The sequence below is a fragment of the Excalfactoria chinensis genome, chromosome 2 (assembly GCF_039878825.1).
Source record: "Excalfactoria chinensis isolate bCotChi1 chromosome 2, bCotChi1.hap2, whole genome shotgun sequence".
In the NCBI taxonomy this organism is placed as follows: domain Eukaryota; kingdom Metazoa; phylum Chordata; class Aves; order Galliformes; family Phasianidae; genus Excalfactoria; species Excalfactoria chinensis.
This window is the reverse complement of record NC_092826.1, coordinates 116,287,054-116,426,161: the sequence shown is the minus strand read 5'-3', so window position 1 is coordinate 116,426,161 and position 139,108 is coordinate 116,287,054. Positions and strand designations below refer to the sequence as shown.

The 139,108-nt window shown below is 39.6% G+C and overlaps 5 protein-coding genes across 8 annotated transcripts; 2 read left to right on the top strand and 3 right to left on the bottom strand.

Annotated features, from left to right (window-relative positions):
* Positions 1 to 17,763: 17,763 nt before the first annotated feature.
* Positions 17,764 to 44,989, top strand: NPHP3 (nephrocystin 3). Its single transcript, XM_072328909.1, has 27 exons — positions 17,764 to 18,326; positions 18,626 to 18,751; positions 20,026 to 20,176; positions 21,952 to 22,104; positions 23,094 to 23,227; positions 23,449 to 23,609; positions 25,769 to 25,916; positions 26,468 to 26,542; positions 27,080 to 27,259; positions 28,603 to 28,706; positions 29,688 to 29,802; positions 30,592 to 30,735; positions 31,268 to 31,365; positions 31,828 to 31,930; positions 32,557 to 32,639; positions 33,622 to 33,760; positions 34,547 to 34,711; positions 35,352 to 35,449; positions 36,281 to 36,403; positions 36,804 to 36,993; positions 37,132 to 37,373; positions 37,775 to 37,850; positions 38,727 to 38,854; positions 40,699 to 40,939; positions 42,665 to 42,790; positions 43,705 to 43,820; positions 44,024 to 44,989. The coding sequence occupies exons 1-27, from the start codon at positions 17,979 to 17,981 to the stop codon at positions 44,202 to 44,204; spliced, it is 3,948 nt and encodes a 1,315-aa protein (XP_072185010.1). The 5' UTR covers positions 17,764 to 17,978; the 3' UTR covers positions 44,205 to 44,989.
* Positions 44,990 to 45,841: 852 nt separating this feature from the next.
* On the bottom strand, positions 45,842 to 53,891 carry UBA5 (ubiquitin like modifier activating enzyme 5). 2 transcript variants are annotated; one of them, XM_072328459.1, is made up of 12 exons: positions 53,605 to 53,891; positions 53,273 to 53,318; positions 53,076 to 53,165; positions 52,431 to 52,540; positions 51,925 to 52,011; positions 51,549 to 51,633; positions 50,833 to 50,937; positions 50,496 to 50,623; positions 49,690 to 49,825; positions 48,850 to 48,925; positions 48,289 to 48,395; positions 45,842 to 47,938 (listed from the first exon to the last, which is right to left on the bottom strand). In XM_072328459.1, the coding sequence occupies exons 1-12, from the start codon at positions 53,748 to 53,750 to the stop codon at positions 47,855 to 47,857; spliced, it is 1,200 nt and encodes a 399-aa protein (XP_072184560.1). In that variant the 5' UTR covers positions 53,751 to 53,891; the 3' UTR covers positions 45,842 to 47,854. The 2 variants fall into 2 exon arrangements, with proteins under 2 accessions (XP_072184560.1, XP_072184561.1); XM_072328460.1 differs by lacking the exons at positions 53,273 to 53,318; positions 53,605 to 53,891 and having other exon boundaries at positions 53,081 to 53,165.
* A 178-nt stretch (positions 53,892 to 54,069) lies between these two features.
* On the top strand, positions 54,070 to 80,021 carry ACAD11 (acyl-CoA dehydrogenase family member 11). The gene is made up of 20 exons (XM_072330547.1): positions 54,070 to 54,403; positions 56,272 to 56,371; positions 56,624 to 56,749; positions 57,800 to 57,961; positions 58,173 to 58,337; positions 59,190 to 59,337; positions 59,883 to 60,004; positions 60,662 to 60,768; positions 60,903 to 61,026; positions 61,804 to 61,881; positions 62,261 to 62,399; positions 62,514 to 62,621; positions 63,953 to 64,051; positions 73,935 to 74,001; positions 75,191 to 75,276; positions 75,477 to 75,548; positions 75,985 to 76,139; positions 77,498 to 77,614; positions 77,894 to 78,003; positions 78,511 to 80,021. Exons 1-20 carry the CDS (start codon positions 54,267 to 54,269, stop codon positions 78,623 to 78,625), a joined length of 2,337 nt encoding a protein of 778 aa, XP_072186648.1. The 5' UTR covers positions 54,070 to 54,266; the 3' UTR covers positions 78,626 to 80,021.
* ACKR4 (atypical chemokine receptor 4) lies at positions 65,292 to 70,838 on the bottom strand. The gene is made up of 2 exons (XM_072330548.1): positions 70,041 to 70,838; positions 65,292 to 68,051 (listed from the first exon to the last, which is right to left on the bottom strand). Exons 1-2 carry the CDS (start codon positions 70,115 to 70,117, stop codon positions 66,971 to 66,973), a joined length of 1,158 nt encoding a protein of 385 aa, XP_072186649.1. The 5' UTR covers positions 70,118 to 70,838; the 3' UTR covers positions 65,292 to 66,970.
* On the bottom strand, positions 80,020 to 132,229 carry DNAJC13 (DnaJ heat shock protein family (Hsp40) member C13). 3 transcript variants are annotated; one of them, XR_011902955.1, is made up of 58 exons: positions 132,022 to 132,229; positions 126,316 to 126,396; positions 121,529 to 121,604; positions 120,898 to 121,047; positions 120,516 to 120,557; positions 119,252 to 119,452; positions 117,946 to 118,152; positions 117,772 to 117,867; positions 117,554 to 117,645; positions 116,579 to 116,745; positions 116,403 to 116,482; positions 116,153 to 116,322; positions 115,160 to 115,259; positions 114,811 to 114,918; positions 114,238 to 114,393; positions 113,644 to 113,700; positions 112,204 to 112,325; positions 110,994 to 111,069; positions 109,928 to 110,023; positions 109,625 to 109,768; positions 108,386 to 108,400; positions 107,664 to 107,746; positions 106,385 to 106,538; positions 104,502 to 104,605; positions 104,268 to 104,427; positions 103,604 to 103,666; positions 103,190 to 103,291; positions 102,964 to 103,068; positions 102,219 to 102,421; positions 101,648 to 101,732; positions 101,291 to 101,445; positions 100,702 to 100,747; positions 100,322 to 100,476; positions 99,533 to 99,734; positions 98,675 to 98,790; positions 97,791 to 97,869; positions 97,112 to 97,247; positions 95,669 to 95,853; positions 95,060 to 95,134; positions 94,811 to 94,930; positions 93,863 to 94,042; positions 92,775 to 92,942; positions 92,102 to 92,215; positions 91,749 to 91,865; positions 91,102 to 91,279; positions 90,537 to 90,628; positions 90,129 to 90,228; positions 89,782 to 89,856; positions 89,544 to 89,656; positions 88,987 to 89,156; positions 88,003 to 88,045; positions 87,347 to 87,520; positions 86,105 to 86,284; positions 85,751 to 85,891; positions 84,583 to 84,726; positions 83,658 to 83,757; positions 82,191 to 82,302; positions 80,020 to 80,885 (listed from the first exon to the last, which is right to left on the bottom strand). XR_011902955.1 is itself a non-coding variant. In XM_072330545.1 (57 exons), exons 2-57 carry the CDS (start codon positions 126,381 to 126,383, stop codon positions 80,788 to 80,790), a joined length of 6,738 nt encoding a protein of 2,245 aa, XP_072186646.1. In that variant the 5' UTR covers positions 126,384 to 126,396; positions 132,022 to 132,229; the 3' UTR covers positions 80,747 to 80,787. The 3 variants fall into 3 exon arrangements, 2 of the variants coding, with proteins under 2 accessions (XP_072186646.1, XP_072186647.1); XM_072330545.1 differs by lacking the exon at positions 82,191 to 82,302 and having other exon boundaries at positions 80,747 to 80,885; XM_072330546.1 differs by lacking the exons at positions 82,191 to 82,302; positions 108,386 to 108,400 and having other exon boundaries at positions 80,747 to 80,885.
* Positions 132,230 to 139,108: the final 6,879 nt, after the last annotated feature.

Genomic DNA, 139,108 nt, shown 5'->3' with positions numbered 1-139,108 from the left:
TAATTTTACCATACAAGGATTAAGTCTGATAACTGCAGTGTGGTATTGTCCACCCCCCACTAAAGCAGAACAAACCAAAGTTGTTGCTTTTTTTCCTGTTACTAATAATCTGCTTTGACTAAACTGCTGTCATTACCTTCAGAAGACAGCACAGCATAAGATCTAAGTTCTGTCTTTACACTGTTGTTGCAGGATAGTAACCAGTGAAGCAGCTAAGACAAAGCAGTAACGATGATTAAGTTACCATCTGATAAAGATTTGCTGCACTCCCTGAAAAATGAAGCCTTACATCTGCTGCACTTGTAGAACTGCAGATTGCTGAAAGACAATTACTGTTTAAGTGTAAAGTGCCATTCCTTGAAACAATTAAAATCTATAGTTCTACCAGAAACCATAGTGCCGATTCTGTCTGTAAATAGTTAATGGCATTTTTTGTGGTGGCTCTCAGAAGGAGAAGACTTAAGCTAAAGCCAAAACGTAACAGCTTGCTTGCAGACCCTTGAACATACAGCAATTACAGATCTGGTGAGATATTGCCAAGACAGTGGCTATGTAACCTTGTGAATCAACACAATTACTTCTATCGTATTTATATCTAATTACAATAATCTATGATACTCTACAGTAGACTCTGATCCCAGTTGCCAAAATTTTCTGCTCTCACTGACATTCAAGGGGAGCAGAGTCAGCTCAGCACCCTGTGCACTGCATTCACAGCAGTTTGCTTTTATCAAAACACCTCCAAACTACAAGAGCTAGGAGTCAAATAATTTTATAAGGAATGAACCCAGACAACACTAAGACTGGGTAAAATGGGATAAATTTCTTATAAGTTTTTTGGGCTTCCCTGTAATCACAGGGAGTGCTCTCTCAAATGGAAAATGCCCAGCAGCTATTAAAATAGTATTATGACAAACTCAATTTGATTGTCATATGAATAGCTCGAAATTGAATACACCAAGGTCATTAACCTTCTATACCCAAATCTTATTTTTCTGTAATTATGTTTTCTAAAGACAGGAACTCTGTATATCAGAGGCAACAATACACACATTACACTGCTGAACAAAAGTTGACCTTCACATTTATAATTCATGGACAAAAATACTTTTTAAAGTAAGCATTTATTTGTTTTAGACCATTTCTCCTGCTGATGGATAATCTGAATTTCAGGTTAAGCTGTTTTCCTTCCTTTGTCATGTTTCGCCCCTAACAATGTAATAAAAACGCTAGTACAATTCGCATTGTATGGTACTTATTAGCTCTTCTATTGCTCTTGTGGTGTTTGGAAATAAGTATGTATAGACTCAATTTACCCACTCTTTATTGTGCAGTGTCACAGGATTATAGCCCCTCATTTAAAATCCTGGGTGTGTTTTATGGAGTAATAACTGCCTGAAAGCATTGTATTCTTCATGATCACTCTTTCAGAACATGAGATCACAATTCTTATCACGACCTTCAATGCATCTACACTTAAGCTCTCCTTTTGTAATCTTTCCTTGCATTACAGTCTCAACACTTGGCATGTTAAGAGACTCCCTCTTACAAACTGTAGCACTTACAGGTCTATTTCAGAAGAAAATTCACTCCAAGCAAGCAGTTGGTTTGTGACAAATGTGTTGCCTTCCTTCATAAGGTTATATATTTAAAGTCATATTGTAACCCACTTTTATTAACAGTTATCCAACAGTTATTGGCAAAAGAATCAGTGTCAAAGGAAATGGCTGAAAATGAAATGAGAAGGACGAAAGGAAGATATGGTGTTAAATGCCTGAGCACCCAAGATGTCTGTATACTAAGGGAAAATATTAAATTGGCAGAAAACATGCATTCTTTTTATATGTTGACTTATTTTTAGGATTTTGTTATCTGCAGGACAAAACTACAGTTTTCTTTCATGTGTGCACAGTACCTAACAAAGTAGGTCCCAAAGTGTGTCTACAGTTATCACCACTACAGCCTGGTTTCCCAAAGACCTGAAGATTCAGATCTGAGAATCTGTAGTGCCTCCTCATAACACTCAGTGGTCCACAATATTTATTTCCTAAATGTTGGAAAAGAGGAAATCTGCTGATTCTCTGTCTCACTTCTGCAAATAACAATAATCTTCTGTATGAGCTATGGTTTTGAACAAAGGTAATTTGATGTTTCTCCCAGTTTAGGTCCTATAGATTACTGTTAAGTACACATAACTTACGCTATTAAAAGGCTCATTTGTTAGGACATATGGGAGAAACATCTATGTGGCTGAGCCTCCAGAGCATAGCAAAGAAAAAATAAACCATTTATTTAGGCACAGGACAAAGTTCGTGCCTTCCTTCAAAGAGTACAGGTACAGTTCTGTTCTTAAATATAAGCTGATAGAGTTCACCTACCTACAGGTGCAATTGAGTGGCAAATTTAAGTAAGATCACCTGTTTCTGAAAAAAGGGAACAGCAACATGCAAATGGTGGACCTGAAATCAAACACAACAGTATATTTGTTTTATCATTGCTTGAGCCAGTATTAGAATCACTGTTTCACACTAACTTTATTTTGTTAGCACAGCCATTTTTGTGACCTCAACCTTACTTATTCATTTATTTTTAACCTGAAATATCCTTATGAAGTATTTCAACAGTACCTTTACTCAGTTATATTCTGGTGATCTTTTAAAACAAATAGACCAGATGATGCTATGTGACAGAAAAGCACTCTGGTGTAAACCAGTGATTTCAAAAGTTTGGATACCCTAGGGAGAATGGAGATCTACGGTCTCTCTTTTCACTGGTTCCATGTTTGAGCACCTTCGCGGTGGCAGCCTTTTCTATCTGGGAGTACATGCTCCAGCACGAGCCTGTTGCCTCTCATCTTTCTACCACTCAAAAGACCTCTGAGAAAGGTCAGGTTTAATCTTCCATGCACCCTGTAGGCAACTGCAGTCAACACTCAGAACCTCCACAAGACTTCTCTAAAGCTAAGCAAAGGCAACTCCCTCTCACTGTCCTGGGACACCTGGTGTCCTGGGCTCTCCCCACCCTGAGGCCCTGGGACAGGACTTTAAACTGAAATATGAAATACAAAAATGATGAACTCTGCTGCTCACTTCAGCTTTGCCTCTCCAGATGAGGAACAAGCCTCAGAAATGATCTAAGGTCTTAGGTATATTTCCATACCTGCATACAAGATGCTACTGTGTTTCTGAGCTTCTGTTGAGCTACTGGTCCTAGGTTTTTTACAAACAGGTAGCTCTTCAAGCAATTCTATTTAGTTCCTGATATTGTCTTTCCCAAAAATGTTTCAGAATCTAATGTCAAGAGAACTTGTTACCATGCAACAGGTGACAGCAGAGGGGCATCAGAAAAAAAATGGTTCTCATTGACATCCACTGACATTTTCTGATTGTTTATAGAGAGGAAAGAGTAGATGTGAGCACAGTGAGGCAGTGGGTGGTGTGTTTTAGCAGTGGCAACAGTGACATGGTTCAGGTTTTGATGAGCAATGCATGCAGGCTCTTGTTCATCACGAGTGATAATGCATAGCTAATGATGGAGAAAAACTATATTGAAAAACAGTGTTTTGTAGCTGAAAATTGTGCTACTGTGGTCTTTGTACCTGTTGTAGTTTCCATGGAAATAAATAGGAAGTATTACCTTCAGAGGGACCCATGTACTTATATGCAGCCCAAGACAATTCCTCTTCACTCAGTGCAGCCCAGGCAAAAGGTTGGATACCCAAACAATTCATAATTGGAACCACAATATTCACCTTCAAGGCTTCAGCATGTCGGTGCAGATAAACCTCTGTAACCTTTATGGCAAGTGATGCAGTGACATTTCTCCATTAAAAGCTCGAAGAGGCTTTAAAGTGTCCTTAGTTTGTCATAAGTCTGAATTGGATTTTAACTGAAAATTCAACAGTGAGTTATAATCCCAGCAAAGAGCTCTTGAACATACATTTTGTCATCACTGTATTGTCATTGAACTGAGAAGGACATCTCAGATTTTGCAGTCTCATGGTTATTTCATCCCAGACCAACTGACTGAGTACTGTATGTGCTCACAGTGCTTGGGAACAATCAATCTTGTTCACTGGGAAAGAAGGGTAGATGGGAGGGAAAAGTCAAAGCAGAAGCAAAAACAAAACAAAACAAACAAACAAACAAAAATCCAGCATAAAAGAGAAATACTAGTAATGAACAAGTGATATTTCCAAGCTATTTGTTGCTTCAACCAGGAGCTACAAAGCTATACTGATGCTAACACAGAATGAATGTAGAAGAAGTAAATGAATACTGTCCTTAATAATTTTGAGGTAACTCAGGAGTTCTCTTCACAAAAGCTTTCTGTGCTAGCGGGAATCTGAAATTTAGTAGGAACTTTCATATCTTGCTGCTCACTGTCTTTCTGTCAGAGCTAAAGGTTCCAACAGCTTGCCTTCATCTGGATTTGCAAATTAGTCACCCAAATCTAATCAAAGATTTCCTCAAAAACACATGTGGATACATTGCTGCCACCCAATCTGCAAGATTTATACCTGTGTGAGTTCACTGGCTTACTCATCCTTCAGCAACTGGACTCCATACCTTTTTTCCCCTGAAAGGTGCTGTGATCATGAGGCTGTAGGGAGGACTAGTTTATAGCAGAGAGTGCATAGTGTGTGGGGGTAGAAAGCTAAAAGGATCATGATTCCCCAACTCAGTGATTAGGACTCCTCCTCTCTTCCAGCAAGCTAAAAAAATCCATCTACAGATACACTCCACTATATCCAAATAACTTTTGAAATTAACTCTTCTTTCATTTCATATGTTTGAATCATGGAGACATCAGGAATCTCAAGAGAAACCAGGTATAAAGCACACCTGGATAGAAAAAAATTATTCTTTTAGGTAGATATTGTCTTTGTTCTTCAGTATTCTGGGCAAATCTGACTCTCCCCTTGCAGTGTCTATAGAAGCCAGACAATTAAGTCATGAACTGCACTATCAGAGCAAGAGGCTTAAGAAGATGGTATGTCTAAATCTCTTTCTGAACCATCTTTACTCAATCATGCAAATGGCAATAACTTAGAGTTAGTAAGGTATCAGTTTAGCAATGTTTTTTACCAGGCCAATACTGCAGTCATGTCAGTATTTGCTTTGATATCCATGGGGCTAGCCCCTTCCTCCGTTTTTTTATAGAGATTGGTGTCACTCTTGGTTTTATGCACAAGTAGCTTTGCTTTTAAGAGTTGCAAGAACAGACACATAGCTTTTTCTATCTATGTCCTTTGAGAATATTGTTCAGAAATCCCTGTGTTGCTAGGCAAGCAATTCCCCTGATGGTAGTGCTAGAAGTGTCAGCAGAGAAGGCCATGTGGGCTGTTGAAGCTCAGCTTTCAGAAGATAAATACTGGAAAGCTGTTATTACATTTGAAACCCTGATTTCAGCTCTAAACTTGTCCCTGTATAAGTTCTGAACTCCTGCCTTCCAGTGGGAGGTCCTTTTCATGCAGGTGAACATTAGATGCTAATTTCCTTTAGGTTTCCATTGCTCTCCTCAGTTCAAACTGTGTAGCTGAAAGTGCACACTGCTGAGGGATGCTGCTGTATTTTATTATTCAATCAGCTGAACTTGACATCATTTCAAGAAATCATTCTGGACAATGTGGAATTGCTAAATGAATGAGGTTCAGATATATTCTAAGGATTTCACTCTGTCAGAAAGAGCATATGTTTTCTTATGTGCTGCATTAGCTCTACATGTATGAGCTGAATTTAACAACTGCACATTGTAGGATTTTATCTCTGAAATATTGCGTTATTTTTGTGGAGTTAGTTTATATAGTTTTCTAAAGAATACCTTGGGCCATTGGACTAGCAGTATTTTTTAGCACTTCATTGTTTGCAGTGTTTAAACTCTATATGAGAAACATGTATCAAAACTAAATGATGTTTCTCTTTTCATAACTACAGCCGATTCTGAATGTCCTGAGGTTATAAGTGACTGGCACAGGGATTAGATAACAACGCATAGCAGCAGTGGTTGGAGAACAGTAGAGCTGCATATAGTCCTTTAAACATGCATCATTTAATAAATGTGACTCAAATGAAGGAAGATTTTGTGGTCAGATAAGTATTAAGTTACAATTTATTTACAAACCAAGTCTATGTTGTAGCACTGCTGAAATAAGAACAATGGGCAACAATATTGCAAAAGGTTTGATTATTCTTTTCTCTGAAACATGTGAGGCATGCCATTGCAATAACTTCTCTGGAAGTACTTTAGATTGAAGGTATAAAGGTCTTTGATTTCATTCCAGGTTCATGCTACAATTCATCTTTCTTCAGGAGTATTGTAGCAATGAACTAAGGAAAGTAGGAGGAAGGAAAAAAGACTAGCATGTAATGCAAACAGCAGAAATGTGCATTTGTGGAGTTTTTCATGGTGTCTTAAATTGATATCCTGTGTCTCCTCATTTGGAATGGCTTCTGTTTATGGGCTGTGACTATGTATATGTATCTGGAAATAGAACATACACAATACTGTAGAGGAAAAGTGATTATAATCTTCTGAGCTGGAAGCACAGATTGGATATTACAGTATCAAGTCGTATAAGCTCTTACGAGGTAGGTCCAACTGGTTGTTGTATAGCAAGACATGGTGAAGTTTTCCACGTGCCAGTGCTAACCAGCTCTACGAGAGCTGATTACTAAAACAAGCCAAGTTTGTTGCAGTAAATGTCAGCTCAACATATATCAGCTGCAAGGATTATGTTCAAGTGTAATGAATTTGATCTGTATGAGATATTCTGAGTTTACAGATCAGGCACCACAAGCTGCAGTGTGTGCTACTTGTATGTGCTGTATAGCTGCAGTACACACAGAGATATTTCATGACTAAATAAGATGTTACAAATAGACTTTACTGAACATGTCTTGAAGACTTCAAAGAACTGATTAGAAGTGATTCAGTGGGAAATTGTTACTTCATTTCTGAGAAGTTGTTTGTTGTGCTCTCCCCTTCCTTCCACAGACTTGTTTTCTCTGCTTCTCAGTCTTCATTTTCATCCCATCCCACCTTTCAACGACTTTCAAATCATGCCAAAGGAATAGTAAGACAACCAGATAGGTACTGTCAAGGCCTCTTCACTCCTGCTACTCAAATATAGGTGTTGCAACAGCAAGACATTTTTCTACGCTCCCTTAAGGTATTGCTTTGCAACACAAGTCTGACTTCTCTGTGGCTCAATTAGCTCCTAATTCAGTCTTCTGTCTGTCTGTCTGTCTCTCTCTCTCTCTCTCTTTTTTTTTTTTTAAACAGTAACAGCAACAGTGGTGCTGTGTAAGGAGATAGCATGTATGATAACAGAAGGGGGAAAAAAGAGGAGAGATGGTTTGGGCTTGAGGTCGACATGGATCAAAGTATCTTCTGCCAACTGAAAGACTACAGTACCTCTTACTGTCTCTATGGTAGGAAGCAAAGCACAGGTGCTACAAATCACTGGGAAAAGGCAATGCAAAATGTGTATGTTAAGTACATCAGAAAGTGGTCTTTGCAGTCACAAGACCTGAGCATCTCTTTTAAAGCTTCTGCTCTGCACAAAGAAAGAAAGCTACAATTATATCTAACTCCCCAGAGCAGTTTCTAACAAAAACAAAGCAAGCAAAGTCTTTTCTTCATTTTACTTGTTTTAAAAAACTTTTATATTGACTTCAAAGGAAAAACATGCTATGAAACACTTTCCCAATGTATTTATAAGCAGCAAACTATCACTTTATTCTTAAACAAGTAAATAATGCCAGAAAATGCATAGCTCAGGCCTGTCAAAAACACATTGCACTTAAATCAGAAGAAACATTTCACACTGCCTCTTCAAAACAATTTTACTAGTATTCTGTTTGACTATGAAACTAGTTGTGAAAACAGTAAATCTACCCAGCTTTCAATAGTTAAATGTCTGAGCTGGGGTTATGCTTACAATAGAACTAACTGATGTACAGCACCAACTGAATGACTTTTATTGAGTGAACAATTTGTTGTAGTCTCTGGTGAAGCCTTTCCATTGACATGACTTTAGATTTATGTTAGAATAAATACTGGCTATATCTAACAGTAAAGGAAACATTCAAGGTACTACTTTATTCTCCCTTTCTCCCTAAAGCCTGTCACTTCTTTCTCATGCACCTGTTAAAGCCCAAGACTATTGGAAACATTTAGAGTTGTCTTTGAAAACTAATTTGCAAGGAATAGAAATTGAAAGCAATGGCAACCTCTGTTCTTCCTACTACTCTTGTATTGTGTATGCAGATGATGAAAGAAACTAATTGTTTGTTCTGGGTTAAGGACAAGTTTGTGTTACAAACTCAGATAGCCATGTGTTTTTCTTTACCCACATAAAACCAGGATGGCTTGAAAATGAGATGGGCACAAATGAGCACCTTCACTTTAAGGTGTCACGATGGTGCTCTCCCATTCTCTGGGACTCTCAACTAAACAACAAACCATCTAAACATGCTTGGGTTCAGAAACAAACATCTCCAAATTCCCTAGGTTGACAACATGGCAGTATCTTTTTGGAATGGCATTCAGGTGCTTAGATGTGTCCTTTGCCAGATGTGCTAAAGAAATCTCTGTCTTCTTCCCATTGCAGTTCAGGGCATGGTGTCAACACAGACAAGCTTACTACCATGAAAAAGATTCTCATTTGTTTGGATTCATCTTTTCATCAGTCATAGCTCAGGCCTTGTGTGGTCTGCTTTCCTGAGCATTGGCAATTGCATGTTACATATGAAGTGTCTCCTTAAGCAGCAGGCATTTTCAGAAGGGTGCAAAAGCAGAGTAGCAGCCTAAGTACACAGCTCACAGACAAATGAAGAGAGCACAGGTGGGATGCAGTGCCTGAAGCCCATGGGGAATGAACAACAGAACTGAGCAAGCACTTTGTTTGATAGTGATTGGTTAGTGTCTGTGTGCTTGGTAGTGGGCTCTGATTTTGTATTTCAGAGTGATCATGTGAATTTTGATGAGGTTCAAGGAGCTATTTATTTAGTTAGTCACACCTTAGGGAATTTTTCATTGACTAGGTGCTTGAGTATCTTGCTGTCTTATAGAATATTTCTGTTGTCATTGGGGGACTGGAATTGAACTGTTATTCTGTCAGTTATTTAAACAAACTTGTGAAAAACAGATTAAGAAAGAACGTGCTAAAACCTTACAAATTCTGCCCTAATAAATGGGAAAATTACTAATATCTGTAGAAAATTTGATGAAATAATCAGCCATGGTGTGTAAAATATAAAGTATTTCTTTGTCAGCTTCAAATCTATTGGTAAATTTATCAGGTAGAGATAATCGTTTTACACGCGTTCATGCTTCTGCTACTGATCTATCTGTTTAATCGCTCTTATAGGTTTGCCCTTCATTGACTGTCATGTGCATAATTTATGATCTAGTTCTTCAAAGCATGGGACCGTGTGCTTTGAGTCTCATCTATCTTCCTTGTAAGCACTGCTACAGAAAACTTCTGAAAGGAGCATCAAGTCATATTGATGTATAAACTTACACAAAGTAAGTGACTGAGAAAACAGTATATATGCCCAGAAAACTAATATAGTCAGCTTGCAAGATTCTAACTGTGTGGAAAGGACATGAAACTCTGATTATTCTTATCAGTGATATTCAGTTATCAGAAACATTTACTGTTCATCTAAATTAAGCTCTGCAAAACTTAGCATATTTGGCTCAATGCTTGTCGGCTAGAGCTCTTGGAACAACAGGGGATAGAGGAACTGTAAGAGTAGCCGGCTGTAAGGAAGCAAAGGGAGAAGGAGTCTGCACCAAGACAACACATTTGGATGTATGTGAGGAGGTGAGAAGTGGATATTAACAGAGCTTCCTGCAGTTATACTTCCATATGGTTAAGCAGCTGTGCTTGCTTCTCTCAGAAACACGTTTTGCTGTTACTGCCTGGAGCCTGATTCATTCAGAGTTAGACTCCAGGCCATAGCATAACAAAGCAAAACCTTACTTTCTACTTGGATTGTAATATTTTAATTAAATGCCAGGTACAATGTTAACAATCTTCTAAGTGACTTAGAAATCTAACTTCCTTTTCCATCGGCATTCTTAGCACATGATTGAATTGGTCTTAAACTTTATTTGAGCCAATCTGAAAATGGAAGCTGAGTAGTACACAGCAATGTTAATAAAAGAGAGTGGGAAAAAAAATCACACAAAACCCTAAATGTGTAAAGGAGAAAACAAATGGGAAGGATATTCAGTGTCCTGAAGAATTATTTTCTTAATAAGTGATTCTTCATAGACTCATAACTACAACTCTGAACAGACTATAGTCTCTTATTTCTGTATCTTAAGTCTGCAGCATAATTTACACTACTCAGACTGTGGAATCTTATCTTCCAAATCTTGATTAATGTCTGTTGTAACTATTGTGTTTGCTTTTGATGAAGGGGGAGGAAGAGTGTGTGGTTATATACTATTTAATTTTCTCTCTTTCTTCAGTCAGTGCCTCTTTACTTTGCTATTATTCTTCAGGTAAGGATTAGTAAATACTACATACTAGCCAGACTTGAAGTTAAAACAAGAAATTCATTTGGAATGTTTTAGAAAGATGGTGAAACTTTAGATGCAGCTAAGAAATGTTTGTTGACATATATCTATGCTGGGTGACAGTGTATATTGGATAACACAGTTATAAAGAATTGAGAGATGATGTTAGGTTTGGATTTGAGCTACTTTTCTGGACATTTGGTTCTGAGATAAAAAATGTCCACTTCAGGATGTATCTTCTGTAGCACTCTTGTTTTTTTCCATTTGTATTTAGTACAGATATTACCAAGACATCTGCGTAGACATATAGGTAAGACTGATTAATATATTCTATGCCTTTTCTGTAAAGCTGCTACAGTTGGCAGTGCTGGCAATCAGGAGTAATTCCTGCAGATCCCAGTTAGCCTCAGGTTGTGAAGAGAGAACCAAACCCAAACACTACCAGAAATAACATCTCGTATTCTAAAGTGTCTGTAACCAGAAAGGTACTCCTACTCTGTAAGTTTCCAGGATGCAGGACGACAATATCTCTACTAAATACTATGAAAGAGAGAAGAAAATTAAAATATAGCATTATACACTTAGCACCATTTTCATCACATTTCAAAATCTTTAAGAAAACATAAACTCATATTTATCTTCTTTCTTTTTCTTCAAAACAAAAACAAAAAGCCAAACCTGTTAAAATAGTGGAGATTAAGACCATAATTTTAAGTCCATTTTTCTTAGTCATGTTCTGACTCAAAAAAACATGTGTTGTGGAAAAATGTGGTACAGCATTACATTTATTAACCATCTGCTCATACAGTCATATAGATTATATCCAAAAGGAGAAGCTGAACTGTAAAGAACATTTTGCTAATTTATATATATTCCCTAAGATATGATCAAATGTTTCATAACAAGGGAGAAAAAAAAATAAAAAATAAAAAAATATATCACTGAATATGATAAGAAAAACAAACAGAGCACTTGTCTTTAAAAGCACAGGTAAAACATATTTGAATATGTTTTGTTTTGTTTTGTTTTGTTTTGTTTTCCATACATGCTTATAAATTTACTAGTTATACCTTTAGAGGAACTAATGATCAATTTGGACTCTGTTCTGGTAAGCAGGAACTAAAATGTATCAGAACTACATTTACAAGTGTGGCAAATTTTGCATCACCTGAAAATTTTCAATTTGTGACTCCATTTTCACCTGACATAAGCACGTTACCTGCAGAATTTCAAATGGAATGTATAGAGGTGCAGTCAGATATTTAACTCAAAGAGAAATAAGATCATGTCTCTTTACCAAACCTTTACAAACCCCATCTGATCAGAGAAAAGCTCTCCTCACTTCACAATCACACCTTATTCAATGTCATTGCTTTTTGGCTGTAGACACATTTGTGAATGACTTCATTCAAGGATGAAGCACAGGAAAAGTGTCATCAAAAATCTCTGACAAACACCTTGAGAGCTCACTGAGAATTGCAGCCTCCATCATCAAACCAGAGTGATGCATTAATATCACAAAAACAAGGTCAAATATCTGGTTCTATGTTTTTATTGCTCTCTTTTTTAATATTTTAATAAAAGGATAAAAAATTAAAATAAGTTTTGTTACTTATACACATTAACTATGTTAATGGCTGTTCTGAATGTAATGCCTCCTATTTTATTATGTTGACCCAGAATGCCAGAGGCCAGTGTTGGTGGAGTGGCAGTAGAGGTTGAACCTTCCCACCAGTATTCGATTACATGTTGTTGCCATGTGACAGATGGCAGCAATCTGACAGAATGCTGTCTGACATGGAAGTGCTTAAGAAGCAGAGGCACGGGATCAAATTCCTTCATCCAAAAACATGTGCCCCCACTGACATTCACTGACCCTTGCTGAATGTTTCTGGAGACCAAACAGTGAATGTGAACACAGCGAGGTGGTGGGTGCTGCATTTCAGCAGTGGCTAGAGTGACAGTGGGTCACCTCTGCCAGTACAGGCTCTTGGTCATCACTGGTGAAAATGTATATTTAACGGTGGTGACTCCAAACATTTTTTGAACTGTCATAATTCTTGAAGAAGCTTTCCTACAGCTAGAAGCACATCACTTTTGAACTAATGATTTCATAGCTGTTTCAGCAAGTTCCCTGTTTTAATTCCACCACCTCATGTATCCCCATTATCTTGAGGTCTTACTGTCCCCTAGTGGCGAAGAACTGTGACAAAGTTACGGGGGCATTTAAAAGTGGATGTTCCCTCTATTACAATTTTCATCTTCTTCATGTAACTTTTAGGCCTCTCGGCAAATGAATTCCTGAAAGCAGCAGCTGATTTCAACTGGATAGACTGTAATAAAGTTACTAAGTGTAACGTAGTAAGTTCAACAGTTTCTTGAACTGCGAACTATGGCCCAGGGCTGAATTCGTTAGGCAGTTTACAATTAACCACCAGTATATTGTATTATTTTTAGCTTTAAAAGGAAAATCAGCTTCATTAGCAACTCTCATAAATGTGCCCATAAAAATAAACTATATTCAGACTTGAATGGATTTTTCAGCTTATTTCTTCAAAGTACAGTCTTCTAAGTATTAAATTAGTGACTATGTTTTGCTTATAAATGCACAATTCTAACTTACCAATCTAACGATGAATTGTAATCAATTTCTGAGTTATTCTACCTCCTACATGCATTTCCAGCACTTCAAAGTATTAGAACCCCCAGGTATGCAGTTTCATGATAGGTCACAGAAAGACCATGCATGGTGGAAGTCAGTTACAATGCCACAGCCATACAAGGCGACATGAAGAAAAAAAAAGGCATCTACCTTGTCACCATCTAGCAGACATTCCCTCAGAAGTATACAGCTCCAGGACCCCATAGACCACTCAGAGCAAATGGTGAACCATGGAACTGCTGATCAGCTCTTGCTTGCTAAGGGTGCCAGAAGAGGACAGGCACAGATCACTTTCATATGGATGAACAAAATGCAGGATCCACAACTGGGCAGAAGCAACAGAGTGATTTGCACACTCAGAGCATAAGATCTAGCAGTTTAAAACTTTCTTTTGAACAACTAGATTATGAGATTCAAATCAGATCATCTGAATTGGAAAATCCCCCACTACTTGATTGTGTTTTATGTCAGGTCTCATATTAAACAAAAGTAAGAAGCTGAGTAAGTAGATCAGTCATGTGGCTTAGTCAGACTTGCACTTACTGCACAGTTTGGAGTACTGGTGAAAGCCAACCTGTTAATAAAAGGCAGTCCAGTAAGAAGCAACCTTCTATAGCAAGGTATTCACTGTCACTGAGAAGAAGTAGAATCACATATAATTCAGGACAAAACTAACATTTTAAAAATTACCATACAACTTGTCACTGCACATCCTAAAGTAGAACTCTTTTAATTACATTTCATCAAACACAGATATTTGTGAATAATAAATGAAATCATAAAATTCGATTCAGTGCAGGCACGAACAACTCATAGTATTTTACAGAGGGCTCCTTACAAACTTTGTTCATGTCTGTGGTATGTAGACTTGAAAGACATTCCAGTATCTCGATTAACAAAAATGTTTTGTAGGTTTGTTCAACTGTCTTTCATGTAAAGCACCTTTTGCTTATAGGTCATTACCAGCATCTATTCTAATCAGAGCAACTCGTAACAGGTAGTCAGTCTCTGGCAAGCTATAACCTCAAAATCTTCACCAGATTCCTTCTGTCTCTCTATATCCTGGCCCTGTACATGAAATTTTACAAGGATATGTAATTGTATATTGGATACATTATTTTGTAAACTGAACATAGGCTACCTTGGAGCTCACCTTAATTGTGTATGTAAATAACCAGTCTTGTTTCAGAAAGACAGTTCTGCAGCTTTACTTACCTCCATAGGACAGATCCTCAGATCCTTAGATTTTGTTCATTAGCTGTTGGCAACTCCTGCAATCAATTAAAGTCTAAAGTGAAAAACTTCAACAATAAATAATGCCATATTATATTATATATTATTATATTATTAACTGTTAATATTATTAATATTTATTATTGATTATTAATATTATTATATTAGGACTAGAGGGAATGGTTTCAAGCTACGGCAGGGGAAATTCAAGCTGGACATTAGGAAGTATTACTTCTCAGAAAAGGTGGTCAGGCACTGGAATGGACTGCGCAGGGAGGTGGTGGAGTCACCAACCCTTGGGGTGTTCAAGGAAAAACTGGATGTTGTGTTGAGGGACATGGTTTAGGGGGAGCTATTGGTAAATAGGTGAATGGTTGGACTGGATGATCTTTTAGATCTTTTCCAACCTTGGTGATTCTATGATTCTATAACATTAAAGACAAAATTGATCTCCCTAGAAATGCTACATACGTATTTTTAAACTCTAGCCCAGTATATTTTAATTCACAGCAAACAATGTTCTAAGACAAAGCCAGGGCAGCTAATCAGAATTCAGCAAAGGGATACGGCATGCAATGTGATGCTGAACAATAAAACTGGGAAGTAGACTTATCAGTGTAGCCAGAGCTTAGAGTCTATTTGGACAATGGCCTGCTTGTGGGAGGTGGTGAGTGACTACCCCTGCATTACTTGTTTATTTTTCCACTATTTCACTTATTAAACTGTATTTACCTTGATCCATGAGTTGCTTTCTTTTTGCTATTTCAATTTTCTCCCCATCTTGCTCAGTGAGGGTTGTGAGTGAATGACTAGTTGGAGCTTAATTGCTGGCCAGGGTCAATATACCACAACATCTTACACATGAATTGTTTTAACTGCCTCTCCATATTAGCTAAATGATAGTAATGTTAAACATTAAGCTGCTGAAGTGTCCCAAATGTCCACACTGAATGGTGAAGTTACGACACAATTCTCCCAGTGTCAGTGTCCTCAAAGGAATAAGGGCTGGGTTGCTCCAGATGAGGTTTAAAAGAATAATGTGAGTCCATTTTTAAAGAAGTTCCTATGATACCTTATCCAGTGAACAATTTCCTGGGTCAATTCATTTCAAAAAGTTAAGGTGGCTCATCCTCAGATTTTCTGTGACACTACTTCCCACATTTCTGCACATATACGAACAGCTGGATGTCTTCCTGGATTGTTCTAAGGAGATATACTTCTAGCAATATACTAGAGATATACTACTAGCAATACTTGTTAGTTTACATATTAGACGTTGAAATAAGATATTCTAATCTCTAAACATTAGAGAAAACCAACCCATGAAACAACAGGAAAGCAAGTATCATCCTTCTGTTTAGAATGTGTTAATATAGTCTCTACTACTCATTAAATTTCTGTAATGCATCTAGAGGCAGCATTAGAGAAACAATATCTACAGTCTCTGAGCTATTTGCTACTGTTAAATGGATATTAGAAGGAATCCAGGAGCTCTTACAATAATGTAGTTTTTATTCTGGGCTTAAAACCTGGAAATTTTGACTTTCAAAGAATCTGAACCTGAGAATAATTCAGCGTAAGCATCAGCATGAACATATTTCTGATTATTTCTAGAGCTCAGACAGCAGAGTCTCGCTTTGTTACAGAATTACAGGCTTATTGGCTGAATCACCTTGGACATTATTGTCAATATTAGAGAAGACGGTAGCTCTCTTCATACAGTTATAACATTATATATATATATATCTATATATATATTTCCCCTCACTGAAATTGGTTTTAACTGGGATAGAAAACCAATGTAAACATAAATGTTATTCAGACAACATATTATTTTTCCCCAGGAAAACATAGGGAGAAAGTCATCCAAAGACTCATTAGGGGCAAACAGCACATTTTCTCCAAACCCAGAATTTCCACTAAGGGAAATACTTATTCTCTATTGCACAAAAGAGTCATTTCCCCCCTCAATAGACTTTGAGATCCAGAAATGAGTCACTGGAAATATATTTCCAGGATATTTAATCTTTTTTTTTATTATTTTATTTTTTTTCTCTCTTATTAAGATTGGTCATGGCTGGCACATAAGAGAGAAAAAACACTCCTCGAAAGTAGTGACATTGTTTTTCATGCTGTCAGTAAAAGAGGCTCTGGGATTTGGGAACAAGATATTATCCTGAGTTTAATGGATCTATCTATATATCTGAAATACCCAGGATGGCTGAAGGTACAAGACAAAGCTTTTGAAGAGGGTGACAGAGGAAAATGGTACCTAACCCTGCCTTCAGCACAGAAAACTTAATTTTCAGGAGAGAGAGAATGCACTTAGTTTTAAAAGCTATCTACTAAACACGCTGTGTCTAAGGATACTTTAAGGGGCAGATAGTCCACTGTCTTATTCATAAAAAGGAAGATTTTTTAATGGATAATCCAAAAGTTTAAACGGAGTTGTTGAAGCAGCACAACATTGAACTGGGCTGCCATACAGTGAAATTACTAGCACTTACTTCTTGGTAAATCCAGTTCCACCAATTCTCCTTTATTCTCCTTCGGTGCATTCTAACTGTGTCCAGAGAAGGGTAACGGGGCTGTGAGGGGTCTGGAGCACAAGGTTTATGGACAGCAGCTGAGGGAGCTGGGATTGTTCAGACTGGAGAAGAGGAGGCTCAGACCAGACCTGATCGCTCTCTACAGCTACCTGAAAGGAGGCTGTGGTGAGGCAGGGGTCGGCCTCTTCTCCCAGATAACAGTGATGGGATGAGATCCTCAGATTGTGCCCGAGGAGGTTGAGGTTGGATATTAGGAAACATTTCTTCTCAGAGGGAGCGGTGCTGCAGTGGCACAGGCTGCCCAGGGAGGTGGTGCAGTCATGGTCCCTGGGAGTGCTCAAGAACCGTGTGGATGTGGCACTGAGGGGCACGGTTTGGTGGTATGATGGTGATGGGTTGGAATAGATGATCTCAGAGGTCTTTTCCAGCCCTAATGATTCTGTGATTCAAAAGTCAACTCTTTTAAGGTGGCGAAAGATAGTTCCCCACAGCGTCTCATCCTATTACAAACTCGAACACTGGGCTTGTCTCCTCTGCCATATCTCAGTTTTTATTTATCTCAGATTTTTATTTTTAATTTTTTTTCCTAAAGCACCACCTAAAAATAACCTGCACAGTCTCAGAGGAGCAGATTCCCGCTCTCGTCCGCCGCCGCCGCGTCCGTGTCAGAGGAGTCCGCGTCCCCTCCCGCTGCGGAGCCCTTCCCCTTCCATCAGGGAAGACTCCCGCTCCCCCCGCAGCCGCCAGCGAGCGGGACGGGGCGGGAGTGAGGGAAAGAGGGAGGCGGCTTCCTCCCGCCCTCCCTTCCTCGTCCGGCCGCCAGCGGCGAGCCATGGCCCCCGGGCTGGGGCAGCGCTGCAGCTCGGCCGGGCCGGGGGAGCGCTGAGGGGCGGCGGCCGGGGCGGGATAGGAAGCAAGCGGACAGCCCGGGGCACGACACCGCCGTCGGGCACCTCCTCTCAGTGCTAACCCCCCCACCGCCGCGGCAGCCCCCCTCAGCCATGGGGACGGCGTCGTCGCTGGTGAGCCCGGCGGGCGGGGTCGGGGAGGTGATCGAGGACACGTACGGTGGCGGCGAGGCCTGCGAGATACCGGTGGAGGTGAAGCCCAAGGCCCGGCTGCTCCGCGGCTCCCTGCGGCGCGTCGGCGCCTCACGGCCCGGCGGCCTGATCGGGGCCAGCTTCAAGTCTACGGCTTCGGTGCAGGAACTGGAGTGCGTGGCCGAGTACGAGCGTCTGAAGAAAGAGTACGAGATCTTCCGCGTCAGCAAGAACAACGAGGTGGCATCCATGGTGAAGAAGGAGGCCAAGCTGGACAGGGAGAACAAGCGGCTACGCGCGGAGCTGCAGGTAGCCGCAGCCACTGGGTCTGTCCTGCTCACCTGGAAGGCTGTGGCAGGGAGGTGAGAGTGCGATGGCTCATCCTTCCAAAGGAAGGCAGGGAAGCGGTGAGCATCCCTGTGCCATGCTGGTAGTCGTCGTGCCTCTCTCTAGGCAGGGCTGTGTGGTGCTTGGCATCTCCTTGGTGTAAGGGGAGTTGTGGGGTAGCATCATATTGAGATGTGGTGTTCACTAGCTGGGAAGTAAACTAAAACCATTTATTGCCGATTGCCATTCTCTCAGTAAAACGGTGCCTTCGATTTTTTCAGGCACTTCAGAAGACTTACCAGAAAATACTTAGAGAGAAAGAAAGCGCGTTAGAAGCTAAATACCAAGCCATGGAGAGAGCTGCCACATTTGAACATGATCGAGATAAGGTCAAAAGGCAGTTCAAGGTATGGCCTGACTTTTCTTTTCTTGGGAAAATGATAAAAAGTAAGTTGATACTTAGTCTCATTCCCCAAAGGAATTTCTTCAGAACAGTTTTCACAAAGATCTGCCCTAAAAAGATTGCGGTATTGTGGTTGTAGCTGATTATTTCCTTCAAGATAATTCTACCAAAACTTATCTGTAAGGTTAAGAGAAAAAACAGAAAACAGCTTTTAAGATACTGAAGTAAATGATGCAGAGATATGTCTTAAGCTAAATTCCTGTGTTATTCCAACAAGATCCTTGCAACTTTCATACCCGAGAGTGACAGGAAAATGTGGGCCTCAAATTGGCACATGCGGAAGAAATGTGTAAACACAGAGTTTTGTTTCTGAATCTACTTATATTTAGCAATGTAAGACTTCTAACTCATTGAAGTGTGTATTGGTGCATCTGTTTTGGCTGCTAGAATACGAGAGACTATTCAAGATAAAAGATTTGCACTACTTTATGGAAAAGTAGAACAGATACTTTTGGTTTTCCTTTGCTGCTTATGAGGGTACTTCCACCACTTAGCACAGGGAAACAGACCTTGGTTTTGCACTGTTTTCAAGATTTTTAGATCTTTAGTTATAGCAGGTGTTCATATTTAGCAGATACATCAAAAGAGAACTGTTTTTGACCTCATTTAAGAAAATGAGACTGGAAGAGGATTTAATCTCATTCTATTTAAATCGAGTTTCTTATTTCCTTCCTCTTGTGATGGTAATATTTTAAAATAGGACATCTGGAATACTCAACCACTTTCTATTTTAGGAAATTTAAATTGCCACTATAGTCAAAACTAAATACAAGATTATATGTAAATGTTAAAAATACATGGAAAAGTAAAAGAGATCCTCTGAAGAAAATTACCACATTCAGTGATTTTAGAAGACATTTAATTTAAAAGGTCAGGAAAAATGCTTGTCATTTTTAATGAACTTCCCAAACTAATGTGGACTCCTAACTTTCAGAATAGTATGCTAAGCTTTGAAACAGTAAAGTTTTAACGTCGGATAATTTTTAACTCTGTTTTTCTGCTCATTTATAGGCTCCTGATTGTTTCTTGTTCCCTTTCCCTTTCCCTTTCCCTTTCCCTTTCCTCTTCTCCTGCTAAATGAATACTAGAAACTCATCTTTACAGTTGAAAGTAGTTAATAGCTTCAGATTCAGGAATGTGATATTGAATTTCAAAAGATAATAGTCTGTATTTCAAACTTAGTTTTTGGTTTTGTGGGTTTTTTTGTTCCACTTGTAGATTTTCAGAGAAACAAAAGAAAACGAGATTCAGGACTTACTGAGGGCCAAACGAGACCTAGAAGCAAAACTTCAGAGACTCCAGGCCCAAGGAATCCAAGTGTTTGATCCCGAAGAGTCTGATTCTGATGACAATTGTACAGATGTCACAGGTGAGAATTTCATCCCCAGAATTTAGTGTTGTAATGTGACTGAAAGTCTATGAATAGTAGAACAGAAGCCAAAAAATCACCGTCTGCTTATTAATCCAGCTTGAAAAGCAACAAACAATATTTTAAAGGATTAAAGGAGCTGACTTCGCAAATATAGTTTATATTATGGAAGCCCCAGTCTTCTGGTCTCAGAAGTTAATCAGTTTAAAAGAAAATATAACACTGTCAAGAAATAGAGGAACGGTGACTTAAAGCAAAATAAAAATCATTTCATGAACAATTCTGAGTTTCCAGTCTATTCGAGCTTTCTTCTAAGTTTTCTTATTCTTGATCTGGGAGATTATGTTCCAGAGGATCCAAAAGAGTACAGCTGAAACCAGAGGGAATCTTGGGTAGACTTACAGTCTGTCTGTTAGTCTGTGATGAAATATGCCAGTCTCAGTTGCTGTACTTTTCAAAGTAGCAGAGTTAGGTGTATAACAAACATGATCTAATCAAAAGAGTTGTTTCATTGGAGAATTTTCTGAAAGGGCAACCCTAGAAAGTTTTATGAAGCAAAAGACAAAACCTTGTGCACATCATAAGAGGTACCTGCTAACAGTGTGGATTCACATATACCCTCACCAGTCCTCTGTCTGTGTATCTGATGGGAAACACAACAGTTAAGTGTAGTGGACAGTTAATATCTTGACACTGTTAAGAATGTCCAGCATTACTTCTTGCAACGCCTAGGATTACTGAGGAAACAGTGTGTCCAGGTGTTGTTGTGTAACATTTGGTTTCACAGAATCACAGAATGACCCGGGTTGGAAGGAACCTCAAGGATCATGAAGCTCCAACTCCCCTGCCTGACAGGGCCACCAAACTTCCATGTTTACTAGATCAGGTTGCCCAGGGCCCCATCCAACCTGGCTTGAACACCTCCAGGGATCGGGCATCCACAACCTCCCTGGGCAGCCTGCTCCAGGACCTCACCACTCTCCTAGCAAAGAACTTCTCCCTGACATCCATCCTAAATCTTCCATCTTTCAACTTAAAACCATTTCCCTTGTCCTGCTTTGCTTGCTAAGATACATCATCAATTGCATCTTGGTGGCAATATAAATAAATATGTGATCTTTGAAACTAGAAATATTTCAAAATGCACTGATTGGCTCTTTGCATGCCAGTTGTCCATTTGATATACCATAGTGGTATAGGTGTTTTTCTTCTGCCTTTTGTCTTAAATTCAGATTTGAATTCACACTTACCTTATGTTTTTCTAAGTGTTATTCAATTTTCTGTTTACCTTCATTAAAGAATATTTAATGTCTTGGTAGTTTATATAGTTTGACAGAAGTGTAATTCAGGCGTATTATGAAGAGATGCTGTGCATTCTGTCTCACAAAACACAGAAGATTTATTTCAGTCCTAGAGCACCTCTGTGCTATTTTATCTCTGGAACATTCCTGAACAGAAGTTGTCAGTTTTGTGATGTAAACAAATGACTGCATCCGTACTGTAAACAGTTTTCCTGATTTGTAATCCAAGACAGCATTTGAACCCAACTGATATGAGCAATCTACATAATAACAAGTAACAGCAAATAACCTCATCCTTTAGCAGTATGGCTTCCTATGAACTTCAGATTAGCATTCTCTGCTAAAGGTGAAAGAAAGAATTATGTTCACTAGCTTGTGACAGGTGATAACAGCTCAAATATTTAAGACTGATAATTTGCCATGTTTAGTGATAATGAATGGATTTTTTGGCTTGTTTATTTGTTTGTTTTTTAGCTGCTGGCGCTCAATCTGAATATTGGAATGGAGGAGCCTTGGGAAGTGAGCCATCCATGGGCAGTATGATGCAACTTCAGCAGTCTTTCAGGGGGCCTGAATTTGCTCACAGCTCTATAGATGTTGAGGGACCATTTGCAAATATAAACAGGGGTAAGTACTGGACTGTTTTGTTGGGACAATATGTGCTTGTGTCTTTTTTTTAATTCATTCCTACATAATTTGACTGAAGGATTGAGATACTTCTTTGTAAAAATAAAATGACTCTATGAACATGCCAAGTTATGTTTAATATATTTGGTAGTTATGGTATGTGCAGTACTGAGATTAGCAAACAGCAGTGAACAGCTCCCAGTTGTGAATAATCCAAAACCAACTTCATTCCTTGTATTAAGGAAGATAGTTGTCTCTTCCAGTGTTGACTGTGGTTCTTTTTTTCCATTTTGGTTTAAATGCTCAACTTCCTGACTGTGAATGTTATTTTGCTGCTAGCATAAAGTATATTCCTGTTTTCTCATTGGATTTACAAAGTTTTTGATTCAATTTGTTGAAATCTGATGGCATGACAAGGATATACGCATTGTTATATGAATCAGTGTTAGACATTTTGTTATCAGTAATTGTTACTTTTTAACTTTGTTCCCCATATTGCCTCTTGCAAATTGCCTTCCGCTGCTCTATTTTTCCCCACTGTTGCCATGGCCCTGGAACCCTTCCTACATGGCAGTTCCTCCCTTTTTAGTTCAGTCCTTAAGACTCTGGTTCAGAAGTCTCTGCCTACAGAGTGGGAAGGGAGAGACTGCTCTGTGATGGCTCCAGCTTCCTGTACTTATCTTTCCATTGAGCCATTTGGTACTGAAAGGGAAATGTATCTCAGGCTTCAAAGAATGATGAACCACAAGCAGAAGAACCTAGGAAAGTTTTAAAGTTAGTTATTGCTGTAGTGAATTGGCATATTGTACAGGTAGAGAATGCTGTGCCCTCTATCCTAAGAAGAGGCACTTCCCAGTTTCACCTTCATTAACTGGCTTGGTCTTGTTGAAATACATGCAGATAAGAAAGGGAAAAGAGATGATTACTTGTCCACTATCGAGCATAATCAGATATGGAGATCTTTTGACTTCATTCTTTTTAATTGGCAGATGACTGGGATGCTGCTGTTGCCAGTATATTACAGGTTACTCCTCTGTTTTCCCACTCTCTGTGGAGTAACACAGTGAGGTGTTTTATTATTAGCACTGATGAAACTCAACCAGAAGTGGAAATCTTCCTCAGAGTGAGTACCTGACAAACTTTTTGTTTCCCCTGTGATACTTATTCAGAAATTTCTCTAATATTTCTTAAGAGTTTTGGTAACTGTCTTGAGTTCAGTGAATTCAGAGGAAGCCTTGTCAAGGAATTCAGGGGAAGAAATTATATAGAAGAAAAATAATGAGGTTTATCTAGGAGATTCTATACAGATTTAGAAATAAAGCAGTTATTCAAATTTGCTTTCAGAACTACTCACCAAAACTGCAAAGAATCTGTGAAACAATGGGCTACTTCTTTCAAGTTGTTCATTTTCCAGCAGAAAATGAAAATCATTTTAAAGAAGTACGAAAATGGGAAATTGAAAAAAGTTCATTAGTCATTTTGCTCCTACATTTAACTTTGCCAAGGTGAGTATTTCCCAGGCTGGGAAAGCAAATGGAAACTGGTAACTTATGCAGAGTGCATAGCTTATTAAATTGTCTGTGGTACTTTATTGAGTACAGTTTCTGAGATAATATCTTCTAAGTGATACTTCTTCAACCTTTAGGTTTACAGGTGCAAACAGTTAAAATAATGTATCGGTTTTGTTGTCATTTACTTTTCCTGCGTCTATAGATTCTGTTAAAATACTGCATAAAATATGTCTTTGTAATAAGGAAACGTTTTGCTTTCCAAGAACAGATTCCGCCAAGCATATTGCTGGAATCAAATTGGTTGGCATTAATGTCTTCAGTGTTTTTCATTTGCTTATCTATCCTTACACCTACCCATAGTATTTTGCTTTTGTTCTGTCCCTTATAATCTTTTGTCTCTGTCTTTCTTCTGGACTGATTTCACAGCTATTCTGTGTAGTACCATACACTAACTCTCTACAAATGGATTTACTGAACTTATGATGTTTTAACACAAATGCTGGTGCAACATGTTCCATTTTTTTATTCAGTGTTTTGTTGTATTTGCCTGATCTTCTAGATGAAGAAACGTAACTCACTAAAAGAAAAATACTGAAGATATTTTTAGAATTGCATTAGGACTATTTATTTCTGTTGTGCATTTGGGAAATTTGGGCAGATAATTTGTTTTTTGTGGTTTGGGGGAAAAGGGAATTAGTTTTGTTGAAAAAGAGATGAAAAAGGATTAGAAAATGTAATACAAAAGTTCATGGAATGCCTGTATGGAAGCAAAATTCTGTAAGTGGTGATAAGAATTAAGTTTCAGATTGGGGGTAGATTTTGTAACTGAAGATTTCAAAGCTGTTGCATTATTAGAGCTCTTGTATAAACTAGACCTGTTGGTCCTGTAAGTAAAACATCTTTCCCCAGAGATTTAAAAGCTGGCTTAAGACAGTAGTAGCTCAGGTTTACAATAGTCAAGTACACGAGTTAACAGCCAGGTACTATAGATTATTTTATTTTGTTTTCATACAGAAGTTGTGATACGGCTGCCACATGTTTATGTTCTGAGAAAGCATGTCAGCTGCTGAGGGGCCATTGCGCCCCCCCCCCCCCCCCAGGGGAACACTTGCCAAATAACCTAACTTTACATATGTGTGTCACAAGTACTTGAGAATAAATTCCTCTCTTCCCTTCTCCTTCCCCCTTCACCCTCCCCCTCCCCCCCCCCCAAAAAAAACCACCAAAAAAACAACAACAAAAAACCACCAAAAAAACTCAAGCAAACAGCAAAACCCATCAAAAACACAAAATAGTATTTCTGCCAAAAGTATTCGCTTATTTCTCTCACAAAATCTGTGATGAAACTCATAGTGCTCATATGAAGAAAATAAAATTTGAAAAATTCTGTCTGCTACTGTCAGCATCCCCAGCTTATATAGTTCCTTTTGTGGAACAGCGGTAGACTGCTTGGTTTGATATCCATGGAGTCAGTTCCTTCACACATACTAAGTGCTTTGGAGATTGGCTAGAGACTATCCTACATCTCAAATGCTAATGGGCTCTTCCTCATAATGTGAATGCCTTCTTCAAGGAATACGACAGGGCCTTCAGAGAGGTGATTGCAGGGCATATAGCATGGTATTTGTTAATCATGTGTGAATCCCAATTTTGTTTCCATGCAACGCAATTATTTTTCACTCTGCATTTTGGCATGACAGAACAATTCACTTTTAATTTACAAAGCATTAACCATAAAAATTAATGAAGTTTTCATATTATGTGTGCCCCGGTGGCACACGTGGTAGAATTGCCACTTGCAACGCCGGAGGCCCGGGGTTCGAATCCCCCCTGTGGCACAAGTGGTAGAAGTGCTTCTCTGCTACACAGAAGGCTCGAATCCTGGGAGTTGGACTCGATGATCTCTAAGGTCCCTTCCAACTCACACGATACTGTGATATTTATAGTACAAGTAGCATAAATTTCTCTTTTACGTGCTCTTTGCTTCTGCATTTATCTTAAGTACTCAAATGAAATATTTGGTTATCTTTGTTGTAAATAGATATGACTTTTGAATTAGATTTTGCAGTGAAACCCATCTTCGGATCTTGTGTTGATTGAGCTATTTACTACAGCAGTGTAATATAGCACAAGAATGCTGATTTCCAATCTAGTTGTTTGTTGGAAGACTGTGAAGAAGCCTTCTTGAAAAATCCAGAAGAAAAACCCCGTCTGATTTACCACAGAATGGGTGACGACAGAGTCAGCTCAGACTCAGTGCAGCAGTTAATTGAGCAAATTTCTCATGTGAACAAAGCAAAGGTATGGTATTTCAAATGCTGTTAAATTTTAAAAGGCTTACCTTCCTACAATGAATAAGATCAAATGTTAGTAGTCTAAGATTTTCAGAGAAATTATATTATGCTCATTGCTCTGGATACTCATTATATGAGTAGGAATTGAATCTGAAATTTATGAAGATTATGAAATTTTCATTGGCAGGGAAAAGAAAACCCACTGCATTTTTACTGTAAAAAATCCCTGTGTTATAGGGGTGGAATTTCTCATCTGTGTTTAGCCATGTAAAAGGCTAAAGCAGTATTTAACTAAGGTCCGTCTGCAGCCACTGAAGTATATATGTGTACCTCCAGAGAGATTCCTTGAATCTCAAAATAGATGATCTCCCTCTGTAGAGAGGACTGTTGAGAGCAGCTGAAACTGAATGCCAAAGTTTTAAACTCTTAAGCAAAGTGAGTCTTACCTGAGATGAACAACATAATTGAGTTTAAATGTGTTGCGGAATGTTTTAAGTCCTAAATATTATTCCCAATTGGATTCAGGGTTATGTCATGCTTCATCATTTATTTTTTCAGAGGATTGATCACGTGGGAGATGTGGAGGAAGGAACATATGAAATCTATACTTGTGTGGAGAAGATAATTAAGCAGGTAGGGTACCTGCAGCTTCTTTTCCTACTCAGATTTATGATCTCAGATGCTGTCGGTGTGATTGTGATATGCTGATTCAATGTAATTCAGGTATTCTTTTTGTGTTACATCACTAGTACCTGGCAAGCAAGGAAAACTTGGAATGGAAAAAGTAATAATCCAAAATTAAGCAATGCCTTTTTGCAAAGAAGCAGGAATAACATGGTCAAGGGGTCAAGCATTGGACTAAATTTTCATTTAATGTGAAGCTCCTTATCATGGAGTAATAAAAGATTGCGTAGCCCATTCTCTCTTTAACCATCTTTGTTGTGTATTGCTTCCACTAGCTGAAGAGCGAGATTAGTTTATTGAGACCCGTGATAGTTTCATATAATAGCCTGTTCAGTTACATTCCCTGCCAGTGTGAAAGGAAATGAGCATACTGATGTTAGCAGAGTGGCACTCATACACCCTGGCATTGAGAGTAACACTGCAATGTATCTTTCACTTATGAAAATTATAGTTGCATCTATTTCCACATTATTCTGTTTCACTCAGGATATATTGGGCTGTGAAATGACAGAACTGGAAGGCAAAGATTTGGGTAATAAGGAAGAGTCCACTGCTCCTGAAGAAGAAGTTTTTGGTGATGTACTGTGGGATGCGCATGATGAACAGGAACAGATGGAAGCTTTTCAACAAGCCTCTAATTCAACATGTGAGCTGGGATTTGAGAAAGTACGTACACTGGAGATGTATATGGATGCAGAGGAAGCCATCACTCATTTTCCTCTCTTGTGGGGCAAGATGTAGTTCTACTGAAGAAGTTGTGTCTGAAAGCATCTTTGTGGCTGCTACTCCTTAGGCGAGGAGAGACCATATGTCTTATGTAGATGGCATATTTATTTTCTGGGAGAGATGCCAGTTTGCCTGTTGTTGAATGGCATTGATGAAGAAGCAGTTGTTGTTGCTGTACTGGGGAAAAGCGCTAGAATAGTGTGCCAGAACTTGAGTGTCCTCCTCTTAGGCTTTGAATGTCAATAAGGAAAAGCTCGGAATGTCTTTTTTTGAAGGAAATTGGAGCTCTATCTTGACATCTGGAGTTAGGTTTTGTGCAGGTGGCTAATGCAAAGATTTCATCTCATTATGCAACCAGAGGTATTTGAAAATAACAGTAAATTTAAAGGTAAAGAGGTACTGAATAACTCAATACTACCTTGTTATTGGAAGTATTTTGTAAGGCATTGTCAGTGTGATGTCAAGAACAGATATGTGCAGGGGAATTATAATAAAATGTAGAAAGTAAAAACACTGAAGCTGTGGAAAGTGATGTCAAATCTGATCTAGGCAACATTCTTTGATGTAGTGATGTAGTGTAGGGATGCAGTTTCTGTGTTAATATAAATTAGGATCCCAATTTTACTAGTAGTGTTGATTCTTTTACTTTGCTGTTCGTATATTGGCAATGAATTGGAGAACTGTGCTAACTTTACTACATAACAGAATGGTAAATAACAGAATATTAAAAGAAAATGTGTACATGTATCTTAATGTGCTTCTACTTCTTATTTGCAGACAGAATATTTCTCTGAAGTGAATTAAGGGTATTTCATTTTGTTTTGATTTTAAATCATCTGGAACTCTGCCATAACATTGTTGGACTTCTATGTGGGAAAGAAAAGATTACTTTTGTGTGCTGAGTGGCATGAGTCAGATGCAAATTTTAAAGGCTTTGTCTTAGCAAACCTATCCAATACAGAACAGTAGTTGAGAAATGGAGAGGGAAAAAAGCCTTAGTGAACATAGTACCCAGTTGCTTTAGTATATTAACACCAGTTCAGTTTATTAGCACTGAAAGTTCTTACTATATCAGGTTTTGAAAAAAAACAAGAAATTATAGACCTTGCGATTTAAGCTTTCGTTATAAATGCCATTTCCCTTTGTGTTTGCTATATTTTAGTATTTATTTCTGTCTTAAAAAACTTGCACACAGATTTAGTTTTTGGATGGTTTACAGTAACAAGCAAAATATTTTTTTCTTAAACAGCAGAATGTTTATAATAGTTATATCTTTTTAATAGTATTTTGAACGTCTAAACGACCTAGTAGCAGCACCAGCACCAATTCCACCTCTGCTTGTATCAGGAGGACCAGGTTCTGGGAAATCTCTCCTTCTGTCAAAATGGTAATGTAGTTTTTTTAAGTTTAACTTTTCCTTGTCCTTTCCCTTTATCTTTTTTCCAATTTCTCTTTTATCTTTTTCTTTTTCCCCTCCTTTTCCCTGTTTTTCTTTCCCTTTTAAAAATCTTTTATTTTTTATGAAATTTAAGGAAAATGTTTCCATTACATTTAAAATGTTGTATCAATTTGATAAGAAGAAAAGTGAAGATGTTTGCAAAGCATTGATGTTATGAAACAGTCCTGGAAAGTTTTACAATGTTTGAGTAGATGGACTGGCTTTAACAACTCCTTGATTCCAATGTCCTTGTGCGGCATACATAGGTGGTTTCTGTAGCTCATAGCGTTGCCCTTCTCTTGTACCTAAAACAGTCCTTTGGAGTCTTTTTCATTCAAATGAAGGAAAGACCAGACCAAATAATTTATCATAGCAATGCATTTTACAGTCACTTCTAGGTTATGACAAGATTTGCTGTCATAAAATAAATTGATAGTGTCATTACTTGTAAAAATTACTTGTGTGCCTCCGGTGGTGCAGTGGTATGAGGTGCTGCTTGCAACACCAGAGGCCTGGGGTTCGAATCCCCCCTGTGACACAAGTGGCAGAAATGCTGCTCTGCTACACAGAAGGGCTCGAATCCCAGGGGTTGGACTCGATGATCTCTAAGGTCCCTTCCAACTCGCATGATACTGTGATACTGCGTGAAAAAGCTCAGTATCATGTGAATATCCAGCGCCGCAAAGGGTAGTTGTTAATAGCCACTGGTACTGGCGGGAGCAGAAGTGATAACAGACATAAAGCGTTCAATTACACATCACAAAACATTTGACATTTTGTAAGGTGAACACTAAACACCTCTAGCTCAGACATTCTACCTCCTTTGCCAAACTCATGATTTTTAAGTTACATCTCCAAAAATAGTCTGTTAGGTGTTATTTTTGGTGTTTTTGTTGTTGTTTAATTGTTGTATTTTACTTCTCTCTGTAGGATTCACTTGCAACAGAAGCATTCACCAAACACTCTGATTCTTTATCACTTTGTTGGGAGGCCCATGTCAACCAGTTCAGAATCTGCATTAATAATTAAGCGCCTTACTTTAAAGGTATGCTGTATTATTACATACTCTGCTTTGCATGAATCATTGGAAAGTGCCTGTGTCTGTGTGTAGATCAAAAGGGAAATTTCTACAGACTCTTCTACATCCATCAGGAGCAGTGAAAGCGTAAGACATTATAGAAGGGGGGAAATCTAACACTACGCATGGAATGAAGATCTCTTAAATTTATCTCTGGGATATTTGTGATAGTTATACTTCCAGTGACAAATACTGATGTCTTATAAAGCCGTATAAGCTTCTTCCTAACTTTTCTGCTATTTTGCCAGAGAAGGAGGTAGTATCCCATATATGTCTGTAGAAGCCTGAGGCTAGATTTGCCAGCTGGCACTGTTTTTTTCTTAGACCAGTCTCTCTCCTCTGTCCTATTATTTTTTAACTGGGTTAGATATTTGGGAAATAAATATAAGTGGTTTTGTGTCTGAACTCTTTTTTTCCTTCATATGCAGTAATAAAACAATTAGGAAAATGAAATAAATTATGTGCTCCTTGCAATTTGCTCATGTATTTTAGTTAACCTGTGCAACTTTGAAGTCATTTTAAGTCTCCAGATCCCTTGTCCATTATGTAAATTCATGTTCTCTTTGTAGAATTATACACTGAATTTAATAAATATTCTGTGTTCTATATAAACTAGAAGAAAAGAATCCTATGTGAACTTGACCAGATTCACCCCAACATTACACACTTTATTTTCCTTTTGTGTCTGTGGATCTTTATTAAACTCATAGGTGACTTTTAAGGTAGAATTTGTTGTATTTGTTTATAATTCTGCAGCTTATGCAACATTCTTGGTTAGTGTCACCTCTGACCTTGGATCCTACTAAACTTCTGGAAGAATTTCCCCGTTGGCTGGAGAAACTTTCTGCACGTCATCAAGGCAGCATAATTATAATTATCGATTCTATTGACCAAATACAGGTATATTTTCAGTATGCCTAGCATTTGTCAGTCCAAAAGTAACTTTGATTATTGCAATAGGTTCAGCTATGTCTGCATAGCAGAAACATTAATGTTTTCTTTAGTCTAATGAGCACATATAGAGTAATTTGCAGCAAGTGCAGATGAAGTGTGAGTCTTTCAGTTTCATAGATGAAATTTGTGGGTTGTGGGTTTTTTTTGTTTTGTTATTACCTTTCTAACATCTTCACTTTTGAGCAGCCCAGATCTATTATTTATGTAAAAGTTCTTCATTGTGAACTGGGCATGCAAGTAGCCCAGTCTTCGAGATAAAATGTTAACAGTAGTGTTCTATCTGCTTTATTTCATGTTCAGTCACACTGATTTCACTGGATCACTTGGTACCGTTTCAAGAATCAGATCATGAACAATTTGTAGTTCTATGCTGGTGAACTCAATATTCCATTCTCTGAGCTGTGTGATGAATGAAACCTATCAACTTCTGGCATTTGTTTTGAGCATTTGTATTAAATAATCAAAATTTGTTTTTAAGCAAGCTGAAAAGCATATGAAATGGCTGATAGATCCACTGCCAGTGAACGTGAGAGTGATTGTATCAGTGAATGTAGAAACGTGTCCACAGGCTTGGAGGTATGTTATATTATATTTATGAGATGTTTCAAGGTAGCTTGTCTTAAAGTAGTTATTTTAAATTAACTAGTTGAAGAGCAAATGGTTAGATTTTTAAGGCCTAGAATTGTAATCAGTAGGTACCATTTTGCAACTGTTGAGTATCGTGGAAGCTTTTCAATGTAACTGCAGTTTTATTTGTTATGAAACCAGATTTTCGTGACTGTATGAAAAAATATACTAAATGCAATCACATGCATAGCAGGAAGCACACTGCTGTGATGTAGATCCAGAAAAAAAAAAAAAAAAAAAAAGTGGAAATTTGGCTAGTGATGATTAGAATTTCTTAGTAGCAGAGAATAAGTTCAATTACTGATTTGATATCAATCATTAAAAACTATGGAACTTTGATGTACTTTATTTCCCACTCTTTATAGGCCATCTAATAAGTCTGGACTATAATTTTGCTCTCTCTTACCAAAGGTTGTGGCCTACCCTTCATCTTGATCCACTGAATTCCAAGGATGTTAAAGCTCTCATTAGTGCAGAATGTAGCTCTGCGAATGTTAAATTGACTAAAGAGCAGGCAAGTCTTTTGTAGTTCTTCTAAAATACTTTAGTAAAACTTCTAATGAAAGCATGGAAAGATGAAACAAGTACAGCTGCCAAAAGAAAGTAATATATTTAGCTAAGTAATACTGCTCAAAACAGAATGCAGTTTGAGGTTATTCTTTTTTACGGTGGTTTGTTTTTTTTTTACCTCGTGTCTCATGGCATCAAAGCACAGATGGAACAGTGTAAATTATTAACTGGAAAACTGTATGGTTGCACATATTGCTGTCAACATATTCTTTCATTTTAGATGCATAAAAGATTTAGTATTGCATAGTAATGTAACAATGATTGACTATGTGGGGAAAAATTATTTTACCTCTTTGCCTTGGAGATCAGTGATGTGAGGTAATCCTCATCTTTAGAGATGTAGTGATTAGATCTTGACTGTTCTAATCTTAAACTAGAAGGGAAGCTTTAACTTGTATGCTCTGATATCTTGAAAAACATGCAGTATTTTGTTCACTAGTTTCATGTCATACTCTTCAAATGTTATGAGTAGAAACACATTTGAATCTTTTTTTTTCTTGTCAAAACATGAACTTCTTATTGGTGTGGCTGATTTATCTTAGCTCATAGATTTTGTTTAAAATCTTACAGGAGAAGAAGCTTGAGAGACACTGTCGTTCTGCCACAACTTGCAACGCTTTGTATGTCACTCTTTTGGGCAAAACCATTGCTCGGTAGGTACAGATGATCTTGCAGTTATGGTCATCACTAGGTTAGAAGGTTGTGAGTCGATTTGTTAGCATTTTGAAACAGTCATATAATATAGAATGAGTTCTGCTAAGAAAAAACAGCAGAGCAGTATCTGAAGTTTTCCCACATCACTGACTGGAAATGCAATGGGAGGAAATGGAGGCATATAATCTTGGCTATTTTGATATTAAGTGAATCCGTATAGCTCTGAATGTATCCTTCTATTTTTCTTGTCTTTTTTTGTTCTTTTAGTTTCTAGATATGACAATTACCTTAATGCCTTTTAGTGGCATTTGGAGAATTATGTTATTGTTTTGTTAAATGGTTTAATTCAGATCTGTTGTATTTACTGATGTACCAGATAGCTTGCCTCATAGATTTTAAGGCTAAAAAAGAGTTCAGTGTTTGCATAGTTTAACATCCCTCACATGGTATTTTACTTCTAATTCCTGCTGTGCAGAAAATTAATCTTCCCTCTTGTGCAACAGAATATGTCCAAGTGCATTGGTTTATTATTAACCTAGACTTCATCTTGTTGAGAAAGCCCCATTTATAATTTAGAGACTCCCAGAAGATGATAATTTACTCTGGGTGACTGATTTTCTTTCTTTTTTGTTGCTGTTTTATGTTCTGGAATGCTTAATTGCTCTTGAAAACATGCCTTGTAAATGCATTAGGTGAAACAGCAGCATGTGGTTTTATCTTTATCCAGTCTGATGTTCTTACTCTGTGCTATTGCTGGAAGAAAGAACACAGCAATGTACCTTTTCTTGGAAATAAAAATGTTGCAGTTACTTAGAGAAATCAGATAGGTGGCTCCAGGAATTTCAACTCTTGATTTTAATCTTGCCAGGTACCGTGAGCCTTTCAAACTCAATAAAGTTCAGAGGTAGATCTTTTTGGCAGTTTGTTTTGCTCAGCCAAATTTACTATGCTAAGCCATGTTCCTTTTGTCCATCTTCTCAGTGTTGGAAGTGCAGGAAATATCGATGAAACCCTTCAACAGTGTTTCCAGTGCCAAGACACAGTGTCCTTGTACAGGCTTGTTCTGAGATCAATTCAAGAATCATTGTGCAGTGACAAAGAGAAGGGGCTTTTGAGAGAGGTAAGGAGAAAATGATTTATAGAGGAAATGTATATTCTTTCCTGTAAGGATTCTTTCATAAATTAGAAATAATAACTAACTTATGTATGTTCAAATGTGTAATTCAGGGAATGTTGCGTTATTAACTATAGACAGGAAATTTTACTAATCTAATTTCAGCTATTGTGTAACATACAACTTTTCTGTGTTGAATTTAAAGTAAATCATTATCTCACAGAACAAAACAGAACCTTTCCACTAAAATGTGGTGTAGAATAAATACTTCCTTTTATACCCTGACCAAAGGGTTAAGCACAGTAAGTCTAATCAAAACATGATGTTCTGCGAATATAGGGCACAGTATGTTCAATTTCTGATTTCTCTTCCTGACTACAGAATTCCTTCATTCCGCAGAACTTTTGTTTTTTAATTAGGACATGATACTTGATTGATGCAGGAAGTTCTTCGGTTCTGGCAGTACCTTCAGTGTGCTTTACTTGGATTAAAGCCCCTTGTGGCAATGGATTTACTTTTTCTCTAAGTGGCTGAGATGAAGATCTAAGGAACCGTTTGTTTGTTTCAGATTTCAGCTAATGTTCCCATTTGGTGCTTCATCTTTTTAGAATATTAAACCATTAACACTGAGGAAAGGGTTTGTGTAGGTGGCATTTTTTTCTTGGCATATAAAGTTATACACAGTAATGCCCAGTGTTTTCTTTCGAATTTTAATATATCTGAACTCAGAGCTCAGATATATTGCAAATATTGCAAACTAACTGTGTAGGATAATTGTTCTGCTTTACATAGATACTGTGTGTCATTGGTGTTAGCCACAATGGTGTGAGTGAATCTGAGCTGATGGAACTGTATCCTGAGCTGTCTTCAGCAGTGCTAGCTTCACTCATTCACAATCTGCACAAAATGTGTTTGCTGACATATGGCTGTGGTTTGCTCAAGTTCCAGCATCTCCAGGTAACTTTTTTAGTTCTAAAGATGTGCAAGTGAAATTCTGTCAGTGCAAAAGCTTTTGTCCAGAATCTGGTCTTGACTGCATTGTGGTAGATAGGAAAGACATTTCAGTCTATTTCTGTTCATTCAACTTTACGCCTAGTTAAACTCAGAATTATTTTTTCTTTCTTAAAATTTAAGCTGTTCATTTGCCCTGTGACACTCTTAATCCCTGCTGTTCTGTTATTATTAATAACACAGTTATTGATGTTTGTGTTTGCTCATTCATTTTTCCTTAACTTTTTCCCTGATATTAGAATTACTTTGAAGTACTAGAGCTGTGTTACCACTGGTGGTCAGTATTGTTGAGCAGTTGAAAAGCTGGCATCCCAAGCCTTCAGAAATTTATGACTATTAGATGTTAACTCAGTTGTCTTAGAAAGCACTAGTTCCTTATCAACAAGATGATCTGAAGGAGAAGAGAATGTTATCTGGATAACCAGGTCTTTGGTGTACTGCACAACAACATTTGTAGTGCCTTTGGAGGAAGATTTTGCAACATGAGACTTGTTTGATTAAATAAATTCTTTCATAGTTCTCTGTATGTCATTTGTACTTAACAAATTACATGCATACTCCTTATCTCAATTGTATTCCCTTTCAGGCTTGGGAGATGGTGAGATCAGAGTATATGGAAGAAGGTGCAAATATTATTTCAGCCTATAGACAAAAACTTGTGGACTATTTCACCATGCAACTAAGGTAGGTTGTAATTCCTCAAGATGTGCTAAACCACAGGCTTCATGTTTCCTGGATATATTTTTTTCTTTATTATGCCTTTTTGACCCAGTTTGTGAATAACTGCAAAATAATCCAACAAAACCCTCAATGTCATTTGACCTGTTTATTATTGATATATTGTTTTTTTATCTTGGAAAAGATGGAGAATTGTGGTGAGAAATACACACTAAAAGAGGTTACCATGTGATAATCTGTGGTGTGAATGTATATTGCTTTTGTTATTTTGTGGTAACTGACCCCATGTAGATTTTTAACTCCTAGTAAATGCTAGAAAATTTGATGTTTCTTGGAACTTGAAGAGACAGGAGACTTTGCATTCAGCAAGCAATAGGCACATATATAAGAGGAGATCCAGTAGTATAGCAGAAAGGCTACAAGTTGATGCCTATATTGAAAATGGGTTTGCATTTGCAGTCCTGAGTCAGTGTCCCAGCTGTGGAGTGCTGCTGCTCAGAGCATGAGTTGGGTAGCAGCAGGCCAATTGGGGGGCCACAGTGTACCAGGGAAAGGAGGCACCAAAGGGTCAGTGTTTCTGGGCTACAGTCAGGCTGGCAGATCCAGATTAGCCCATGTGAGAGAGAAGAACAAATTCCTGTGATTTCCTGGAGGTTCCACGGCTCTCTCAGGTAACAGTGGAATGAAGATGTGAGAAAACAGAGCACATGGGTCTCATAGTGGTCTGTCTATTTAAACATTCAGGCATGGTACATGTATACTTGCCTTTTTTTGCATCACATTGATGAGTAGTATAAGGAGTGTCCATTGATATTTTTATGGCTTTTCTCTCAATAGTCGAGACCAAGTGACTTGGAGAAGTGCAGATGAACTTCCCTGGCTCTTCCAACAGCAGGGTGACAAGCAAAAGCTACACAAATGTCTTCTGAATCTCTTTGTATCCCAGAACCTTTACAAAAGGTACAAAGTTAGATACTTTTTTGGGGGGTGTAAATGCTTCAAAGTATTATTATTATTTTTTTTTTTTCATCAAGCACATTAAATATGAAGTATTTGATAATTACTTACTTTAGAGTATAAATCAGAAAATGATAGATATAGATTGAAAGAACTGAGATAGTAGAGGCTGAAATGGTAATGAATTGGTGATTCTGTTCTCATATGTCATGTATTTTTTCATTTCTGTTATAAATGGGGCTTTGGTAAAGGCGTAAATGCTACTGTTAAACAGCAACAGCCTCAACAGGTTGTAGCATAAAGAGAAAATTCATGCATATGGCCCTATTCTTCTAACGTAGCATCAATCTGAAGAGAGAGGTGTCAGAGATAAGATGAGCTTCTTATTTCCTTGTTAAAACAGGGGACATTTTGCAGAATTGCTGAGTTACTGGCAGCTGGTTGGGAAAGATAAGAGCTCTATGGCAGCTGAGTATTTTGACTCTCTGAAAGAATATGAAAAAAGCTGTGAGGGAGAGGAAAGTATGATCTGCCTGGCTGATCTTTATGAGACCCTGGGACGGTTTCTTAAGGACCTAGGTCTTCTCAGTCAGGTGAGTACATTTAGAGACTTGTAACAGCAAGGAGGCAAATTAAGCAGAGCTGATTGTGCGCTTTCTGTTGCACTTGTTAAATTACTGTAGCATACAAGATGTTGCCTGCTGTTCATATTCTGAACCTCGTTGTTACAGGCTGTAGCTCCTTTGCAGCGGTCTCTGGAGATTCGAGAGACTGCGTTGGATCCAGACCACCCAAGGGTGGCACAATCACTTCACCAGTTAGCAGGAGTTTATGTTCAGTGGAAGAAGTTTGGGAATGCTGAACAGCTGTATAAACAGGCACTGGAAATCTCTGAAAATGCTTACGGGGCTGAACATCTTCGGGTAGCCCGTGAACTAGATGCTCTTGCCATGTTGTACCAAAAGCAGAACAAGTAAGACTGACTATGCTTGTGGTTTTTTTTTTAATGTCAAAGTGCTACAAAAATAACTTTGCAGATATTTGCTTCCTGAAACCAGACTGTTTCTGTAGTTCTTTTTTAGAGTTTTCTAACTTCAACAGTGAGCATACCCTCTGTATTCTTGTAGCAGGACATGCAGTAGAGGTCAACTGCTGTGCTTAGTATTTCAGCAAACTTCTAGTAAGTCAGAGATGAAGGAGGAGCATTGTCTGGCACCGAGCATTTTGGATTTTCTTTATCTTGAACAAAATAAGTGATTTTTTTTTTTTCCTAACATTCTTAAGTTCTCCTTATACACTTAAATAACTTAAAAGTTTTTCAGAACACCCAGCTACATTTGCCATTCTCCTAACACTGTAAATAACTGTTTTCAGATATGAACAAGCTGAGCAGTTGAGGAAAAAGTCCTTCAAAATACGTCAAAAAGCAGCAAGACGAAAAGGCAGTCTGGTAAGGAAACATTTGATGCTTAGAAGGAATGCTCTGTTAAATAGATGGTAAAGTGTGTCTGCAATGCTGACAAACCTGATGCTCAAATGCTTTTGATAAGTGGAGGCATAGGTAGTGAGTGGCATAGTAGTGGCTTTGGTAACTGCCCTTAAACTACTCTGGAAGTGGAGATGAATCAGGACAACTGGTATGGAGTTCAGAAGCAGAAAAGAAATAAACGTGTATATACATTTTAGGGCTGCAGAATTACTGCTGATAAAATTAGCTGTCAAAACCACAATGGTGAAGGGTATTCTCCAGAGATAACAGAAGCCTTCATCCTACAAATACTATGGAACAAAATCCATATAGCAATGGATAATCTCAGTAACAGAATTATGTGCCATGCTGAGGTTTTTCTTTATTTTTTCATTTTTTTTTTACTTTTATTTATTTTTATTTTTTTCCTGTGTCTGCTGTGTGTTGTTAAGCATTAGCTTGGCAGTTAAGGTCCATGTGAAGCCTCAAGTTATACTTTAAAGAACCTTTGTATGGCATTTGAGACAGGAGGTTGGCTTGATTTTTTTTTAAGTTTATAAACTTAAGGATTTCATCTAAATTGTTTTATTTTTAACTGTGGATTTTAAATAAAATAGCATGTTTGATATAGCAAAAAAGAGAGCTGTTTTACAGCACAGTAACTTAAATTTCCTGGAAGCATGATTGGTAAAACTTGCCATTAGACTGTGAATAAGCAGAATGCCATTGAGCTTGAGAACAGGAATTAAGTAGAATTGTTTTCCTCATTTGATGTAAAACCCGAGTCTTTTAATTTTCTGCCTTTAGTAACACACTTTGAAAGTAATGATGGTTGACTTACCTTGTGTTTTGCTGTAGTGTGGCTTTGCCCTTCTACGTCAAAGAGCCCTGCAACTGGAAGAGCTCACACTGGGCAAGGATACACCAGACAATGCTCGAACCCTCAACGAGCTTGGAGTCCTTTATTACCTGCAAAATAATCTTGAGTAAGTTGTGTTCTTTGTGACACCTCCACTGAGTATTCTCCTAGATCACACATGGAAGCCAAGTGTCGAGAACTAGCATTGAATTTAGAGACCTGGTCAGACATGCATTATGGTGATGTCTGTGGTTCATTCTGTTTTTGTTTACTGTGAAATTCACTCATATTTTATAGACTTGATGCCACTAACTGGTATTAACAAATGGGTGTATTTTCTGCATTCAGAACTGATTTTTCATGGTTAAAATTAACTAGCCTTATTTGCAAGTACCGGTTCTCTCTCAAAATATACACCCTCTCAGCTTCAGAATTTTTGTCACCGTTTTTTGTAGTATTCATACTTGAACATCAATATTGGTCTTTTTCACGTCAGTTAAGTTGCCAGTATTACAAGAAGTCGTGAGTTAAATATTTATTCACAGTACATGTTATCCTCAAGTCTTTTAAGGGCAAAGGTGGATGGAGAATCACAACTGCTCTCTAAGTATATGTAGAAATAAGCAGGGGTATGGATGAACGGGACTGGCATGTGCAGTGCAGTTCTCGTCACATGGTTAGTGATTTCTTCTGTCCACAAAGCAGTCTAGAAGTGGGTGTTATGAGTGAAGTGTAGAGTCACCTTCTGTCCTGCTCTCCTGAACTGAATCTTTCCAGGAAAAAAGTAAAATGCACAGCAAAAGCACAAGAGTAAGTTCTGAAAGTGTTTTTATGTTTTCCCTCTATTTGATGTTTAAACTGCAAGTAGTTCTTGGAAGACAGCAGTAATATATTATAATTTAGAATCTGCATCTCTGTTAAATGTGGGATTTTTACAGTGAAGGCCTTGGTTTTGGAACAGCTGTTGAAAATAGATGGTTGCTTTTTGTTGTTGCCTGTTTTGTTTTACCCTCATGAAGCCACATGAAACTGGCTGATCATAGAAGACTAATATCTATCTGATCTCATACGGAATCATTTTGAATTCCACATTGCTCAAATATAGTACAGCACAACCAATTTTTAGAGTAAACATATCTCTGCTGTTTCACATGCGAGTGAAATTACAAACCTCGTTCTGATGAAGGCTGAAGTAATTTTAATGGCTGTTGTGTATCTCTTCTGATTCTGTGAGTCCAGGATTGAATTTTTTGATGATTTGATACAATAAGAATGAAATCAAAGGCAGAAAGGTGTGTCAGTAGCAGTTGCTATGTATCACGCTTCATCCTCTGGCCCTTGCATAGGGAGAACACCTTTTGACACCTGTGTTAGAGCTCTAGATTTGAATGTATAGTTCTGCATAAATGATCTTCCTAATGTGGAATGGATTTTTCTGATTTACTAAACTACACTTATGGGAACCAGAGTCGCACAGAATTGGTGTGTATGTCAGGATGACAAAACACCCATTTATAATGGATGCTGCTGATGTTATGTGGCAGTCACTTAATGTTTGTGATAGAGGAAGTGCTATAAATCCATAATAGAAAGTAGTATGCTGTTCTAGTGAGATGAAAGGAATGCTTTTGATTGGAAAATGCTTCAACATTGGCATTACAGTATCTTTTCCATTTTGTCCCTTCCAAATACATTTTGCTATAGAATCTAGCGCATCATAAATGATAGATGTGATAACCTGATCATGAAGCAGCTATAGGGTTAGTTTAATATTTGCTGAAATCTTCTAGACTGTTTTTTTCGGTTCTCCATGGATGTTCTGCCCTGATATGTGAATTATCTCTGCCTCTTAGCAGGGTTGGCCTGCATGTTTTCTACAGTTTCTGAGACTGAGTTTATTCTGTTTCATTCACATCAGCCTGTACAGATGTTAACAGCTTTAAAATCTTGCTCCATAAATGTGTTCTGCAGGACAGCAGAACTTTTTCTGAAGCGCTCCCTGGAAATGAGAGAAAGAGTCCTGGGACCCAACCATCCCGACTGCGCACAGTCTTTGAACAATCTGGCAGCCCTGTACAATGAGAAGAAGCACTACGAGAAGGCAGAGGAACTCTATGAAAAGGCTTTGGACATCAGGAGGAGAGCACTGGCTCCAGACCATCCCTCCTTGGCTTACACAGTGAAACACCTGGCAGTGCTGTACAAAAAGATGGTAAAGTACAACCCTGTTATCTCTTCACATCACCTAAAATGATGTTAGGACCTGTAGTGACGCAGTCTTCCATCCAAAAGAAGTGGGCTGTTTTGTCCGTTATGTGTATACATGTATAGAAGATGCATGTTGAAGGGACTTTGTTTCCAAAAAGCCTGGTAACTTTTTCAGGATGAGCTTTGCCTAAAGGAAAATCATTTGGGAGTGATGTCTTCAGTGTCTTACATGCCCAGCATTCACCAGAATGGATGATTTCTCACCTGCTTAAAACCGAATGCTTTTGTTGCAGCAGGGGAAGCTCGTGCCAGCTGTGTTGAGTTCTGTTTTGTACATGATTTCAATATACAAGAGTTCAGTAAGACATCTTGATGGAAAAAGCATGTTTTAGATAATACAGAATAGCATTAAGCTTTACAGACAATCTGAGAATAAATTGAAGGTTCCTGATGAAGGTGGTGCTTTACTTAAGGCTGGCTCATGAGAGAGGGAGCACTTAACAAATAACTGTGTGGCCAAGCCACTTCCAGCTTATGTTGATTCGGTGAAAGATGAGAATTATTTTCCCCACTAAATACATCGTCCGGAATAACATTAACAGAAGTCTAGACTAGATAAAACTCTGTGTTTTATCATTTCCAACTGTAAGTGCATGAAATGGTTTTGGGTTCCATGTTCTCTGCTCACCTCAGCTTCTAACTTTGATGCTTCTAGAAACTTGAAAAGCACTCAATGTTTGCATCCAGCAGTCCTTTGCTCATTTGAAGTAGCATAAATTAGAATTTGTGCTGAATTAATGATGCAGAGGAGAGTGTCAGAAGAAAAGGGACAAATATCACATATAGAAAATGACCATTATTTATAATATTTTTTTCCAGAATTACTCCTGATTGTCTTTAGTCTGTGGCTTGGTGATGTTTTGAAGAAAACAAAATAAGGAGAAAGTTTGATTTGAATTTTGGAATTGCAGTGAACCATTACACGATTGGTCATTGCTATTAAATAGGAAAATGCTAATAATAAAAACCTGAACATTCTTCAGAAGTATATCTGGTTAATAGATGAGTAGATTAAATTGGGAAGAAAACATTTTCTCATTTTCTGGAAAAACAATCTGCATTTTAAAACTGATGGGGATATGAGAGGAGAATTATAAGAAGTTGATCGAGAAGTCAAAGTCTCAATGTGGTGAATGGAAAGTGATGGGTTATTGATATGGCATCAAACATCACCGCTGTCCCAGAGAGGACAGTGCAAACAGCACTTAAGTAATCTGAAAACTGCTCCTAAGTGAAGGCAGCCACATTCCCATTCCCATATCAATAAAACTTAGGCACTTTAGATCAAAGAATAAGGTCTGTGCTCTCATTAATGGCAGAATGAGGAAGTGCAAATGGAGAAAATTACTTGAGAAAAGTACAGCTGAGAATTCTTTTTAACAGTCTTCTGGATTGGACTCTTGTGGGAGAAAATGAAATAAAAAGGAAGAAGGAGACATAGCTGAGAAACACATTAGCTGGAATTGAATATGCTCACTATTTTGGAAAACTAATCTTAATAACTATTCACAGTGAATAATCTGTGTGGAATATAACTATGAATGGACTACAATTAAACCCTTATTCTGGAAACAGTTAGACTTCTCCAAGCTTTTTGTTTAAAATAGATTTTTAGCCTCATCATTTTGATACAAGACGATTGAATTGTTTTTCGCTGTGTTGTTTGTAGGGAAAGCTTGACAAGGCTGTTCCTCTGTATGAACTAGCTGTTGAAATACGACAGAAGTCATTTGGCCCCAAACACCCCAGTGTAGCGACGGCTTTGGTGAATCTGGCTGTTCTTTATTGTCAGATGGTAAGTTGGTTGTGTCTGCTGTGTTTAGCATTCCGGCTGTGGGTTCCTTTAATGACATGCATCTAACTAATACCGAAGTAATGTAATCACAGTTAAAGGGGAACTCCTTATAGAACCTACAAATACTTACTTAGGTTTCACTTAAAAAAAAATGGAAGGATATTTGACAAGGAACATGTAGGCAGGTGATGAATAATTGCTGTGAATGATGTTATATGAGGACAATTGTGCTAATGCTCTGTAGATTATTCAAAATGCCCACATGCTTCATAGGACAATAGCACAGTATGGCATTTCTAGTGATGCAGCAGTCCCTGTGGTACGATGAAACACAGCTCCGCTGCTGATTCACTGGGTAACATAATCTTTTGAAACTTGTGTCCATGAGTGAATAGTGCCCATCTGCAGCAGCTGTGATGCTGTAACTAAAAATCTGAGAGCGTTTACAGCTGATTTGTTTTTTAATGTCTAAGACTAATATGAGACTTAAAGGAACTGCAGTTAACTGAATTCCTTAATTAGTGTCAGTGGGAGCAAGCTGTTTCTTGTATTCTTTGCTTTTGCAATCTGCACATCGATTTTAATCAGCAATTAAAGCTGCTTCAGGTAAAATTAAAGTGTGTTTGGTAACTCAGAGTTTTCTGGCACAAATATTAAGATTTTCAAGACTGCGTAGGAGGACCATACCCTAACCGGGAACTGGTCAATGGGAATGGGATTTGCAAGTGAAACTTGTGGCTCTGACATTCACAGTTATCACCCTCATCGACCAGCAATACTGAGAACACAAAGCACCTTATTGGTTGTTGAATGTGTAAGAATTTCTACCCAGGATGTGCCACTACTATGCAGGGAGAAAAAGCAGTGACAAAAGTAAGACGCTTTTATAACAAACAACTTTCTTATACCCAAAGAAAAAGCAGACTGAAGCTTTACCTCTTTATGAACGTGCGTTAAAGATTTATGAAGACAGCTTTGGTCACATGCATCCTCGCGTGGGAGAAACTCTGAAGAACTTGGCTGTGCTCAGGTAAGATTATATGCCTTAGCCCTATAAAATCACATCACTTTAAAATGTAGCAGATAAAAATGAAATCTATTGGACCCGTGTATTAGGAAAGGAGGGAACCTTAATTACACTTGTTGATTGCATTGTTTGCATTTCAGTTTGAATGAATTGAGAGACAAGTTTTATTTGTTTGTTTTATCTTTGTTTTAACTCTTTTTCCCAAGCTATGAAGGGGGAGATTTTGAGAAGGCAGCTGAACTCTACAAGAGAGCTATGGAAATAAAAGAAGCAGAGACTTTGTTAATAGGTGGAAAAGCAATTTCTCGACACTCATCGAGTGGAGACACATTCAGTTTAAAAAGTGCTTTATCACCAAACATTTTCCTGGAGCCTGGACAAAGGTGATAGAAACCTGCTCAAAGAAAAGGTAGTTTCTATTGCTATTTTTATATAAAACTATTAAGAAAACCTATTTTTCCTGGGTTAAATTACTACTTTGGAACTTAAGACTGTCTTTGTGAATGACAGAGAAACATATTTAATCTTAAAATCCTTCCACATTATCTCTGTGGAATGTATGGTACAAAGTGAGATTCTTCCACTGTGTATAAGGTACTTGCTTAAGCTATAGTTAATGCCAAAAAGATATAATACCTCTTAGCTTAAGCGCCAGGATTATAGCAAGATAAATTGAACCAATGGGATATATTTTATATGGTAGTTCTTCTGTGTTATAACAGCCTGGCTTAGTGTGTTTTTGTTTCATCAACCTTCTTGACCTCTTCTGAAGCTTGTAAAATCATTTCTAAAGTGATAACAATTTTGAAAAAGTCTCGATATTGTTTTACCCAAAGTTTTACCTGCGAGGTAAATTCACCTTTCAGCAAACTTATATTCAAGAGACTTATGCAAAAACAATTGGTTCCCTTGGGAAGCAAACATATGTAAAGATACAGCTGTATACAAGGAAAACTCAGATTCAATGACTGTAGTTGTTCAGTGAAAACACTTTCAGTGAGGAATCTGAATGAAAAGGAGCACGATGTGATGCCTTGTTGTTAAACCTTTAAATGTACTTCCACTATTTAATCTCATTGGATCCTTTGCAATCCAAGAATGCTTGTGTAAGCTGGAAGAATCTACCGATGCAAAATAGCTTGCCAGCCAATAAAAAGATGCTAATCAAATCCACCTGCTGTATTTTCTTTTAATTTCCTAGTTACTCAGGAGAAATAGTTTCAAGTCTTTTTATTCAGTGAATGTGAATTTTTCTGCTTGCTGGGTAAATGTATCCGATTTTGGAATTGAGTTAAAAGGGATTACTCTTTTAGAAAGTTCAGACAAGGTAGCAGTAAGTGTTGATCCTCTGTAACAGCACTCTGGTCATTTTTCTCTTTAGAAAAACGCTTTTTAAACAGAGGGAGTTTTTCCACTGCATTCCAGCCACCTTAGAGACCCATGTTTGCAGGATTGCTATGGAAAAAGAAAGAAAAAGAAACCTCCTTTCCCCCCTTCTCAACTTCTATTTGTTTTTGCTGCCTACTCTTCTAAGGTGTGATGATACCCCTCTTTAAAGCCCATAGTATGAATTAATAGACTAGCTCAGACATCTGTTAACTCTGTTCTGATTTTAACACGCAGTGAAATATTTTGCTCTGTTTACGTAGCACTTCCACTTGTAATAGGAAACTGTTTGTAGACCTCCCCTGTCTAATCAAACTTTCCTCAGTTAATGATTTCTAGTTCTGAATTATTACTGTTCTTCATTTGAGTGATTTCCCTCCCTGTTTCCTCATCAGTCACAGAGCTACTTTTGGAAAAAGAAAATCAGACCCTAGAAGTAGCAGATCTTGACCATCCATGGTCCAGTTAGCAAAGGTAGCAAAGGAATAGTAAACTTCTTCTATCAACCCAAAGAAAAACATTTGCGATTTATAGTGGAGAGTCTTGTAGGTATTGTGTTGGCCACAAGCTTTGTAGCTATGGTCAGAACATTCTTGAGACAGATAAGCATTTAAAATAAACAAACCCAGGCAAGTTGTAGATGCAGTATAAGCCAAATTTTGGAATTTATTAAATGCTTTTATAGTCTTCTGTTTCAACGGAGATTTAATTGTATGGACAGATTATCAACATTTCAGTAACATTCATGATACGCAACAAAAACAGATCTTCATTTATGACTGCCAACAAACAAAGACTAAAACACTGCAATATCTTTAATGTGTTAGTTCATAACAAAAGTAGTAATAGATTTTTCATTAGGTTTTATGGTTGGAATATATTATACTTGTAAATGTCTTCTTAACTGGAAAAAAGATTCTTAAAGCTGCTTTTTGTTTCTGTACTGATGCTGCTTATTTTAACTATCGAAACAACCAATCTTCTCCAAATACTTCCTACTTCAAATTCTTCCTTTATCTACTTGTACTGTTCCAACAGAGAAGTAACAGAAAGGTAAAATATCTCACAAAGGAATGCAACGCAAATTAACATGTAGACCATGTGAACATAGACTTAATGATGCTGATTCAAGTATGTACCTTTTTTTACGGTCTCTTTATTTCCCTTTAAGAAATACGCTGTAAAGAGAAAATGCCGTCTCCAAAACTGAACTCAATCTAAAACCATCTTCCATTTTGCAGAACATACACAAAAACAAAAACCCTCACTAATTTCTAATGTGATTTTTGTATAAATAACATAGTCTCGTGTTAGCTGTGGAGAGAACACATTCTGAAGCTCGCATTCATTCCTTTGAAATCAGAAACAACTTTTTATGCAAGCTAACCCTACGAGACAGAAGCACCTCCAAGATATGACCCTTTTTACCTGCTGCTTGGATATGGCTGCTAATTCATACCGGCAGATTCTATCATAGCTGCACTGTGCTGCAAAAATATTTTTGCATAGCCGAAGTTAGAAGTGTTTGCATTACTGGAGGTACTACAATTTACTTTCTTCTAAGCCAAGTCTAAGTAGTCATTACTAATCCAGTAATAAAGTTCTGGATCAGACACCCATAGTTGAAATACCTGAAATTGGTACTTCCAGGTTTGTAGGGTACTGGCAGTACATAACATGTACAGGTCAGTTTAACACATGATAATTTAAAAACCTCTGCCTTAATATTATGTACAGGATAAATACAATAGCTCAGCCACTCAACTTAGGTATTTGCAACACAAAACCTTTAGAGCATCTCATTTTAGAAGCCTTCCTATACAAACAGATTAAGTACATTAAATAGATGGGGATAGTTTAGAAACCAGTTAAAACAGCTTGATTTTCAGAGGGAGAAAATCTCCTGTGCATCCCACTGTTACTGTTGATTCGTATGGATTTTGCCATGGAAAGCACCCACCTGCTGAAGACATGACATGCCAATATGCAGCCTGCTAGCCTAATTACCTGCTAACAAAAGCCTCCTAAAGCATTATCACACATAGGCAACTAATTATGAACAAGCAGTAGTAAAAAAATGAAAAAAACACAGAAGTTAAATATCTCTGTATATCCTTACAAGGAATATTTAAGGCTGATAAAAAGGCTGAAATGTTACATTTACTCACTGAAAATACATACAACATAATCCATGCCAAGACTTTAAACAGACTCCAGTGAACAACCCAGTTCAAGCACAAGGAATATCAGAAGCAGCAATGATTGAGGCACTGTCAGCTGCCCTTGACCTATTCTATAAACTCTAGCCGGCAAATTTCATCTTTCATTTGTTCCATGCTATATTTTCATAACCTGATATTGCATATCCTGTGCTATGCATGCTTTTTTTGTTTTGAGTTCATCCATCTCTTAATTTTCCAATGGTTATCTGGACCCCAGCAATGCTGAAAAATTAAAACTTACAGTAGTGCAACTCTGCATGTTAAAACTATGAAATGACAATGAAATATAAACAAGGATAAGTCAGTCTACTTCCCATCTATATAACAACAATTTCATTAGACATGTAAAGACGAGCTTCAGTGGAGGGAACAAAAGTCTACAGGAAACGTCAATCCAAACTTCTATACTTGTCCTTAGTATTTGTTCTGCTATAAGTTCCGCATTTTGGCCATGAGATCTTCCAGGCTTTCTTCAGACTCAGCCACCGTTTCTTCAGCTGTCAGATTCTCTTCCTAGTAGGAAAAGGAAGAAAAGGTCAGCAACAGAAGCAGCACACTAAATCATCTACGCAAACAAGCTTTATTGCAGCTATGTCGCACTTTCCCAGAACCAAGCACTCCATTACAAGATGAGGCTTAAATCAGCACATTGGTTAAGAAAATGCAAAGTTCTGTTCTGACTGAAGTTCGAAAGCTCTGCTTGCAAAACATACACATTCTGTGTTCCCCAAGTATACCAACTGCACTTTGACAATGCATGCTTTTACAAATATATATTATATATCTATATCTATCTATCTATATTATAACCTATAAAATTTATTTAAAAAAAATAGTGTCATTGTAAATAATAAATATATTACCTTGTTTGGGATTGTATATGCTACAGTAATTCCAACAGGAAGATCAGGTACTGGACCAGAAGCAGCCTTCAACTCATCTTCTGTAGTTTCTGATACTAATTCGATGCCTTTGCATTAAAAGGAATAGAGAACTCCATTAGAAGTTAGAAGAGTTCTTTAATCGCTACATCATAGCAAGAACAAAATTGCAGCTAATTTTCTGAAATAGAAAAAAAAAATTGAAGCAGAAAGACCTTAATTTCAACTACTTCATTAACAATACAGCATTTTCCCTTTACAACATATGAAATGCTTCCAGACATATAACTTTCAGATAAGAATAACCAAGTATTCTACTTAAACGATGCTCAACTTTTGAACCTAAAACAGGCTCGTTATATTAAAATGATATCAAATTGTTTTAGGATTACTGTCAAAACCTGTGAAAAACCAGCAGCAATTATACAATGTAATTTACAAACAACAGGATGCATGAGAAGTCCACGCTCCCTCACACAAAATGAAGAATTTAAATGCTGTTCCCAGTATCAAGCTTCACTGAGCCATCAGCTGATTGCTTACCCCAGTCATTGTCTTCATGCACTATTTCTTCTTCCTGATCAATTTCTTCTTGTTTTGGTTGTGCAGCTTCTTTTATCTGAAGGAAAAAAAAAATTAAGATGACATAGTATATGTAGCAGTTCAATTTTCAACAGCATGGAAGATCAAATGTAGCATTTATGCTTGTTTTAAGATACAAAGTCACTATTTTGAACTTTGATAGGCATAAAAAGGCAGAATACCTGTGAATTTTAAGAAGTTCATTAACACCACAACAATTAACATATGACTGCTAGAAAGGCTCAGCATGTTCATAGAATCATGGAATGATTTGGGCTAAAAGGAACCTGCTAGGCAAGGGGGTTGGAACTACATGATCCTTGAGGTCCCTTCCAACCCGGGTCATTCTGTGATTCTGTGATTCTGTGAATGGAACCCTCTAGAGAAATCTCCCCCCATAGAACCTCAATGTTGCTCAAAGGGAGCCAGGCACTGCCCCCCAGTAAGAGAACCTTAAAGACCATCTGAATACACACCCCTGCTGTGGGCAGGGACATCTGCCATCAGACCAGGTTGTCCAAAGCCCCATCCAGGCTGATTCTGGACACTTTCAGGGATCCAACATCCTTAGTTTCTCTGGGCAGCCTGTGCCAGTGCCTCACCATTCTCCAAGTAAAAAAATTTCTTCCTTATGTATCACTTAAACCTATCTCTTTCAGTGTAAAGCCATTAACTTGTCCTATCGCCATACTCCATGAGAGTCCCTCCTCAGCTTTTTTCTATAGGCCCCCCCGCAGATACAAGAAGGCATCTGTAAGTTCTCCCCAGAGCCTTCTCTAGGCTGAACAACCCTAAATTTACCTTATAATTTTCTTGCTGTCTCCTGCAATTTTGATCACTACATTGTGGATTTGGCTTCATAGCCATAGCTGGAAAGAAATCCTGCATCGCGTTGTAACCAAGATAGTAACTCACAGTACCAAAATTTAAAAGATACCTGGAAACACAAGCAGAGAAAGCAGGTCTTTAAACATGAGCACAAACCTGACCAAACTTTTAGAATACTCTTTCATACCAGTGACCAGGAAAGCTGTAGTTGTCTTAAAATACCTGTAGTCACCTGACTACGACAACAGAGATGTATCAACATATGTTATTCATAAGAGAATAACACCTGTCAGTATGCAATTTTGTACAATATCTCTCACTGCGCAGCTGAAAAATGGAGCCTCACTGTTTGCAGGTACAATGACAAACATGTTTGATTCTTTATAACTAAAATTTTCTGGACAGCTGATAAAAACAAGCTAAGGCGAAAAGTTGTCTAAATAAAATCTTATTCTCAAAGTATAAATGCGGTTAAAGACGTAAATTTCAATAACATCAAGTTTTAAAAACATGTGCATCGAGTAACAGAAATTGCTGGGGAGAAAATGAAGACTTTTCCTTGCCCTGAGATGTTATATTAAAGAGAGCAGCTACAAAATAAAGACACCAGCAATTCAAGCAGCGTGTATACCAGCCCTGTCTGATGATGTCAATACCTTCAGTAAATAAGTCATAAATACAGAAAAAGAACCAAATTCATCATTATCCAAGAAGCCTGAAGGAACTGTTCTCTTATGGTGCTGTACCCTGCACCATGATGCAGCAACTCAAACACTTACTTCAGAACATTCTGTACGAGAATTCCAGCCACAACACCCATGGTCGTTGGAAGACTAGCTGCACAAACTCCTTCTCGTTTTAATGTTTTCTCATCAATATTTGCAGCAACCACAAGCGGAGGAGCACACTGAGGGGAAATGAAGAAATTCAGTGTAAACAAAATGCATTAAAGAAAAAAACCAAACAAAACCAAAAACGAACAAAAACAAACCAATAACCAGGTCTCTCACACAGCTTTAAGCTACTCCATTATCTGTGCTAGGATTACATTCACCAGACAGCTGATCTTCAGACTCCCAGTCCCATTTCAGAAGATAGAAACCAGCAATTCCATACCGCAAAACAAGCTGATTCACCAGGAACGATCAGCTGGATGTGTCCTGACACTGCATTTTCACTCACTCCAGACTCCATCCAGATTTGTCCAAGCTCATTGCAGGCCTTAGAAAAACAGAAATATACATCAGAACTGCAGAAGTTTAATGAAAAGTTGTAAATTGAGAAGGATTGAACATATTGACCTTCGTGCTTTAACACAGAAAGGCTATGGTCAGAAAGAACATGAAAAGGTAAAATAGAAATTGTTTATAAGAGTCAAAGGACAGATCAAAGGATAAACTAAATTTCTTCTCAAGAAGCTGTGCCTTTGTGAGCTCCTGAGGACTTCGGTGCCTTGAACACATACAAGCATTAGTGATCCAGTTACCACAGATCCACATTAATTGCAAAACCTAAAGTGTTTTACACCTATGCTTTTAGAGGCACAGATCCAGAGTATCTGTGTACACTCAGTGTACAGATGAAGATCAGCTGCAGGTAAAGCTAGCCGTAGGATAACAGAAACCAGGCATTTGGCGTTCACCGTGCATTGATGGCTAACTATAAAGCAAAACAGGATGATGAGGTATACAGCTTTAAGACTGTTTCCTTAAATTAAGGAGGAACTTTCATGGAAGACTCTTGAAGTCCCTGTCTTTTCTGTAGTCCCCACAATTCCTATCAGTACTTATAAAAGAAAACCGACCTCCGTGAACTCATGCCTACAGTCTTACCGTGTTAATTGTCATGCGAGCTTCAAAGTTGTCCACACAGCTCAGAACGAGATCAACAGGCTTCCCTTCCTCTAGTGCACCATTACTGAAACAAGCACCAGAAGTCTGCATTAAAATGGTGGCAGAACGTAGTACCAGTGTAGCAATCAATGTATGTCTTTAAAGTACAGAGGCACAGGGGGAAAGTATACTTCTAATTAAACTTGGTACAACAAGGTACAACTAGCAGCTTAGCTCTGCAGTACAAATAGCAACACACTGAGGCTGGTACTTAAACATAAAGGCGTTTTACATTAATGTATTAATTTTTTACATGGTATACACTCATAATAAAGTATATCAGAAAAAACTGCATTTCTTACAATATATATTTTACCTTATTCTATCCATGAAATGTTCAAAATTGTCCAGTGTCGTGATGTTGTAGTTGTGTACTTCAAACTGCACATCGGGATTAATATTTCTTAATGAGGAAATAAAATGAGGCAACGTTAATAAAGGCAGTAACTTGTATTTCACTCCCTAACTTCACAAGTACTGCTACAGTCTTCAGCTTCCATTCTGAATGCTAGAATGCAGCCATAATTACAATAAAAATACAGATTAGATGAAGAGATCCTCCCACCCTCCAACAAAAGAAAACGAACAACCTAGATATTGAAAGGTAGTAATTTATATTAAACATCTGAGCAAAATTAGCTATATGTAGAAAGTAGATTCACTTTAAGGTTAATGTCCTTAAAATATCAGCCATTCACCCAGCTGTTTTATTCTCAGATTTCCACGCTAGACCACACTACTTTGTAAGCGATTAAGTGTGAAACACTGGTTTGCTGCAGTGGCCGATAGATACCGTTAGATATCCACTTCTGTAAGTCGTACCTCAAGGTATGCTCTGCTGCTTGCACTTTACTTAACCCAGCTTGATGAGGTTGGAAGAAGAGTCTGTTCATGTTTGCCAGCTCCACTTTGTCGTAATCAAACAAAAGAAGCTACAATAGAAATGGTATTAACATATGTGATCCTCCTGTATACAGAGCTGTAGAACAGGCCATTTTAAACAGCTGCTATTTAAACAAATGCATAAATAAGCTATCCGTTTATCTGGTCTAAACCAAACATATTTGAGAGATTATTTACATGGACCCTATCAACTCTGTTCTCACTTTCCTACTTGCCATTTTGGCATTAACTAGAATATGTCATCTCTTTCACTTGCATCTTGGCATGCAGTGCTTCATGAACTTCAAGTGCCTACAAGAATACTCAAATACGGTGACTGTTTTGAATCAATAGATTATTGAATGTAAAGAACATCCTTTCTAGGTGCAGGATGCTGATCTACGGGAATTGCAGGGGAAGGGGGGGGCATATACTTGGACATGAAAATTTATCTTATTGAAAGGCTGTTCATGAGTGCTTTCTTCACAGTACTTTTACTTGGGCAAAAGAAACAATGGAGGAATACCAAATCTAACTCAATAAAGAGGACTAGTCTATGAAGAAGTACCAGAAAACTCATATTACCTTACCAATGCCACACCTTGTCAACATCTCAGCAGTCACGCTGCCAACTCCACCCACACCTACTATTGCGACTGTGAAAGTACGGATTTTCTGTGGAAAGAAATAATACACAGGGCAATGCATCAACACCCATCCCTGTGGGGCCAGGGAGACTGGGGTGGAAATACACAGCTGTCTTAATGCAGACACATACTTACCTCATAATCTTTGACAATTCCCATTCTTTTTAATGCCATCAAGCGACTACAAAGAAAAACAGCATCATTATAAACGAAAATGCTTTTTATGTTTCTCATGGAAACTTTGCTTTTCAGGTGTTTAAAACTGCAAACTACCTTTGTTTGAAAAGTAGGCAGCCCTGCTGTTTTCAGTACAGCTGTGACTGCTATTGAATATGGTCTAATGGGCACTAAGGTCCCTTCCAACCAGAACCATTCTGCATTCTACGCCAGCAGGTCGGTGACGACTTACATCTTTTTTCTTACCAACCTCCTTTCTTCCCTCCCTCTGTCGCTCCCCCCAGCCCTACCTGTAGGGGTTGGAGTCCGTCACCTCCGGGCTCATGGTCTCGATTCGGGCCCTCGCCGCCGCCCGCCCGCCCCGGGCCACTTCGAGCTCCCTCTCCAGCTCCCGCACGCGGCGCTCCAGCAGCTCCAGCCGGCCTCCGTCCGCCATGGCAGCGACACGTCTGCTCTCGGCAGCGGCTTCCGGGAAAGCACCGGACCCGTCCGCCGCTCCCGCCGCCTCAGCGAGCGTTCCTGTCGCGGGCCGGGCCACCGCCGAGCCGCAGCGGGCGGGCTCCAGCGGGGCTGAGAGCACGAATCAACCTCACCAATCCCAGGCAGCACCGTAAGGGCGCTCTGCGACCGCTTTCCTTCGGGAGAAGCCAGCCGGCACCGAGAGCCACGGGACGGAAGACCGCTTTCAGTGATGGACCAGGCGGCCTCTGTTACCGCAGCAACGCCGGAAAGGGCGGCCCCGTAAGGAGCGTAGTGTCCCGATGGGCGGGCGCGGGGCGGTTGCGCAGAGAGCGTATCGCTTGCGGCGACAGATCCGCAAGAAGCGTAGCGCCTCCGTGGGTGGGTGCGTGGCCGCTGCGCAGGGAGCGTATCGCTGCGGTGGGCGGCTCTATAGAGAGCGTAGCGCTACCGTAGGCAGGGTGCGGTGTTACACCGTCGACGCAGCGCGGAGATGGTTGTGGAGCCGGGCACCAGCGAGGTGCGGCGGCAGCACCGCTTCGACCAGGGCAGCCTGGAGCGGTATCTATGCCGCTGCCTGCCCGGCTTCCCCCAGCAGCCCGCGGGGGCTCTGTCCGTCAGGCAGTACAGGTGAGGGGGGCCGATCGCAGGGGTGGGCGGCTCGGAGCCCGCGGCGTACGGCTGTAGTGGTTCCCCACGGCTGGCCTCCCTGCCAGAGTAGTTCACTTCGGGAAGGCCGAGTTTGCTGCGGGGATCTTTCACCCAGCTGGAACGGCAGCCACAGCACAGCGGTGTTGGTGGACTTTCCTCCGAGTTCAGGGAACGCGTCTGACCCCTGTGCGGTGCGGAGTACGCGTGTTGTTATGGTGTTGTTCTTCACCTGCTTTTTGAGTGATCAGCAAATAAAAACGCTCAGGAGCGAATTAGAGGCATAATAAATCGATTGCAAAGCCCTGGGCTTATAGCCAGGTGGGCAAAAGCTTAACGCTGTGCTGAGAGCGGTGGGTTGCAGCAGTGTCACTCTGTGGGTTCCAGAACTCAATCCGAGCTCATATTCTTTGGGATATCTGCTCCTATTACTAGGAAACGGTGGGCAGTTTTTCATTGTCTTCTGATGCAGGTGTAAAATGTCTATGAAATCCTCCGCTATACCCCTAGTTTTCATATGAGCTTCCTCGTGAGAGCAGCTGACAGAAGAAGCTTCTAAAAGACCTCTAGTATTTAGGTTGTTACTCTTTTGCTTGTTTTGTTGTACCTAGAGGCTTCAGCCAATCCTAAACTCTTTTGTGCCAGGCAGGGTATCTGTCTGTGACGTATACATCTCCTAATCTGTACTACAGCCTGCACCCTATCTGGCTGAGGGAGAACAGGAATCACAGAATCATAGAATGGTTTGGGTTGGTAGGGACCTTTGAGATCATTCCATGATTCTATGATCATCTAGTTCTAACTCTCTGCTATAGGCAGGGACACCTCCCTCTAGAGCAGGTTGCTCAAAGCCCCATCCAGCCTGGACTTGAATGCTTCCAGGGAGGGGGCATCCACGGTCTCACTGGACAACCTGTTCCAGTGTCTCGCCACCCTCACAGTAAAGAACGTCTTCCTAATATCTAGTCTAAATCTACCCCCCTCCAGTTTAAAGCCTTTTCCTCTTGTCCTGTTGCTACACACCCATATAAAAAGTCCCTCTTCAGAGGGAGGGAAGTGTCCTCAGGAGCATGAAGGTGAATGTCTGCTTGATTTTTGATTTTCCAGTATTTCTACAGTCTTTGACTGGACTAAGAATGGGTCTTAAAAATGATAAAGAATGAAGAGAGTGTAGCATGTAGGTGAGCTCAGGCCCTTGAGGAAGGTAGCAATCAATGAGCTTGATTGGGATATGACAGGCGGTGTGTCACGATGGGTTTAAGTTCTTATATGGGTATGTGGAGAAGCATGTCATTTTTAGGATTCTTTGTCACCACAACATTTATTCTTTAAAACGTAACGGTTGCTATAGGCAGCCCCCTAAGAATAGCTTATGTATGAGAATCGATGACCAGGCCTGAGCACAAGGGGCTTTGGTACAAGAATTCACCAGTGGTTTATAGAGCTTTCTCTCAGCTTACACTGTTTAAAATACAGCTCACCAAATTAAAACATAGTCGTGGGCTAGTGTGAATTTTGCTTGAAAGTTCAGTCACTTTAATGATGTCTCTTTAGGGTGAAGAGGTGAATACTATCCCCGTTTCACAGGAGAACAAGTTATCTTTGACTGCTCTGCAGTGAAAAGATATTTTCATGTTAGGTGTAGCAATACAGCCTCTGACTCCTGATTTTGTAGGTTATCACTTGCATCTTTGTAAGACTATATTTGAGACAAAACTTCAGGGAAAAAACCCTTTTCTCTGTCTTGCCACTTTGTTCAGGCCCTGTCACAGTGAACACGGCACCATTTCCATTAAAAGTTTGCAAATTTGCATCTACATAGTAAGTAATTACAATCTTTCTCTTTGTAGCTCAGGACAGTCAAATCCAACCTTTTACCTTCAGAAGGGTGGGCAGGCCTATGTGCTCAGGAAGAAGCCCCATGGCCCCCTTTTACCTAAAGCCCACAAGGTAGGTATCATTCCTCAGCAAGCTCCAAACGCTTTGTATTGCTGCTGGACTATGTTCTTCTTGTACATGATAATGCAGACTATTTTAGTTGAAGGTGCCTAAAAGTGCAGTCAATTACTTGAATCATTTGCAGTTTTCTCTGCTGTACACTTGATTAAGCATTAAAAAGGATAGATTATCATTAACTGTAGTAGGATAATGATTTATGTTTAGGAGTTTTTCACTGAACCTTATTTTCTGTGTCTTCTTCAGGTTGACAGAGAATATCATGTGCAGAAAGCTTTATTTTCAGCTGGATTTCCAGTCCCCAAACCCCTGTTGTACTGCAGTGACGTTTCTGTCATTGGAACAGAATTTTACGTGATGCAGCATGTGCAGGTTCGTCAGCCAATCTGAGGGATTTCTTTCTTCTCCCTGGTCTAAACAGATTTTAAGCTGTCTAGAACTTAATAGAGTCTTATTCAGTTTTTACTGAGCTTTGAATTTTGGTACATGCAGCTGTGTACCAAGGCAAATAAATATTCCAATCATATTTTTAAGAAATATTAACTGTCAAAGGTTCTTACTGATTTCAGGTTCTCCAGAGCTTATTTCCAGCTCCGCCAAAATATACAGCTTGTTATTTCACCTCTTCTCTTTTGTGTTGTCAGAAGGATGTTGTGAAATAACTTCATATTGCTACAGTGAAAAGGGTACTCATAACTGAGCCGTAACAGTCAGGATCCAAAATTATTCTGGATTCTTGGAACAAATGGAACCTGTTTGTTACTGAAAACAGTAATCCATGTACAGTCACGTTTTTCTATAAAAGCAAGGAGGATTCCGTCTCAAATGTTACTTTGAGAAAGGACAGAATAGCTGTACCCATCCATCACTCTAAGCACGCTGTGGTGGAGTTGATAACTGTCTCTGTTGGACTTGGTTGATTCTAAGCCTGCTGTGTTTTTATTCCTGTGGGAGGAAGATTTGAGTTTAGGCGTCTTTCATCATATCCTCCTCTACGTGGCTGTGCTTGTTCGACAAGTGGTGATGTGTGCCAACACGTAGTGCAGGCTTTTGTGAAATTCAGACTGTGGAGAGCTGAAGCCTTGAGAAATACAGCTGTGAAAATATCCAGTTGACTCTTGAGTGTTCTGGGATACTTATTTGTAGTCTGAAATTTGGGATCTCAGGAAGAGCATTCAGAACATTTCTAATTGTATAAAACAATAGCACAAAAATAAAGTGGCAAGATCATGGGCTGTGAGATCAGCGCATTTAATGTATTAAATGAAGAGTATTATGTAAATGTATTAAATGAGGAAAGAATTTTTTATTATATAGTGAATATTGGTTCAGTGCATTTGTTTTAGCTGCTGAAACCTCTACCTTTACATCTCCTTGTCTATACCTACATCCCACCAAGTATCTGATTTACCGTGTTTCTAGGGTCGCATCTTTCGAGACGCCTCGCTGCCTGAGGTGGGCCCAGCAGAGCGTTCTGCTTTGTATCTCGCAATGATAGAAACTTTGGCTCAGTTGCACTCGTTTGACTTGCGGTCGTTGGGTCTCCAAGGATATGGCAGAGGACCAGGATACTGCAGAAGACAGGTATAGCTCTTGGAAAAATTCTCTTCTTCCGTCAGGTCTTTAATGATTTGATTTGCAAGCTGATTTATTCATCTTAGATGACTTGTAAAAGTAACCATCGTATTTTAACAATTCAGCACCTTCAGTTAGTTAAGTACTAGTGCATGTTATAAATTACTGCCATGTTCCAAGTAGATTCTGTAGTGCTGTTAAAGTGTTTGTATTTTTTCAGGTGTCAACTTGGAAAAGACAATATGATGCAGCTGCTCATACAGATATTCCTGCCATGAACGAGCTAGCTGAGTGGTTAGCAAACAACGTACCACCTGATGATGATGAAGAAGCCCTAATTCATGGGGACTTTAGAATAGATAACATCATTTTTCACCCAACAGAGGTATTTGAAATGTATTTATACTTTGTAGTTCTCCATTATTGACTCTTTATCGGGGTAGATAATGGCAGGACAAGGAGGAAAGGTATTAAGTTGAGGGAGGAAAGATTTAGGTTGGATATCAGTACAAAAAAGATATGGAGATTTTGGAAAGGGTCCAGAGGAGGGCCACGAAGATGATCAGGGGGCTGGAGCACCTCCCCTATGAGGACAGGCTGAGGGAGTTGGGTTTGTTCAGCCTGGAGAAGAGAAGGTTGCGGGGTGACCTCATTGCAGCCTTTCAATACCTGAAGGGAACTTACTCCCAGGAGGGGAGCAAACTCTTCGAAAGGGCTGATAATAGCAGGACTAGGGGAAATGGTTTTAAGTTAAAAGAGGGAAGATTTAGGTTGGATGTTAGGGGGAAGTTCTTTACCAGGAGAGTGGTTAGGTCCTGGAACAGGCTGCCCAGGGAGGTTGTGGATGCCCCGTCCTTGGAGGTGTTCAAGACCAGGTTGGACGGGGCTCTGGGCAACCTGATCTAGTAAAGACGTATGTTTGGTGGCCCTGCTAGGCAGGGGGGTTGGAACTACATGATCCTTGAGGTCCCTTCCAACCCGGGTCATTCTGTGATTCTGTGATCAGGGGGAAGCTCTTTATAGAGAGAGTGGTGAGGTGCTGGAACAGGCTGCCCAGAGAGGTGGTGGGTGCCCCATCCCTGGAAGTATTTAAGAGCAGGCTGGATGGTGACCTGGGCAGCCTGGTCTAGCATGTTTGTTAATTTCAAAGTGATTAAGCTCCTGGATATTAAGTTTGTTGTCCGTCTGCAGATCCTTCATTCTTATAATTCACTTGAGGTTTTTATTCTTATTTAAGGCTCGTGTTTTGGCAGTGCTGGACTGGGAACTTTCAACCACTGGTCATCCTTTAGCAGATTTAGCATACGCTACTCAGTTCTACTTTTGGCCTACATCTCTGAATGTCTTAGGTCAAGGATCTGTCTTCAGTTTCAAAGGCACCATAGGTATGAAGTTATAATCATTTAGTCAAACTGAATTCTATGGTTGATTTCTATTTGATAGGTTACTTTTACAAACGACAGTAAAAAGTTAATGAGTACATCATTTTGCTATTGGAAAAGGGCTTTTCTGTAGTTTACTTCATTGTAGGAGATGTGCTGATAGTTTTAAGGTAGCTCTGTTTTAGTAGGATCTGGGTACGTTAGTACATTAATTCTACAAAAGGTTATTTGGAACATTGCTCAGAGATAATGGGGGAAAGCTCAAATTGAAATAGGAATGTTTGTGTTTATATAAACATCACCCCAGATAAAATTGTGGTGCAGTGGATTTCCTGACTGAAGTGGAACTGGGGAGTTTATGTGGAATTCTGGCAACACCTGTTTCCTTTTCACCCTCCATATCTGAGCACATGAGGAATGACATATTACATTTTTTGCTGTACTAACAAAATGACTCAAGTATTTGAAGAATGAGGTAAATTCTAGCGGAGGTTGAGCATTCTAAAATATTCTGTTGGTGTTTTTTGTTGTTGTTGTTGTTTTTGTAGAGAATCCCTCATTTGAAGAACTGATTTCTGTTTACTGCCGCTGCCGGGGTATTAGTACTACAATCCCCAACTTGAATTTTTTTCTTGCTTTGTCATATTTTAAGCTGGCAGGGATATCCCAGGTAATAACTCACTTTTTCTGAAATATCACATTTTTATTATCACTGTGTGTAGGTTGGTAATATTTTTCAAATGATGAAGTACTGTTGTGTGATAATGGGAGAGGTATTTCAGTTTGTCCCTTTAGAAGCAGTGTCTTTTTGATGCTTGAGACTATGTACTCTAGGACAGAATTCTTGCTGCTTGAAGTACGTAACATGGGATATTCGACCATTGTAGGGCAGGAACGTATTTTGTAGTTGAAGCCTAAGATAAGGTTACTAAAGCTGCTGTAAGCTACCTGTTAGTAATTTGGAGTGAGACTATATGTTGGTAATACAGTTATGAATAATAATGTGTGCATTGCTGTTGGTTGGCTGAAGGGACAGAGTGAACTTGCATGTAGTATCCAATATGGGTACACTTCAGGGTTTTTAACAGCTTCTCTGCCTTTGGTTGATTTGGTTTTTTTGTTTTTGTCCAACTCTCTCTATTCCTGTCTTTTATATCAGAAATATACCAAAAGCAGCATCAACATATCCCAGTAAAATCTGAGTGCTATTTTTTCCCCCCAGTTAAGAACGTGTGTATTTAACTGCATAGTTGAAGAAAACACCAATCTGAAAGAGACATTTTCAAGTACGCAATTGTACCATTTATGCCTTTCTTTTTGCTTGTAGGGTGTATATGCTAGATATCTCATTGGAAATGCTTCTGCAGAGAATAGCCATGAATTTGCTAAGATGGTGAAGCCTTTGGCAGAAAAAGGCTTAGAGCTCTCAAAAAGGTAACACTGGTTTAAAGTACTGGTCAGAGGTGAGGCAGAACTTACAACTTCACTTGTTTAAATGTCTGTATAAGGCAGCTTATATCATTGTGAAAGAAAACCTGGTCTTACTTATTGCATTGGATGTTCTTTAGGTTGTCTTTCAGCAACATGCAACACAGTACTTCTGGAGAGTTGTTCTATCAAAGTAGGAAAGGCCAAGAAATGCTGCTGAAGGTAAAGCAGTTCATGAAGCAGCACATTTATCCAGCTGAGAAGGTAAAAGTCCCCAAAGTCTTTCATTCTCATGCAGAGGTGCCAATGCATTGTGCAGACATGGAGGTGTTGTGCTGCTTTTATTTAGAGAGCTCACAGACAATATTCAGTCTCATATGGTAACAGGAAATGTGAGTCGGGACTTGTAAATTCTGCATTTGTTAGATGATAATTTCTTTGTTCTAAAGCAGGTCCTAGGGCACTTCTGAAAGAGTGCTGTACATTACTAGAACACACTGGGGAAAATACTAGGATTACTAACATGTAGTTTTATTTAGTAACTAAACATTGGTACTTGGAATGACTGTTTTGATAATCTGCTAAACAGCTGACAGAAGACAAGTGTATTATTTCCAATTTATTTAAAAAAAGAAAAAAAAAGATAAATGAGTTTATATATCTGAATAAATGGGAAACCTAATGTTTAGGTGTCAGCACTTTGGGCTTTTATTTGTGGTTTTGATTTTGAGTTCATTTCTCTCATGTAGTACTGTTGGTCAGCAGTTGTGTTTATTATCAGAAAGCTGTTGTCAGCACCCGTTAAATGTCTTCATAACATTTCCACGTATGAAAGAACGTATCATTGATGGGGATCTTCTCCATGGTAGATCTTAAGTCTTGCGAAATGAAAAGATTGCAGTTATTAAATTGTATTAGGTAGCTGGCTTCATTAGAAAAAGTTGTGTGGAATGCTTAATCAGTGGTACGTTGAGGTGTAGAAAAGAAACCATAATTTGTGTATGTTATAGGTGTTAATTTAAACAAATTTATTTCTCTTAGGAAATAGAAGAATACTATGCTAAACATGGAAATACTGAGGGAAGATGGAAGAAGCCACCAGTGCTTGAGAGGCTGAAGGTATGGGATGGTAAATATTCTTGAGCACTCTAGCAGTAAAAGAACCAGGCACTGACCTTAAGAAATGTTGGTGTATGCTGTTGGAGAAGTTAGCCCATCTGTGTGGAAACAGTGAGGAAGTGAAAGGAAAAGAAGAAAGTGTGCAAAGGAGTTGTGAGACACAAACAAGAGAGGAGAAAAGCAGACGTGAGTTCTGTGAGGTGGACATCTGAACTTTAACTCAAAACTGTACCCGTTGAAAATAGCCACTGAGGAAAGCCATCAGATATATTGGACAGCGTGTAAGACATAGGAAGGAAGGAAATGGTCTTCAAGCCAGAATTTCATTGCTGTTTGAAGATGTATTGCTAATGTTTTTCCCTGCTGATTCTCTGAACAGGAAATGGCCAAAGCAGAAGGTCTGTGGAACCTTTTTCTCCCAGCTGTCAGCGGTCTCAGCCAGCTCGACTATGCGCTAATAGCTGAGGAAACAGGGAAGCGCTTCTTTGCTCCTGAGGTTTTCAACTGTCAGGCACCTGGTTAGCTAACACTGTGCCTTAACTATGGCACTGAGAGCATTAAGAACATTGGGCATTTAATGCCTTACCATTTGTGCGTCTCAAGAAATAAATGTAACCACTCGTTTCTCACAGACACTGGAAACATGGAGGTCCTGCACATGTATGGGACTGAAGAGCAAAAGAAAGAGTGGCTGGAGCCCCTTCTAGAAGGGAAGATTAGTTCTTGTTTCTGCATGACAGGTAAGTTTTTATTTCAGAAGAAAATGAGAGGCAAGTGGCAGAAATTTTACAGTGACATGCAAAAAGTATAAAAGTATAAGTTGTTACGTATTAGAGAATGCAACTTGATCTAGTGCCTGCCTTAGTGGTTGCCAACCCTGCCTGCAGTGGAGGAGCTGGAATTAGATCATCTTTGAGGTCCTTTCCAACACAACCATTCTATGATTCTGAGAATTAATAAAGGAATTTCCACAATATTTGTGAATGTGTTTGAATATTAAGTCATCTCTAGGGTGTGAGCAAAAAGTGCTGCCTCTCCTTCATAGAATCATAGAATTACCCAGGTTGGAAAAGACCTTGAAGATCATCAAGTCCAACTGCAGCCTAACCATAATACCCTAACTCTAACAACCCTCTGCTAAATCATATCCCTGAGCACCACGTTACCATAGTTACTGTTTCTCATGTTCTGCCATATTGCAGTTCCCATGTATTTTCAATTTATTTTTAGTAGTAGTGGAATATATTTTATTGCATGAACCTGGCATAGAATAGAATTTATCCTGGTTTTATAATGTGTTTTGGGGTTCTCTGGAAACACTGGCAGAAGTATGATGATTTTGACAAGTATTGTAGTTTTGTGGTAGATCATAGGGAATTTAAGACATAATCTGAAGATGACTTGCAAAACATATGATGCACTTGCTTTATGTCTGTAGCTCAGCATTATATTCCTGTTTGATCTTCAGAGCTTGTGGCATCTCTGGAAAGCTGGGCCCTTCATTTAGGGCTGTAACTTTTGAATATGTGATATCAAAATCTTGATCCTCCTGCATCAGCAGGAGTTAAGAAAACTCAGCCTTACAGAGTCAGGTGTCACCATGTTCACCAAATGGCAGAAGATTCTTGCCCTTGAAAGACAATAGCCTTCTCTGTTGCAGATGATCATTGGTGACTTTATTTCATAATCTGTCAGAAAAATCATTTAAGTTTCTTTATTTTCGTTTGAGAAAAGCCTAGGAGAACAAAGGCTGAGAGAGATGACTGTTATCTAAAAGTAGACTGGGGGGAGAAAGGATTTAAAAATATCAGGAAAAGAATTCTGTTTACTATAAAGGGAAGCCTGAGTTCAAGAACCAGCAGGTTCAAGTTGGCTGTGAATGGTATGTCATCATAAAATAGAAAGTCTTTGACCACAGCAGAATGAGGTATTGAAAACAACTTTTTTCTGCTGTGAGCCAAACAGTGACGCTGTTTTTGGAGTATATCTGGATCCATGTATTTGTGGTGGTAGTACTACAGCTTGTATATTTAATATAGTGCTGTGTGTGCTGTTTTTTTCTTTAACACAGAGCCTGATGTGGCTTCAAGTGATGCCACCAATATGCAGTGCAGCATCGAGCGAGATGGAAATAGTTATGTGATTAATGGCAAGAAATGGTGGAGCAGTGGTAAGTACAGAAACACTGCGTAGGGGAGTGAATAAGTCTAAAATTCTTCCTGAGAGTTGGAATAAATAAATACGAAATCTGCAATGTTAGTCTTCCATTTCTGAACTGGAAAATTTCTTTTTCTTGAGTAAATGCAGTCGAAGGTAAAACAACAGAAAAAGCAGAATTTGTGGGTTTGGGTTCATTATAGAACCTCTAAATTTAGTTCACAGAATGAATTTCTGGTGTTGCTCTTCAGACTATGCCTCATTCCCTTCGGTAACTTACATGCTTGTAGTCTTAAAACTTTGTTTTTTATGAAGCTGTCTTTGGCAGCTTGTGTTTGAAATTTGAGTGTATTGTGGCATTCCAGTGAACCTCGGCTGATTGTTGATCTGGTTTGGATGCTGATGGCCTGCGTCCTAGGGGTGATTTTTCTTTTTTAATAAGAAGCTTCCCAGAAAAATCAGTCGGTTGGACTATTAAGTGCTGAATGTCCCTAACTTTGGAGTACTGTTTTTTATGTTTGTTTACCAAAGCATAAGTGACCTATTCTGAAAAATCATCATTCGCTGGGAGTTTGGAAGCTAACTAAATAAACTCAGTTGCTAACCAGAGTGAAACTTGAATGTTTTAAGTACCTTTGTGTGGGCCAGCTCTCTGTGTAGACAGTCTTGTGCAATACTGAGACTCACCAGAAGATAGAGCTCGTTCTCTTTCCTAGCCCTGCAGATCTGGAGGCAGAGGGAGGTGTGGTGTCTAGCATCTCAACCTGAGAGCATCACTTAACTGCTAGCTGCTACCCTTGTTCTGGGACACTGTGTCCCAATAATGAGTTGCAGTTCCTGAGGATGTAATGGGAAAGTTCTTTCAGGGGTGATGCTCGAAGTATATAACTCATAAAATCAGTTCACAGAATCACAGAATGGCTTGGGTGAGTTATGTGTGTCATAAGCTGGGGAGGAACTTTTTATAAGGGCAGGTAGTGACAGGATGAAGGGAAATGGCTTTAACCTGGAAGAGGGTAGCTTTAGACTAGATATTAGGCGGAAACTCTTCACTGTGTGGGTGGTGAGACACTGGAACAGGTTGCCCAGTGAGGTTGTGGATGCCTCCTCCCTGGAAGCATCCAAGGCGAGGCTGAATGGGGCTCTGAGCTACCTGGTCTAATGGGAGATGTCCCTGCTTATAGCAGAGGGTTGGGAATGGGTGATCTAGTTGTTTATTTTTTCTCTGAAGTCCGGGTGAACATGGGGACCTTGGATGTTTGGGAACTGCAGGAGCCTGGCAGCCCCGTCAGAACATCACTCCAGGTGCAATCACTCTGTATGTGTAAAGACAAATAGAACTCACTCATACAGGAAGTCCCTTGCATCATGGAAGGACTGGAGATGATTACTAAGCTTTGTATGCATGCTTTGCACATTTACAGTAAATCTATTCTGGTTTAAACATATCAGATTGATGATGTATGCGTAGGCCGTGTGTCAAGCGCTGTTAATTGCTCCTCTATTCCTCAAAATACTGGACAGAAGTTCTAAAGGTTTTTGTCATCTCAACAGAGAGAAAAAGCTTGTGTGTTGCTTATGCTACCGTTGTTTGTTGTCTGTCGTTGCAGAACTTATTCATTCTGTCCACGATTGTGTAATTAGGAACATTGTCTGAAAATGGGAGATTCTTGTTGTCTTTCATAAGCTCTTTATTAGAGCCTGCAGGATGGTTGAAGGCTTGGACAATATGCTGTAAATAACACTTTTTTGTGTGTGTTTAGAAAGATGATTTTTCAATGTATTTTAAGTCCTTCTAGAGATAAGTGGGAAAACTGTAGTTGTTTATTTTTCTTGGCATCCCCACCATCTCTGTGTCATCAGACAGATTTTGGTACCTCTCAATGGAAAACCTATAGAGACCCACCAATCATGAGTTTGCGCGGAGTCAGAATCCCTCTCATTCACAAAGCAAGTCTTTTATCCTTTGATTGATTAAACCCTAGGCTAGGGATGACGGTACCTACAAAACCAAGCAAAGATAAGTATATAAAAGATGAAAAGTCAGTTCACTTTGAATACGTGTATGTTTTATTGTATCTTTGCATATTCTAGTAGACTATAGTTGCCTCCGTATCTCATCATTTTACAAATTCCAACCAAAAATTCCAGGCCCTGTATCTGAAGCTTAACTTTAAAAAGTGTTTCTTGCGTTTCTGCTCGTGCTTTGATAGCATTACCTTGACATTCATGTTTGATCTTAAGTTTACAGAAATCTGGAATGTGCCTCTCATTGGCCATTGGGCTATTGAAGTTTAGGGTAAGCAGAAAATGGAGACATGAAGGATTGTTTTGGTAGTTACAGAGCAGGAGTTTGTGTTTCTTGTGGGGGGTGTTCTTGCTGTTATATGTAAGCACATAGAAAATGGCTTTTTTTCCTTCTCTTGGTTCTCAGTTGTGAACTGATACCTCATGTTAAGCTGCAGCTGCGTCTCTGGAGCGAGAATTAGGCAGGAAAAAACTGGAAGTGAGTTATTAGTCAAATGCTGTGAAGTTTTCCAGGATAGTTGGAGAAACACAAGATTACTGAACAAAGGTTCCTGTGCTGTCATTTTATTGCTGATGGTTTCCTTTTCTCTTTTAGACGTGTGCAGATGTTCCATTACACTGCCATTTAATATCGTGTTGCTGTGACTTTATGGTTTTCTTTGTTTTTTGGTTGTTTTTTTAATAAATACCTTCATTGTTTCCAGCACTTTCAGTATATTTTTTTTTTGCCTGGTGCTTAATTTCGACTGTGTTCCATTTTTGAGCTCCACTGTGTAGTGTCTTGGCTTCTCTGCAGGTTTTAAAGTTCATCTGAAAGACGACTTGCAGAGAAACAGCTGTTGGAATAATACCCCCCAAGTTAGTAAGTAATCCCTGTTTTGATTAAGATAATACAAACAACAGTCTATATAGTGAAGCTGATTGTTTCTTCAGTACGGGCTTCGGAATTCATAGAGATTTCTTCAGGTCCTTCGTGCTGTTGTTGCCTTCTCCAGTACCCATAATTTTTTGCTATTTTCATAATGTGCATTTTAAAAGAAGCACCCAGGAAGGCATACAGAATTGGGTTCAGGCAGGTGTGAAACAGAGCTATGCTCTTGGTGACCTGGAGCGCGATGTCTATGGTTTTACTCGCCTCACAGTCAGTAATCAGTAGGTAGATGTTATCTATGGCTCGCCAGAACTTAACTATGTTGTAAGGTAGCTGGGTAATTATGAAAGCAGCTACTACTGCCAGCAGAACCATGAAAGGTCTAGATTTTTTAGCATTTGCAGATCTAAAGATTGCCCGAGCAGTAACTGAATAGCAGGTCATCATTACTAGGAAAGGAAGCAGAAACTCCAGGATAACTTCTGAGATCTGAATGGTTGCTTTTAAAAGTGTTTCCATGTTCACTGGAAATATAGGAAGGCATTCGTTCCTATTATTGTGTGTCACGACTTGGTTAAATACCAGCTCAGGGATGCTGAGCAGTACAGCAGACAGCCAGACACAGATGCAGGTAACGCTGCAGTGTTTTCCAGCTCTTCTGTGACGCTGGGAGTCAGAGGTAGCCTTGTATCTATCCACACTGATACAGGCCAGGAACAGCATGCCAGAGCTGAAATTCATGGTGTAAAGTGAAGAAGTGAGCTTGCACATTGAGTTTCCAAGTTCCCATCCCTGCACCGCATTTGCAGCCCAAAAGGGGAGCGTGAAGAGCAAGAGCAAATCAGCAATGGCTAGGTGCATGATGTACACGTCTGTCTTGGTCTTTGGTTTCTTGCAGTAAGCATAAATTGCAACCACTAACGAATTTCCAGCAACTCCAACAGTGAAAGTCAACGCATAGAACACAGGGAGGAATACTTTCATGAATTTTCTCACATCTTCTTTTTCGCAGAGAAACTCGTATGTGTTGTAATCTATATTGGAGCTGAAATAATGCTCATCGTCCTCAATCCAGTAATCAGTTGAGTTGTTCACATCCCAGCCCATGGCAAAGCTGAAAGTCAAAGAAAAAGAAACAAAAAGGGGGGGGCGGGATAGTGTAGGGTTGGAAAGATATCAAAGAAATAATACAGGTTTCAAGTTTTAAAACTTGGAATGTAAAACACAGCTGTCCCGTGGAGTCAGTTCTTGAACGACTGTGGAACAGACTGAGTTTAGTCTGCTCCTGCAGAATCAAAGCGATGTGGGTACCCTGAATCTTAGCACCGGAGACAGCTCACGATGGTATGCACCCAAAGGAATCTTACCACATACAGAACTGCCCGCAAGTACCCAAACAGTTCTCAACCTCGACTGTTTTTTCAAGTCCTGTCTCATGATGAATTCATTCTGTAAACACTGGGGCTGTGTCCTCACTGCCTGTTTAAGACTGAAGTTTAAATGTTCTCATCTTCAATCTTCAGCATGTCACATCCTAAAGGATTTTCTTCCCTAGTGTCTGTGTTCACTGAGTGATCAGCTGAACTATCAGTTGTAAACTACAGTACTGCACTGTGGTGACCCTGCACATAGAAGGTGGGTTGAAACCAGATGATCATTGCGGTCCTTTTCAACCCAAGCCATTCTATGATGCTATGAGTTATACATGGTTATATATATTCAGTGAGTCGGCTGTATGCACTTTATAAACTGTTTCAGATGGCAATTAACCATCGGTTAATTGGTTTGGCTTTCACTCTTAATGACTTTGTTAGATATTTTATTTTTTGATTATTTTTTTGCTAGCGTTTCAAAGCACTTTCCATTAAACTTTAAGCAATGATGACTCCCAGTTTAAGACTTGTAATCTGCCATTTACCGCTGCATAACTGAAGCGTGCGGAATGGGAAGTCATGTAGCTCTGTTTGTTTGGCAAGGGTTATCTGTTCTGTCCCTGACAGTGTGTGTCAGCAGGATTTTTCAGCAGGGGTGATCCTTTGCAGCCTTGTAGTACTTGGAGGAGAGATTCAGACATCAGCTGTGAATGTCTCTTTTTTTAGTAGATGACTACAGGGCAAGTTTAATCCTCTTAGCCAAGGCTAGAAGAAAAATAAAACCTTAATTGAAAAGCTTGGGCTGTAATCTAAACTGTTACTGCAGAACCCATCTGGGAGCACTTAATCAAAATGAACCACAGGCAGATTTTTCTTGAAAGCAAAACGATAAACATTTTGGTGTAAACTTTTAGAAGTCTGGGTATCACAAAGCACTTTGGCTGTGACAGGGAGCTTGCTCTGCTGCCTGACACGATTTTGGCTGACGAGTTTGTGATGGAAAGAGATATGTAGCGTTCAGCTGTTGATATTCCTCTCTTAAAAGTCAAGTCATGTTTTGGCTAGCATACCTATTCATATTTGGGACTCGTGTTGTTTCTCAGGCACACGTGCATGCACATTATGTGAAGCAACTGCTGAATGGCAGTGGAACAGGCTTAGCCTCTGTCCCATGCAGTGCTCTGGGTGGGATTTCCTATAGAATCAAAGCCGTGTGGGTCTGCTGGATCTTACAGCTGGAGGCGCCTCAGGATGTTGTGCACAGAAAGGAATATTCTCACGTACAAGTAATGTTACTGTGTACAAAGCTGCCCACAAGTACCCAAGCAGCTCAGAACTTCAGCTGCTTTGTCAAGTATTAGTTTTATTATTTATTATTATTTATTATTGTTTTATTATTCTAGGAGATACAGGTTTCTTAACAGACAGCACTGTGCTGTTTCCTGCGGTATTGTTCTAACCTTCCATTTAGATACAGATACAGTGTTTCTGTTTAAACTCGATGTGGGACTGTACGAGTACATGTAGAATGAAGTTAATACTCCCAGTTGAAACAGCTGCTTTTCCTTAATGCACTGAGCAGTAACCTGTCCAACCAAAAGAATTGAGTTTTAAAATTGGAAACGATGTCTCCCTGTAAATCCAAACTAAGTAAGAGTAACCCTAACTTTCCTACTTGCAAATACATCACACTTAGCATACAGAGCAGCGAGAAATAAAGCAGAACTAACCTTTTGTCAGCAGGCTGGTAGGAGATGCTGTAACCGGGATGTGCTTCGGTGAAGTGGTCTGCGCTGGTCGGACGCATTGCATTTTGTCATCAAGCACCACACCCTCGTCTGGAAGGCAGTTGCACTTTCGTTTTGACTTGCCAGTTAAAAAATATCAACAACAAATCCTGTTTTCCTTGGAACCTTTCGTACTGAACTCTCACGTTTCCTATTTGCCTTCCCATTCAACCCCGAGTGCGGTGTTCTTTGGAACATAAAGGCTCTTTTCCTATTTCTCAACGTTGTCCAGATATGCTTCGTGTAATCAAGAGGCTTTTAACAAATTACACGTTTCAAATGTGAAGAGGAGAGAAAAGAGGAGAGATCTGTTGGGGGCAGCTGCCAGCAGGGAGTCACCGTATCGCTTCATCAGAGCAGTACTGCGCTTTGCTGGCTGCCTGTAGAAGGATTTAAGAGAGCCTTCCTTATATACTGTGCTTCAGTAACAACAAAAATATGTTCGCTTTTCGTGAGGCAGAGGACTTTTCTCATTCAGTATCATGCCGTGGGACAAAACTCAGAGTACGATAGCTGAAAGGTGTGGGAGAAATGATAAGGTGTCAACAAGTGTGTGAGCAGATAGTCCTTCACACTGTGCGAGAGTTCTCAGGGCTTTGGATGTTGCCAGTCAGGCTCATAATCAAGTCACTGTTTGGTAATGGTTTTTATAGGAACTGTAAGCAAGGCAGGTGTTGTGGAAGGAAAATAAACAATGCTGTTTCCCTCTGAGACAGTGTTTCTTCTGCTTTCGATGTATTGCCTGTGTTATAAAGTGGTGATAGTTGTACAGGAAAGGAAGGAAGGAGGGGTTCTGAGCTTCACATGCAGACATTAATGCTTTTGCACTGAGGTGTGAGCTTACGTGGACTAAGAACTAAGAGGCTGGATCTTGCTTAGAGTTCCATGATCTGTACAGCTCAAGTTGGTTTCTTTTGCAAGGATTATCTTGTGCAGAGTGTCAGGAATCCCTTGTGATCTTCCAGAGTATTTATTGTATTTGGATTTTCCTGTATCCTTCTGAGTTTCGGTAAATGCAACGTTGATGTCAAACCACAGGGAGAGATGTTAAGCAGACCAGAAGTCAGGATTTGCTGTTTGCTGTGCTGGCTCAATCGACCCACTTGCTGTGGCTGAATCAGACATTAGTCTGTGTTTTGAGTATTTTGGAACATGGGAAAGGAAAAGTTCTTTTCAGTGGTCAGCACAGAATGGAACAGGCAGGTTTTTGTGGCTTCATTTGCTTTCACAACAAGAAAGAAAAATAGTTTGGGAGGGGATTTAAAAGCTCAAGAAGGAATACTGTGATGTTTGTGCATAGTTCTGTAGTTTCCATCTCGAGCTGTCACAGCACTTTCCTGGTGTTCCCCACAGCCATAGATAAGGACATTTGGGTTGCTTCCAGCACGTCTGCTTCTTGCAACTCGTGTCATTGCTTAAGAGGCCTGGCTGTATCTCTTTAAAATAAGTGAATCTCTCAGTCCTCTGGAATTATTTTTGTCTTAATATTGTCTCCATCAAGATGGAGTTATCACGGTAGAACTGGGAAAGCTCCTAGCGTTATATCAGATGGATGGAGGGGAGGGAAGGAAACATCCCTAAGTTCTGCAGCTGCTTTCGTTGGTGCCATCAGAGGCTGTGAACTCAGGCTGGAAACTGAGTGGCTACAGTCAGTGCAGAACTGAGTCTCCTCTGCTGACTTTCTGCAGATCCCTGACACCATCTGTCTTCCTTGTGGACCCATTATAACCTTCACCATACGTGAGTTGTGCCCAGCAGTGTTATCTGAAGGATGCTTAAACTTACGGTGTGTCCAAGTGTAGCAGCATTGTGGTATCAAAGCTGTGGGCAGGTTGTGCAGAACTATACTTAAAACTGACCTGACATCTCTCTTATTCCTGTTTGTTGAATTGTGTCTTGCAAAACTACTGCTAACTGCTGCCAAAAGGACAGGCGGCTCTGCCTCTTACCCCATCCTCCTGCAGCTTCCTTGAATTCCATAAAGAACATTTGGATGCCATTTATAAATGAGAGATTTATTCCATCCAGGCAGTCTGTGCTTTTTCAAAGCAAAGCAATCTTTCATAGACCTGCACTGCACCACAACTTCAAAGCTGGGTAAATAGCTCTGAGCAATGGGAATGGCCGGGAAGCCGTCTTCCTTTCCCGTGCTTAGATGGATGAAAAGTTCATTTGGAACTTATTGGTGCTGCTTGAGAACTCCTTGCCAGCCGTCTCCTTCTCAGTGATCTCACTAAGTTCAACTTCTGCTTTCTTTTTTTCCTTTGTTGTTTGTTTTTACATAGAATGGAGGAATTCTGCCCTTTTTGAAGCAGGGATGGAACTTGAAGATAGTTTACAAAACCGTTCATGTCGTGACTCCAGAAAATAACCTTTGTTGTAAACCACAGCAGGATAAATGTGGTTGAACCACATGTGCGGTTCTGTGAGGGGAAGTCAAATAGCACTCGTGAATGCAGCATTTCTCATTGTGGTATGCTGCAGAGTGCATGCTGTGTTGCTCGAGGGCTCACTGCCTGCTTGTTGTATTTGTCCAGAGGAATCAACTATCAACTCTGCAGAGCAGATTGATCCTCACCCACACCAGCTTTTCACTCAGCTATTTCATTGCGTTGGTGTAGCGCAGCCCATAGGCCACAAATAACTGCACCTTGAGGACAGGGGATGAAGAGCATATTGCAGAAGAGGAAGGTGAACTGCCAGCACTCTGGCCCTCAGAGTTTGGTAGAATGAATGAAATCTCTCTTCCCACTCCCTGGCCATTGCAGGGGTGTTTCTCATAAGGAAGCAGCTCGTCTCAGAGCCAGCTGATTGCACTGTGTAGGCCCAGAGCTGGTGAGAACAGCTGCCAGAGAAGCTACAAAGCCTTCTTTGTTTCGGGCATCAAAACACCTGAAGTTGGCACATGTCAAATCTTTAAATCTATGTGAAGCTTGACATCTCCCTCACGATAGAGATAAAAGTGCTGCTGATTGTTACATGTGTCAAGTATCATCCTGCCCTCCTTGCCTTTTGTTGTGTGCGTGAGATATTGAAAGGAATGAGAGCAGGCTTTGCTAGGAGGGAACTTGTAAAGAAAAAAAAACAGTGGTGATCGGGTCTCTTAGAATTATGGCACTTCAATCAATGCTCAAATCTTTTAGGACTTGTACATTAGGATGGTACAGAGATGCTCATCGGTGGCTTGAAATGCTACCAAATTATTTTCAGGTAACAATTTAGAATGAGATCTTTCTCCAAGAACAAACTAAAATCATTTGCACAAGGGGGAAGCAAAACCCGAATTCCAGAGCTGCTGAAGTAATAGCAGAGCTGTCAGTGGTAGCCTTCAGCAGCCTTATGTGCACAAGTCAGCGGCTGTCACGGGGCTGACATTTCATTCCCATACAGCTCCTCCATCTTCAGAGCTTTGAGAAGTTTGGCTTTTTGAAATGGCAGCATCACAGCTTCGGGTTTGCTTTTGTGTCACACGTTAAGCTGTAATGCAGACAGGAGTAAATAGATTCCTTTTCAAGTTCCTTCTTGTTCTCTTTTCTTCAGAAAAGATGGTGGAGCTGGACCCTGGAGGGTTTGGATATTTGGCTTTTGGTTTTCTCCTCCCCACAAGTTGACTCCCTTTTGCATATTAAGCAATAAGATGGATTTTGTTACAGTCTGATTAGGATGGATTTTGTTACTTACTGTCTGATTACTCAGAGTATAAACACAGAAGTAGATTGCGTGCTTTTGTTCTTGTAGCACGAAAGGAAAGGTTTGTCCATATGAAGCTGCATTTGATTATACGCTGAGGGTTTTACATTGAAAACTAGTTTTGTGTTTGTTTGTGACTTTTTTAAGGTGCCGGGAACCCAAACTGCAAAGTTGCAATTGTCATGGGCAAAACCAGGAACACCTCAGCATCCAGGTAAGGATTCCTAGGAGGTTCAAAGAGCTGCCTATAATTTGTTTCCAGGAGGTGTCACTGCTTGCAAAAGCTTGAGGTGCAGTAGCATTAATTGCTTTGTTGTGACTTGCAGAGGACTTGTGAACCTTTGGCCGTGTTGAGCAAAAAATACAGTAATAAAACCCAAACCTATCAGCATGTTCCTCAATGGAATGAGTACATGCAGTGTCTCAGAGAGCTGAAGCCACCAACTAAGTTTTTCATAATAATTATCTGCAAGGGCAGAAGGTTTGAAACCTGGGGTGTTTATGTACAAGTTACGCACGGTGACACCACTGCACATATTTAATCACACCTTCTGATTCCACTCCTTCCATTCCTATATCATGGAATCATAGAATGGTTTGGGTTGGAAGGGACCTTTCAGATCATCTGGTTCCAACCCCCTGCCATAGGCACGGGCACCTCCACCTGCTTTACATGAGCAATATGTAAAATGCTTTGCAGCTGGGCCTGCTGAAGCCTTGCAGCTCGTAGCGTGTACAACTGGAAACGTTTATATCTCTGAGTTGGATTTTAGCCCACATTCCAGCAATTATCAGAACCTTTGGATGTGTTTAGGCTCCCTTGAGAAATAAGCATCGTGTCTTCCAGCATCCAGGGCGGGTTGTCCAGCAGCTGTGCGAGCTGTGGCATCTGCTGGGCTGTCTGGAAGCTGCATAAGAGTTGATGGAGAGAATGACATGATAATGCACTTTCTAGAGGAGCTGGAGTTCAGGGCCTCAGGAGGTCACCTCCAGTCCTGTGTGACTGATAACCCTCCTTGAATGTCCCGGAGGCATTTAAACATGAGGATTACTTTCTTGGACTGTAGGCACGTTAAAATGATGATACTGATAAACATGTTTTGAGAACAAAGAAGGAAGGCTGGGGGAGGAGATGGACTGTGTGGGACAGAAGCAGATGGTAGAGCGTTGCAGAGGTGACAGAAGGAATAGCTTTTCATTCAGGTTACATTAGATGCCAGTGGTACATTTGGTGGTCCAAGCACGTGCCGTACTACTACATGCAGACAGGATGGCTGCAGTACGCAGAAGTCAATGTCAACATGTAGCAATTGCTAAATTGAGGGTAAAAAATAAAAACAAGGGAATAGGACAGAGGGGAGGCTAAAAATTAACCACAACACGTACCTTCTGTCTTGATACAGGTACAGGCAGCACAGCATGATCATTGTCCCCATGGACACCCCGGGAGTGAAGCTGATACGGCCACTCTCAGTGTTCGGCTACATGGGTAGGTGATAAGAGCCACTGCCTGTACATCTGGTAGTGTTAGCTGTCCTGGGAGCTGCAGTAATACTAATCAGTGTTGTGCACGAATAAGATGCATGTAGAGAAAGCATCAGGAACTGAAGGCCTCTTGTTTTGCTTTCTTTAAGCATAGACATTATCCTCCTCCTTTTTATCCTGCTGCTGTTTTCTCTATACCCGTAGATGAGATCCACGGAGGACATTTTGAGGTACATTTCAATGACGTACGAGTACCTGTCTCCAATATAATACTGGGTGAGTTTCAATATTAATTGCTCCTTAACACGTACAGCAACAAATCAGATTTACAAAAGCAGTGGTTTATTTGATGAATCACCAGAAATTGATGTGAACGTTTAATGGAGGATTCCTTAGATAAGGGATAGTTGGTTGAACATACTTAAAGTGGGAGCCTTCCCTCAGCTTCTCACAGATACATTTTTCAGTGTGAGATTAACATTTAGGTTATATCAGGTAAATCAAACCCTCTCAGAAACCATCTTAGGGTGATCTCTGTGCTGTAAGTAGTAACAACGGGTCAGCGTAGATGTAATAAACAAGCACAACACTTCTATAAAATGGTTTGCTTTTAGCTCTGCTGCTCTCTGGACACTTCTGCTCTGAGCCATATGTGACCTCAAGCAGAAATGAAGGGCTCTGCCTCCATCTGACTGTTTTTCTTTCCACGCAGGTGAGGGAAGGGGGTTTGAAATAGCACAAGGTCGGCTCGGGCCAGGCCGCATTCATCACTGCATGAGATCCATTGGTGCAGCCGAAACCGCGTTAGAGATCTTGTGCCAGCGTGCAGCACAGAGAGAGACTTTTGGGAAGAAACTGTACCACCATGTAAGTGTGTTTTCACTTTGTCTCAATTCACATCTATTCCAGACATCACTTTTTGTTTCGCCCAAATCTGGAGTTGAAATGCAGTTGCACAAGAGCATCCTCGCTCTCTTTTATTGGTAGGAATAAGAAGTTGGCACTCTGCTTTCTTTAGGAATCGCCAGCTTTTAAAAGTTGGTTTATCACATTTCAAGCGCTCCTCAATCTCACCCAGCAGCTGGGATGACTATTGGGAAGAAACTTTTGGAAAGAAACAAGTAAAGGCAATTGGAAGGAGGAAGCTGAGACTGTGTCTGGCACAGCGTTAAAAAACCCTTGTGCAGACCCAGAGGGAATAATCTTACACATACATTTTCCAGTCGTATCGTTGCCAAACCTGCCTTCACTACTGGAGCCCGGAATGAGAATTGCATGAGGCGCTCCCTGCGTTTCTCAGAACACCCTGATGAAGCCACTGGCCACACCTTGTAGAAGCGGAGCAGATACTCCCCAGCTGAGAGGGGAAGCTGTTGGCCGTCTGGAGTGACAGGCTGACCATCAGCTGCACCCTGCCCTGTGGAAGTGACAGCCCTGGGAGCATCTGAATACCTGCACAAGGGTTCAGACCACCTTTGCTGCTATAACCCAAGCCCCCGGACCTTGCACTAAAGCAAGTGCTGTGCCTGCCAAGGCAGGCACACTCCAGCCTGCAGCACCCCTGAAGCTGGCTTAGACTCCAAATGGCTTTTTACTGACAAGCGTCACATGAGCAATGCACTATGTGGGCTGCACGGGGAAATGGGTTGAGAAGAGCAGGGAGGGGCTGCTAAGAGTGTATTACAAGCAAACAGCATATATCTCATACTTAGTTTGGCTCGAGGGAGCTACTGCTGGATCACTAAGACTAATGCAGCAGGCACAACCCTGCAGCTGTTTGCCTGTTTGTGCAACACAGCACCGCCACTACCTTCAGAAAAACAGAATGGAAGCCTCTATCCCCACATTTTTGTATGGTGGGGCACGTCACACAGGGAAGTGGTTGTGAGTTGGGGGTATTAGGTGAGGGAAAGCAATCCAGCCTTGAAGGCCTTTAAGAGAGCTTTGAGAGGCAGCAGGCAGTGGGGATGGGCACAGAAATGGGAGTGGGACAAGATGTGGAGGATTTTCCCCTTGCCCTTCACCATTCTGTATCAGTCAAGGGTTTTCTTCATTTTCTTCCTCATAGTAAATACGTGTCTTAACTAGCTTTCATTTGCACAAGGGTGCCTCTAAATGACTGAGCAATGTGGGCATCTTCCCTATTGCAGGCTTAACCCGACCAGGCAGAAGGCATTCAATGACTTTCTGCCTTTTTCTTCCTTTTTGTGTTGTTGTCCCTGCAGGAAGTTGTTGCCCACTGGATCGCTGAGTGCCGCCTTAGCATAGAACAAGCTCGGCTGCTTACCCTGAAAACAGCCAGCAAGATTGACACGATGGGCAACAGAAAAGCAAGGAAAGAAGTAAGTTGCTTTTTTTGGCAGCCTCGGGCTGGGACCTGAGGGGTGCAATACATGCATGTTTTCAGATGAAATGAAGTGAAAGCATATTGCTTGGTCAGCTCAGTGCCCTGCCATAGTCTTGCATGGCTGTCCCTCCTGGAGACTTTAACAGGAATGGGAACAGCGGGGCTCTCATCCAGTCCTCAAGGCTGCACTACCTGCTACCAGCTTTCAGTAGAACTGTTAGGTAAACACAGTCACTTATGAAAGCGTTATTAGTAAGTTGTCCTCTACCTACAGGTAGCCATGACTAAAGTGGTTGTGCCTCGAGCTGTGCTTAAAGTGATTGATTGCGCAATCCAAGTGTGCGGCGGAGCTGGAGTTTCCCAGGATTTTCCTTTGGCTGCTATGTGAGTAAGGGAGACTGACTGCTGTTGGCTGAGGGCTCTTAAGATAAGGCAATGGTGTAATTCCAGTACATGTTTGTTTTTTTTACCTCAAGTAGCCAGAAGTCATAGGCCATGTGCTCACATGCACAAACGGCTTTTATAATTAAATGGCCTTGCTTTATCCCAACAACAACCACCACCAAACAACCCGCCCCCAAAACAGCAAAAAGAAAACCTACACACAGAGCTGCCAGGGGAACTAAGCTACTCCTAATGAGCAGCACAGAGGGGCTGTTCCTAAAAGCTCAGTTTAATCCTTTTTGCTGTTGGGATGAAGCCTTCAGAATTTCCAGCATGTGCCTCTCAGCCTTGCCCAGATATTTCAGCTGCAACATCTCCCCCAAGGACTCTTTTAATAAGGCTCCAAAGAACTACATCAAAATTAGGTCTGAAAGTTCCCAGTGCCAGACTGGTTTGCTTTTGCAGCAGGGCTGGAACTCTGCCCCTAATTGAGATCTCCCTGCACAGGTTTGCATACATTCGCACCTTACGTGTGGCAGATGGGCCTGATGAAGTTCATCTGTCAACGATTGCAAGGTGGGAACTACTGGATCAATCAAAGAAGCTAACTGCAAAAATGTGATGTCAGCATAAAGGCCTCTCACGTGGACAGGGGACTTAGAAAAGATGACACTGTACAATGCTGACTAAGTGAATGAATACAAAACCTTGATTCCAGCTTGAAGCAATAAGGAATCCCCACCCTTACTCGTAATTATTGCACTTACTAATTACTACATTTACTGTAAATTCTTTTTACAATGCCATGCCTGAAGGAAGGGCAGCTATAAAACAAGCAGCAGGATGTGCCTGGGTTCTTTAGAACATGGAATAAAATCTATTTTCTAACAGGCTTCAAGTGCTTTATTTGCTCTGAGCCAAAGCGCTGTAGCTTTTTATCGTCAAGTCAAAGCAGCATAAACTTCATTACCGATCAGATGACATAGAAATGCCTTTCTTCCTCTTTCCGGAACATGGCTTCAGTCCAGTCCTCTTTGCTCACCCCTCCTACCTCTCCTCCTTTACACTGAACATCACACTCGGGGGGCGCAGTGCAGGATGTCGGAGCTAGGACACAGCACATCATCTATGGCTGTTCCTTACTTTGAACAAAGTTATCTCCTCCCTTTTCTCCATCCAGGCACCCTTTTAGTCTATCCTGGAATACTGCCCTGTACATCCTCACGCCTCCTCCTGGCTCCAGCTCTTTCTTAAAGGCAGATACTGAGCTTAGTAGAGCTTAGGTGGCAGCTTTCCCTCTGAAGGGCTGAATGTTGACAGGGACTAATGCTGACTAGCACGGGGCAGTTCATGGCCACTTCTCTCAAACCCAGCTCTGCTGTTTTGTGTCCCTCTGTGAAGTTCCCAAAGGTCAGAGTTCCTCGCTAACAATCCACTTTTGACTCACATTACTTACAAGTAATGTAATGTAATTACTTACAAGTGCCGTCTTTTTGCACAACCAATCCCTGCCTGAGGTGAGAGCTCAGAGAACATACACAGCTGCCAGGCTTAAGGTCAGAACTTGCTGCAGTCTCATCTTGAAGACCCAGCTAAACTCTGTGAGTCAGCACCTGAAAGGTGTCCTGGCAAAAGCTGAGTAAAACTCAGAGTAGTCCAAAGGCAAAGTATTTACAGCTGGAAGCTTCCTGCAAATAAGTTTCTTCACATCAGTTCATTACAGCTGAAAAATAAGAGGTTAGAGCTCCTGTCAAGCAGTCAAATACCAATCTACGTTTCCATTTGCCCTGGTTTCCTCTTGCTTCCTGCCAAGAACATTTCCTCAGGAATTAAGAATATCAACAAGTCAGTTGCTGAAGCTCATTTCAAATATGAAAAACCTGAGAGTCAAAACCTCCATATGTTTCTCCAAGCAACAACTGCCAGGAACCCAGTTCAGCCACACTCTGTGAGGCCTCCACCCAACCTGGCTTCCCCGTGCCCTTAAAGAACTGCTACGTCAGGACACCGCTTTTATCTCATTAACAAGGCTCTTAATTCCCTTTATTTTAAAATTTTATGTACATATGAATGATCTGTATAATGTACACTCAAATATAGAAAGTTTTTATATACTGGATAATGTATCGAACATTTCACAATGACACTAATCTCTTACATAACATGTCAACTCCAAGGTTGGTTGGTTGTTTTTTGCTGAAGCTTTTTCAGTTTGGTAAAGCCGGTTATACGTACGAGTGTCTAATGCTGTCTGATCTCAGGGAAATAATGTTAATGATTAAGGACATCAGTGAAGCGGTACAGGAACAAAACCCTTTGGAAGTCATGTTCGGGGGGGAGTGATCGTGTCCGACTGGGAAAGGAAGGGATGCCTTTTTAGTGGAGGGGGGTCGGTGAGGTCAAAGTGATTTTAGCCCAATTCCTCTAGACTGTAGCTCAACTCCAGTCATGCTGTTTCATAAAATATAAAAACTAGGAAAGTTTGATTCACAGTCTTGTAAACAAATACAAAGGAACAAAAATGTGCTTACGTACAACAAGAACAAAACTTCTTGTGTACCCATTTCAGCTGATCCACAGAGTGCTTTCTTACGTTGCAGTGTGATAAGAGTCACTGACAACTTTTTTCCTAAGGAAAAAAACAAACAGTCATAGAAAAAGGAATAACACTGTCATTAAACACTTGGAAAGGCAGTAACTTCACTTCAACTTGTTGGAGGAAAATGCGGTTCCTCAGCACTGGCCAGTCTGCCTTTGCGTCTCTTCAATGAGAGATTTTAGTCCTTAGCTGACATCTCCCACTTCGTTGTCTACCGGGGGTGGGATGTTGGGCATTACAGATGACGTCGTCCCTGCAGTAAGGTAACCAGCAACTCCAGGGCCTTTTGGATAGAGCAGAACATCGGAGGTTAGTTTCAGGTCTGAAAAGTGATCAAACAGCCTGATTTTAGGCTCTGAGATCTTTGTACGTCCCTTCAAACAGAGCCATTCTATTCTAATTCCCTCTGGTAACACTGATGCATAATCCAAGTCAAGCAGACAAGAACCCACAGGAAAGCTTTTAAATGCTTTGGAGTCTAGGAACACGAGGAATTAAGGCAGCGTAGTTCCCTCAGTCATTAAGTGGGGTAGCCTACGTTCTCAGACTCACTCAGCTTTTTTCTGATGTACCAAGTGAAAAAAAAACCCCAAACAGCAGCAATCTCCCTCTCATCTTCCACCACAGAGGGGGCAGTACAGAGGAAGTGGATTTCCTTCACCACAGAGGGGAACCACAGCAGAAGTGAAATGCCTTTGGGCACAAGCTCTACTCCTGGCACTCACGGGAAATGGAAGCACAGCGTGCTGCCTTATGGCCAGGCAGAACTGCCTTGCACTTCTCTGGGGCAGCTCCTCGGGCCCTTGCTTAAAAACTCAGCTTTGCTCTGCAGCCACAGCTTCCCCCCACCACCCCCAGCTCAGAAATAACACTTAGTCATAAGGAAACATACAACAAACAATAACAACTTGTGCTGCAGCATGAAGTGTTCCAACAGTGATTCTTATCAGATTAACAGCTAGAAAGGCTGCCAACTCTCAACATGTTTTCCCATCAGTAATTGACTGACCCGCTATCAGACCACCAGCATACAATGAAAGTCTCTGACGTGGTGAGTTCTGCTTGTTTGCTCTCCCATAAATCATCCTCTCCAATTTCTCCTCTGTTTCGTCCCTTCGTTCCCCAGCCTCCCAGTCCCACATTACAACAAGGAGCCAGAACACCACAGCATGGTTTATCTCAGCACAGTCCTGCGCTGCTGCTGCTGCAAGCGGGAGAACCAAGCAAGCAGCACCACTGCTAAGGTGATGCCTGGCTTTGGAAGGGAACTCTTTGCAGCACCTCAGAGGCAACTGCAGACAGAGCCAGATCCATTTATAAACAGCTCAGTGCAGCATTTCCACCAGCGCTCTTATTCCTCAAGCCTTTCCATTAGGGAGCATTTCTAACATCCTTCAGAAGTTCAGTTCATCCATAACACCAGCAAGTATCGGCGCCTGCAGTTTTTAGTTGCCTACTGCTGCGTGCAGAAAGAAGGCAGGTTTGTCAGTGTTTGTGCAGTCTGGGAACACACGTGTTAACTCTGTGGCATGCATCTGTTACTTGGAACGCAGCAAATGCGGCGTGCATTTTGCAAGACGGTATCTACCTGCTTTAGAGAGCTACACAGAAGTTAGCAAGCTGCCTGGCACAGCAGATCTAAAGCCCACTTCGCAGGTGAAGGGGACTGCTGCCAGTTAGAAGGGAAGGAGAAGAGACACCTGAGGGAAGAGAAATAAGCAAGGGAAGTTTCAAGGGAAGTGCAAATAGCAAAGCAATCTGAAGCAAACAAAGGCAGAATACAAGGTAAAGCAGGTCAAAACTAAAGCCCGTAGTTTGGTTTCCATCTGTAGTTTGCATTTGTACAGCCCCTTCGTTCTATATCCACAAGCAGTTTTACATTAGGCAATCTAAAGCAGCGCAGTTTAGACAGCCATGCTGCCCCCGGTCTGAAGCCTGGCAGTTTCTGGTGGGCGCTTCAGCCAGAGTTTACTTCACATTTGTAATTCACAGTATTTAAGAAATACCACGGAATCGAGCACCGACTGCATGAGGTGTTCAGCTACTCTTTGTCAAACTGGCATTAAACAGTATTGGTGCAATATACAGCACATTGCTGCAAGAAACAGTGAACTCTTGTTCAGAGCTCAAGCATTCTTTTGCGAAAAGACGTGAGAGTTACTGGCACGTAACTATCTGCTCCTGCAGTCCCCAATTCTGGAGCTTACCAGCTCTTACTTCATTTTCTCAGAAGATGTGCCAATACCTCACAGGGAATTTTTCTGTCTACATACCCATCTGATTTATACCTCATTATTTCAGTTGTTTGCTTCATGTGTTACAAGAAAGGTGTGAGTGCTCTTTCACACCCTTAGTGACATTAGTGGCACCACGGGTCACAGCTCCATTCCTGATGGTACCAGCAGGGGACTCGCATACAGCGCACCACAGCTGTGGTACCCACACAGTTCGTGTGTGCTACGAGCTCCCTGTGATGGTACGGGGCCATTCCTACCACAGAAAGGAACATGGCTTCAATCTCAGGGCTTTCAAACTGCTCTGTGCTATGACCACACACCCTACGCTACACAGCATCATTCACAAGGCAAAATTAATATCATCCAGCTACTTAAGTATCACTGCCTTTCAAAGCCTTAAGTTCAATTTTGAGGAGTTTTCTTCTCAATCCCCCCAACACCAACTTCAGAAAACAATCTGTTCTAAAACCAAAGCAGGCTGATCCTGAGAAGGAGTGAGAAGCTGCCCTCGTTCATTAGAGATGATTCAATCTGTCCCTAGTGTAAACCTGCAAGACCTGTCGGTGTCCAGATTACATTTCTGATTTTAAAAGTAGGTACAGGAAAGGCTATCCAGAGAAATGCATTTCCTCTATCAGAGGAAAATTAACTCAATGAAAATGTTTTTAGAAGCTTTGGATATTTCTACAGCATTTAGTGTTCAGGCTGAGTAATGGCACGAGATACTGAGGATAAGCACCACCTCCAGAGTTAAGTCTGACAACTGAGTTAACAGTTCAGTACGAAAATAGGACCGAAAATAGGAAGGGTTTGTTCACCTGTGAGGTATCCTGCTGTCTGAGTCTCAGAAATGAACAAGTCATGTTTCTGATCTTTGAAGGCACTCCACACAGAAGAACGAGACAGAATTTCATTTACCTGTAGTATTGGGAGATATTAAGGCAGTGAGCGACACTCGACATTCTATGGGAACAAACTTCTTTTCTAAAACTAAAACTGTCTGAGGGGATTAGCAAACAGCACAGGCTGGAATACAGAAGCACACATTTACAAGGAGACTGCAGCAATTTGTTTTTTTTTTTACCCGTTTGAACTGTGTGGGTAAATACCCATAAAAACCCATAAAGAAAAGTCATTTAGTTGCTTGACTTTCTCCTTCATCCCACTGACTGGCAATGAGGAAAAGCAGCACTGCAAGCATTTGTTTGCCATGCATCTATAACATAAGGGGAAAAGGACTTCAGCTATACTATAGCAAGATAAGGACAAGTCTTTCCTGCAGGTAGGCCTGAGCTTTGGAAAGCATTCAACAAGGGCACAAGAAAAGGCTTTGAACTGATCTGCACAAACATCCGTAACTGCTGCAGTCATCTACAAAAGCATTTCATCAAGACAAGCAGCAACAACAACAACAAAAACCAATTTACATTTCTAACAACAGTTCTGAAGACAGTAAAGCTACAGGCAGTTTACAGGATACTTCTTGCACTTGGGATTTGTGTTTTTACCCAGTGCTCTTCACTGTGCATTGAATCAATGCCTCCTCCACAGGAAACCATGACGGACAAGCTCCAATACATGATGATTTTGTTGTTATGTCTCAGTAACATTTGAGGTGGAACAATGCTCATGACAGCCATAATAATCTTACTACAATAATCTTAATCTCAAACAAGGGATGTTCGGAGTTGGACACAGAGTTCCAAACACACAAAACACAGTTCAGTGTTTTCCAGTACATACCTGTTCTCCATACTGTAGGCTGCGAGACATGGATTTCAGAGCTTTAACAATCTGAGCTTTTGTTGCAGATGGGCTTTCCAGGTTCTCAAGACCAATACCTTCGAGTAGTTTTAGAAGATAAGGGACCAAATCTGCTTTCAAAGCCTGCAAACACCCACAAATGAGTCACCTTAGTATGGACTACGATGCTCCAGTTGTTCCACGTTTTACACTGTTGGATTACTTTGTGTGTGAACCAGGAGTAACAACAGCTAATACGAAGCATTTATTTACCTAGTCAGTTTCTTCCCAAGCCTCCCAAATACAGATAAGCAAAAGCAAAAATACTAACCAACAATCCTGCTCTGCATGGGTGCAATTACCTGCTGCTTCCATGTTATGCTTTCTCAGCAGACAAAAGACAACACTACCGTAATACAAGAAGCTTCAATGCTTGGGCAACATCTTTGATCAAATCTGCACTTTGGATTCCCGACTTCTTTCCGACATGAAAAGCACATTTAACTAGATGGCTTTTGGAAGGTCTCCTGGACACTGGAGTTGAATCACAGAATCATTTGAATTGGAAGGGACCCTCAGAGGTCACCTAGTCCAACCCCCCTGCAATGAACAGGGACAGCTGCAGCTCCACCAGGTGCTCAGAACCCCATCCAGCCTGACCTTGAATGTCTCCAGGGATGGGGCACACACCTCCTCTCTGGGCAAACTGTGCCAGTGCTTCACCACCCTTATTGTGAAAAACTTCTTCCTTATGTCCAGTCTAAATCTCTCCTCTTTCAGTCTGAAACCATTTCCCCTTGTCCCATCAAAGCAGACCCTGCTGAAGAGCCTGTCCTTCCTTACAGTCCCCCTTTAAATACTGAAAGGCCATGTTCCCATCTATCAGAACTCTCTTAGGTCCTTTCCAGAAGGGCTGTGCTCCATCCTTGCACACCCCAGCCTGTACTGATGGAGGGGGCTGCCACAGCCCAGGTGCAAGACCTTGCACTGGGATTCACTGAACCTCATCAGGTTCTCCTAGGGCCACTGTTCAAGCCCATCTAGGTCTCCCTGGATGGCATCCTGTCCTTTGGGCACATCAACCGCAGCACACAGAATGGTAACTCTGTTCCTATGAGCAGACTTGAGAGCCAAATATCACATCTCTACAGAATGAGAACACACTCACTTGGGCTACTAAGTCATTTTGTTCCTTCTGAAACATTCGATTAAGTGCTTCACAGGCCACACCAATTACATCTGGTCTCTTTTTCATTCCATTCATGAGAGGGCTTATGGTCTCAAGTGATGCCATCGCTCGAACGCAAAGCTACAAAGAAAGAAATCAGAACACTTTACTTTATGCCAGATCTGGTCAGCCACCTCTAAAGTTTCCACATGAAATTATGTTTCCTTTATTCTATCAATCCTCCATCAAACGTTCACCCAGCTTGCAGTATTTACACTCTTCTGTGAGAACCAGTAAGTGATAGAAATACTCCAAACTACACTTTTCTCCCTGAATGCTCAGATGATTCAGTACCTCATTGTCAGACAGTATGTGCATGACCCGAATGGCACTTTTAGGAATGGCATTGTTCTTGTGGTTCATAGCTTGGAGTATCTTGTGAAGATGACCGAGGGGAGGGACTTGATCAGCTAGCTGAGGCTGGGCACTGAACAGGCACACAGTTGCTGTGGTAATGGTTTCTAAGGTTTCTCCCTGTAGGAAAAAAACAAAACCAGAAAATCTAAGTCAGTAAAGCCTCATACATGTAGCATTTCTCTATTGTCCCACATTACAGCATATATTGCATTCCCACTATTTGTATTGTGTGGCTTTGCACTGAGACTTAACACAAGAAGTTTAGGAGAATGCAATCAGCTCCAATAGTAGGAAACATCCACTGAATCTCTGGAACACAGATTACATGTAAATTAAGTACCATTTTCACTAACTAGAGAACCTGATGTTTGGCTATGTACACACAGCAGCACATGCTAACATGTTCAGGAGAATCACAACACTGTGACACCTCTTAAATGCTTTGGAAGTTTCTGCAGTGCACAACAGCACTGACACATGCTGCGTTTTGCATGCTTACACAGACTGCCATCATGTGTTTGTAATCAAGATGTCTGTTTTATTCAGTGTGCAACTTAGTTGTCTCCCTGCAGATATAAGCTAGAAGCTGTCTGAATGGTGTTTAAAAATTTGGTTAATATAACGAAGCTACTAGCTTGAAAAATATTCTTAAACTACTTAACATTAGCTCTTCTGCATTAAGCTAATTCTTAGGTGGGAACCTTATTCTGGTCATATCATTTATACCATCAGTATCACAGTATCGTGCGAGTTGGAAGGGACCTTAGAGATCATCGAGTCCAACTCCTGGGATTCGAGCCTTCCTGTGTAGCAGAACAGCACTTGTACCACTTGCGCCACAGGGGGATTCGAACCGTGAAGGTGTGAAAGAGATTAATCTGCTTAAAGCAAGTGCTATTTTGTTACATTGGCCAGTCACTGAATAACAATTTAAGTCTTTTACTGTAACATAAGCCTCTAAGACTTATAAGATACTTCTTTGGCTTCAGGGACTTTAAAATCACTCCTATGCAGAAATTGCTTAAGCATACCTACACACTTCTACATTGAAGCAGACAAACAAATAATTCATAGTATAAGGAAGGTGTGAGAATCAAAGGTAATCAGATACTGAAAGTCCAGCAGTGTGAGACTACTAGACAAACTCAAAGAGTAGAGTTAGAAAAGCAATCATCTTACATGAGGGTTATTTTTCTCCAGTAGTTCAGTAAACTTTTCCAGCAGCGCAATGAGAAATTCTCTTGGTTTCCGTAAAACCCAGGCCGGCTGGGCAATAAATATCCTTAAGAAGACTCCTCCTACTGAAAGTTCACCATCCGCCTCACCATAAACCACAGCAAAGTCTTCAGGCAGCTGTTAAGTTGCAAACAACAGGGAGTTATTACTTAGCAAGGAGCATCTGCAGAAACAGTAATTGGTCCTGATAAAGCTGACACAATGAACAGTTCAGGATAATCATCTTTGAGATCCAACGTGTCATCAATGTTTCTGAATGCTGACTTGTCACCTGGTAGTTTACTACAGCTACCTAACAAGTCACAGGACTTCTTCCAGCAAACCGGTACTCCTTATGGTCACTGAATTATTTAAGTCTTAGAATGACCTGAACTGTCAGAGAACTCAGAGTACTGCTGGCAAAAGTACTGCTAAGTGTCTGATTTCAAAGTACAAGTAGTAGTGAAAACAAAATTAAAAGTGCCACTGCAGCACTGGGTTCCTATTGATACTCTGAGAAAGAAGAAAGCACATCAACAGAATGTTACCTACATGTGTGTATTATCACTTGTCTTATACTCTCCCTGGGGAGATCCCAAGCAGAAAAAGTACACTTTTACCTTCCAGTTAGTGTCAGGGTTGTCCCTCTGAAGTTTAAAGTGCCTATAAAATAAAAAAAGGGTATGTTTTAAAGAACAGTAAAAAACAAAACAAAGGTCTTCCTTTCCTGCTTGATACCACATCAATCCCTCCATCGTTTGTAAGGTAGTTCCAGTAGTTTTTAAACCCCATTCTCCTCCTCCCAAATCTCTCAGCAGTGAGCACTGACCCAGGTAATGCTTGCATCACATCTGGGTCACCGTTAAACACACAGTATACAACAGGGAACATGTTTCACTAATATATGGATTGCAAAGATTCTGCTTCTTACAGACAGAGCGCTGTGATAGTTTCTGTAGTGGCTCTGGCAGAGACATGGAATTTGCCACGGAAAAATAACAAATTTCATTTGGAATGAGCTGAGAAACAGGTAAAAGCTGAACTGTTCCAGGTATGCAGGACAGACCAGCAGTCTACTCTGCAGTTTGTCATACACACTAAGAGACAAAATAGAAAGCCTGTGTTTCATAGGCTCCTGATTCCAGTAATTCATGGCTATGTCAAAATGTCAATTTCTATTTCAAAATTGTTACTTACTCTCATACATTCAAAGGAGGTTCTGAAAACAGAAATGGAGGCTGCCTACAGTGCTACTAATATCTGAGTTTACAGATGGTGAGAAATAGTACAGTGGAAATACTGAGACTGCTATCATTTTTGGCCTGTGGGCATTTGGTTTTCCATCTTCCCTTTGTTATGAAGCAGAACTCCCCAAATGTCACTCTCTGGTAAGCCTGAAGGTAGTACAGGAGTGAAGCATGGCCTCTGTGCAGCAAGCATGGTTGTTGTTTATCCTGTGCTCTTTCTCTAGGACATCTTACACTCCTTTCTGTCTCTCATTTATTCTAACATTTGACATATGAAGGAGGAACGTTTTGTTGCCATTCACTACCACTAAGAGTGTGTCAGCTGAGGAAATACAAAGGCAGCAGGTCTTTACGTACTCAAGCATCATTTCTCGAACTGTTGTTGATACTTTCTCCCTGGAGTTGTCATTCCAAATTAACTCTGGATTTTCATGAGTTCCCTCAAAGATATGAACAGCAGCTTCAGGGTTGTCCCTCATAGCATCCATGAAGACTCCAGGTAAAAATTTCATCAGCATAATCCTAACCTAGGAAGGACAGACACAACTGACCTTTAGTAAACCGTAACACCCAAAACAAAACTCACTGACAGAACAAGCTGAGAACTCCATGAAGTGCAGCTACAGAACAGAAAGAACAGTGCTTGACTTTAAATAGTGCTAGCCAGTGTAGTATTTGAAGTCTAGGTATCTAATGTTACAGTCATTACAAACTGAAACCAAACTGCTTATTATCAGAAGTGTTTTATTCACTGTAACTAACAGCCCATTCAGAAAGTAAAAACTATGTTTTTTGAGAAAAATAGTTTGCTTCTCACATGAACATTTAATTTGCAGAAAAGCTGGTTTTGTTCAGTCTTTAGAGTGCTTGGCACCGTCAAGATGAGCTCTCACTAGAGCTGTTATGATCCTTACCTTTGGACCCACCAGCTTATCTGCAGTCATTTTGGCAAAGAGCTCCGCTGTTTGGGCTCGGACCTGTGGATGAGTTGAGTTGCAGAACATATCTAGCAAGTAGATTAAAGCACCTGTACAAAGAAATAAGAAAGCATTCAAGCTTTTTTCTACCCACAGGTAGTATAAACTTATTGATTTGACCACTGTTATTTTAAGTCATGTTTCAGAAAAATGGGATTTTGATTTACCACCGTACCTTTTGCCATGGCCTCTTTAATTATTTTGGTGCTAGATGTCAAAGCATACAACGTTTCAAGGACAAGCTGCCGACCTGTCAAGGTAAAAGGTATTAATAAACTACATAGAAAGTTCTTCACTAATCCAAGAGCTAATAAGGAACATCAATCATAAATTTCAGTTTAATTGAATGTTTACTACCCAAATTCCTTGAAACAGTCAATTAAATCACGTGCAATTCAAATGCAATTTGAATATCTGAAACTCAAATGCTTCAGCTCACACATTTAAGGTAATGATCGGGTTACTTAGAATGGTTTTTGTAATCGCCTCTGCTGAAGACTCCAAGAATTATACAGTACATACTTGAAGGTAAGGAATGCAGGAGTGCCAGTAAATTTGCAAGAACCATCGCTTCTGCAATGTTGTTAACACATTCTTGGTTACTTGTTACTATGTTCACTACCTGTAAAAGTGAAAAAGCAAGGCTTGATTCGTTCCAGCTTTTCAGACATTGTTAAGAAAAAATGCAGTTTATGATGAAGCAACTTACTACCCAATATACAGCATTTAATCCTGACATCAAATTGACTTATGTCAGAGATGAAGGGGACAAGGACATAAACTGTAACTTGTTCCTCAAAGGAGCTGCCTGACAGCTTGGACCCCAGACCCTGACATGTTTCAGATGCTACCCATAACAGTTACATAACCAGTTGATATATGCTGATTGGTTGGGAACTTTTTGTTGCTTTTTCGTTTGCTTGCTTTTACCTCCAGAGCCAACTGCTGCACCTGGCCAGCTCCATGAACACGCAGAAGGGAGAATATCAACTTAAAGTGGCCTATACATTCACATTCAGAACCTGGAAGAGATCAAAAATGATTCACCTCATATTTGCCCAAACATTCACTGAACATCATCCTAAGTCCACATTTGTCTTGCAAAGAGATAGTAAAGACCTATTGCTTATATATAGTCAAGTAATTACAGCAGCTCCTACAAGACAGGAACTACTGTAGAATTAAATCTTGCCTCCACAAAGTCTCAGGTCAACAGTATTTTGAAAGAATAGAATTTTGAAAGAATGGCAGTCCAAAGTTGAAGTTAAAAGCTAATGCTTCAGAGAAGACAGGTAAGGCTCAGATTTTGCAGCAAACTAATACATACACTGATAGTGTTCTCCAGAAATCCAAGCCTACATGTAGACTATCAATAATATTAAGGTTTGTCAGCCAGCAAAGATATCTTTCAGCGAGAAGAAGTTTAAGACTAGAGTTCTGTATTTTGAGTTTGTGTTTAAGAAATCCAATTAGCAAAGTGCTTTTTTGAGCCTACCTGGGTTGTGTTTTATTACATTTCTCAGAGCCTCCAGAGCCATTTCAACTCTCCGTAACCGATCTCCATGTTGATTGGACTCTACTTTCCCAGTCTGTGTTATTGCCATTAATGTATGAAGGTATTGTGCTTGTGAACCTATGTAATCCAGAAGGCTTGCAGCAAATGCTTTAGGAAGCTTTGAAGAGATGAGAACATCGTCAAGTTTTGCGATGCAACAGGATTCATACTACAGAAAAACTTAGCCAAATTACTTACCCCACATTTAACAGCTCTTCCCAAACAAGAAGCATTTCTCCACTATCGTGGCTATAGCACTTGACCCATGCTAACTCAAATAATGCATTAACTCACCCTTAGAAAGCTACTTCAATTGCTTAGCATGTATAACAGTTCATAAGTATAGAAAGGAAACAAAGCCAATCAGCAGAATCACCACCTACTGGTATACAGCAGCCTATCTTCACGACTAACTCATTCTTGTTCGTTTATTCTGTTCCAATAGAAACATCCCAAAACACACTCATTCTGTTAGCCATAGCTTCCATAAAATCATGTTTTCTATTCATTTGTACCAGCAGGTAAATAAAGTAACATTTCAATGTAGTAGTCTGGGGTTTAACAGAAAGATTCCAGCCAGATCTCACCTCTAGTTGGAAGGTAGGAACCTCATTGTAGACTCTAACAAAAATTTCTCCCACAATAAGTTCTTTTGCATGGTCACTGAAGACAAAATCGGATCCATAGCTCTTGTCACATTCACCCTTTAAGCAAAGAGACAAGCAGGTCAAGCTCAGAAAGAAAATAACCGTGTAGAAAGGATAAAGCAATAACCTGGGCAATGAAACAGACAACACTTAAAACAGATATCCATCAAAGGTTTCTGCTCACCTATACCACTGTATTATAAGCAGATGTACCAAAACACGAAATAGTTTTAAATCCCATTACTATTCATCTTTAATTTATTTATCCATTTTTGAAATATGAAAAGCCTTACTCTCTTAATCATGCTTTCTTGTTGAGATTCCAAGAATTCAAGTAATTCAGCTCTTGTCCCATTGTTCCAGATCAAGTAGGGGTTCTCTGTGTTGCTGTTAAGCATCTTCAGGGTCTGAGAGACAAGGAATATACATGATTTACTACATCTACCCTGTATAACCAAAGCTAAGTTCTAAACTTCATGTTTCATGAGATGAAACCTTCGTTAGCAGGTTTCAAGAGTCAAGCTTTCCAAATATCAGGAAAAACATGTTAGCTATTTGGTACAGTACAGTCTGTATTTTAAGTTCCCTTTATTCTTCCTCAAGCTGCACTTCAGATTCTCCTGGTTTTGAGAGCGGGTAGCAATTAACTACAACATTACATAGATGACTTTCTCAGCACTTAAAGTTTAGACATTGCTAACATTATAGTCCTTAATCTACGAACACTTAACTCAGCTTCTTTCTTTCCATGTTTGTCTTGCACATCTTATTCTACAGATTCTGCCCACTGAGCTTAAGGCTAAAACAGCTTTTGTTGTTGCCATTACTCCAGCTGCAGAGAAAAATTACACTGCTGTTCTCTGCACCAGGTTGGTGTAAGAGAGCCCTGTGCTTTAAGAACATTACAAGTGACTAATTACTTCTTCCATAACTCCCTAGAGAAGGTTTTGGCCAACAGATGCTTACCTCAGTAGCACTGACCACAGCAAGTTTCCTTGCAATATAGGGTGTTAGCATTCCAGCCAAGCTTTTTCTGATTGCTGGGTTTTCAGGTGTAGCTTGTTCTTCAGAGAGATACCCTCCAAGTCGGCTCAAGGCTAGCAGACTGAGTTTAGCAAGGCTATTTGCTACCTCCTGAAAAATATAAAAGCAACTTTAAGACAAGAACTGCTGGAAAGTACCACAATAACTAGCAAGATTCATCCAACACTATCACACAGTGGTATAAGTTGCTGCTTGCAACACCAGAGGCCCGGGGTTCACAGAATCACAGAATCACAGAATTATCACAGGGGTTCGAATCCCCCCTGTGGCGTAAGTGGTAGAAATGCTGCTCTGCTACACAGAGGGCTCGAATCCCGGGAGCTGGACTCGATCTCTAAGGTCCCTTCCAACTCGCACGATACTGTGATACACCAAGATGAACAAAACTCGTGTTCATGCTTACCTGCATCACTGATTACTCACTGATGCCTAATACCATTACTGGCTCAATAGATGCAGTTACACATGAGCAGAAAAAACTTGGGTCACTGAAATGAGCCAAAAGCTACAGAAACTGTTACACTAGATGGCTTTTGAACAGAAAACAGTTCCTGCTAGCAGTTGTTAAATAACACTGTAAGCCTTTTCCAACAGTGCTACCAGAGTTATTAAATAAAATACTGTTCAAGGCCCATCCCATTCAGTAGCTGAGAAGTGCCCAACTTATAAGGTCACTAGCTAAAGAAAATGGAGTGTGAACCACCTGCATACCCCTGGGCCAAACTAACAATGCAGCACTGAAGTGGTACGTTAGATATGTTCGTGGAATCACTAGCTGAGACTCCAGAGAAGTTGTTTTCCCTTCTCCTAGCACAAATTTACCTCTTTACTGTTAATGGTACATAAAAATCCTCTCCTGTGTGAATTATACCAGAAATCGTTGCTCTTTAGTTTTAACATTTGTTCATGTAATTCACTGATGTTAAAGAATATCTAAGCATACTTTTATTAGTAAAAGATGGCAAACAACCACCCATGGTGTTTGAAACCCTGCACCTTTTTAACATTACCTGGTGATTGGAATCCTCGCTTTTCTGAATACCGCTCTCCTCTAGCGTATAGTCATAGTTGAATAGGTAACCCAGCAGGTACCACAGAACTCCCGCTTGGAACAAGTGTGTTTGTAGCCAATAATCTAAAGCAAAGGAGCTGACACATTCTACTCCCAGAGAAGCTACTCGTGGTATGTTCTGAAAGGAAAAAAAGTTCACTTCAGTACTCGTAACAAACAAAAGCCATCTGGCTGCCTTACCCAGCAAAGAGTCAGTTAAAACTTGTTAATCAGCATTTAGATGAAGATGACAAAACATATGCAGTTGAAGTCCAATGTTTGGTAACCAACAAATATACCTAATTAGTCAGCATCCTTCAAGAGAAGGATCTTTGAATAGCTGTTTCTTAAGACTAGAAATGAGTGTGGATGAGCTAGTGAAATAACAACTGAAGGTCACACAGGTTCCCATGCAAGTGTTTTACAGCAATACATGTGCTCTGCAGGGATTAAAGAAAAGGCAAAGGCATTTGACCTATAGTCAAATACTACGTAGTCTCATTCAAGCTTTCACATTTTCACTTAGTATGAGAAGTTGGAGATGAGTTTGCCATTCTCAATTCAACATAAATTCTGCAGTTATAACACCACACAAGTTCTAAGAGCTAATCAGCAAGAAACTTCTTGAAGTTCCCAGAAATTATGCTGATTTAGAAGTGTTTATACAAGATCTAACCCTAGCACACCAGTTAACATTTAAAAGTATGCAAAACCTTGATAATGATTGTATTTTAAGTCCACTACCCTGATATAAATAAAGAAATAAAAAACAAGGCACTAGAGTGCGATACCCCATAAAAATATACTGAGATCTTACAGGATCCTAGTCTGTTTGCCTTAAAATGAGAAGACTGCCCTAAACATTTAATAGCAAGTATTTATTTAGGAAAAGGACAAGAGCTCTTACCTTGCCATAATACAGTAACCTACAGAGGTCCTTAATGATGTTAGGCATTTCTGTAATTTTCTCTCTGCATTCCTCAAACTGAGCTGCCACACTGTAGCATTTACTAATATATCCACACACCTATAAAAAGAAACACTTCATTGGCACCAATTGAAAGGGAAACATAAGTTTACAATCTTTTTTTTTTTAAAAAACATATACATGCAGTTTGTCAGAAGACTGATATAAATTAAAGTTACTATAACTTACCTGTACAGACATATCATCTGGCTTACTAGAATGAGTCAAGACTGCCACACAACGATTAAACGCTTCTTGCAATACCTGTGATAATTGGATGATATGGAAGCTCAGTCACGAAAACTGACAAAGGTTGGCAGAAATAAAACAAGTTTGGTAAGCCCATATATATACTGGCTGAATGGAATTCCTATTTGACAAAGCTCAGGAAAAAAAATCCTTTCAAGTGCTGGTACTAGCATTTGGGGCTTGACAAGAGTGGACAGCATTTACATGTGAGCAAATATGCACAAAAAAACATTTCTGCTTAAGTGGCTTCTTCATGTTTATCACTGTTTCACATAAAGAATACAGAAGCCCTCAACAGAGGCTGATAAGTAAGTAGATAAACATCATATGTAGTTTTCTTATTCACAGTTCAGCAAACAAGTCTAAGCCTAGCAAGGAGTGTACTCTGCAGCAGATTTCTCTATATCCAGAAAAGAAAACATGTACAAATGGAGCTAAGTCTCAAGAATGATCCCTTAATGACCTCTGCACTGAGGAATCTAAAATTTTCCATTGCGGAAAAGACTTAAAACCAACCAAGCAACCATAAATAAGTTTATTTTAATCTACCTCCATTCCATTTTCTCTTCTCAGTTCTTCTGCATTTAATGCTGAACAATTGACTGTATGGAAAGCAAGTTCTGTGGCAGCAGGCAACAAAGGAGATTCTTTGGAAAACAAGAGGTCATCTGATGTTTCAATGGTAATAGTCTTAATCAGCATAGGATAGCCTGCATACTTGTAAGGTTTCAACTCTGAAAAAAAGAAAGGTCTTGAAGATTACATATAGGCAGAGTTTATACCATTGAAAACATAACATACTTATCACTGGAACATATATGAGCATAGAAAGAGTCCAAGAAAGCCAATACTTAGGAAAACTGGAATAAGAGGGATTAGCCCACACAATCCAGCTCCCTGACACATCACACTGTTCATGCTAGAAGCTGACAAAATATAAGGTACAGATTCACAAAAAAACAAAACAAAACTTCAAGATAAAAAGACTTATCCACAGCTCACAAAGCCCCCAAGCTACTAGCTTTCCAAATAATGTCCACCTTCAGGAAAACATCTGTTCAGCTTTGCTATTAGTCTTCCCTAAGACAGGGTTGTCTTAGGTTTAAGAAGGAGCACGTAAGGCCCCATTTGTTTGGCACAGCAATTCTGTTTTAAGTGGTTTTATTCTTCATTACTTTGGAAGCCAGCAGTGATTAAAAAAAAAAAAGCTCAGGTGATGACTGAGTAGACCTACTTAAACCTACAGTAACATTACTACTTATACATGACAAAGCTACCACTGTATATAACATTTTTCATTTAAGGTTATACTGTCACACACACAGTGGAACATGTTTGGCTCTGAAACTTCTGGACACGTCAGCAGCTGCCAGGGAGAAACCGCAGTTAGAGCCTGGGATTAGGATACTCAAATCATACCTCTCTCTCATCTGGGCCCTGAGAGGTGGCATTACAGCTCACCCATCTGGGGATTCCAATCAGAATTTCTGCATGATTACACTTACATGGTTATTAAAGAATATATATATAAAAAGAATATATATAAATAATAATATTATAATTATTAATAATTATATATAATATAATATTATTAATTATTATTATAATAATATAATATTATATATATATATATATATATATATAATATATATATAAAGAATATACCCAGAATCTGTTTACTCAGTGCTAGTGAGGACCTTTCTGAATAGACAAAAAGTCTCAGTTACGTATGGAGGAAGATTCAAACTGATTAGTACCGGAGCACAGAATTTCAAAAAGCTACTTAAGCTTTTTCTAATTAGGTTTAATTAGAAATTTTATTTCGTAGAAAGAAGTCCTACTTTGAAGCCCTCTACCAAACTGACATAATGCTGTGGCAAGCCAGAAACCAGATCAACAGAATGGAGACTAAAGAACTTTGAAGGTTAAAGCTGACCACAATGTCCATTACAGAAATGAATATAAAACTTTCTTCTGAGACAGCACACCTACCTTCTTTATGCCTGTTGAAGAGGATGCTTTGAGTTTTCAGAATCAAAATGATGTTTTCAGGATCTGGCCCATCTATCACTTTGGCAGACTTTGTGCACAGAAACTCGTATGCTTTGTTAACTTTCTCAAACATATCCTGTAAGTGAAGATAACAACTTCCAAATTACTACAAGTCTACAGCTCAATTTGTATGCAGGTAAAACAAAACATCCATCAGCCACTATACTGGTTTGTTGCCTTATTATGCTTCAGAAAATATTCTGCATAACCCCAGATGCACCTGTTCACAGTTGAGTTTTCTTCTACTGTCTGAACTCCACCACAGGAAAAAGATTAAAACTAAGTCTCTTACAAGAAAATAAAATTTAATTGATAGTAGGAATGGGCAGAGGACTCAGTGTCTTTGAAAGTGAGCTATCAGCTTCCTTACATGCAGAGTAACTGTTTAAACTAGATGCTTTCTGAGATGTGGTTTCATCTGATTATACAAGAGTTTACTGTGAAAACCCTAACATTTGCTAAGCAGTATCAGTTAAATTACTCATCTGCAGCACTAGTTGGAATCCTGCAATACAAATAAAGATATAATGTGCAAAAGGGAGATAGAAAATTAAAGTGGACATTAAGAACTCTTTAACAGCAGAATTTGTCCCCATTTATTAATGTTAGTTATACATACCCTGCCTTCTGGATTTTTGTCTGGGTGATATTTTTGAGCGAGCCTGAAATAAGCTTTCCTGATCTTGCTTTCCTCATGCCTGTCAGAAAACAAATCCCGTTACACCAAATAACAACAAAAACAACCCAAGCCTCAATTCTCAAAACACTATTAACAGTAGTACCCAAAATTAAGTGAAAACAACAAGGCTCTCTGCTTCACTCTGAGAATCCTGCTCTATCACCTGAACTGACCAAGTAATCATGCAGCCACAAAACAGAAGTTCCAGCACCTCTTGCTCAGATATACGAACCAGAACTAACTTAATGTCACTGTGTATGTTATAAGAAGAATATAAATGAACTGTTAGTGATAAAAGTTAGAAGTCTGGATGTCTGAGTTCATAACTCGTAGTAAGTGTACAGCTCTTGATGCACTACTACAAAACAGGGGTATTTTACTTATAGAGGCCTGAAGTTAAAAACAAGTGTCAAGGTACTGAGTAAGAAATTCCACTGCTATCATCAAGAAACAGGACAACATATGGCAGGCAGAAGGAAGTTTAGAGAAGCTGAGTTCTACTTTGAGTATTCTGCTTTATTCTGTGCTTAATATGCTTTAGTCTAATATTCACCACGTAGAATAGCCTAGTGAAAGTTAAGGGACAGCTCAAAGCATTTTTCCCAGTTTCAGTTCATCTGAACATTTCACAGTGATTCTCTCTAAGAAAAAGAGCTGGATTTTCAATGCTCTGGATCATAGAGAAAAGCAATCTTCCACTGTGATAGACGCAGGTACTAAATTTAACTGAACTGAAACCAGTAACTGGTTGCAATTACTGAGATAAGCTTCAGTTTGTTCACTGTACAGAAATTATACAACTTCATACACTGGAAACAACTTACTGTCCTTGTCCTTTGGGAAGGTTAAGAACTTCATAAGCATCATCTATTGACATGGTAGGTGGCTTCTTCTCCACCTCCTTCTTCCAGGCTTCTAGCGTGTCTTTCAGAAGTTTGATCTAAATAATTTCAGTTCATTAGCATTTCATTCATACTCAATGCAGTATATATCTTTATTAAAGCCACATTTTGCTGTGAACATATCCTTACCACCTATTACCCCAAATTCAGAGACTATTTACCTCATCCTTTTATTGTTAATAGTTACGATTCTTCCTCCAGTCAGATAAGGGATCAAGACTTTGCTTCACTTTAGTGCTACATTTTATTCAATATTTAGGCTGCCTACATGTTTATGGAACAGTCACAAGAGAAGATGGAGAAGCACTTAAATGATATGTAATAGTTCACAGCTACAGGAACCATAAAGCTGCATAAATAAGTGAAAATGACTAGATGGATCTAGACTGCTAATTGTATCAAGATCTTATCAATTCCGTTAGTATCAAGCTGCTCGGTTTCCTCTGCAGCACTGAGAAATAAGAACTAAAAAAAATGTTTTTCCCCCACCAGCTGAGGTTCACTGAAACACTAAAGTTTAAGTGGTTGGATGTGTTTTTGATTATTTGTTTTTTAAAGCCTCTGCAAGAATTGCTTAACCTCTGGCTGCTACATAGCATGAGGTCTATTCTGTTTTAAGATAAAGGAATGTTTAACCTGTTTGCTTACTAACTGAAAAGAAAGGATTGATTATTTACTTCCAACAAACATAACACTTGATTTCCTTACATTTTGTTACAAATCCCAATTTTATGAGTCTGAAAGAACAAGAACTAAATGAGTCCTAAAATTCTTACTTACTGGATCTTTAATTGGCCAGTCTGGAAATCTCAGTGTATCACAAAGATGCTTGAGGTAATAAATATTACAGAACAGTTCATTTTCCAGTTGTGGATAGTTGATGACTGGGATAGGACAGTATTGGTAGAGTGCCCTTGTATTGCTCTGAAGGCGAGGAGTGAAATCAGCAAGATGAGCAGCAATCTTCTCTATCATAAGACGTCTGAAAGTTACAAAGTTAGGTTTGACACTTGACAAGCACAGTCCTCAAAATACAGTAACTGTAGAAGTAGATTCAACAACTTCTAACAAAGATTTCCCCAAGTTATATGCCAAGTTACAGAAGGGACTATTGCCCCACTCTGTCATGAAGCTATTTAAAAATAGCCCAAAGTAACATTTTTCCTCCCTCAATCTTGGAAGACCTGAAAAATTTATTGTAATATTAGTGTTGACTCTCCTAGACAGGAGACAGTAGTTAATGAGCATAACTATATTGCAGTCTACAGTGGTAGTGTATTCCCCACACATGAAAGGAACTCAAGTACAAAGCACAGCACAGATGTAAGACATTGTCAGAAGTTCACAGAAAAAGAAAATCCCTTTCTTTCTGAAAATCTCCCTGTTATTTTTGATAGAAGCACAGGACATTGCCCACGCAGAATGCAAAAAAAACAAAAACAAACATTCAGTACAAACATGGAAAACAGCTATTTTAGACTTCAGAAAAGTTAAAACTAAGACCTATTCAGCATGAGATGTAGTTGCTCAGACTCATCCCTCTGATAGGAAAAAAAATGGGAAAGTTACCTCATTTCATTGCTCCAAATTGCTTCTGGAGTGTCAAATTCCCCAAGGAATATCTCTGAAAATTTTTCTGGCTCGTAATTTTCCAGGTAACACACCATTGCTTCAGGAAGAACATGTCCAAGTATACTTCTTTGAACTATATCTTGACTCTTAGTCTATAAAAACAAATAAACAACAAAAACATGACACTGTCATCCCACATTTAATCTGAATTCAGCCTTCCTGACCAACTCCAGATCGGCAAGACCCTCCTCACCTCTCCCTTACAGATCTTTAATTCTTAGGAACTGAGAAGAAAAGCATGAAGTACTGTTGAAGCAACCACAGGTCGCTTGCAAAACCATTTGGAAACAGGGAATTAGTTTTTATAATTTACTCACTTCTTCAGACTTGAAGGCTTGCTTTGTATGTGCATATTTCAAAAACCTACAAAACAAACAGTATTTTCTGTTTTAATTGATACTTAAAACACCTTTGAAAGATAAGCAGAGCAATATAACCCAGCTGGCCAGTCTCACACACTCACTTCAAAATAAAAGAGTAACAATAATCACTGAATGAATCTGAAAAAAAATCCATGAAAATCTTGCAAACCCCTCTACGTATTTCTATGTTTAAGCGTTATCTTATGTTTACCACTTCAGTTTGAAGGTCTTCCCAAAAGCTTTTTCTTCCATATAAAAAAATCCAACAACTGAAAACAGAAGCTGATAGAGACAGCCTTTCCCTACAGACTCCTTCCTGCAACACTTTATAGATGAAACAAGACAACACTTCCCTCCCTGGCAGGGTCATAAGCAATTCATGCTGTTAACAGTTGACTTGACTGTGCAGAAATGATTATTTTAGAAGAAAGTGTTTGCCTGCAGTCTCACATTGGTTCTAACAAAACATTCCCAGGAGTGTTTAGAGTAGTAGCCATTTCAAGAACAACTGGTTGAGAGGCATTTTAAGTTATTTTTGACTCACCTTGCAATAGGAAGTACATTGGAACCCGTGTACATCATGATAAAGAAGAATACTCCACTCAAATAGAAACGAGGTAACTGAGGGTTATCTTGCATGACGTGAAACAACAATATAGCAACTTTTTCCACCAGTATAGGATCAAAAGTCAACAGCAGCTGAAACCAAAGAATACAAGCATTTACATCAGCTGCTCAAGTAACTCAAATTACCTATCCAAAATTCCAGTTTTAACCAACTCAGTATCAGGACAAGCAATTAAACTTCAAAATTTAATTTAAGGAACACTTCATATAGAAACTAACAAGCTAAAAAGTCAGGCTTTTACTTATTTCCACACATTTTTGAACAGTTGATTACCTGAGTGATATGAGGAAGGCAAGTACTATCTGACAGGAGCCTTTTCACTCTAGGCAACGGCCTTATAATAGCGTTGTCCTGATCCCTAAAAAAATAATTGGTAATGCATTAAGCAGACTTTCCTCTTTCCTCTTGCAAGAATGAACAACTTTATTAAGCCATAAATATCAAGCTATTGAGATTAGATTGAGTGCCATTCTAAGTTGTTTTTTTTGTTTGTTTGTTTGTTTGTTTAAAATTCAGAATTTGTAAGCATGGTTTAATACTATACATTACAGACACTTTATTTCCAAATTAAATGAGAGCCTGTTGGTCAAAACAAGACTATGTTGCTGTGCATTAGGAACATACAAAGCCTGTGCATAGATTCCTGCAGTTCATATCACAGTATTAGTACTATTTCATTTACAAACTATTTAACTACAGGACTAATTACTAATACTAAAAGGATCTTTAACTCTGTTCATTAATATACTGCTTGGGTTCTAAGAAAAGCCCAAAGACAGAAGCTGCATTTATACATCTGCAAGAGAAAGTTAACCACTAATTTCTGCAGAAATTTAGTGTTTACCTGCTGGGAAAATATCCACACATTGTGATGAGCATGTTGAGTATCAGCGTAGCAAGGTCAGTCTCATTCAACACAGCTTGGCCACTGGCAAGCAAGCACCACTTCAGCTGAGGAATGACTTGTAATGGTCGCCAGCCGTCCATACCTTGAGCCCAGCAACGTGTTTTTGAAGTCAGCTTCCCACTATCCCACAGTTCCTGCATCTATTGCAAGATAAGAGATGAATTAGTTGATTCATGCATTCAGAATGGCAGATTCCACCACAGTTCCATGAATTCTAACAGAACCAGTCAGTAAACATGAAGGAAATGAAGTTAATATGAAGGAAATTAGTCACTGCAAAATCGAAACACAAAGGGATAGACAGTATTGCCAAAGGCATTTAAAGCCTCATTCTCTTTCCACTCACCCAAACAGACAGGAAAGAGACCTACAACTTTTAGGTTAGAAGAGCCAAGTCATTTGCAGCACTGTGAAGAGAGTTCCAACTCCAAACTAAGATTTGTCCCTTAAGATGAATTTTAATTTTATGTAAAAGAAGCAGTGAACTACAGACAACTGCTGTAGTAACTGTTATATCAGCATTTGTTTCAAAACTAGGTCTTTGGTCCCACATTCTCTCTCTATATATATATTTGGTCCCACATTCTCTCTATACCCTTAGCAGACCTGATTCTTGGCAAAATGCCCCATCATCCAGATGGAAATTTCTTCCATAAAACTTGAGTCAGAAGCAGACAAGTACCTCTTGAAAGCTGTAAGGACCACTCCTTTCTTTGTCAGCATTGCCAAAGTACCATTCTTTCTCACTCTCCCTCTTCATATCAGGCGCTGCCTCAATCACATTGCTCTAGAAATCGATAAGATTAGCTTCAGTACAACTATCACATTTCTACAGGAAGTTTAACAAAAAAGTACGGTTCTTTTAGCAAAGCAATATATGAATAATAAGAAACAAAGGCTGCATATACCTGCAGAGGTACTGTAGCTCTGCTTGTGTGAAGATGTGCTAGAGTGAGCAGATCCACAAGGATTCTAATTCCATTGGAATCCATAAGGTCCTTCACATTTTTCTGTTAATGGATGAACTGAGTTAACAACACCATTTTCTACATAAGAGTTGTTACAAGTACTGCACAGTTTTATCCAAGAATCTATTGTGAGAAAAGTTAAAGCATTCCCTCAAATGCCCAGGATGGTGTGACTTACGCATTTCTTTCAGCTGTCTCACCAATAAACAACAATGACCATAACCCAGAATACACTGCATTAAAGTCTGCCTTGAGATTTGATTTGTTTCTTGAAGTTAAAACTGAATGGCTACTTGAGACCATTCTATACAGCTTAAAGACCCATGAACTGTTAAGTGTACAGGTGTAGCTTACCTTATTGAGGATCAACTTGTTGAGAAACAGTATCAGTCTATCCCGCTCAAGCCTATCAGTGCACTATTGCAACAGAAGAGAACAAATTAGTATTTGATAGCATATAAGAAGTTGCCTTCCAGAATCAATACAGTTGCCATACCCATTTACTTTTTCCCTGCCCCAAATAATACTACTGATTATTAAAATGCATTATTTATACACAGCATTCTGCTACTGAAATTGAAAAGTCTTGTTCCTTTCTACCATTGCCTTTTTTGCTCTATCAAGAATCAAGGCAAAATAAGAGATTGATTCAGTTTCAATGGCTATATCCCACTGATGTGAGCAAAGAAACCCCTACTTCAGATTACATGGAGATATATTTTTTACAAGTTGTAGGTGTTGTCAAGCATGATTCATCAGACACAATGAACGGCCAAAGCATCTACCATTAAAATACAATCTATACCATATGTCTATATAAGGCTACTGTTTAAGAAGAGTGGCAACAACCACAGAATTAAAGTCAGCATTTCCAAATATGACCTGGAATGAGGTCATCCCCTCAGAAGCTTTATTTCTTGTGCTCGCTTCAAATTTCACAACAAGTTGAAGAATCTCAACATATGCTCGACTAACTAGCTATTAACTACCATTTCACATTGTTTTACATAATTCTTACCCGTTCTAACATCCCAACAATATATTTAGTATCTGAAAATGGTCCTATTTCTTCATGACATCTTCCATAAACAATGGCCAACGCTTGCAGACACAGGCATTTCATATTTACTTTTGGGGTAAGCAAGAAGCGATGGTAAAGCTCATTGAAGAACTCATATCTATGAAAGAGAAGAGAGCTTAGAAAAGAAAACAGAGAACTTGAGAGTAGGATAAGATTATAGTAATAACTCACGATTTTTTGATTGCTCCACTCTCTTCAGTTTCATCTTCTTCCAGTAGCAATCTCAAATAATAATCCCCTATTTTGATTTCCTCAGAAAGGCACTCATATTTTACCTATAACGTAAATCATGTTACTTAGTGAAGCAATAAAAAAAAAAGCTTACTGTTAAGTTTTCGCTTGCATACACATTACTGCATTTCCTATAATCTGAGGAATCCTTTGCAAATTTGTGGTTTAAGAAGTATACATCTAAAAATAAAAAGCATAATTAAGCTCAAAGCTACAATTGCTCCCTCGAACAAATGAAGTATCTGATGTTACTGAAAACCCAGCTCCCAGTCTTTAACTAATTGCATTTAACATAAGTATTTTTAGTAACTTAGATAACATGGTATATTCAATGAGTCAAGCTTTAATAAGCAGTTACTTCACTGCAAGATATTTTACTCAATGTTACTAAAAGTATGAAACACCAGCATCACTTAATTACTAGCAATACTTGATATTTTACCAGGTAATTAAAGTCTAGATGCATCAGTATACACACAGAGAGCTGAAGTAAAATTGCACAATGAGAACCATCATTAACTTCAGAACTATATTACAACATCTTAACCATATGCTTTGCTGTTTAATAGCTTTAAGCATTCAGCAAGCATCTAACCGAGAGGTAACTAACACACAAGTCACTCATTGCAGTTGTTTTTCCTATCTACCATTTGCAGACAACTTTTTTTGCCCTTGTAACGGTGATCTACAGATTTAGTGGTAGAACACAATATGAAGAGGTCCCACTAACAAGCAATCTTCCAGAGGAACTTCAAACCACAACCCCCATTGCAATGTTGACATGTTCCACAGCTGGCATAGAAGCCTCTATCACCACTACATGAGCTAACTAAAATAGTTAAGAGCATGGTCTGACAAAGTCTTGATTTAAACAGCAAGCATCAGAGAGCAGCTGTTTAATGACTAGATTGCAGGATCCCCCATCAAGTTGGTCTCAAAATATCCTGGGTGGTAACTGCAAGAATGCTAAGTGATACATTCCAGTAGCACAAGCCACAGAAGGAACACAAAGTGCATATGGGAAGTCTGTTTTAAAAGCTTCAAATCAGAGCTTTTGACTCTGCCCCAGTTAGCACCTCCACAAGTGCAGAGACTGGAGATGAGACAGCAGATACTGTTGTACCTGGGAGTCAACCTGCTTCAACCTGTTACTAAAGGAAGCAATGTAAACCCAAATTTAGCTACTCAGTCTGTAGTGGTGTGATGGGAATAATTCCAGTACCTAAAGTAGTTCTTCCTCCACTTTGATGACTACTCTAACAAATCTGACACTCATATGACATCTGAGAATTTCTCAAAAGCAACAGTTCAGTTTTGGCTTCAAGTACTGTTATTCCTAGTATGTGAAAAATCTTCAAACTATACTCTACAGAGCAACATGGTTTTAACCACATAACCACTTCATGGTTTGACAGGTCAGAACTTAATTGCCCTGGGAGCACAGAGATATGGTGGAAATAAAGCCTAGAAACTTGCAAGCAAGAAGTGACTAACAGAACTACCCAAAACAAGCCTCAAACACTCAAAAACAAGTATGGCAACAGCATCATACCAACTTGCCTTTGGTCCTCTTATGCAAGTATAATTTATCTTTTAAGTGTCACTCGTCACTTAGCAAGACTGAAACTTCCTCAGCCTGACAAGAGTGGATACTACCCATCCATAGCCTCAAGCCCTGGCAGTTTATTCTATAACCCCAGAAGAATTGTAGCTTGCAGTCAGGGAATTTCAACACAACATGCACTCAGGCAGCTAGGAACAAAGAAGTGACATTTTAATTAGCCATATTTTACATATGCAAGTTCTCCAACAGAGTCATTTACCTCAAACTCCTGATGGTTCCACGAGATAACACTAGCACTACCAAGTTCTCTGTCAATATTAAATGCTCTCATTTCAGATTCAAGAGTATCTCTCAGTTCTTCCCGTGTTTTGAAGTTCCAAATCAAGTTTGATCTAGCATGATCCTGAAGAAATCTAGGAAAGAAGTTACAAAGTTTAAAAGTCTTCAAACATCATCTGAAAAGGCAGACAAATCAGCTAGCAAGCTAAAGAAGGCTAGCATCACTGAATCTTAATTAGAAGGCAATGAGTAACAGGCTTTAGTTTGTTAGAAGAATTACAGTAATTTGCTCTTACACTGTTTTCATTGTCACGGACATCTAAAGCACATCTATTTTCACTCTTTCATCTCAGTAACCTGCAACCTGCAAGTAGCTGATGAACTGGGTATTTGCAAGCTATTCACTGTATGTCAGGAAGGGCCAGAAATGAACAACCACCCAAGACAGCAAAAAAAGCACACAGCTTGTGTACATTTTGAACAAGAATAGTAGCTTATGCAGGAGAAAAAGTTGATGTCTCAGATGTCACAAGACAGTCAGAAGATGCTGTTCAGAGACAGTTAAACAGTGTTTGGATCTACAGACTGGCTGAGAGCAGTACTTGAATACACAAGGATTAGGAGCATGTGAATCCTCCTTTTATGGAGCATTTATGTAGAGACAAACCACATAAGTTGATGTTTTGAAACATTAAGCACCAAACGCTTAAATCTATTGAACAGTCAAGCATTACTAATCCATTTCAGAACACTCCCAGTCAAAGAAAAGTGATGCTCACTTTTTTTTTCAGATGGAGGTCCCTCCCTTTCGAACTTTGATAGTTGTAAGAACTCGCAGATAAGCAAGCTACATTTAGAACCTGTGGCACTATTTAAAGCCCAATATACTAATGTTTTTCTCCCCAATAGCTTTAAGCTTATTTTTATTCCAGTTCAAGTTAGTAGGTATCAATGAGCGTACAAGCTGATGCATCAACATACTACAATACCAGTATACTGTAATGTTACTTTGCCTTAGCCTTCAGCATCATGGAGACATACACCTGTAGCTTGTTGATCCCTTTTTGATTCATGGAGTAATAAAGGATGTAGCTTGATAATATTAGAAAAGCTTTCGGAATCCCTTTCCCCTTACCTATCTTACAATTTCAAAAGCTTCTATTATTAAGCAGGCACACCATTTCAAGGCAGGCAACAACTGGAAGCAATCCACAGGGACTCAGATATTAAAAATATCCAGCCAGATTTCAATATTTTACCTGTAGTAGAAGAGATCCCAGTTTGCTTCTATTTTTATTCTTTGCCGTCGTTTCCTTAAAATCACTGGCTTTTGAATAACATTCTGCAAAAAAGCCAAATTTAAATCACAGTAACAGAGAATCCACATTTTTCCCTTCAAAATAAATAAACTAGGGTTTTATTCCTTCTGAAGTTGTACTTTAAGTTAAGCCTCATTAATAAGCTCTTTTCAGTACGCAGCAGTAACAGACTTTAACAAGTGTTATTTTACACTATGTTAAATCATGCTAGAGAAGCTTTCAGCTGTTTCACATATCAGTTGTTTAAAAGCAAGTTCGCTCTCACTAGGAAAAGCTTAGTTCCCACCACCAAAGCAGTCTCAGTGCTAGCAAGATTACCAGGATAAGTCAGTATGCTTAATATACTGCATTTCACAAACCAACCATGCAAGACAACAGTACTGTTAACGCTGAGCTAAACAGGCAAGCAGAGCTTTGAAGACTGCTTCAAAAAAATCCACGAGACCAGCAGTTCCAAAGCTGATTTCTGGAGAAAACTCCAGAAGACTACTAAGTTCTGGAAAGAAAATAATCAAGGTAAGTCACATAAATGTCTCACCACCTGACTTGGCTGCTGAAAGGTTCCCTAGTTTGCTCAAGCATTAAACCAGTGCTATGTACTACATGCAAACAAGAGTCTGAGCAACATAATTCACACACATGGCTGAGATACACAGACTCACCATATTATTCCTGTCCTGATTTTAATGGCAAGTTGAAAGAAAAGAAAAAAGGAACATTTAAGAAGTCACAATCATTAAACTAATTCAAGGTGGTAATATCAAACTTGCTACTACTCTTTCAAAGCTACTGTTGCATATACATGAAATTCAACAGCTCAGAACCCTGGACTGAAAAGCAATCAATCTCTTAAGCCTAGTATACAGACAACGTGCTTAAAGATGTCTGCTGAGACTAATACTGCAAAACATCCTGAAGTGCAATTCATCTTTACGTTGCCATTTTCCATTTTTTTATGCTTCACTTCGATCCTAGTTCAATATCACTCTGCAAAGTATCAAAATCCCGCACCTCAAACATCAAGCTTTAGCAACATTTTACAAAGCCCCACGTTCAAGCTTAGTGTCGCAACAGATCAAGTATGAAGACTGGTGTGATCAATATCTCACATTCCACTGCTCTTTCCATCCTTCCTTCTAAGTAAGGAAGGGATAAACAGATTGCTTCTATTTCCAGAATGCACAAAAACAAGTTTAGTCACGAGACTAAACAAAGTTAAAGGAAACACCTCATGATTCAAAGTCTGTCATACAGAACACAAAAATAGAATTATGAGAAAAAGGAGATCTCCTACACTTTTACTGTCTCAGATCAAAATAAACCACATATCACTACAAGGTTAAACTTAGTTTTATACATAATCTTTTGTAATTTAAGCACTGAAATATGCGACTTGCTGTGCAGCTTTGTCAACCTTCAGTGAAGGTCAGCTGATGAAGAATTTGTATTGCTGGAATGCAATACAAGATAGTATTAAGCTTCAAGTAGGTTCTACCACATACAAAGAACATCATTTCAGATGTAAACAGCTGTTTGACTAAATTTGGAAGAAGTTATGGATGTTCTTGCTATGTTTCAAAGCATTTCCTATTCTATTGTATAATTAAAATGGAAAAGATGCATATAAGCTGCGCTGTTGTTTGGCAAGATGTGCTAAAACAAGTTAAAGCTTGGCCCATATCCCAAACACATTTGTTGACTACATTCTTCCTAGAACCCATTTCTAACAAAAGATGAAGACCAGTAAGAGTCAGAATTCAGTAAACAGAAACAGAAGAAAGACGTTCATCATATAGTCACACATCTATTACTGGATGTTGCCCTATCATTTCATGGAGATAGTGATGTTCCTCTCTATGCTTAGTAAAGTTGCTGTAACAGAGAGCTTTAACTATTTTTACCTCTTTCTGAGCTATTCCCATTCTATCTCGCCAGTGCATCAAGACTAAATCCACTTTCTCTTTGGCGAATTTTTCAACTTCTTTTGCAGCTTTTCCAGCGAGTCTCTGCCACTCTGGCACTTTATTAAACTTGCCATATTGATCCTGTGGAATAGATACTATTAGTTATTTGCAGCTGCAGGCTTATTAACATGCTAGATGCAAATCAGTGCAATATTTAAGCTTCTGCATTAAAAAAGAAATAAAATCATCAGGACTACACATCTAGAGAATGGAGAAGGTAAGACAGAAGCATTTACTTACAGTTGCGATTTTTAAGTTATCTCTAACATGCATCCTATCAGCATCTTTTTCAGGAACAGGATCAGTACTATCAAGGTATGCCAGCAAACCTGGTGGCTGAAAACATTTAAAACCAGTATGAACAGAAAAACATGACAGTAGGCAACAAGATGTTTTCTTTAAATTAGAAAACCTCAAAACAGAATGAATATTATATCTAAACCAAGTATGTAAAGCTGCAGCAGCTCTTGGCCTGTAATAGCTAAATGCTACCATCCTTAACAGACATGTAATTAAGTTCAGGTACAAAGGAGCTCTTTTGCCTATATCCCATTTCTTAGGAGAGAGCTTGATGAAGCTATGGACTGCAGAAAAAGCAGAAGTGAACCTACAGTAATACTGAGGCAGATGAACACTGAAAAGGACCCATGGCATGATGGCACATCCTCTCATATGGACACACTACATTAAAGACAACATTCTCATTTGACTAGGCTTTCTGGAAGTCAGTGACCAAGAAAAGGACAGTCCACTTTGCCAAAGATAAAAATTAAAAATACCAGTTATTTTAAGTGTCATTTCTCCAGATTTAATAATTCCTCACAGCACTACTTGATAAACTAGTTTCACTGAAGCAACTTAAGAACTTCTCTGAAAAGCTGAAGAGTGGAACAACACAGGAAGTATGAGTGGAATAACACAGGAAGTATCATCCAATATGTAAATTCAGCAGAGTTACAAGCAACTAAAGCTAGAAAGGCCTGAAAGCATAAGCAGAACTTGCTTTAACCCTTACAAGCACGAAGCACTAGGGACTCTTGCTCAAGGTGATGTTGACAAGAAAGTCAAACACTATTGTACTGAACATTATTTCTTTAAAGAGTGGCTAGAGAGTAACGTACTAAGAATCTCAGGTGGTTTGTACAAGCCATCAATATCCTTCACAATGATACCAGACTGCTGGTCTTCCTGGCTGCAAATCCCTCCCCCGATGAAAAAGCAGATGTTTTAACTATAGCATATCCCAAATTTCCTAATACTGCAGCAGATTTTACTCTTACCCTGCCTATATCCCATTTTTACTCACCAAAATACGTTTCAGCAGGTTCATAGCAGTTTTGTTCTCGGCTGTCCAGAGGCCAACCAAATGTCTACTTAGCTGCCTGAAAAAAGTCATTGAGAAAAAAAAAGAAAAAAGCAAATTAGTATTTTATATAACTTTGTAAACTACAAAAATCTACACCCTTGCCATGCTGGTGAAATGAAGATGAGCAAAAAGTTTGTGGTCTTGTGTGTAAGAGCACAAAGCAATATATTGTTCCAATTCAAGTATATGCTCAGCATGCTTTAATGTGTTGGCTTTAAGAAATCTAGTGAAGTTAGTGGAACAGTAGCAGCACATGCTTCTTTTTACCTAGACCTAAAAGAACACTTGAGCAATAGAGCAGAAACTAAACATCTAATCTAGAAGTGTAAGTTTATCCAGTTGATCTGTTACAATTAGATTTAAGTTCTTAGCTGTTCTACGTGTAGTCCTTAACACCAGTTATTGGCTAGCATAGCCTCTTCTGGGAGTCTGCCTTCTATGCCAACTAACACCTTCTGCAAGTGTTTGTTAACAATGGTTCTAACGTGTTAAACTAAAGCAGCACTTAAAAACAAGTTGTAAGTAACTCCAAACAGAACTCGTAATAGTGGGGGTTCCATGCTAGCTCTCTTCTGAAAGACAGAGCAGCAACAAGTTTTGCTGGTTACTGAACTTCTTCAGCAAGGTGTATACCTTCAGTAATCTTATATTAGGAGTGATAATTCGGTTGATTCCCCCATTCTGATCAGCATGCCCTCCGGCCTGCTCTTAGAGCTCACGTGTTCTACTCGCTGCTGAATTTAGGGAACAATTTCTGCATGAGGAGACTTCTCTTAGACAAATGGTTCATACCAACTGCATACAGGATGCCTGAGGTGTGCATACTAGGATTTACGCAGTTGTCTAATAAAGCTGAGCCTTTTTGCAAGTTCAAAATATTCTACTTGCTTTTTCTTTCTCTGAGTATTTTCAGGAAAGCAAAACAAAACAAAACTTGAACCTTTCATGAGCAACCTGAATCCCATTTCGGCAAAGAAACAAAATCACTTTGGCTGCAGTCTCAGTTCAAGTTTGCTCTACTTAAATATTCCATGTGCTGAAGAAAATATCATTCTAAAGGATTGCAAGAACTCTTTCCTGAGCTCCCAATGTATCCTAGGCCAGCACTTAAGACTTTTTAAACATGATATATCAAGTGAGACTGACATACCTATTAGTAAGCATCCTCTGATCTGTGCTTATTGTAAACATAGCAGTGTGCAAGTGACGAGGTAAGGCACCTTCACTGAGGGCAAGATCTTGCATTTTGGTAGCAATCTCTTTGTCTCCTTCCTTTGGAAACAGGGCAAGATGATTACTAGAGAAAGAATCTTAGTTAAGCTGTTTTTATCTTAGTCTATAGTTCCAAGACCTTCCTGACCATCAGCTATGTCAACTAGTATCTAGAAGTCAGTATCTACATTACAATGTGCTTTAACTGCAAGTTTTCAACAGCAAATGATCAAAGTTGTAGTAAAGTCAAGGCCTAGATGACTGGTAGTTCTATCTATGAGGACAGTAACTGGATAAGATGTGCAAGACAGATCCTATGATAGATCAGGAGATTAGTTACACATTTATAATTACCATCTCCACACTACACGTGCAAGTCAGAATTTAAAAAAAAAAAAAAAAATGACAACCACAAGTAATTGTTTGTTGCTTGAATTTGGCCAGTAGGAACTATTTCTAACAACATCTTGGGCTTTTGTTTTAGACAAGCATATAGATAAAAGCCACTCATCCAAAATATGCTGGCTGCAATGAATAACTGAAAACAAAACTTTTGTTCCATTTTTACTTGGCCATGTACCTTTTGAGTTCAAACAATAAGAGTCATTGAAAACAGTATAGCAACATTTAGCTAACACTATCTTGTGTATCAATGGAAACTTGCAGATCTCTATTTCAAGTGTTCATTCACTTCCATTCCAAGAAACAACTAGATGCAATTCAGATGCATAAGCTGTTGTGACACAATGAGGCTCTAACTTAAGACCTGAGTGCTGAGAGTCAGTTAGCAAGGTCACAATACAACAACCATGAGCACCCCTCCAGAACTATGGACTTGGCCCATGCATAATGATATAGCTCTGGTATGGAAGCTATCCAAGTCAAATCCTTCATTAAAGCAAGAAGAAAAAGAACAGAGGTTGACATAACTAACTTTCTCTGGAACACTTCTGCCTGCAAATTCCAGTTTCCCATTCCATCTGGCCATTTATTATAAATAAAGAAATAAAAATCCCCCAAACACGGCTGTTTCTCCCTAAGATACCCTCTTAAACATGCAGGACAAGTCTAGTGGTTCTGAGGTATGTGATTGAGCTACATACAATATTAACAGCCAGACCTTGACTGCAGTATGAAAACATGCAAGGCGCTACCTAGTGTCCCAACCTGCATGCCTTCTAAACCCTCAAGTGCAAAATAAAGCAAGTTGCTATATCAAAAGACCCAGGATTAAGGTAGCATTCTGTTCTTCAACCTCCCCCTCAAAAAGTGAAGAAGCTAACGTAACAAACATCAGGTATTGTTGAGACAATACTGAGACTGCATTTCTGAAATAGGCAATGAATATTTAGCACGCTTTCCCAAGCTGAACTCTCACCTCTATTATTGCCTTCATCACCAAACCTGCTCCTTTCACAATTGCCATGGAAGGATGCTACAACAGAAAGTTAACAAAAAAATTACTTCTATTCAAGAAATTAACTCTTCTAACTCTTATTCACAGAGAAACAAAGTTGACAGGAAGATGATCTAGCTTAATATAAAAAACGCATTTTAAGGTGTTTCTGGAAGCGCACCTTAGATAACATTTTGCAATGACCTAACACACCATTCACTATAGAATAACTTCCTCAAGTCAGTATCTGAAGAAAGCAACAGGCAGAGGAATTTAAGGCGGATAAAGTTTAAGCACATTAACAAGCTGAGCAGTAGACAGACTTGCCTTTCAGTAGAGCCAGAAAAAAAAAAATCATACTAATTTCTTGCTCTAACGACATTAGAATTTATATTTTAGAGCAAGAAAACTCATATTTACTAATATGCTTGATAATACACACTCAGCATTATAAGCAGTTAACACTAGGGTTTCCTCTTCAAGAAATTGAGAGGAAAAAAAATCTATATCTTAAGCAGCAGCAGGACTAAAGTCATTCTTATTTCAGACAGCAGAATAATAATTGCCAAGTCTCACCTGAAAGAGCTTAAATAGTGTTCTTCCATTAGTTGCCACCATTTCCAACAACATGTCAAACTGCTGCCCTTCAGTAGTCTCACTATATGGAGCACACAGGGCAAATGTCAGGAAGTCCAGAAGTGAACTAATTACAAGAGCACCTGTCCCATGATCCTGGAATTAGCAGAAAAACACTACCAGATTACTCAGAGTAATGACAAAGTATTGTCTCCTAGAACATACCAAAGATTCACAACCCCATATACCAGTGTATTGCAAGTTACGTTTTTTAAGTTTTAAGTCCCTGAATACCAGTTAATGCTACCATCTTCGTTAAACAGAGCGCCCTGCCTTCCATATTAAACATGCATACTTTTTTTTCAACACTACATACCCCATGTTCTTCAGTATTCATAGCTACATTTCTATCCTGCCCAGATCCAAGTCAATTTAGTTCAACACTGAAACCTACTCTATGGTTTCTGCATTTAATCCCAGGTACTAATACACTGAAAGATATAGCCAAGTATGATTGTTATCACAGCAATTAGGAAAAATGCTTTAAGCTATGTGCTTCAAAGTCTGACTTACCACATGAGAATTAAATTTCTCTAATAGATTTTCTAGAAATTTCTTTGAAAAGAGAAGGGAAGCTTTGTTCAGCTGTTCCTGCCTCAAGTCATAGTCATCATGCATGGGCTGTAAGAAAAATAAATAAATAAAAAAATCACAAATCATCATCATTTCAACCCTGAATTATTAACAGCCATAGTGCAAAAGCCACACACATTACTGCAGGTTCAGGTGTACCAAGAAAACATTATGGCAAGTTACTTTATGTTTGAGCGCACTGCCAGCTGAACTGCAGTCCCTATTTCTACAGCTTTTAGCTTGAAATCACATATTACAAAAGTGATAGATACTAAAACTCAATACTTACACACATAAGAGCACAAAGCATGTCAATAGAGGCATGGGTTACTCCATCGTTGTTCCTTTTGAGGGCCTTCACAACCTTCATCCCTAATCGTTCTCTAAACCTTTTGAAAGAGAAAAAAAATAAGAAGCAGAACTACCAAGATTAGATATGAGTGTTTCTAAGCTTGAAGACTAGTCATGGACTAAAAGCAGCCTGTTCACACTTTATTCGGCAAAACAAAACCCCAATGTTTATAGAAATTTCATATCGCTTGGTAGGAACACAATAACATTAGACTTTACTGTTGACAGTATGCAGCACATTCACAAAAATCAGGCAAATTTGTATGGTCACAAGATAGCGTTAGTGCAAGACACTTCACACACAAAAAAACCCAGCTTTTTTTAAAGGCCTCAGACTATGTACACTACTTCACATCATTCATTGCCCCATTAACCTGAAACCAGAAGTGTTCTGAAGAATTTCATTTTCAGAAAAACATTAAGCATTTTTTTTTCCCTTTTTCTTTATGCTAGTCAACTAAGACAAAATCCAAGAAGCCTATACTTATTACTGCAGGAGTACAGCTCAGCTTATAGCATCAGATTAAATTTTATGTTGAACTGAAGATGACAGTAATGACATCAACATAGTTTCTCACGCTTGAACCATCTACTTCAAGGACAGATGAAGGTGCATTTTAGAAGTATTTTGTCTAGGAAAATATCACTGAATGGTATTTGACCCTTAAAGGAGAGTATTTAGGAAAGAAACATCAGCTTTACAAACCAGTGATCACTTAGAATTCTTAATTTACATAAAAACCCAATGACAACCCCAAACTACTGGGAATGATGATGTGCACAACCTACCAGTCTTTTTCTGAAAGAAAAAGCCTTAAGTCAAATGCTCGGCTTTTAACATCAGACATAAAAAGTTTGAAAAAAAACCAAAAAACACATGCACGGAACTGTTTTCACCACTGCTTCTAAGCTTAAAAGACTTCTTGCTTACTTTGGAAGTTGAGTGAAGGCAAGGAAGCCTGCTTTTGAAGCCACCAGTCTTCTTACTGCTTGGAATTGGCTTTCAAGCTCTGCATTAGATGCTGCCACATCTCCTTCCTGTGAGAGCAGTGCTGTTATGGCATTATTAATGAGTTTCTCCTTGTTTTCTGAGAACAGACCCTGGTTAAGGGGTAGGAATTTATTAATATGCTTATGCATTAACAATATCTTAAGAGAAAGGGCAGAGGATTTGTTCTTACATCCTGTGTAACTGCATGTAGTACTCCGCTATAGGAAATGTTAGCGTTGAATCTGAATACAGCATCTGCAAAGTTACCATCTGGAAGAAGATAAAAATTTAAGTATGCAGCATCTGACTAAGCATCTGGATGGTTAAAAGAGCATTATCAAGCAATGTAAATAAGCTTTAGCTTACTTGGAGGAGCAGCCAAAAACCTCAGATGAAGGCTCTCTACTTCTTCATCTACAGGCATACTGAGTAATCCCCAGCGCTGGCCTTTTTGTGTGGAGGTCATTTTCACACAGACATCCCGATTACCAGAAGCTCTCACTCCATCCAGCAAACTAGCTAGGAGAGAATCTCTGGGTTGGGAAAAAAAACATGCCAATAAAAGTTAGATAGGAGAAGTAGTGCCAATACAAAGAAAAAAGATGGTCAGAATGGAAATCAAGAATAAAATGAACAGTAGCACTACATGTATTCTCTACCAACAGTGATGCTAGCACCTACACCTCTTGAAGAAGTCAAACTTCCTAAAGTACATTTTCCCACTGTAAGAACAGAACTGTCTTACATCAATTACAGACAGCTGCAGTCTTTCACTAAAGGAATCAACTCTAGATTGTGTGAGAACTCAACTCAACTCTGTGAATGTGTTATATGCATTTAAAGTTGATCCTTCCTTATCCTTTCCGCAAAACCTCACTCAGCAGGATTACACTGCAACCACACTCAGGACTAATGTTCTGCTGGTTGTTCCAAGTAGAATCAACTAAGACTGTGTCGAGCCTTTGAGCTGTCTTCTTTACCCTACTCATTTTACCACTCTACTTTGACAATGCTTTATTTTCACTTACTTTACAGTCTAACCTAGAATGACAACCACAGAACAATACTGTTTACAAGGAACAACCTTCTTTTCCTTTATGAACTGCTGAACATCCTTACATAACCACCTGAAAACTTTCAGCAGATTTACTTGAAGTTCAGATGAATGTAAAGGGGAGAGATTTAGATCCTGTAACAAATCCTGATTTATAAGTGGCAGATCATTAGAATAACAGAACTTTGAGTTAACACCTTCAAGGGTTGGTTTCTGGAGGCCGAGACCCCATAACAATACAACGACAACCTCCATTTGAACTCACAATCCACAGGAACTCCAGTTACCTTTCTGTTGAAGAGTATTTCCGAATTTGTCCTTTGATAAATTCAATGGTAAAAAGTTGGGGATTTTCACAGTCACATACTATTGCAAACACCTAGAAAAAGGAATCATATTCACAAAGTTATTTTTCTACTCCATAAATACCTTATACACATTATCAAAATCATACTGTTGGAGCTTCAACTTGAAAGAGTGTTTACTAAAGAAGGTTTACTCTTACCTCTCCCAAAGGTTTCAAAGTCACAATGTTATACGTAGCTGGATCCCGTTCAACTAAGCACGCTTCTGTAAGAGCTAGTACTCTTTTCACAGGTTCCTTGAGAAAAAAAGTTATGTTAGGATAGAATTCATAGCACTTCAGAGAAATTTAGTTAGTTAAGTATGATACCCTTACCAAGTGTCTAGGTGTTATTTTCTGGACAACAAACTCTGCTAAAGATGTTATAGATTCGTCATTGCTGTATTTTCCAAAGCGAAGATTCAAGTATTGCTCAAATTCTAACGATTCTTTCCTTATCCGCAGAGAGATGCCTATGAAGTTGCCAGCATGTTCTATTGCACTTTTGATGATTTCCTCCCTTTGTTCAGATGCGAACAAGTGCTGCAAGTTTTAAGAAGAAACAGGTAAAGTACGTGGCACACCACAAGAAATCAGTTCCGTACATAATCCTTCCTTATATATACATAATATATATGCTTAACAGTGGAAAATCTTACCAGCAGCTTGGCAAGCTAGGGTTGCCTTCATTAAGTGTATAAAGAGAAAAGGTATTTATTACAAAAAGATATCAATGATTAGATTTAATTTCCCTCTCAAAAAAAATTAAAAACATATTCCTAAAGGCTATTTTACATATATAAAATACATACCCATAAACGATACCCTTCCACATATTAACATGTCATTAAAGTAAATGTCTGCATGACCTGTCTGTCCACTCTTGGCAACAGGCTTACAAAAGTGAGGAACCAGAGGGAACCACAGTATGGCAGCCTTGTAAGCTATCTGTAGGGCCACCACCTGACCTTGCTGGATTGGCTGTAGAGGATGGCACATATACCTAGCTTTATGCTAGAGAAAAGCATGCTATAATACAAGAATGAGGGAAAACCTGATCTAGGAAAGATATTCATACATTGTAGTGATTGAAGTAGTGGTAAATAAATTAGCGAGCACAGATTTCTAGAGGTCAATTCAAGCAGCTAGTAACATAGCATTTAGAAACATTTCTTTAAATTTTAAAACAATAGTATAATGCAACAGACATTTCCCAAGCAAATTACTGAAAATCAGATAGAGATATAAAAGAAGCAGCATAATCAATGACCAATCTAATCCTGAATACTTGCATCAATTAATTAGATTAGTAGTGCTGCCTGCCACTTCTGCACCTTTGTGAACTGTCAGCAAATCCCATGTACACAGAGCATTTATATTCACTATCCATATATCAGTATTATTTTACACTCCACAGTTTTTACACACAATTAGCAAAAGCCCCACATGCTGTTCTCAAATGCTTCAATTGATTTCTGATTACGGTGTAAAAAACTATTTAAAACCTGCCTGCAAACCACAAGGATCCACATCTGTATCCCACAGGTGCACATACTTCATTCAAATTACACTGAAGCCTCCTTACTGAATATGCAGACATAAACAGCCTAATACAATACCGAGATATTGTTTCAGTACTTACCAATCTACTAAATCCTCCATAGAGGATACAGAAGCCTCCTTGGTAGCCAGCAATATCAACAAAGCCTTCAATGTTTCTGTAGTCATAGGAGCACAGGACTTTATTTGTTGCAGGATCAATTTGGTCAATACCTCCAGGAGTCACTTCCAGAATCACAGGTTTCCTTGTATCACTCCAGTGGTGTTTATAACAGTTGTATCTCTGCAGTGAGTGCTACTTTTAGACATTTCCACAAACACACCTTTACTACATAGCAATAATTTTTCAATCTAGCAAGTAGCGTGGGAGTAAAGTTCAAAAAATTTATAACTTCCCTCAGTGCTCTTATCTATAATGATAAATTAAGGGAAAGTAGCTACCGACTGGCAAGGAAATCACAACAGTCAAGGCTTAAGCAACATGTTTTGAACAGAGAATAGCAATCCTAAGAAGTAAGTTTGTCTTGCTGTAGAAAGTGGTAAAGAAACAGACTACATGCATATGTGGATAGGTAAGGAATTACTTATCACACAAGATGCTGTTCAGCCAATAAAGACCAGCTGAAGGAAAACTCATCACTAGGGGAAAAGATATCATCTCTTTCAGTCATACTTCATTACAAATACAGACCAAATGAAGCAAGCACAAGTTAGAGTTATTTGGAAATTACGGTCAGACATAGGAAACTCCCATATTCGATCAATGTCACTATGGTCATCACTGCAGATCTAGTCCGTGCAACAAGTTAAATTAAGTCATTTTGTGACCAGAAGACATAAAACAAAGCACAAGATTCAACTCTGTATATTGCCTTGCTTATTATTATGTTGCATTCATTAAATGGCAATCACGTCCTTACTCAATAAAACCTCATGTGAAACAGTATTTCCACGTCAAGCACTTAGGATGTTATGCAGCAGATCATACAGAGTTAGAAAGCAGAATATGGGAAACAGTAAACATTGAAAAATGAATTAAAGCTTGTTTCTATTCCTTGCAAATAACTCCATGCAACAAAGCCATTACTTCAGTAATGACATTCGCTGCATGTACCACTGTGAGCCTAAGGCCAAGAGAAGAGAACTCAAAATATTCTGCCATTCAAGGGATTCTCAGTGCTCTTGAGCAAATTCTGATTCTTCCTCAGAGCAAGACTTCAGATCCCAATTTACAAGAGCTATTCAAAGTAGCACACATAGCACAGACGTAACTTCCAAGAACACTGTAGAAATCTTTAAATCATTCAATTCAATAGCGTAGTGAATCAGACAAGAAAGATACTTACTCGTCCTGTGATTTTTCCTTCCGAGAAGTCTGTCCTGAATCTCTGTTTAAAAAGAAAAAATAGCCACGAATGAATGCAAATGCTTTAGTTGATCTGTCCAGTTAGTCTAAATTCAAACTGGCACAACCAATGTGTCATTTTAAGTGATTTTAACTAAGCCTCACTGAAAACTCACCATTTCAGTGCAGTTAAACATTTTCAGTATTTTTAGCTTTACTCGCTTCTTGTGCTACACTAATCGCTGCAACAGATACTAGATTGGGTACATCAGCTCAAAAGACAACTGGCTTCTCAACTTTTTACATAAGAAAACACAGCAAACAACCACAAACTGTAATGATAATCAAGTAATTACTGCTTGTTTGAGACAAGATTAACTTACCAGTGCCTCTGTAAGGAGTTCTGTTCTGTGCTCAGTGGAAAACTTCAGAGTTTCAGACTTTCTTCCGCTCCCTTTGCGAAAGGTTAGACTAAATTCTGTTCCTTGTCCTTTTCCAACAGGAGAAATGCTACAGATATCTCCATAAGGCCACTAGACAATTGGAAGTAATTAGGTTAAAATTACTAATTTTAAAACTACATCTCCACTTCAAACCCATTAATACCTGTAATTACCAAGTGAGTTGCTGTAATGAGACAATAGCTGGCATACTAGGTGACAGCTTTAGCTTGAGCTCTCTATTTGACACTTGGCAAAGTAAGTAAATGCCCTGAGTCCCTTCAGGGACATGCCTTACAGTAATAAAACTTATCCCAGTTCATTTCTAACTGCACATCCAAAAGCAAACTATCGTTTCCTGGCTATTAAATTGCCTAGAAGTACAAAAATTGGATATTTTTAGAGCTAGTGAAGGCAACACCAGTTTTCTGTTTTTGCTGCAGCTCTCTTCTGTTTCTACTCAGATCCCACCAGACTATACAGCTTTTGAAGACAGAATGCCACTATGTACAGTGGATGGTGTATAGGAGTTAGAAAGCAATTCTAAACAGCCATGTTCAAAAGGAACAGTTACCTGATTTGTAACTTCTAGAGTGTTTGGATTGTATGTGGTGATGGCATGAGTTCCAACTGAAAAGACTCTTTTATACCTAAAATAAGACAGAACATGTTAGTTCTTCCAGAAATCAAATACAAGTCCTGTTGAACTGTAGACATTACATTAAGATGCTGTATACAAGCCATTGTTAGGAAATGGATAAAGAATTCTCTTTGTTAAGTTCAGTTCAACTTTATAATATGTTAAGCTCCTCTGTCCTACAGAGTCATAAAGGAGATATACATATTAATGGCTATTAATAATGTTTCCTTATTCATATCTTGTATGTTATTGGAAAAGTCAGGACCAAAGTCTCTTGAAGCCTGAAGTGGAACGTGCTACCGACATAGGCCAGAATATACTAGAAGAAAATAGTTTCACTGGAAGTTCTAATCTTCAAAGATTCAACTGCATGACCTCTTCAGGGTTAACAAAAAGAAAAAGCATCCTACTGAGGGCAATGTCCAAATACCTCTTGAACACTGACAGGCATGGGAGGGGGTCAGCACTCTGAAAACTTCTGTGTGAAGCTGTCTAAGGCTGGAGCTGGAATATGAAATAACCAATTTGCACACCTGGTCACAACACGTGACTTGGTCATAATAGCCAAACCTAGTTTTCTCTGCTTTGAGGAAAGCTAAGACTACTATATCCAGAAAGTCTCAGATCACAGCAGCTGTAAGTTCAACATGCGGCTAGTCATTTTACAGGCACATTAAATACTGACTGCCATAATGCATAAAAACCAGCTGTAGCAGGGTCACTGATTCTACTTCACATACATCAGAAACAGGAAGCATCAAGCTAAAGACAACTAATTTCAATACATAAGCATGAAAGTGAAGCTTTACCACGGTTTCATTTCTTAGGCATGACCTGTACAGCATATCCTGAAACATCACTATGTAAAAAGACTACTTGTATTTCTGAAATAGTTTTGCAACATAAGCAACCAGGATTTGAAGCATGATTATTACTAATACCTTACTGTTCACACAAAGTCCCGTCCAGAAAGCAAAGTCAAATCTGAACCAGAAGCCAGTTAAATCCATGGTTCTCTTGACTAAAGAAACAGGACCTGAACACCCATACCTTTTTCTGAATCTGAATGAAATAAGACTACTTTGGCTAGTTATCCTTGTTAAAATTCAGCATAGCAATTTAGGTTTTGGGTAAACTATGGTTTACCAGAAACAGGTAAGATCAACCAAACAGTTAACTGCTCTGGATTTGCCATACCAAACACTACATCAAGGGTAATAGATCCCTTCTTCCCTCCTTCCCTACATTCCTGCATTACAATCCTTTCTACTCTCTCACTTGCCAGGTCTGCAGCATGAGCCATCATTTGTGCATAAAAACCAAGCTAAGGATTTCTACTACAGCTACAAAAAAAGAAAAAGCAATAGTCTGCATGGAATTCAGAACTCAACTACCATAATTTGTCTGAAGATATTACTTGATTTATTCTTTTTCTTTTCACATTAGCAAGGCAGAGTATCACTCTGACACAAACTCCTAAACCTCATCCCCTACCATTTATGACAATTTCACTTCCAATAAACTGGCACAAGTTCAAACCATTACTGACCCAAATAAGTTTAACTAGAAACTTAAGCAAGCACCTTTTCTTCAAAGCTTAGAAAACCTGTGATATTTAATTGCTACTTTTTAGATACAATATTTATTGGAAAAACCCATATGATTTTCCATACAGTTGAATTTTCCTTACTAAATATGTTACTATATCATTTAAGAAGCAGGTCAAGAAAAGCAGCAACGAACACCTAAAGTCACTACATTTGAAGTTACTATGGCTGCTAATAGTTCCACTATATTCAGTCTATCAATGAATGCTCCAGTTCTTGGAATACAATGAAAATCTTTTGAACTGCTCCTTCTCCTCTTGTTGCACAATTTAGGTAAGTACTCTTTTATGTTTGCAAATAAAGCTTGTTATGCTGTTCTTAAAATTTATCACAAGCAATAAAACACTGTTTAACGTTTTATTTGCTCATTTAATACACTGAAGAATCTTCAGAGACCACACCAATTGTAAACCAGCTTCAAACGTGACAGCTGAGACTCACCCTTGTATTTCAAGCAATAGGAAGTATACTCATTATCCAGCACTTCTGACGTTAGAAAGAATATAGGACGTAAAAGCAGATTTGTTCATTTACCACTTCCTTCCTTTTCTCTCCCTATGCAAATTCAGAAGACTTAATTCTTGTTGCCTGAACAGAGGCAACGTGAAAGTCAGTTTTTACTCAAAACCTAAACTCACTCTTGACCAGACCTTCACCTTTAAATACACAGAACAGCATTTATACCTCCAGGCTTTGAAGAATCTAGTGCCAGGATGTTTTAAGAATAAAAACTCGAAGCAAATGTCCTTTCTTTCTATTAAAAGACTACTGCCTATTCACTAGCTTCTTAAAGGCACTGTTGGACTCAGAAGTAATATAAAACAGTGTTCCATTTGCAGAACCTCAGTCCCATTCAAATATCATTATCTGTACTGCTAGAAAATACTGTAATGCAGCTCACATACAGAATGCCAAATCATAAGAACACTCAGTGACTGAGGCACATTTAATGTTATATATTACATTATTGGTTTTGCGTGCATTGTTTTTTTTTAATGTTATCAATAGATGACACTTGGGATGCATATGGAACAGTAAAATACTTCTCAGAAATTAGTTCCATGCAGCAGCATGTTAAAACTGTGAGAGCTGTATGACTTAAATGCAGACTTTTCATGTCTGCAAATACCAAGTGTGCATTTAAGTATTCAAATGCAAGTTTCTGCTGCAACCTAACAAGCAGCAACTACCCACTAAATAATCCTACCCCCTTGTATTACAAGAAAAGGTGAAATGCCAGTGAGCTTTCAACATAAGTCTGTTTTTAGATTTAGTTTGAGGTTCTATAAAAGTTGATCATTTATGAGAACAATACCAAAGTTCAAGATCATCCTACTGTGACTTCAAATGCTTGCAACATGAAGAAGCAGGCATTTTAATGGAAGGTACTGGGCAAGAGATGTAATTTGAGCACTGTGTATTTTACTTCCAAATGGCTCAATTTGTATGCATACTAAACTTGCAGACATACACAGGAACTTCAGGGGAAAGATCAGACAGTATTGTGAAAAAGGAAGATTAAGAGAGAGAAACTAATTCTAGAGTTCAATCCCAACACAATACTTCATTGTTACTAATGGAGACAGCTTAGTCCCACATGCTCACAGAAATCCAGATGTGTAGATCTTAATTCAGGTAAGCTTTGATTTAAACAAATACCTACCTTATTAGAACTGGGGTATTTAAAATCATACTCGAGAATCTGTCCTAATAGAAGAAAGCTTTCACCCTCAGAGGCAGCTGCTTAGATCACTGTGCACTCTGGACTAACCAGAGGATAGCATTTGATGATGAAAGGACAGAGAACTCTCCAATTAGATAATGAAGCAGTTTTGTGACTCTTCAAAGCACAGTCGAGAATGACCTGCATCTGCCACACCGCAGTCCCATCTTCCACCCCAGTACTCCCAGTGTTTTAATAGAGAGAAATCAGGAAGCATTATAATTGGAAACCACGTGCTGATTTTGCCTGCAACAGTTAATTTCCTTCATTGAAGCTGGCATGGTGCTGTGTTTTGGATCTAGGACTGGATAATATTGATAGCTGAACAGCACTTACACTGAGTCACGGACTGCTCTGTTTCTCATGCTGCCCTGTCAACAGGTGTGCAGGGCATACAAGTTGCTGTGAGGGGACAAGGCCATGACAGGTGACCCAATCTGGTCAAAGGCATACTCCATACCATGTGGTGTCATGCTCAAAAATAAAACTGGAGGAGCTGGCAGGTGGCTGCCAGTGTTTAGAGGCCAGTTAGGCGTTGGTCAGCAACTGCACTGTGCGTCACTATTTCTTTTTTAACTTCCCCTTTCCTATTAAATTGTCTTCATCTCAAGTGATGAGCTCTTGCACTTAATTTTTTTCCATTCTCTCCCCTACCCCAATGGGAGGGGTGAGCTAATGGCTGCATGGTGTTTAACTGCCTGCTGAGTTAAACCACAAGTCAAATTAAGCCAATTTCCACTTACTGTCCAAGCAGATTCAGACCCCATTGTTCAGTTTTATAATTAGAACAAAACAGAACTTGTTCTCCTGAGGTGCAGACAATGTACCCTCTTTGCTCTGGTGATGTTTAGGTAGCAAGCAAAAATCAACAATCCACAGAGCTGTTACGCACATGAGAACGACAGTGGGCAACATTACCAAAGAAATCCCTGCACAGCTTCAAAAAGGATGTTTAACAGCTGACTTCAAACAATATAACAGATATGAGAACTTAAAGGATAGTTTTCCTTAGAAGTCCCTTAACTTTTGAAGACAGAGCCACTGTTGAAGATTCTTTTTTTTTTTTAAATCTAAGAGACTTCCATTAGGGATAAGTGCATATTTGAGGATGTCTGTTGCTAGAAATAATCTCAGTAGTTTAACAGATAATCTATTACACAACATGTTAAGTATTACACCAAAGTGTGGGAACATGTACAAAGGTAGGCTGAAACACGATGTTTGAAAGTCAAATTAATTCTAGTGAAGACAAAGTCAGTTCAAAGACTGTGCAGAAGGAGCCTCTAGTTCAGTTTTCATCTGTGAATATAAAAACCATCTAAATAAATCTAATTATGGCAAGGAGAAATGTCACATACAACATCAAAAAAAACAAACACTCAACTACTTACTTTCCCCTCCATGAATGTTTTGTCGTGTAGAAACAAGCAAGATCTCTGTTTTCTCTTATTATATTCATTTTGTGCCAAATCCTAGGAATAAGAGAAACATCCTGTTTATATTCATTATTTTCATTTACAGATGAAGTTCAGTAATCATTAATGCCCTTTAAGACACTCAATTCATTGCTCTGTCAATTCCACTTGAAGATAGCATGACTGTTAGCAAACAGTGCTTTGGTTAAGTTCTTGATAAGTTGAACACAAATCATTTATTTCCCTGTTTTATTATACCTACTACTCTTAACAGCACAAGGGCACAAAGCCATTTGCTCCCTATTATTTGCCACATTATCACAATCACACTACTTCTGCAGCATTGCTGCTGTTCCAGATTCAAGCAAGTTTTAAGTCACATCCAGAATGCCAGACTCCATGATCCTCTGTTCTTGATTACTTGACTAGTACCAGTGTAACAGCAGCCTTGGAATATCACATAGAACAACTGCAAGAATTCATATTCATTGCTTGCCTGAAGCAATGTTAAAGTAACTCAGTCCCAGCCACAGTGTACCGCTATAATCTGGTTATCTTTCTACATTCAGACAATTCTACTCGATCAACAACAGAAAATTGCTTATTTCTACTCCATACAAGTTATGGCTATTCTCTTTCTGAGCAAAGTCTGTAGCAGTCATGGAGTCGTAAGAAGAACTAATAGCCTGACGGAAGTTAACTTGAGAATTCCTTCCCTCAGGTAAAGTCAGCACAGTCACTATTACCTACCAAAGAGAACTTGTTGCACTACTCCCAGGTACAAAAAACATAATAAATCAGTGACTCAGTCTTCAAGTCAAATTTTCCAGAGTTAATAACCTCACTGACCTGTAGCAAGATGAATTCTCTAAATCTCACACTTGGAAGCAAAGTTTCAGGACTTAAGCTATTGAGCAGCATCATTCCTGAAGTTCTTAGACAGAGTAAACTGGAAAACTATGATGTATTATTTCCATAAGTAGGCATCAAAATAGTACACTGAGTTTGTCCAAACTACACTTTGATACACAGTGGCACATTTCAGATGTGATAATTTTTAAGTTAGCTTCCAGAATGAAGTGCCTATCATAGCTCTCCTTATTAAACTAGCTTTCTTAACATTATCATATTAGCAAGTAGAATAAAAGCTCAAAACAAGACTACCTCCCATAAGTATGGAATTGCAAGTTCGATTTATCTGTAAACTCCACAGTTTTGTCAGCACCGGACTACCCAGACCTGACCACCACCTGCTTTAGAGTAGAGTAAAGCAAGATGTTCTCACACCTGCAAACTCTGATATCGCTCTGAGAAACACTCAGGAGTCCCTTCCACCAATTCCAACAGCAGCACCTAACTAGATTCAGGATACTGATACATGAAGTCTTGTAATCACAGAGGAAGCAACAAATCCACCTGACTTTTTTTTCCCCTTAGACTAAAAATCATGAAACTTCAATGCTTTACTCATCACTGTGCCTCTGCAGAGTAATTGCAACCATCTCCCCCACTGAGAAGACTAGCAGAAAAGCATAATATGCCAAGAACTAGTGACAATTAATTCCTGTACACATTTTCCTGCTGTTCAACAGAGAACAAGGCTAACAATAGCCAAGTGTTCTGAGCTGCTGCACTGAAGTTCAGAGGTTATTTTGTAGTTGCCTGTAGTTCCACAATGAGAGCAAGAAGAAAAAATAGTTCAAGTCAAAGATGTCTTAGAAATAAGAAACTAAAACACCACCTCCTTTGACTCAGACACTGTAACTTCAGTACTTGAGACAGTACAACCACAGCAAGTATTATTAATAATCATGCTTAGCCATAGTGCCAGTGTAAGATGCAGTGGCCTGCTTAGTCATAACAACATTAATTCATCAAAAGACAACACTCTTAGTATTTACCTCCATCTTTTTCTTTTGCCATCTAAGTCCACTTCTGAGCCAAGTCAGTCACCTTTCTGAAGTTAAATGCTGCATTTCACTTTTAACAGCAGTCAAGCCAACAAGGCCTCAACTTTCATGATTATTTTAGTGTCCCGCAACACCCACTAATAGAAAAATCACAACTCCGAAGGTTGTTGGGAAGATACTGTAGTGCAGATTTTGGATATCCTATACACGTAGCTCTCAGTTTTAGTAACAGATCAACAGTTTAGCTCTATTTCTACAGGCAACAACTAGTCTGAAAATAGTATTTTAAAAACATGCTCCACCTGTTTGAATAAGAAAGCATGCTGAATGGGGAATATAGCAAAAAAAAATAGAACAAACAAAACACAAACAACAAACCTGAGGTTCCTGTAGGTAAAATATTGTTCATTACTTGCATATTAAGTTCAGAGAAGACCTAATGCACACTCTCAATTCCTGAATAGTTTAGTACTACTATATTAGTTTATCCCACAGGACAGAAGTTGAACGATGCTTTCCTTTTTGGCTCTTGTAGTGCTGTAAGTAGCAGTGGAACAGCATTCGGGGAAGAGCTGAAACCACATCTATGTTTTGTGTGTACCACAAACAGCAGCCCCTAAAATTAAAGAGATTGGACTGCTACCAGGACACCCCTGCCTCTGAATTTAAGCTACCTGAATAGGTGCATTACACAAGCTGCATTCAACTTGCATACACTTATCAATTTTCCATCCTTCAGACAAAATTAGCATCTGGGAAACTAGAGTCTATTTCAGGAAACAGAGATAAGTCAGTCTTAAACTAATACTTGTAGAGTTCGAAAGAAGCTGTGACCTTGTAAGCATCAAAGCAGTAGGCATAGCTGTAATTACTTAAGCTACAGAATACTTAAGCATACAGTCAGAATTTTGCCTGTGGGTTCAAAATTTATTTCAGAATTCAACTGCCATATTCCCTGTCCATATTATTCCTACGCTATTATTTCAACCCTCTCCTAAGTGAAGGTTTAACCTATGTTAAGGTAGCAGTGCAGGGCCCCAAACAGGATTGTTCCACTATACTGTCACGATGGGAGGGCAGAAGCATTGATAAGATTATACTTAAGGCTGAAGTGTGACTTTCCTAAGAGAGCGAACGCATGCTGAGAGGATAAAAAACAGTGACCAATTGAACAAAAGCGAGAGCGAGGCACTGGTAAAATACACGGCCCTGTTTATCTGCAGTTCTACATAAACACCTTTTAGCTTACAGTTCTGGAACCTAATTCCCATCATTTACATATCTACTGTAGCTTTTAAACGTATTATTTTAATCTGCACTGAGAAGTTTTAGCTGTCTCGGTTTCATTTGCCTCTTTCACTGCTCTGTTTGCTAACTGGCAGAGTTCCACCTTCAGACAGATTCTTCAGGAAACATTAAACTCTTCCCTACATGTAATCTGCTCTTAAAGTACTACAGCATAATAAATTTCGGAAACAGATTTGTTCACTTTTCGTGCAAGAACTCACAGCCCTTTTTGCAAGGTGAGAAAGATGAAACCCACATAGATCCTTAAAAGACAATCACTGCAGGCCACCTCAGCCACAGCAGCATCAGTGCCTTCACCAAACCTGGACACAAACAGGTTGAGAATTTCAGCTTCACTCCTACCAGGAACGACAGCTGTGACAGTTGTGTCAATCTCAGCTGACTGCTCCCACTCACACACTGAAGAATACTACTGAGGACAGATTCTTCCATGCATGTTCTCTTCTTTGTCCTCTGTACAGATCAACCTTTTGCTGAATCAATGAACCAAAGTGATCCACTAGCCAAACAGGTATGAGAACAAAAGTGTTTTCACATTAATGGATAAGAAAAAAAGGAGTGTCCCTTTCAGTCATAGATTAGCCACCTTGTCATGTTTTTTCAGAGTATGGTTCTATGTCAAGTACTAATAGTAAGGAATGATAATCAAGCTTCTTTTGGCATGAGAACAGCCTTTCTGCAATCAAACCGAGAAGCAAAACAGTTGAATATTCAATACACAAACAAATGGCTGAATACTAGGTGGAGACTTTTTTTTCCTCGAGTCAGTAAGCTTCGTTTACTGAGTTTGAAACAGATTGAAAGAAAAGTCACTGGCTTGGTCTGAAAAATAGACCCTGGCCTATAAGACCAGCCCTTAGCGCAGCACTAGAAATGCAGTGATTCAGTTCCTCAGGACAATTAAATCTTTGGAAACATGACGAAAACCACATGACACCCAGAGGAGTAAGCAATACATACTAAATCATTTCAGACATTTATTCCGGCAAGGCTAAAATGCAAAGTAAAGTTCCTGGAAAGTCTATGCAACGTGGGGACAGATATTCAGCTCTGAGTCTCCAAACACTTAGAAGAATAGAAGAATTTCCAGTAGTAATGGAATTTCTGGTTAAGTGCTCTGGCATTTGGCCATCCACATCAGAGAGGAATTGGGCAGAGATGCAGATCTCTAAAACGAAACAGGCTACAGCCAAGCATTGTTTTTATCTCCATAATATGGGACCTGTATTTTGAACCCAGTTGTGGCAGACCTTGTGTAGCATCTTATTAACTCGATGCAAAGATGAAGCCAGCACTCTCTTGTGCAGTTTCCCTCCTCAACAAATCTCACTACAGGCAAGTAGCTTAAGGAGACTGTTTATCAGCCAGAAGCAAAAGTTATTTGGAATCAAAGCTTCAGTTCTAAAACAGGCTATTTTCAGAAAGGCTGTATTACTTAATCAGCAGCAGCATGAAACAAAGCAGCTATCGACCCAACTTTGTTTTCTCTGATTCACTGCCATTGATCCAATTTCCAGAAATTCCAGAAACACATTCACACAGACTCCAAACCCAAACATTCTCACAGCTTGAGAGCACAAGGCTGGAAACGAAACTAAAACAACGCCAACAAACCGTAGCAGTTAGACAACACTTTCGAAGCTCACCCCTGCCATACAGCTGTCAGGGCACATAGCAATAGGTGGGACACAGTCCTGCAGGCTGTGAGCAGAGTGCTGCAAACACAGCCATTTCATTTGCATGTTTGGTTCACCTCCCAGAATGCAAGTAGTAAGTGAAAAGCTACCTTGGTAAGAAATTTTGAAACTCTATGAAAAATAAGTTTCTACGTTAAGAGTAGATTTTCTGAGGTACACGCTTAATTCTGCCCATGCTCTTCAAGCGTACTATTAACACTGAAAAAATAAAGAAGCCAGGAAGCACAGCCCTTCTCCTAATCTCCCCCGATCTTCATTAGTACCAAAGCACCTCAAGCTGACCACACGTTGATCAGTGGCTGGGACGAGAGCAATAAGGTACCCCCTTTTGATGGGCACACGGGTGTCTATCTAAGGCAGAGGGAGAGCACACATTCTGCCCCACGGCCACAACAGCTGCATGAGAAACCGTGCGTTCGACGGAACTCAGGGCAGGCTGAGCACCGAGAGACCCGTTTTTTCCACAGAAGAACGCGCTGTTTCAGCACCCATTTCCACACCTGGAGGAGCGGCACTGCGCGCACGGCCCGGACGGTTACCGACCAGGGGACCACCGATATCCGCCTATCACCACAGCGCGGCAGCGTGGGGCCCCTTCCGGGCAGATCGCTGCCTCCCGCGCGACCCCGCTCCCCTTGCAGCCCGGAGACCGGCCGCGCACCCCCTCCCCACAGGCAGCGCCTCACGGCCCGGCGGCCCCGCCCGGGGCTGTGGAAGGAGGCGGGGGCCGCCACTACCGCCTCACCTCCCCCGGCGCTCGGATTTACCTGGCCGGGGAGCCCGCGCTGCCCGGACTACCCCCACCGGCGCCACGCTCCCAGCGATCAGGGTGACGGGCCACTGAGCGGAGCCCTCGCCCCCCGCCCGGCAGCCGCTACACCTCTCCAACTCCCTCAGAGTCTGGCGCTGGAGGCCGCCATCTTAGTTCCAGCAGCGAGACCGCCCTCTCGACGCAGACGCCGTCAGACCCGGGCCCGTCACGGGACACGGTCAGCTGATATATTGCTTCCCCATCACCTCCCCCTTCCTCACCCGCCGGCCTGGCCCGCGAAGCCGCCTCTCCCACCTTCCTCCCGCCCCTTGCCCTGCCCTACCGGGAACCGGCAGGAGGGGGAGCGCGACCTACGCGCATGCGCAAAGTTCCCTTTCTCTTCCCCTCAGCTTTAGAGAGTGGGCGGGATGGCGGTGGTTGTTGGGGCTGCCTGCGAATTTGGTAGCTTTTTGTGTTGTATTTGATGATCTTACTCTATTAGTCCACGCTACACCAATTAGTTTGGGGCTCATGGGCTCATTGGTCGTTTCCCGCATGTGTTAATTGCTCTTGTGATTTTTGGAGGATGTCTGTGAGTTATTAAAGTTTCTTTTTGTGGATAATCCACGTGTTGTGGTGAGGAGAGCTGCAGCTCTGCCAGTTTTCCGTGCCCTCTGCATCTTGGTTAAGCATTCTTGAGGCCTGGTGGTGGTTTCTTGCTCATCATTGAGGTGTGTGTCACTAATGAGAAAGAGATGCTTTAATTGGAAACACAGTGTTGCTAACCTGTAGCTACCTCTTTAAGGCTGTACGTTATTGTGCCGAGAAAGGAGGGGAGATTTAGATTAGATATTGGGGAGGTTTTTCACTGAGAGAGTAATGGGCTGCTGGCACAGCTGCCCAGAGTGGATATGAATGCCTGGCCCATGGAAGTATTTAAGGCCAGGTAGTTTGGGGCCCTGGGTAACCTGTTCTAGTGGCTGTCAGCCCTGCTCATGGCAGGGAGTCAGAACTAAGTGAGCTTTGAGGTCCCTTCTAACCCAAGCCATTCTATGATTCTAAAAAAGTAAGTTTAAAGTTATAGGCTGCGTATTGCTAATTTGTAATAACCTTTTCAGTGTCGCATAAAGCATTTTTCATGTCTTATATTTTACAGCAGATAATAAAGTGTCTAATAAGTCATTTTGCAGTTGTCCTGAGTTTGGGGAACCATGTTAAAATAAAACGATGAAGGTTACTTTGGGGGAGGTGATAACCTACTTTGATCACAGAAGTTTGAGGAAAAGGTTTTCTCAACATAGAAACTGTGGAAATCGAATTTTGAGGAGAAGCAATGTGATTCAGAAGAGTTGGTTGTTGATGAGTTGATAAGCCTGAAGGGTTTGCTTTATTGGGGGGAATTTAGTTTAGTCTCGCAATGTTATTCATGTCAATATTGATAAGTAAAACAGTAGGTGAATCGTCAGCTTGTTAGATGCTTATTGCTAGACACCACAAAACAATGTTTGTATAATGCAATAGATATAACAAAACTAGCAATGAATATTTTCATATTCAATGAAATATTCAATGAATATTTTCATTGCTAGATTATAAATAGGGAACAGGCTATATTTCAGCGTACTTAAGTCAGTTCCATCTAACATTTCAGTAAAACTACATGTTTGCCTGTTTTTCTCTTATACACCACCTCTATTTCTAGACATGCTTTGATACAAGTAGTGATTTTAATGATTATAATGCAGGGGGATGATAAAAGGAAAATACAGATGTGAGAAAGTGGAGCTGAAGGAGAAGTGACTTGGAGGAAAAAGCATAAATTGTCTGTATTGTACAGCATGGTACATATTTTCCAGAAATTAAAGTAAATCAGGATTTTGGAGCTGTTTAATGTTAAAGCTTCCAGGAAATCATGATTCTATACAGACAACAGCACTGTAATGTTCTTGGTCACTTCTTGTGAGATGTGTTACTACTGGATGTTTTTAGTGATGTAACCTTGTTTTTTTGTGTGTGTGTACTTAGAGTTTTGCAGAGAGCCTAGAATACAAAAAAAAAAAAGGGGGGGGGTGGGGGGGGGGGCATTTTTACCACTGTATCTCAATTCTAAAGTTTAGAATTTTATTTAAAAATAAATAAACAAAAGGTCAGCAAAATCATTGTAGCATGAACTACTGATAACAGTTCTATTATTAGCTGTGATAAAGGCACTGTTTCCTCCTTAGCTTATCCAATCGCTTATAGTCAGGAGCTGCATTAGAGCCATTCTCACCATTAAAATAAGAATAGCAACTCATGGTTTTGATGTCTTCCTGAAAGGTAAAATGTTCAGTTGCTTCAGTCCACTCTGGAGTAGTGAACCCATCTTCATTACTGTAGTACTTCAGATTAAAGTTCTAGAAGTAATACAAATGTCAGTCTGACCTTGTCAGTTTAAATGCTGCAATTTGTTAAGAGTTAAGGCGACCTTCAATCTAGGAAGCAAGGTCTCTCCTTACATGCAATTATTGAAATCCGGAAGGAATGAAGAGTTCCAGTCCACTACTAAATAATTAACGCTCCAGTGGACTATTTCTGTTATCAGCACCTAAGCTGAAAGACAGTGGTTTAGGATGGCTGAACTCCTCCTGCACACTACTGTACTTTGAGAGAGCAGGCAGCCAGTCCTCTGCAGGAGCAGTAAATACAATGATTGTAAAAAACAGCCTATAGTGACAGGACTCCAGTGTTTTAAAAACGGATGGTTTTTGGCAATAATAGAGAATGAGTTTCTGCCCAGCAAAGGACAAAATAACTTCTTGCACCTGTACTGGCTGTAATGACGAGGCAGAATTTTTTTTTATTGTTGTTCAGCTTTCTGGAGAGAGATTCTTCCACCCTTTGTTGTATTACAAGAAAATAAGTTTTTGGTAGAATTGGGAGATACAGTTTTACATTCTTACTCATAACTTATATATGGTATAGGATTATCAACTTTGAGCCCACCTACTATTTTTCTGCTGCTAAGTGATAGGGCATCAGTGATCCAAACCTCTGTGACTGTATCTAAGTAGCACACTGTAGTTAAGTATTAATTGTGGTAGGATAATTCATACAGGAATATGCTTAACAGTTGTGTTTTTATTGCTACTTATAGCTGCTGACTTAATACTTTGATGACTTGTTATAGGACTTGACTGTTAATGGATAACAAAGATGTCCAAATGGACAAGGGTGCTATAAATGTACAATACCCAAACTCTCATATATCTGGACACTTGCCTATTTCTTTGCAAAACCCAATATATAGCATGCACAAATGGTCTTCTGGGAATCAGATTCTTATGACTGTATCAGTCTTTGTTCTTCTCCTTGTTATCCCAAACATACACTGAGGCTATGCTGAGAGTATGCCAGCAGTTCAAAGCCTACTTCCAGTGTGTGTGAATCGTAATGTATTTTGTCTAAAAACAAAATGCTGATAGTATTGATAATGAATATTCTCTGTGAGATTCATGGAATTTCCTGATAGATTTGTTAAATGATAATTTGTTTGTTATCTCAGCTAGTAGCTTGATAATAATAGCAGCCTCAAGTAATTAGCTTCGTGATAGTGTTTCTGAATTTTGTTGGGTTATTAGTAAGGAGCCTCTTCAGCACAGTGATTCATGCTAAACTACATTCATATTCATGTAATTCCTTTCATCTACAATAGGCTCTTCTCTCATTTTGGCATCCACATACATGAAATAAATAAATCCATTTACTTTCTGATCTCTTCACCAGCCCATAGCCTCGAATAATTCAGTCTTTTTGGTGTCTTTCAAAGTCTGTACAGATTAAATCTTACCGACTGTAGCTGGGAGGTTGGACTCTATGATCTCTAGAGGTCCCTTTATATTTCTCTGAAATAGCAGGCTCCTGGGGACGGTTATGTGATAGAAGGCACTGAACATGTCTCAGACTTCTTGTCTTCCTACTCTTGATTTGCAGCCCTTGCAGCAGAATGGCCTAAAACACAGGCTTAGGGGAAGAACACATTGCAGTTCCAGTCTTCTTTTCCTATGCTCCAGAGCAGGTGATATTTGAGGCCAGGGTCATAGGAGTGCATTTTGCCTGTGGGAGTTACATAGATTGAAGATCTTGGAATGTCTTATAGAGAAGTGACCACTTAATTAACTTCAGCAAGTTAGACCTGAGAATTGGGAAGACAAGAATCGTGAGGCCATAATTTGGGAAAATTTGGGAGAGGAAAAAAAAATATATGATCAAGAGAAACACTTCTGTAGGAAAAGGGGACTTTTTCTCGAGGAGGCTGGTACAGAGAACTCACAGCAGAGAGAAGATGAAAGTGTGTGTGTAAGGAGAGAAACGTAGAGTAACACTGGTAATAGTATGAGTGGCTAAGAGAACAGGCTGGGAATGGCAAGAGAACACACGGCATCGACTGGGGAATACTCTGAGGAACAGAAAGGTCTAAATGAAGGAACTAGAGCAGGATGGCAGGAAGGTTCAGATGTAGGAGAGAAAGGAGGGGAAAAAAATGGGCTTAGCAGAGCAATGGTATAGAAAACACAGGGCAAAAAAGCAGTACCCACGACAGCCTGCTAAAATAGAATCCAGCGTTTCCCCAGGTCATTCCAACTGAGTATTTTAATGCTAGAATTGTCATCCTTATTGGATAGCAACTTAATCCTGTTGTTAGTCACTGTGACCTCTCATATCAGAGATAGGTGTTGTACATCTGGATGTGATACATCTTATAAACCCACATCATAGTTCTCTGGATTTCTTTTATAAAACTATGGAATTAGACAGCTATGCAATAGTGACAGTGCAAAAACAGAAGGCTCTACAAAACAGAAAACTCCAGAAGATTAGGATTGCCTTGGCAAATAGTTGCATGTTTACGCACATTTTTTTCCATGGGATCTTTGCCTTGCTAATTCCACAGGATGAAAGGACTCATTGAATGGACATGTATGCAATGCTGTGTTCTATCCACAGTGGTCAGTTTGCTGGCTCAAGATTTACTTAGTGTAAGAGCTCTATTATTTGAGCTTTAGATTCATTAATTCCCATGCTGACATTTCTGTGACGTTCTTCAGTATACTGAGTGCTCCAGGAACAGGAATGAGTTTATTTCCACAGCACTCTTACCCTTCTAGTGTTTGACTTTCTGAGAGTACACTGATGCTTCTTTTTGTCTGTATTCTTTTGTATAATGTCCAAATATCCTACCAAGAGCTTTGAAAATCATTTATTTTATCTTGTAAAAGGAAAAAGAGAAAGAAAAAATAAAGCTCTCCTGTTATCTTTTCATGCACAGTAAAATCACAACAGAATTCATTTCAAAGCCTTTGATATGATCTCTCCCCGCATCTTTCTCTCTAAATTGGGGAGACATGGATTTGGAGGTTGGACTCTTTGGTGGATTAAGAATTGGTTGACTGGTTGCAGCCAAAGGGTTGTGGTCAATGGTTCTGTGTCAGGGTGGAGGCTGGTCAGAAGTGGTGTCCCTCAGGGGTCAGTCTTGGGACCGGTGCTCTTCAACATCTTCATCAATGACACAGATGATGGCATCAAGTGCACCCTCAGCATGTTTGCAGATGACACCAAGCTGAGTGGTGCCATCAGTACATTGGAGGGAAGGGAAGCCATCCAGATGAACAGGCTGGAAAAGTGGGCCCATGAAAACCTAGTGAGGTTCAACAAGGCGGAGTGCAGGGTGCTGCACTTGGGTTGGGGAAGTCCCAGGTATTTATGCAGACTGGGGGAAGATCCCTGCAAGATCCTGGGGGCAGGAAGCTGAACATGAGCCAGCAGTGTGCGCTTGCAGCCCAGAAGGCCAGCTGTGCTCTGGGCTGCATTAAAAAAGGGGTGGCCAGCAGGGAGAGGGAGGTGATTGTCCCCCTCTGCTCAGCTCTTGTGAGGCCCCATTTGGAGTATTCTGTCCAGGCATGGGGCCCTTGGTACAGGAAGGACGTGTAGCTCTTTGAGTGGGTGCATAGGGGGGCCACTAAGATGATCACAGGGCTGGAGAACCTCTCCTGTGAGGAAAGGTTGAGGGAACTGGGCTTGTTTAGCTTGAAAAAGAGAAGGTTCCAGGGAGACCTCATTATGGCCTTCTAGTACTTGAAGGGAGCATATAAACTAGAGGAGGTGCGACTGTTTACAAGGGTGGATAGTGATAGGACAAGGGGGAATGGTTTTAAACTGAGACGGGAGATTTATGTTAGATATTAGGAGGAAGTTTTTCACACAGAGGGTGGTGATGCACTGGAACAGGTTGCTCAAGGAGGTTGTGGATGCCCCATCCCTGGAGACATTCAAGGCCAGGCTGGATGTGGCTCTAGGCAGCCTGGTCTGGTGGTTGATGACCCTGCATGTAGCAGAGGGGTTGAAACTAGATGATCATTGTGGTCCTTTCCAATTCAGGCCATTCTATGATTTTATGATACATTTCAGGTTCCTTCAATGTGTTCTATGTGAAACCATGTCATGTCATATTTTACCTGCCTTGCATATCTCCTATCTTAATAAATTCAGTCACCTGAGCTTTGAATAAATAGTAGCTCAAGAACAGAAGTGCTGACAGTGTGAGAAACTGCAAGCTGAAAAAGTGGCCAGAATCTATGTTCTGCACTTAAGGTAACAAAAAAAAAAAAAAAAAAAAAAAGAAAGAAATCTTCCAGGAAGTGACTCTGAATACTACCTTTTACTTTTTTGGGGAGAGGAGGTGAAATTATTGGTAGAAATTCCTAGGGAACTTCCTTCAATATGTCTATAGCTGCATTGCCTTGCATGTATTTAAATATGGGCATCCAAGCCAAAAGCAGCTCTGAAAAAAAAAAAGAAACAGGTTCTCTGCTTTGTCACTGCATTGGACATTGGTGGGACATCTGAAGGAGCCGTGTATGCTTGATTCCCCATTTCAGCCTGTATAGCATTTAGAGGGGAAGTAATGACAGATCTGCTGATTCCCTTAGCCTGGGGTCAAATCTCAGAATGATAAACAAGAGTAGGGTTGTGATGCCCAATGTGGGCAACAAGCAGGAATTATTAATCTTGGCCTGAGTGCCTCAGGCAGTCAGAAAATTCTCACTGCTTCAAAGAGTAAGATT

Coding starts and splice junctions, on each gene's coding strand:
- NPHP3 (XM_072328909.1), top strand. CDS start 17,979: ATGGGGACGGCGTCGTCGCTGGTGAGCCCGGCGGGCGGGGTCGGGGAG. Junction 26,543..27,079: donor TGGAGAAGATAATTAAGCAG/GTAGGGTACCTG, acceptor TGTTTCACTCAG/GATATATTGGGCTGTGAAAT. Junction 31,931..32,556: donor TTAAATTGACTAAAGAGCAG/GCAAGTCTTTTG, acceptor AAAATCTTACAG/GAGAAGAAGCTTGAGAGACA.
- DNAJC13 (XM_072330545.1), bottom strand. CDS start 126,383: ATGAATATAATAAGAGAAAACAGAGATCTTGCTTGTTTCTACACGACA. Junction 110,024..110,993: donor ACCTGCTGAAACGTATTTTG/GTGAGTAAAAAT, acceptor AAATGTTTTCAG/CCACCAGGTTTGCTGGCATA. Junction 103,069..103,189: donor GAGCTACAGTACCTCTGCAG/GTATATGCAGCC, acceptor ATCGATTTCTAG/AGCAATGTGATTGAGGCAGC.
- UBA5 (XM_072328459.1), bottom strand. CDS start 53,750: ATGGCGGACGGAGGCCGGCTGGAGCTGCTGGAGCGCCGCGTGCGGGAG. Junction 48,926..49,689: donor GACAGCAAGAAAATTATAAG/GTAAATTTAGGG, acceptor TTTTTCCTTCAG/ATAAAAGAAGCTGCACAACC. Junction 47,939..48,288: donor CATATACAATCCCAAACAAG/GTAATATATTTA, acceptor TTTTCCTACTAG/GAAGAGAATCTGACAGCTGA.
- ACKR4 (XM_072330548.1), bottom strand. CDS start 70,117: ATGCGTCCGACCAGCGCAGACCACTTCACCGAAGCACATCCCGGTTAC. Junction 68,052..70,040: donor TACCAGCCTGCTGACAAAAG/GTTAGTTCTGCT, acceptor TTTGACTTTCAG/CTTTGCCATGGGCTGGGATG.
- ACAD11 (XM_072330547.1), top strand. CDS start 54,267: ATGGTTGTGGAGCCGGGCACCAGCGAGGTGCGGCGGCAGCACCGCTTC. Junction 61,027..61,803: donor ACATTTATCCAGCTGAGAAG/GTAAAAGTCCCC, acceptor TATTTCTCTTAG/GAAATAGAAGAATACTATGC. Junction 64,052..73,934: donor CAAGAAATGGTGGAGCAGTG/GTAAGTACAGAA, acceptor GACTTTTTTAAG/GTGCCGGGAACCCAAACTGC.